Source organism: Sorghum bicolor, chromosome 7 (assembly GCF_000003195.3).
Source record: "Sorghum bicolor cultivar BTx623 chromosome 7, Sorghum_bicolor_NCBIv3, whole genome shotgun sequence".
Classification (NCBI taxonomy): domain Eukaryota; kingdom Viridiplantae; phylum Streptophyta; class Magnoliopsida; order Poales; family Poaceae; genus Sorghum; species Sorghum bicolor.
In genome coordinates, this window is record NC_012876.2 from 20,384,408 (window position 1) to 20,528,586 (window position 144,179).

A 144,179-nucleotide genomic window follows, 5' to 3' on the forward strand; every position below is an offset into this window, starting at 1 on the left:
GCCCACCGGCGGTTAGCCACCATCCTTAGCACACTGAAAACTTCACCTGCAACATGCTGGGATAAACCCTGAGTACTCGAATGTACTCAGCTAGACTTACCCTACAGGAGAGAAAAATAAAAGACTCTCAAGGATATGCAAGGCTTATTTGGTGGAGTTGGTTGTATAGCATAACTTTGCCAGAAAGAGCAGTACTGTCATGAGTCCTTACTTTCAACCTTTTAGTCAATAATTTAGCATCAAGTTCAATTAAGCTACCATAGCTAGATTTTGCACCTATTCAATAGCAACCAGTTGATTAAGAAGCATCACATTAATAACCATATCCGGTTTATCATGTAGCCATCATCATCATCATAACCGTTAAGTTTCACATAGTGTATCTACGTTGCCGCTGCTCAAGTCAAGTTCTCACTATCCGGGAGAGACGGCGATTCGAATCGATTCCTATCCAACTGGAGGGGTATTCCTAGCACTCACCCAGGCGTACTTAGCTAGAGCAGCCATAGGTCACCTTTAGCACAACTCCAGACCAATTCGCGGGTCCGTCCAGCGCCGCACCCCCAAAGACCGCCAATCTGCCAGGGTCAGGACTCTAACCTGACACCTCAGTCTTACGCTATTGACTCTCCGCACATCCTTACTACCAACCGGGGTGCGCACTCAAACAGAACGGGGTATCCGGCCTGAGTTGCACTCGTAGGCTTCGTGGTCAGAATGACTTATCTGGCCAACTAAGTGTTAGGCATGCGTTCAACATGACGAGAGGACGTACAACGTATCGGTCCTTAAACGACAAAGACGGGGACAGATTCACACCCACGACCTCCATGCCTTGTTGCTTCACTATCATCATCCCGCCCGGTCTCAAATTCCTTATTAGCACATGGTCATTTCCACGATAGCAAATATAGCCAACCGTGATCAAGTATCCACCTATCTCTCGTAGGTGACAGGAAATAACCTCACTTCTACCGAGCTAAGCATAGAACGTCTTCTTATACTAGTAAGGGTTCAGGTAGTTTCATATAGTGGATAAGGTAGGAATATATGCACCAATGGTTTCATTCAACTCCTATCACATAATGCATCATATAAAGTTATACTCTTGTGCTTTTATAAAAAGAGAGGGTAGGAGACTTAGAATGCTCCGGGGCTTGCCTGGAATCCGACACAAGTCAGTTAAGTTAGCTTGCGCCATATTGACGACATCCAAGTTCGCAACACTTGTGTAGTCCTTCCATCATTCCGATAGGTCCACAATCATGTCCTTCACGTGGTTCATCTAGCGTACCTAAATGAGATGCAAGATGCAAGTGTATGAACACGTAGAAGTGCAATAGACAATGCATGATATACAGTAAGCAGAGAAGTATCATGTTACTCTACACATACATATGTGTTTCATGTTGCTTAAGTAACCTAACACAATCAACATACTAAGATAGAAAAGAATGCAACCAAGTATATCAGTCATGGCATACATGTTTCACAAGATCTCAGGTGTATTAACTTGGCCATTATCAAAGACATGAGTCATACATAGCAATATACCAAGCAATAACAATACAAGGAATCTATCATTTCTAGGACTGTTAACAGCAGGTGAGAAAATAAATCATAACTGGAGCTACACAAAGTTTTTCCATTTTCACATTTTTATTTATAATTATAGACCATTTATCAAGCCCCATGAAAACATATCTGTTCAAAACATGGACAGAATCTATCATACCACATTAAACAGCCATAACTCGAGTTTCATATGCCCATAAATTATGGTTATATACTTTCTAGAAATCTTACTAAATTGTGAACAACTTTGTTATAAACATCTAGAGCTAAATCTACAACTAACAAGATCCTACATAACAAACAATGCATCCCTGTCTGGGTTTAGACAGAAACTGAAACAGTACTTTAAACTAGTATAACTAAACATATGCTTGACCAAAAATTATGCTATTTAGCTTGATGGAAAGCTTATGAAAAGTACTACAACTCATATATTTTCATCCAGGCATGATTCCCAACCTATCTGCGTTAAACAATATAAACATGCAGACCTACTCAGAATATGAGCAAAGCAACACAGGGCAATTATTATTTTTATTACTCTTAATCTGTTACTTCTAAATTCATGCAAAGTTTACCAGACATCAAACATTACATGTAAAGCTTGTCACAATATTTTCACATTTATGTGAGCAACAATTCAGTGGTTATGAAAAAGACAAATATAACAAGCAATTAAAACCTAACTGCATAAATCTATTCTTACGGCTAAAACTGCAAACTAAACCATGCCATATTATAGATCTACTGAATAGAGAATTTCACAATGATTCCAAAAAGTCTACCTTTGCTATTTTATGACTTTTCTATAAATTACTATGCATTTCCAAAGTTCAACCAAAAATCTGCAAAATCAAAAGAAAAGGAGAACAGATCTTGCACCGGGAACCCTGGATTTTTCATGAATGACGCAGCAGCCCAGAAACACTATTCATATGAGTGTTGGCTTCGTATCTAGAACCCTGAGTTATTTCATATTCTAACCCGAGGTCCGTCCTCTTATGTACAGAACACCGGGCATGGGGAGCACCGGCCTGCCATTGTGGCTCGGCCGGCCACAGCAGCCATGACTGAGGCACTGGAGATACTGAGGAGCTCCTAGGTCTATGCATACACATCTGTAGGGGCATGGCTCAGTAGTGGTGGCTTGGGAGCCATAGGTGGTACGAGCAGCTGCCAGGCGGCGTCGTTAGGGGAAGCAGCCAAGCTGCAGCACTTGACGACGCGAAGAAGGAGAGGATGGCGGCCGCGGTTCCGAGCAAACGCGAGGGAGGCTAGGACTGCATTGACAAGAGATGGCTGCGGAGCTTCAAGGTGACAATGGCGGTTCGCGCTCTAGTGTCGGCATGCGGCGCAGAGGCGACGAAGGAGGAGGGCAGGGAATGGGCAGACGAGTGAGGGAGGAGTGGGATACTCGTTCATCCACCTTAGGAGGGTAGGGGCACGCGTCTGTGTGGAGCAGGGACCTGGGCACGCGGTGCTCTTGCATGGTGGACACGCACTGGACGCGTGTCACTCGTTGTGACATTTCGTCGAACACGTGGCGGATGACCGTGTGGCCGACGTGGGAAGTAGATTTGGGCCATTTCCAGGCCGATTTCGATCATGGGCCAAAAACGAAGTTTGTTGTCCTCATGCTGCTCTACATGTTTCATTTAAGAGTGATGGCCATTAGAGTTCTAGATTAGTAGATAATTTGATGGCAACCCTTGAGTGTCTCAATGAATTGATAATGATTAGCAAAACTCAAAATTGATGACCACAACGAAGTCAAACTGATGTCATCTTTTTGTATGCTCTTGTCCACAATATATACTCCAACTTCTATTTTAGGACCCAAACAAGTTGTTTAGTAAAATTTGGAGAACGCGGAATGCCAACGTGATGAACTGCAAACCAAGACTTAGAAATTCGAAGTGCTGAAAACTATAGCAGATTCAATCTTGTGACCATTAATTGACATGCTCAGAAGATGATTCGGACTTAGGAACTTTAACAAAGTTTGTAGCATACAAACTATACTACAACTTTTATTAAAGGACCTTATACTATTTTGGCCTGGTTAGGAAGATACAAGGCTCCTAACTTGAATTCCCAAAACTGAAACACAGTTTTGACTTAGCCAATTTCTGGAGTTCCAAAACAGCACTGTATTGAATATTGTAAGATCAATTTGACTAGGTTAGGGACCAAACTAGCTCTTGACATTAAACAAAGTTTGTTTTACAGAAGCTAAACTACAAATTTAATTTAAGGTCAAACCTCAGAACTAGTACAGAAGTCAAACTTTCACTTTGGTCAATGCAACAACTTGATAAAGCATGAATTAAGGTTTTAGGCCAATTGAAGCATTTTCTGGGCACAAACTCAACATGAACCCTTCATGAGTCATTTGGGCAAGGTTGCATGGATTGGTTGATGACTCATTGTTCCATTCATTTAATGAGGTCATTCTAACAAGCATGCAACATATCATTTCGTGTGACCTTTTTTATTCCAAACTTCTTGAAACTTTTCGAGTGATCACTATAGGTAGTGATGGATGTAGAACACATGAAAGAGGTTCCATTAATGTTACCCAAGCATGCAATTTGAAAAGGACCTATATGTAAGCAAGGGTGCATTCTCCAAGTTTAACTTGAGGCACACATTCATGGCTTGACCTTAACATGATCATCACCACATATCATGACATGTTTGAGCTCAAAAACTAAAGTCTAACTAGTGGCAAACACCTAGGGTGTTACACATAGGTACTTGAGCAGTATGAAAGTTTTGAACAAGTGAGTTTTCGAAAGACGTCTACAAAAAATGGAAGCGCGATGATGATGAAAGGTGGCACAACTGGAGGAAGAAGAGTATTTTTTTGACCTCCCATACTGGTCTTCTTTGCTCATCAAGCATAATTTGGACGTCATGCACATTGAGAAAAATATATGTGACTCCATATTAGGCACTCTACTACAATTGTAAGGTAAGTGTAAGGATGGGGAGAAGGCCCGGCTTGACATGCAGCAACTAGGGATAAGACCAGGTCAACATCCTATGATCAAGAAAGATAAGTATACCTTGCTAGCAGCCTTGTACAAGTTAGATAATGATGAGAAGGATAATTTATGCAAATTTCTATATGGAGTGAAAATGCCTGATGGGGTCTCCTCCAATATAAGATGTGTTGACCTAAAAGCATGTCAGGTGTCTGGCTTGAAATCTCATGATTACCATCTAATTCTACACAAACTGTTACCCTTAGTGGTGTGGAGGATTTTGCCACAACAAGTTGTCGTTGTATTGATCCAGCTTAGTAATTTCTCCGATGCACTATGTTCCAAGGAGCTAGGGGAAGCAGACTTGGACAAACTTAGTACTACAATTGTTGATACTCTATGCCGACTAAAGATGATATTCCCACCTTCATTTTTCGATATCATGATGCATTTCCCTATTCATCTAGCTAAAGAGTCTAAACTTAGAGGGGTCGTTTGTTATAGATGGATGTACCTAGTGGAGCGGTACCTACATACTGCGAAAGGATACGTGAGGAACAAGGCGCACCCTGAAGGGTCAATAGCCAAGGGATACATACTCGAGGAGTGCCTTACATTTTGCTCTAGATTCATGGACATGGACACCAAACTGAATCGTGCTGATCGTCATGAAAGTGTTGCCGTGAATGAGCCACCATCTGGTCAGAGCTTATTTGCTGCAATGGATTACAACAGGAGAGGACAGACTGCCAAGCTCCTTGACAAAGATGAAATGCGGAAGATTAAGCACTACATAATTTCTAATTATGATGACGCTAAACCATTCATCGAGTAAGTTACATATTAATTAAACAACATTATTTTTAAATATTATATTTCAAACTAACATTACAAATATAACTTTTCTATGTGCAGTGCGCATATGGAAGAACTGCAGATGTGTGGTGGTACAAGAAATCTTAAAAAGCAACACGAGGAACAATTCGTAAGATGGTTCGAGGGCAAGGTGAGAGAGCAATATGCCAGAGGGGACGTAAGTGCCGAGATGTTTGCACTTGCTAAGTGGACGGACAACCGAGCTCGTATATTGCATAGATGCCATATCAATAGTTGGCTGTTTCGAGCAGTTGACATTGAGAAAAACCTCGTCACACAAAACAGTGGTGTGCTTGTCAAGGGAGACCCTGCTAGTATTGGCAACATGTGCTGGTATGGGGTGATTAAAAGAATGATATCACTAGAATTCCTTGGACAAAAAGAAGTCATTTTGTTCGGGTGTGACTGGTATGATGTGCCTGCTGCCAGTACAAGCAGAGGCAGAGGATACAATAAGGATCAGTTTGGGGTTATTGATATCGATACTACTCAGAACAGGTATGATAATGAACCCTATATTATTGCGAGACAGGCACAACTAGTGTTCTACGTGGATGTGGTAAACAAACCTGGTTGGAGAAGTGTTATTGCGATAAAACCAAGGGACTTGTTTGCCATGCCTGAATTAGAACTGGAGGACTCAATTGATGCGGACAAGAGGATTAATGATTTACTTCGTGGACAAGAGGATTTGACAACAAGTTAGACCAGATCGGACAAGGAAGGCACAACCAGGGATGTCTCTGTTGTTGCCCAGATGTAGGCCAAAGCAGCTGATGAACCAGACCATGTGGCCTTATTAGATGACGATGAAGATGAGGAAGATGACATGTACATTGACGATGGAGTTGTTGCACCAATTATTTGTGGGGTAGAATCCTGAGATGATGACTTTTTTATTTGATTACTAATACAATTTTGTTTGGGTGTGAACATGTATAGAATTCACATACTATATGTTGAAATCAAGTGTTTTATGAACCACACTGTGAAAATTAAACAGGTAAAAGATCCCTTTAGAACACATACAACCTATGTTGATCCATAAACATTACCAAACCTCATTAGATCAGGTACTTGACTACAACACTAAGTAGAACAATTGCAACACAAACAAAGACCACATTCATTTTCCACATTAGATGGTCCAATTTTGTCTCCAGGTCCTTCATCCCCTCATCATCTATTGCATGTTCACTTGCCTCTATCAATACTTCCAGCTCCTCAAGCTCCTCACATATGATGACAACCACCTTTGTATCAATCAAGTCATCTAAGTACTCCTTCTAAAACTTATAGTAGCCACATAATTTAGGATTCTACAAAAACTTGGAACTACAACAGTTAACACAAAGATTTATGCAAACAATCATGATGGTTGACAATAATATTTACAAGAAAACTTCACTGACCCCATTCCTCGGACACTTGATAAAGCTCCTGCCCTTGTTTTTATTCTCCAACATGACGCGAAGTTCGATCACACGAGCGAGCTTGCAATCTGGACACATAACTAGAGGCAACCTAGTTTCATGACCTATCGGATATGGTGCTAGCGCTCATCGTTCCTCCCTCCTCGATACCCTACTCCCACTAGATGAGTTACCTTCCCTGTGTGCCGCCATACCTAGATTGAGCGAGCAGGGGGGATGATGCGGCGGCGGTGGGCTGATTTGGGAAGGAAGATATGTGGCATGCGAATTGGGGACTACTGACCCACCTATTTATAGAGGAATAGAAATTAAAGTTCAACCAAGTAAGCCTTTGTTGCAATAGACGTATAACAGTTGCCACGACTATGGCTAGTATTACTACCACGCATTAATAGTGGTAATACGTATATATATTGCATCTCGCAGCAAGAAAGGATGCAATTGTCATCTAGATATTGCGACAAGGAACCAAAGCATGTTGTAACCTAAATCAATCGTCGTGATTGTGCCCTTCATAAGCAACCAAAGCTAATATGGTTGCCATATCACCATTCATTTGCAACACACGAAATGCTAATGCAACTCAAAATTTGTGCAGCTAGACAACACGCAAATTGCAACAGAAATCCATAAAATGGGTGCATTATCATGAACTAGTAGCAACAAAAAAACAATATCGCAACACAATAAAAGTGTAGCAATATGTACCCCTATTACTACCAATTTAGTGTTTGGGTGTCATAGGACCCCCCAATTGCAATCAAATGAGTGGTGTTGCCTAAGTGTTTTGTGACTAATGGGTCAAAACCTTGTAGTGTCACTTGATAAAAGATATAAGATAAATAATGATCAGTCATCATAAATAGATAAATATCAGAGCTCTTCTAGTCATAGTAATAGTTAGCCAATGGGTAAACTCAGGAATAAATACTAAGGTAATTCAATAACTACATCAATGAATAACTCTAATTAGTGCAATTACATCTAAAAATCATTGTTAAGTTAACCCTATATCATAATCACATGTAAAGAGGCATCAACTAATGAGGGTATTAAGATACAAGGGTCACCTCCTTCGCGACCATACCCATGCTAGTCCTTGGTTGGACTATAGAGGAACCAACACAGCTATCACCTACGTGGAGTACCACACATCTCGACACATCAGTGTGCACTCAGAGATACACAAGATATCTAGACACCACGTCTATATATTGTCTACCATCTACCTAAAGATCTATTAGGTAAACGCTATACGAGCAATTACATGAATTCAATAAGATCAAACCAACTATCCTAGACATATAATCAAAGTAGACAATGACTATTGCAATTAAGAATATATAAGAGATTAAGAACATTGTTGCCTAAATCATAATGTTGAATACAATAAGAGAAAGGTACTAGAACTATTTCGAACTCTGCGCTCCAGACAGATGCTAGGGGCTCTGGATCCCGCTGAAGAACTAGAACTCTTCTACTTCTAATCTAATTAGGCTAAAACTATGAACTAGAGAGGCTCTGATGAACTAGAGAAGGCTCTTGATGGATTGATCTCCAAATGACTTGATGCCTCCAGGGAGGGGGGTCTGCCCCTTTATTTATAGCCCGGTGGGATCGACGTGCACCGCAGGATCAAACCAACTTAACCAAGGGCCGAGATGACTCCTTGTATGCGGTGGAGGAACATTCCAGAAGGGGGGCCGAAACCCTAAAAGGGGGGCGCCGGCCGGTGCTAGGGTGGGGCTGGCCGGCCCCACGTGGCGGCCTCTGGCCCCAGCTCTTTGTGTGTCTTCCAGAGTCTTCCCACGTCCCGTTTGTCATATTGCCATGGCAGATAAGTTTTGTGGTAAATATGCACTTGAATCCCTCTTTTTAGCTTTTCTAGAAATAGACACTAGAAAATACAAAATATGCAAAACTCGTGGATATTGTCAGTTTATACCCTAGACTAATGTGTTTTCATGTTCTCCCTTGAGTCTAAAACTCTAATAAAAGTTGACGTTCTCGACTGTCACTACACCATGACCTACTTTTCCCTACACTCATGTGTTGGGAAAACAAGGATTTTAACAACATATAATGTGTTGGCAATTGTATACATTTTCCACGTCCCATAAACTGTCGATAATGACTATGTAAGCCAACACGTAATGTGTCGGCGTTGCTCCTCCCGACACACAGTAAGTGTCGGCGAAAGTTTTTAGACAAAATATGTGTCGTTGTAGCCCAACCAAACGACTGTCTAACTGTCGTTGAAGGAGTAGGCAGGGAACCACAAATAGAACAATTCGGGTGAGCGGGAAACTACGCGCCAAAACAAGTCCTGCGCGGCAGCTAAATGTTGAGCCCAATAAAAAAGGCTGCCTCAGCAACCCATTAGGGTTTGGACTTCCACTCACCAACACCAAGTCACGACTCAGAAAGAAAAAAATCGCCCACCACGCGCTGGGCGCCGCCGCACCATCCCACCGCTGAGCGCCTGCAGAAGGACTCCACCACGGTCCCCAGCCGGAGCTCTGCCGTCCCCAGCGCCGAATCCCGCCGTGCTGCTGAGCCCCCCGCCCCCAATCCCGCCCCGCTGCTGAGCCCGCCGCCCCCAATCCCGCCGTCACCATACCCGTGGAGGAGATCCGAGCCTACGTCCGAGTGGAGCACCACAGGCCAGCACACCCGAGACCAGAGAGGAAGGCGCCCGTGGCCCTGACGAATCCCCCGGCTCCCCTGCTCTGTGTGCCACCGACACGCCGCCGGGTCCGGCCCCGAGGTCAGCAGCCTTCAGATTTTTCTTTGACTTCGAGATTTGAACTGGCGACTAGCTAGGGCCATATTGTTTGTTTCTGAAGCTACATTGGGAAGAGAATGCAGCTTAATTGACAGGGAAAATCTTTTTTTGGGGGGAGAATGTACTCAATTACTCATGTTGAGAAGTGTTTGTGTGTGGTGGCTTCTAATCAGCAAGGGCTGCAAGTGTTTATGAAAAGTTCAATACTACAGTTTTAAACGTTTTTAGTTATATTTCAATCTAAAATCAATGTATGGCTTGCAGCACTAGAGAAAGTAGGTGCATGCAGAGATAGTGATGTTTCCCATCTTACACCAGCTCTGTTGCTCTTCTTTCTAGTAGAATAATGACATGAGTGACATGGTTTGTTGCTAGGAGTGGTATTCAGCATTTTAGTCTTATCAATAGCATGCAATTTCTGCTGCAACCTTTCAGTATGAGGGGAGCAGCCAGGCAGAGACCTGTCAAGTAATGAGGAGAGTGTGCGAGTTCGCATTGCTTCTGGTTTACGCAATTACACAACGCTGTTTAATGGCCCATTCCCAATAAAACAGTTTACTGATGTGTGTTGTCAGTCATTACAACTAAGGTCCAAGCACTAGTACCATTCTACAGATTGAGATTGTGCACTGCTTTGCCATTTTGTTCAATGAAAAAGGAGTCCATACCCCACACCCACAATAGGCTATAACCAAGGAACAGAACAGTCTACAAAGGCCAACATTGGAGCATAGTATTTTTTATGGCCCCCATGCGCATACTAATTTTCATTACATGGATATAGTAAAGTAATTATATGAATGCTTTTGCTGTTTACTGGAATTGGCATTGTATTTCAGAGGCTGTTGTTTAGTGAAAATGGCATGGTGTAGTTTAGTTATGTGAAATTGTGTTCTGTTCTTCAGATTTGTAAATTTCAAGATCTTGCACACCACACAATCAATCAGCTTGCATGTATATTCTTTTATGCTATGTCTGCAACTTTTTTTAGTATGATGGCAAAGTCCACACTGATGGGAGTTCATAGTCACTTTACTTTCGTCCTTTATGCGAGAAAAAACATGTTGTGTTTATTCTATATATAAAAAGCTTGAGAGAAGAAATCAATTGAACTTTTAGTTGCAAATGGAAGTATAAGTTTGTCTCCTCGCTGCACTATATCAGTTCTGAGTATTTCTTTCTTTATTGTGCATGTTGCAAAATATCCAATAAGGAAGCACTAAAGGATTCAAGGCTTCAATTGTTCTTTCTACCCACCTATAGCTTTGAAGTAAGTTTGCTTTTGCTCAGGTTTTTGACTTATTTGTATTGCCTTGTGATTAAATATTGTTGGCAATATTATCTACAGGGAGCACGAGCAAGTTGCCCTTCTAGTCTTCATCTGATCTTCTATTGTCATTGCTTTATTGGTATGCTCTCCTTTTCTTATGAACTCTATCTCTTCATTTGCTATAGAATTGCAGGTTATGTGTTCTGTGATGCCATGTTTTTGGTTTCTTAAAACTAGACTAAATTTCCCCTATAGTTCATGTTGATGTCCTGTGGTGAGATGATTTTTTTAGCACTAAGTGTGGTGAAATTGATTTGATTTGGACAATTATTTGGCAAGATTTTTATATGTTTTTGGTTGAACAATCCAATCTGAAATGAGAACTGTTGTGTATATGTTTCACTAATTGACACTTCATTTTGTAAAAGGTGCATCATGTATAAAACATGGATGGATCAACCTAGGTACATTATAAATCTATAACCATATACTAGAATCTGCGTGCATAGGGTGTTTGGTCTGATTTATTGATAATCATGTGTAGGCAAACACTTGTGTATAGAGAAGGAGTGGATATGTTTTTAGACTTTGCCTTTAGTAATTCTGCAAAAGGAAATCAGATTTTATGTCCCTGCAAGGCATGCAAGAACTCTTGTTGGAGGGTCCGTAGTATTGTACTTGAGCACTTGATATGTGAGGGATTTACGGAAGGATATATAACATGGATGAATCATGGTGAACCTAGTTCTAGTTTTTCCATGAATAGCAGACAACATGAAAGGGTAGAAGTAGGGGACCCAAATGAAGAGGATGATATTTCTGGTTTACTTGAAGACATAGCAATGGGTTTAGATGTCGAGGGGGATTTAGAAGAAAACAACACTAAGCAGCATGATGAGGATGTGGAGGCTTTTTACAAAATGGTAGAAGATGCTGGCAAGGAACTATATCCAGGTTCCAAGTTCTCGAAGCTACGTTTCATTGTAAGGTTACTCCATATCAAGTTTGTTGGGCGATGGAATAACAAAAGCTTCGACATGCTACTAGAGTTATTTAAGGATGTCTTACCTGAAGAGTCATCAATTCCTAAAAACTTTAATGCAGCTAAAAAAATGGCAAAAGGTGTAGGACTTGGGTACGTCAAAATTCATGCATGTGAGAATGACTGCATACTATTTTGGAAAGACCATGCGACCAAAAATGTTTGTCCAACATGTAAAACCTCAAGATGGAAATCAGAAAAGAGTAGTCCTAGTGGAAAACGTGTGTATAGGGTTCCTAGGAAAGTTCTACGTTACTTTCCTATAAAGAAAAGGCTGCAATGGTACTTTATGTGCTCAAAAACAGCAAGTGACACAAGGTGGCATGATGAAGGGCCCACTAATGATGGTGTACTGAGGCATCCTGCTGATGCTCCTTTTTGGAAAGATTTTGACTCTAAGCATCCAGTGTTTTCCTCAGAGAGTCGAAATCTTAGACTAGCTGTAGCTAGTGACGGCTTTAATCCTTTTAGGACCATGAAATTAACTTACAGTATTTGGCCAGTTATTCTGATCCCATACAACCTTCCACCTTGGAAGTGTATGAAGCAATCAAATTTCATTCTATCCTTGTTGATCCCTGGACCTAAGGCACCTTGTGGTGATATGGATGTTTTTCTTGAGCCACTTGTGGATGATATGGTAGAAATGTTTGTTGTTGGTGTAAAAACATATGATGCTTCAAAGCATGAAACCTTCCAACTGCGTGCTACCATAGTTTGCACCATATCTGATTTTCCAAGCCTAGGCTATTTGCTGGCATGTGTCACTTCTGGCAAAGTTGCTTGTCCTGAATGCCACTTAGATACATGTTCTTTCCAGTTGAAAAAGGGAGGCAAGTGTGTCTACATGGGCCATTGCAGATTTTTAGATGCCAAACACAAATTTCGGTTTGATGCAGATTCATTTGATGGTACCACAGAACTTAGGCCAGCACCTAGACCTCTTAGTGGAGAGGAAATATTGGAGTTGACAGCAAATATATGCCCAACCTTTGGAAAGGACCCAATAACCAAGAAGCCAGCCAAGCGTCAGTGCAATCCAACTACAGAGGGGTTATCCAAGCAAAAATGTAGGAAAGCTGATGAGCCACCAACTGTTTGGAAAAGGAAATCCATTTGGTTTAAGTTGCCATATTGGAAAGACCTACTTCTACGACATAATTTTGATGTTATGCACATAGAAAAGAATGTATGTCAGAATATTATAGACACACTTTTGGACACTGATGGAAAATCCAAGGATAACTTAAATGCTCACTTGGACATCTAGGAACTTGGTATTAGAAGTGATCTTCATCCTGTTAGTGTAGAAGATGAATTCTATTTACCTCCAGCACAGTTTAGAATGAGTCCTGAGGCTAGGGAAGCATTTTGCCAAGTATTGAAGGAAGTGAAGTTTCCAGATGGTTATGCTTCCGATATGCGCCATAATGTGCAAGTTAGGGAGAAGAAGTTAATTGGATTAAAGAGCCATGACAACCACGTATTGTTGCTTCCCATCGCTGTTCAGAATAAATTGCCAGAAAGAGTTAGTGCAGCACTAATTCGTGTGAGCAATTTTTCAAGAAGATCTACTCACCCACTATCCGTATCAGTGATATGCAAAAACTAGAGGCTGAAATAGCCGAGACACTAAGTGTCCTTGAGACTATATTTCTGCCATCGTTTTTTGATATCATGGTACATTTGTTGGTGCATCTGCCAGCTCAAGCAAGACTTGCTGGTCCTGTACACTATCGTAGCATGTGGGCAGTCGAGAGGTACCAAACTATTTCCAAATGCTATTAAACATATTTGTAGTTAGATTCTACACTAAAATGGTTACTTCATAGGTATTTGATGAGGTTGAAGGGCTTTGTCCGTACTAGAAGTCATCCAGAGGGATCAATTTGTGAGGCGTACAAGTTTGATGAGAGTCTTACTTTCTGCTCCAATTTTTTGAAAGGATATGAGACTGGACAAGCAGAAAATGGTGAAAGGATGGACTGTGAAATTTGCACTACACCATTCTTTCAAAGCACGGGGCAAGCTTTGAGTGGCAAGTGCACTGTATCATTAGAATACAAGACTTGGGTTCAAGCACATAGATATGTATTGTTCAATTATGATAAGATAGAGCCGTACTTGAAGTAAGCAACCCACACGACTTAACACACATTGCATTTCTCGTCTTATTATGTATACATTTCTCAATGAGTACCACACCTTTGCAGCAAACATTTGGAGTACCTTTCCTCAATTGGTCACCACAATCAGTGACAAATGACTCGTATCCATCATGAAACTTTTCATGATTGGTTTAGAAAGCATGTAAGTAAAGGCGTGATTAACATGCTCTGTTCAGATCTAATACACTTAAATTAACTAGACATAATATGATATATTTACAGGTGGAAGGGTTAGTTGAAAGTGGTGCAGAAGTATCGGAAGAGATACAAATTTTGGCAAATGAACCTTTCATGATTGCAACAACTTACAATAGCTATGCAATTAATGGATTTAAATTCCATACATCCTCCTATGATGAGGGTAGACCTGTTCAAGGCAGTGGAATAGCTTTGATTGCCCAGACCTCTTGCTTTGAAAATGGAAACAATGTGGAACCAGTTATGAGAAACAAGATATACTATGGCATAATCAAAGAAATTATTGAGTTAAATTATCGCAACAAAGGAAATATAGTTTTGTTTAAATGTGATTGGGTGGACAATCACATTCAAGACAAATGGGTAAAAAAAGATCAATTTGGGGTTACAAGTGTTAATTTCAAGCATTTGTTCAATACTGGAGAAAAAATCACTACAACAAATTTTATTTTGCACAACGTTTCACATAAGCCCTCTGAGGCGGGCGTTGGTTTCGCCCGCCACGGTTATTCACTGCCGGTTCAAGCCGGCCAGGCCGGAAGACAACCGCCACGGTTAATAATTAACCGTGACGGGCAGTATTAGACAACCGCCACGGTTAATTCCCATTAACCGTGGCGGGCGTTGTAACACAACCGCCATAGTTAATAAATATTAACCGTGGCGGTTCCTTTTATCGCCCGCCACGGTTAATAGCTCATTAATCATGGCGGGTTGCTTACAATGCCCTCCTCGGTTAAGTACGGGCTATAAATACAGCCGCAACCACCTTCTTCCCCGCGGCTGCTCCTTCATTTTTTAAGGTTTTGACCTCAAATCCCTAAAAATGGCCATTTTCTAGAGGGGAAGATTTTGCCCTTATATTTAGTGAAGGAGGACACAACAAGAGGTTGATTTATGTTCTCTTGCTCAATCCTCTCTCTTTTCTATGATTTGGAACCTTTTTCTTTAAATCTAGATCTAGATCTATTTTGAGTTGTTTATTTTCTAGATTAGTATGCTTACATGTGTTATTCTTGTTGTCTTTGCAAGGGAGCAAGAGTCATGGACAGAGAATGGATGTATAAGATGTCATGATTGGATCCAGCTTACATTGAACATTTGACAAAGTTTATTTCCACTGCCAAACGTCATCGTCTTAGTCTCAAGCGAGAACTCACCATCTGTCCATGTAAGAGTTGCAAGAACCTTTATGCCCATGGAGATGACACGGTGAAATCTCATTTGGTTCGATATGGTTTTGTCAATGATTACACTGTTTGGAAGTTTCATGGGGATATAGAAGATGAGGCGGCGGTGAATACCGAACCACATACCTCATCAGTAGCGGACGACGAAAATGGTAGTGCTACTACCGAGCATGACTACATCACGATTGCTGATCTGCTCCAAGACATGGCTGACGGGGATGAAGGATATGATGATAGTGATGAGCCAGTGAGGGACCCTGAGACTGTGGAGCTGTTTGAGTCAATTGCTAATCGTCATGATGATGATGACATTTTATTTGGGAGCCCAAGGTGGTTGGAGAATTTTAGAGAGATGAAGCAGGCAGCCATTGATCCCCTCTATAAGGACTGTCTGAAGCACTGGACAACACTACGTTTTAACCTCCAAATGCTAATGGTAAGGCTCGTCATGGGTGGTCGGACAGTAGCTTTAACGACCTATTACGTATCCTTGCTGACACATACTCAGAGGGAAACAAGGTGCCCCCCAACACCTATCGGGCGAAGAAGCTCATCCGGCCAGTGGCGATGAAGCTTAAAAAGTTTCATGCTTGTCCTAACCATTGTATCCTCTATCGAGGCAAGTATGAGAAATTGCAGAGTTGTCCGCACTGTGGCACGAGTCGGTACAAAAGGAATGCCGGTTGTCGCACGGAGGCGGACGACGAGAGAGCGCTGAAGAAGAAAAGTTCTACCACGAAGAAGCCGATCCCATCGCCGGAGGATGAGGAAGAAGAGGGTTACATGCAGAGGAAGATTCTAGTTTTGACGATGTGGTATCTACCCGTGATTGATCATCTACATGCTATATTTGGGAATCCTGAGGATGCTAAGCTGATGTCGTGGCATGCATCTGATGAGCGCACAAAGGGTGATGGCAAGCTGCGGCACCCCGCCGATGGCAAACAATGGAAGCGTTTTGATGCTAAGTTTCAAAAGGAATTTGGTAATGAGGCAAGGAATGTTAGGTTCGCACTTAGTACCGATGGGATGAACCCATTCGGTGACCTTAGCAGCTCACACAGCACTTGGCCGGTCATCCTCACCATATACAACCTACCTCCCTGGATATGTCAAAAGCGCAGATATCTTTTACTAACCTGTATTATTTCTGGACCAAAGCAGCTAGGCAATGATATAGATGTGTTCCTCGAGCCACTCGAGATACTATGGTCACCATGATGGATGCTTCAGAAAAGAAGAAGTTCACCCTAAAAGCTATTATTTTTGTGACCATCAACGATTACCCTGCTCTTCTTTCCCTATCAGGGCAGATCAAGGGTAAGTCAGGTTGTGTAGTTTGCATTGACGGTACCTACTACACTTATCTTAAATCATCCAAGAAGTTAGTGTACATGAGGCATAGGCGATTCCTATCCAAGAACCATAGGTACCGGGCAAGTACGATGAATAAGTACTTTGACAACAACGACGAGCCTGAACTTGACAAGGCACAAAGAACAAAGTTTGGGCAAAAGGTGTTTGAAATGGTGAAAGGTATAGAAATTGAGTTCGGGAAGAAGAAGAAAGAGGAAGCCGGTACCACGTCAAGGAAGAAGAGGAAACGAGATAAGTTAGAGGGTGAACCACCTGTCGCCCCAATCCTTTTCAAGAAGCAGTCATGTTTCTTAAAGTACCTTTCGTATTGGAAGGAGCTAGACACGCCTCATGCAATCGACTGCATGCACCTGGAGAAGAATGTCTTCGAAAGCACCATTGGCACTCTGTTGGACATCAAGACTAAGACAAAGGATGGTCTAAAATCACGGATGGATCTTGTGAACCAGAACATCAGGACTGAAATTCACCCAACACAATCACCACAAAGTGGCAAAGTGGATATTCTAGGTGCAAGCTACAACCTCACGAAAGATGAGAAGAGGGCTGTGTGCCAATGGCTTAGGAGTGTCAAGGTGCCGACTGGTTTCTCTTCAAACATCAAGAGCTTGGTCTCCATGAAATACCTTACACTAACTAGCTTCAACACACATGACTGTCATGTCATGCTCACAGTGTTCCTTCCCATTGTGATCAGGGCTATCGGTCCAGAGTATGTGAAGATGGTCATCACACGCCTTGGTTACTTCTTTAACTTCATCACACAAAAGGTGATCGATGAAGCTGAGCTGCCTGACCTAAAATGGTTCATCGTAGAGACTCTTTGCCAGCTCGAGATGTGCTTCCCACCATCTTTCTTCGATATTATGACACACCTGATGATGCACATGGTTGATCAGATACAAGAGCTAGGCCCCGTGTACCTGCACCAGATGTGGACGTATGAGCAGTTCATGTCAACCCTCAACAGATACGTCCTTAATCGTGCCTACCCAGAGGGCTCTATGGTCGAGGCATACACAACTGAGGAGGCTGTTAACTGTTGCACCAAGTATATCTGGGAAGGAAGGGCTATTGGCCTACCTGTCCCTCAGCATGAAGGCAGAACAACAGGAATTGGTTGCACAGGGAGGAAAGTACGCACCGATTTCCAGTACGAAATGGTGAAAGAAGCTCATCACAATGTCCTCAATCAACTAGTGGTTATGGAACCATTTGTTGATAAGCATCTGGAGGAGATCCGTGCCACTTGTGATGGACAACGCACGGAGGCATGGGTCCAAAAGCAACACAAGGCAAATTTCACAGTGTGGGTCAAAGAGCTATAGGACATACCCCACGGGGACTCTGATGAAGCAAGGCTTGCATCTGGCCCATCAACACAAATCACCACATGGCAAGGGTATGACATCAATGGATATAGATTCCACACAAAGGAGAAGGACAAGAAGAGCACGACACAAAATAGTGGGGTTCGACATGAGGGCATTGACGACTCAACAGGGCTGACCAGGACATACTTTGGGCAGATTAAAGACATATGGGAACTTGACTACGGTGGTGAACTACAGTTAGCTGTCTTTCGGTGCCAGTGGGTCAAACCAAAAGGGGTTCTTGTCGATGAATATGGAATAACCAATGTGGAGCTCCAAAGTGTCGGCTATAAAGATGATCAGTGGGTGCTAGCAAGCCGTTGTGCGCGAGTTGCCTACTTTCCGAAGCCCAAAGACAGCAAAAAACATGTGGTTGTGTCCGGGAAGCAGCGGATTGTGGGAGCAGATGGAGTCCAAAGCCCCGAAGAATACAACAACTATGCTGAGCTATCGCTCTTTACCGATCATCCACGGAAGATAAAGTTCATCGAGGCCCGCTGCAATAAGAGTAAGATTATGCCCTGGTTTCGCCCTGATGGTGAGAGGAAGACCGTTGTAGGACCACTTGTAACAAAATGATATATATATATATATGCTCACTTATTGATGAACAAGAACTTATGTAACTATCTATTATTGTAATGGAACCACATATATTGTAATGTACTACTGCTATTACTACTACTATCCTACTAGTTACTACTAGTCCTAACTGCTAGTCTTACTACCTACTCCCTCTGTCCCAAAAAGAATGTCATTTTAGAATTTCACACAACTTGTTTGATCATCCGTCTTATTCAAAATTTGTACATCAATATTATATATTTTGTTAAGACCTATTTTATCATTAGAGATACTTTACAAATGATTTATTTATTTTATAATTTACATAAATTGTTTACTGTGGCGGGCATCCTAAAATAACCGCCACGGTTAATACATTTACCGTGGCGGTCATTGTAAACCGCCTGCCACGGTTAATATTAACCGTGGCGGGCATTCTAAGTCGCCCGCCACGGTTAATCTGTCCCTATATAAGCCTAGCCTCGTCCCCTGCGATTGCTAGGTCTTTGGCTATCTCACTTTGACCCCGAAGGGCTGCCCAAATTCGCCGCCACCGCCGTCAAGCGCCTCCTCCGCTCCTACCACCGCCGTCAGGCGCCTCCTCTGCGCTTCTTCCTCATGTGCACTGGATTCTCGGCGGCTCGGTCTTCTTCCCCGACCGGATTCTCCTCAAAACCCTAGATCTCCTCTTTGGCTTGGCGATCTTCTTCCCTAGCTCCTCCCCTGGTGTCGACGTTTTCCCAGCTTCGTCTTCCCCGACGTCTCAACCGGCTCCCTCTTCTTCCCCCGGTATCGACGTTTCCCTCGGCTTCATCTTCCCCGACGTCTCCACCGGCTTCCTCTTCTTCCCCTGCCCCATCGTGCCTGGTACACTGGTTTTGATGTTCGATCTCCATGGCTCCCTGGTGCTTATGATGTTTGACCTGTACTGTCTTTTTTTATTAAGTGTTGCCTGTGATGCCAATTTGATGAATTGCTGCCAGTGATGTTTGTCCATTTTTAACTAATATTGCAATGCCATATGGTGAATATAGATGATTTGGAAAAGTTTATTAAATATGATCTTGTGGAACTAGGAACTATAGAAAATACCATTTGTCATGAGTTGAAAACTGCAGCTGGTGCAAATCGGATTGGGTGAATTATTACTAGTACTAAATTCCTTTTTCTTTGATACTTGTTCATACCAAAGCTGAACAGGTTTATATTACTCGTCGTGAAATTGCATGATTCTATGAGAACTTATCAATTTTACATGTAGCATGTAAAGTTTTGATCTTGCTCTGCACAACAGTGGGTCTTTTTTAATTTTTGACTTTGATAGCTGTAGAGTCTAAACTTATAGCTAGAAAGATGTAGAGATTATTTTGGCCTTATGTATTGTTAAAAAATTCCAATTTTTTGTTGTCTTCAACTCTAGTTATGATTTCTTTAATCAACTATATTGTTGACATCTTAACTATATTGTATTGTTATACATTTACTAATTTATATTGATAGCACTCCCTTCATAGTTTTGATTCAAGATTTTTTTTGCTTATTAATACAACCATGCTGTACCTAAATCTCTTATTCTTTTCGTTACCAGGTATAGACAAGTTATGAGTGGGTGGCTCATAAGCAAACGAAGACATAACTGAGTTGATGACATGTTCATGCTACTGTTGCTACTAGGAAAAACTCGACATGTTGGTGCTATGTAGATGCTAGGACGTCATGAACTGTTGCAAGTTTTACACATATGTGATTTGATGAGTGATATGTACACTGTTCATGATTATAGATACCATTTCAATGCTGTTATCAACTATTGAATGATTGGTTATAATTAATATATGTGAGTGCTATTGCTTTCGATATGATATTATTGTTTTTGGAAATGTGGATTTATGGAACCAAAATTCAAATTATATTTGAGCGTTGCAATACAAACTATGACAACGAGATTATTTGCGTGGCAGTATAATTATATGGCAACGATTTTATTTGTGTGGCAATATAATTATATGGCAACTAATTTATTTGTGTGGCAATATAATTATATGGCAACAGATTATTTGTGTGGCAATATAATTATATAGCAACGAATTTATTTATGTGGCAATATGATCAACTGGCAACAAGCTTACTTACGTTGCGAATAACACTATTGCAATGACATTACCATCGTTGCAATACAGTATAATCTCTCACAACGACTACAGTTGCGTGGCAAATAGTTTACTTGCTACGGCATAACGGTCGTGGCAAGTAAACTACTTGCCATGATAAGACAGTCGTGGCAATAATACTTTAAGCAACAAAAATATATCGTGGCAATATATACTATTGCAACGACGTTGTTCGTGGCAAATGCCTTTATTGCTACGCTACCAATCGTTGCATGTAACATCTCTTGCTACCAAGCCGGACGTGGCAAGTGCCTATGTTGCCACGACATTGCAGGTTGTAACAACGTTCTATTGCCATGGTTGGCAACGAACGAACTAAGGTTGCGACAAATACAATGGTTGCAACGCCAAAATTGAAACGGTTGCAACAACTTATTGCAACGCACTTTTTTGCAACCATTGGCAACGACCAACTTTCGGTGGTAATAACTAACTTTCGCAACCAAATGGGGCATATTGCAATGTTATTCTGTCGTTGCGCAATGGTGAGAAGTTAGTAGTGCCACTACATATGATGCCAATTACATAGTTAACTGAGCACTGTGCCAACATTTGGATAAATTGGGGTCAATTTGAAATGAGTTGGGATGAATTTTTTATGAATCTGGATGAAGTTTGGCCAATTTGAGATGAGTTGGGATGCCACTGCCCATGAACTATTGCTGACTACTACTGCCTACTACCTACTCTACTACTTTGTACCCTATTACTTACTACTACTACTACTACTACTTATTGCTGCTACTACTACTACTGTACTCCTAACTACTATTACTATCACCTTCTCTACTACTCTATATTCTACTCTCTACTACTGTTATTCTCTACTACCCTGCCCACCATGGTTAAGTTTCATGTAATATGCTTTGATTCAATTTGAGCTTAATTTGTGGCATGTGCAATGATGAATTGTTGAAAAGTTTAAAAATATGCTGAGGCAGTGGCATTTGTTATGATGTGAATCTTTTTCTACTGAGGAAGCGGCTATAATGATCACATGCCTCCTTATTAATGGTAATAAGCTCCTAATCTAGGATGGCTTGTTTTCAAGCAACCAGTTTAGAAGCATGATGACAATGGGGCGAATCTGAGCCAACTATGTACACGATTTTGCTCCAATTTTTAATTTTTGTACTTTTTTCTAGGACAACTATGTAATTTTCTTGTTCACTTTTGTACTTTTCTTCACTTTTTGTATGCAAACAATGAATGTATATGAAAAAAAGATGTATACTTGTTGTCAAATGAATATATACTTTTAATGATTCTTTTATATATTCTGAGATGAATTTGGCATTGTTCGTGTTTATATTACTATGAATGTTCCATATAACTATATCTTCTTCATAGCTACCAATGTCGACGGAGGAGGCACTTCAAAATTGGCGTGAGCCTACTCCTAATGAGAGCGATGATAATGGCTCATCATCAGACACCTCGTCTTACGAGAGCGAGCAACTAACACCGAGGCCACAAAAGAGACCTCGTGGAGAGGACGATGATGATCCAGACTTTGATTCGACGGCCGAGAAACGAGCTCCTCGCACGGAGACACATGTTGCATCGGTAGATGATTCTATATCACAAAGGCTCGATGTAAGTTTATAATGCACCCATTGTTAATTGACACGTACGGGGGCCTCTCATTTAAGTATGTAACTAATGCAAGGTCTTCTCCTTGAAAGGCATCAATCGTGCCTCATTCCTTGGATTACCCCAATGAAGGAGATGAACAAGTTGCGGATACACCAAATAGGGACAAAGCACCCACTACCTCCACGGGCACTTGTAACACCCAAAAATTGGATTTTCAAATAATAGGAATTAATTGATTTATTTAAGTATTTTTTTGTGAGCATTTAAACCTAGCAAATAAAATTATTTTGTGGGGAATAAAATTCATCATAAGGCTAGCAACATGCTTTTGCATTCATGCTGAGACATATTTTATTTTGTGCTGATTTCTGTTGGTTAGAAATAATTTGTGCTTTCAAAATTCTATTTGGAAAGGCTTTGGAAAAAGAAACAGAAAAGAAATAAAAAAAGGAGAAAGCTCCTAGAATCCAAGCCGAGGCCCAACTCCCCTCGCCCCCCGGCCTGCTCCTTTTCTTTCCCCCCTGCGCGCGGCCCAGAACCTCTCCCGAGGCCCATCTTTCCCCGCGGCCCGCGTCTCTCCACTCTCCCTTCCTCTCTGTGACCGACGACCGGGACCCAGCGCCCTCTGGCTGACAGCTTGGGCCCGCTTGTCAGCGCCTTCTCCTCCCTCATCTCGCATCCGATCAGGACTCCTTCTAGGGGGCCGAATCAATCTCGAAAACTCGGGATTTCCTTGCTAAAGGGGTCAAATCGAGCCCTATAAAGCTCTTCCCTACCGCCGCAGCTCCCTTTTCCGCGTCCAAGCCGTCCAAACCGAGTCCTAGCCGTGTACCGCGAGTTTCGGATCTCGCCGGAGATAACCTCCACCACGCCGAGCACCAAGCCACCCCCGCACCCTCCCAGCCCAAGGAAAGCCTCTCTACGGATTCGTGGTGAGCTCCTCCACATCCCGGTGGTTTTACTTCTGATTTTGGTGCACGGAATTGAGAAACCATCGACGCCGGCGAGCTTGGCCGCGGCAACAATGGCCGCCACCGCGCCGGAGAATATGAGCCGGTCGGCCCGCCGCCTGGAGACCCCCTGGTTTGACCAGGGCCGTCGGATGGAGATCGGATGGCCAGCAAATGAAGATACCCCTTCGCCTGGAGATCTTCATTAAGAGTCCCTACATTTTTCTTTATTTACTCCGCAGTCCTTGGCGTATTCTGCTAAATACGTTTCTCAGCTTTAAACACGTATTTTCGTCGGTTCAAGTGAAAAGGCGCAATCAGATATTTACAGTTTTGCCATTGGAATTGAATTGGTCATAAAATATTCATTTTAACTCCGTTTTTGTCCATTCAAATTCCGTTAGATTCGGAATTACATGCTCTACATGTTAGAATTATTAGTTTACTGTTTTAAAACTTTTTAATTCTGCAGTAACATTTAATTAATTATTTCTCCATAGGAAATTTTAGAAAATTCTTATCTTTCACGTTTTAATTCCGATTTTCGTGAACTTTACGTTTGTATGATCGCAGCGCTGCGTATATTATTTTCATAAAATTTTATATTTGTTTTACCACTGTTTGGTGTAATGTTCGAATTATATCTTGTTTGCTTCGTGTATGATTGTCTCCATTGGATTGCGTGTTGTTGATTGATGTTTGGGAATAGACGGTGAGCCGTACGTTGGTGATCAAGACCAAGCTTTTGAAGACCAGCAGGCTCAGGAGAGCTTTGAGCAAGGCAAGTATAACTTGGGACTATCCTTGTTACCTACACACAATTAATATAACATTTATCATATGCATGCTATCACCTTGATGACCTTAGCAAAATCATAGATGATTGTTACCCTGAATTCCTTGTTACCTATTTGGATATGCATTTGGGTAGTTCTTGCTAGTGCTTGATTATTAATCCATGATCTTGTGACATGAATATTTGAATATACAATAAACAATAAAATAAGCTTTCTAGTAACTTGAATATAAAGGGTGGAAAGAACTCTGGCTTTTGCTGGATTGATCTTGACCCTTGTTGGGTATTTTAAACGCAAACAGAAAAATCCGCAAGCGTACGGATACCGATGTAGCTTTCACCCGGGAGTATTCCAGAGTATCGATTTTCCACAGAGAACGTGAGTGTACTAATTAAGAATCAAGATCGCCCAAGGATAACTATATAAGTATTTTTGGTGGGAAGAGAGGAAGTTTCCTGAGAGTTCTCTAGTTGATATAAGAATCAAGAATTACTTCAAGATTATTTATATCGGGACATCAGAGCACTAACCACAGAAAGAGATGAGCAGGGGGCTAGGAAGGTCTGACTACGGTCCTACAAACACCGATCCGAACGAGGTGGAATACGTCGACCGTTAGGGCTGCACTACCCTAAGGCTACCACAACAATCCGCAGGATTGGGTGCAATTCCAGGTAATTGCAAGACTAAACACCACGTCTAATCTATTAATTACTACTCTAGCGTTATAAAGACTAGAGCACTTGATGCAAGCGGGAATCCAATAAATAACTTGAATGTAAATAAAAGTAATTAGAGAACTCAGGAGTTATGAATTGAAGAACCTGGAGAACGATGAAGAACGAACCAGATGCTGCAAAAGTATAATGTTGAGGAAGATCCGACAGATCTGGCTCCTCCTCCGCTCTCCTCTTCTCTCTCCCTATTTTCTAGATTACAACTAGAACTAACTAGAACTAGAACTAGAGGAACTAGAACTAGAACTAGATGAACTAGAACTAGATCTAGATGAACTAGAGGTAGAACTAGAAGAACTAGAGGGATCCTCTCTACTTGGATGAAGAATTGAAACCCTAGCTTTGATTCTGTAGAAGAGGTATGATCTCCAGGGGCCAGGGGGGTCTGGTTTTATAGTCCCTTCAAGTGAATCTGGGCCGTCGGATCAAACCGACATTGATCGTGTGGTTTTCCTTGAAGTATTAGGTCGGTGGAGCATGATCCCCGAACTTCACCCTGATTGGTCCAGGGGGAAGGGCGGGCGCCCTTAGGACTAGGGCGGTCGCCCTGTCCCTGAGGCCTCTCGGCTTCCGCTTCGGTCCCGTGGCTTCTGGAGTCTTCTAGATGATAGAAAATTGCGCGACACGTTAATATCTCTATGTAAACCCGACATGTGGGCCTTTCCTCCGTATTTCCTGATAACCCCCTGCAGAAATAGACAAACACCAAAACTTGTGGAATTCTGTCAGATAAAACCCTAAGTCTAGGTGTTAGTTGCATTTGGATCCTTTTCTATGATTAGTTGATGGTTAAATGTGAGCATTAAGGACCGTCAACAAGCTCCCCCAAGCTTAACCTTTGCTCGTCCCTGAGCAAAGATGAACTCAAGAGTTTCTGCAGTGGTTTCATAACTTAAAGATACACATGCGTTTAAACAAGATTTCATCTCTGGTTAGAGTAAACTGTTAAGACTTAAAACTTACTCATTTACCTTTCACCATGGGACTTGTAACCGTCACTTCTGTCTTGAGTAGTTAAAAGATAGAACAGTCTAGTCAAGCACCATGTCTCTTGTTCTTCGATTAATTATAGCTCTGGAGTTTTTGCAGATTTTCAAATAAAACTCAGAGATTCCTTGTATGACTCTCTCTAGTCTCTCTTTTGTGGTATTTCTGGATCCTTACCAAGGCAGTGATGGTATACGCCTTCTCTCAAAATCTGTAGTATTTGTGGTATAAGGCATAGTGGCATTGCCTTCTCTCTCACCCTACTCTAATAAGGCTTTAATATCTGGAGCTCATAGGTGGGAGATAAAGTATACATACTTACAAGACATGTATTGTATAGTCAAACCATGGATCCAGAAAAACAAGTCAATAAGTCAAATCAAGTTGTGCATGTGTGGCGAATGAATGGTGCATGGTAATGATGGTGATAACAATGGTGAAAGTCTAATTCTACTTGTGCTCTTTTGAGGGGATACATACCTTTCTTGCTCTTTTGAAACTTTTTGAGGAGAATGAGATGCTCTATGTTTTCTTTTTCTTTTCTCTCAGGTGAGTATCTTGTACCCCTAATTCTACTATCGGACACTTGTCTATTTTTACCTCTTGTCTCACTTTTTCTTTTCTTCAAGGTTCCGGGCACTTGCCCCTTTTTATTTCCTCGTATCTCTTTTTTCTCTCTCTTTTTTTTCTTTTTTTTAGAGCACTCATCTCCTGAAATAATATAGCAAGTGGTAGTAACCAAGATAACTTGAGCATTTATTTCACAGGGAAAAACAGAAATAGGAGAATGTTTTTGGCTATTCTCTCCCGGATTAGGAGTAGAATATTTTTGAGTGGTTCTGGAGATGGAAATGGATGGATATATGTGGATGGTACTTCTGGAGTAGAAGTAGCATGTATGAGTGAACGTGCAAGTGAATCTTGACTTAACCACATGACAAGCTCCTAAGGGTCTACACAGCTTGACCACACTCAATGCTCATAAGCAGTAAAAACTAAATGTGTAGCTCAAAGTCTAGCAAGCATGTATATATGGCTATGGTAGGAATTTATACTCTCATCATATAGGAACTCATCATGCAACATTTTAAAGATTTTCAAAGATAAAATTCTCCAGAATTCTAGCATCTCTAGGAACAGATAAACAGCAGCTCAACCTTCCCATATCGTATCCGTTAACGACTTAGACTTTAGATCAAGTACTCTTCCCACAAGTTCAGGTTTAGAGCAAATCTTAATTAATAACAATCATGCCTAAACTTGAGAGAGATTTCAATTTTAAGAACTAGTCATGGCAGAGCAACTATTCATCATTTCCATGTGAGAGCTTATCATGAGAGTTCATAGCAAACTTTATTTATTTATTTATTTAGCAAACTAAGCAAAGATATATAAGCACAAAATCTTTATTTGGGTTTCTATGATTATGCATCTTTTTATTATTAGAGTAAAGTATAAACGTGAGTAGAATACTTAGCTAGATAAATGGGGGTGCTCTCCCCCAAGCTGGATTTTGACGTAGTTTCTTATAATGTAGCTAGCAAGTGGTGAAGGTGTATTTGAATGTCAGCAGCACCCTGACAGCGATTAGGATGTCCTCCGTCTGCTAGTCTTCTTTGATCCTTGAATTCTGTGGAGCTCAAATAGACAACAAAGCTTTGTGGAACTAGTTAAGTGTTAGCATAAATATCTAGCCTTTATGATGTTGAGCCTCCTCAATAAATGTTACTCTCTTTAGTAGGATCACAATCTTATTTATATATTCTCATTTTTATAGGATAGGAATATATTTATTTCATTCTTACGCCACCACAGTGAATGTACTTATGGGTTTTATGCCATGAGCATACTCACATGGGGCTTACTATTTTTAACATTTTTATTTTCTTTTCAAGATGATATGAACCTGATTAACTAAGCAAACTATTGAAAATAATTGAAAAGAAAAAAAAATAACTACCAAGTTTACCTCTTGGCAAGGCGTTTTGTGTTTTTAAGTCCTCCGAACAGGACTCTCCGTTTTCTCAGTCGTCTTGGGATTCGCTGGATGGCGTAGTCGGTGGTTCCGGCGGCGCCTGCTCTTCATGTATAACTATCTTCTCTCTACACACCTGACTCGGTGCTACGGTCTCCTCAGGATAGTTCTGTTCAAGTTGTATGTCTTCGGACCTTACTACTTCTCCTTCGTAGTCTGCCCATCCGTCCTTGATGATTTTCCTCCTCTGGTTGCGGTTGCATTGTCTTCTTCTTGTCCTGACCTACTTAGAGTCTTCAACTATATAGTTAAGGTTAGTAAAATAGTGGCGTACCTTCTCAAAGGGGAAGTGCATGTAGACTTCTCCGGTTCCAATGTAGATGATTGCTTTAACGGTGCTGAGGAACGGTCTCCTTCAACCTTTCGGAATGTCTGATCTGCCATCTGGAGCTTAATGTATGTCGGTTTTAGGGGCATGGTTCCGAACAGGAGCTGATAGGTGACTGCGGCCATTATGTTGATGCGTAATCCGGTGTCGCAAAGCGTCTTCTAGAAGTTGTATCCATTAATGGAGCACTGGATGCTTGGGATATCTGAGTCGTCCTTTTTGGTCAGGAACGGTGATTTAAGTCGACGATCTTGACCTCCTTGAACTGTAGTCACCATCTTAGCTGACTCGGTCCACATTTGCTTGTTTTTGTTCCTCCTGTTGGTCCTCTTCCTTGGTTCATGTCTGGATTGCTCTGAGATTTGTGTAATCTTGTTCTTGAAGGAAAACGTCTCCTTCCTCCCATTGATGAAGAAACTGATCTTGACAGCGCTAGCGTAGATGACAGCTCCTGAGGTGTTCAAGAATGGCCTCCCTAGGATGGGTGCCCTCTCATCAGTACCAGTCTCTATCACCATGAAGTCTGCTGGGGCGTACAAGGTACCAACTCGGACGCAGAGGTTCTTCAATATTCTCTTTGGGAAACTTAGTGTCTGATCTGCAGGCTGCAAGCACACGGTTGTTTCTAGTAAAGGATGTGTTCTTCAATATTCCCCTGGGCATAATGTTGACGCTGGAGCCAAAGTTGCAGAGTGCTTCTAGGAAGTCCACCATGCCGATGGAGATCGGGATGACAGGACGTCCTGGATTGTATTTCTTGACCAGCAGAAGGTCAGTAATTACTTCCACAACAGGGTTACTCCAGTAGTTATGTCCTCAAGCATCTCAGGGCAGTGATTGCCTGAGTGTCCAGTATCTCCAGTGTGTTTGTGCTCGTAGATCTAGGTTCTTCACATGGTGGAGTCTGGGAGTTATAAAAGTCCTTCATATTTTGCTCGAAGTGTACCTGCTCATAGAGACAAGGCAGAGATCAAGTGCATGGGCCCTGTTGGTGGAAAACACCAACAGAACCAAAAGTGTATTTGTGCTCTCTAACCCTAAGCATAGTGAGCAAGACAAAGTTGATGGATAATAAGATCATGAGTGTAACATTTAAAACATTTGTCAGATCAGATCACTCAACCTTATGGAAAGATAATGTATCTATATTTATGTTGTTTTTTTTTAAAATATATCTTCCAAAGATTGAGTGTGCAACATTTTAGCTTATATGATTAGGAGTGTGGGATCACAAAGGTGGAAGGACTAAACATATTGAATCGATTGGGTTGGTTAACCTAGAGTTGTAAATCTTACATGTTTGTCTCTTTTACTCATGTGAATGCCAAAAATAAGGAGAAGCTTATAAAAGTGATAGTCAAGTATCTTAAGATGTTACCTTACTTGAAGAGTGATGGTACAGTATCACCTTGTGGAAGCTTTCCTTTCTTAGCGGTTGTGCAACGTGTTTGTGGCACCCTCCATGGATCATCTCTTGTGAGCTATGCCTTCCTTGTGTAAATTGTTAAACTTCATGTGCCTCTCTCTTTGTCTCCAATGTGAGTTTATCTCAGGACTTCCCAGGTCGATATTGAAAGTTTTCCTAGAGGGGTTAGTCCAACAAAATATCCAATATCTACTATAGCATACTATCGGCTCAAAAATCAACCTAGACACCATGTCTAATTTGATTTAGGAGGGTATTTTAACCTAAGCACCATGCTTAATCTAAAATCCCTTGGAACTAAGATCATCATTCCTAGCTAAGCACCATGCTTAATTAAGAGATAAATGAAACTACTCCAAACCTAGACATATACTAAAGCAAATAAAGGTGGCATGAGAGCATTTATAGAGATATACTCAAGTGGAGATGAAGTAGTGTGTTTAGTATTTAACAAATTGAGCATGTCTCAAAGGTAGGGACAACCAACATAGCAACATGGCAAATGATGTTTTTATGTAAAGTACTCCCCCAAGCTTGAATTTTTGCAGAATTCAAGTTTGGATGAATTTAATTCAATGTTGTATGATGATTGGTTGGACATACCTTGTGCTTGTCATTCATCTGATCTTCTTGCTCCAAGCCTGGAAAGGTTAGTGACAAGAATACCCGAAGGAATATTTGTACAATTATCCTTATATGCTCAATACACAAGTTAATGTTGCAAATAATTAAAAGCTCATGTTACAATCTGATCAGTGCTTGTTTTAGGACACTAAGCTTGTCCTTGGGAAACCATCAATTTATGTCGGCGAAGTGGTTTCCCCTCCAACGCTGACCTATATCAATATCAACTCAACGAGATCTGCAATATTTCTTATAGACATATGCATCGACAACCACCCTTTTAAAGTTTTTATAAATAGAAAGGATGAGGGGGTTGGAGATCTCGAATGTGGTGATGTTGGAGAGACCAATGGATTGTGAAGATGTTGCATATGAGCATGGAGTAAATGAAGTGGCTATGAAATAAATTCCATGCTCATTAATGCTTAGAGTGAAATCCATGTGGTGTGGTGAAAATGGTAAGGTGAGTGTGGTAAAAAAGGAAAAGAAAAAGGATACACGGATGATTTGGTTCGAAACTAGCACAGCTACCGTTCCCCGGCAACGGCGCCAGAAAGCTTGTTGGGTATTTTAAACACAAACAGAAAAATCCGCAAGCGCACGGATACCGATGTAGCTTTCACCCGGGAGTATTCCAGAGTATCGATTTTCCACAGAGAACGTGAGTGTACTAATTAAGAATCAAGATCGCCCAAGGATAACTATATAAGTATTTTTGGTGGGAAGAGAGGAAGTTTCCTGAGAGTTCTCTAGTTGATATAAGAATCAAGAATTACTTCAAGATTATTTATATCGGGACATCAGAGCACTAACCACAGAAAGAGATGAGCAGGGGGCTAGGAAGGTCTGACTACGGTCCTACAAACACCGATCCGAACGAGGTGGAATACGTCGACCGTTAGGGCTGTCACTACCCTAAGGCTACCACAACAATCCGCAGGATTGGGTGCAATTCCAGGTAATTGCAAGACTAAACACCACGTCTAATCTATTAATTACTACTCTAGCGTTATAAAGACTAGAGCACTTGATGCAAGCGGGAATCCAATAAATAACTTGAATGTAAATAAAAGTAATTAGAGAACTCAGGAGTTATGAATTGAAGAACCTGGAGAACGATGAAGAACGAACCAGATGCTGCAAAAGTATAATGTTGAGGAAGATCCGACAGATCCGGCTCCTCCTCCGCTCTCCTCTTCTCTCTCCCTATTTTCTAGATTACAACTAGAACTAACTAGAACTAGAACTAGAGGAACTAGAACTAGAACTAGATGAACTAGAACTAGATCTAGATGAACTAGAGGTAGAACTAGAAGAACTAGAGGGATCCTCTCTACTTGGATGAAGAATTGAAACCCTAGCTTTGATTATGTAGAAGAGGTATGATCTCCAGGGGCCAGGGGGGTCTGGTTTTATAGTCCCTTCAAGTGAATCTGGGCCGTCGGATCAAACCGACATTGATCGTGTGGTTTTCCTTGAAGTATTAGGTCGGTGGAGCATGATCCCCGAACTTCACCCTGATTGGTCCAGGGGGAAGGGCGGGCGCCCTTAGGACTAGGGCGGGCGCCCTGTCCCTGAGGCCTCTCGGCTTCCGCTTCGGTCCCGTGGCTTCTGGAGTCTTCTAGATGATAGAAAATTGCGCGACACGTTAATATCTCTATGTAAACCCGACGTGTGGGCCTTTCCTCCGTATTTCCTGATAACCCCCTGCAGAAATAGACAAACACCAAAACTTGTGGAATTCTGTCAGATAAAACCCTAAGTCTAGGTGTTAGTTGCATTTGGATCCTTTTCTATGATTAGTTGATGGTTAAATGTGAGCATTAAGGACCGTCAACAACCCTCCATAAGGACTTATCCCTTGGCAAAAGCTGGGACAACTCGTACAACCATGAGGGCTATATGGCTCTGGCTTTAGCTCAGTATGAAGAACTTTTCTAGCTTGTTAGCGGTTACCCGAAAGGGCGCTAGAGGGGCTGAACCGACACAGGTATAGTGCGAGCCCCTATCCATATGTGTATAGGCTGCGCGTCATTGTGCCATTCGGAAGGGGGGTATCTATATCTGCTCGTGAAGGAAACCTTGCGGCCCTAACTTGTTAGACGAACTTTTGAAAGGCTTCATAGTGATCCCTGCCGACCTCCCTTGGAAGGGGGTTAAGAGATTAGCTACCTCGGGCGAAAGGGTAAATCATGACTCATGGGTAAAGATGTACAACCTCTGCAGAGTGTTAAATCTGGTATACTAGCCGTGCCCACGGATACGGGCGGCCCGGAAAACTGACGGAATAGATGGACACTGATGAACATGAATAATGATAATAAATGATGGTTTATTATGTTGTTTATATGTGTTATTCTTAATTCTTGTATACATTGATCATGTGGTTATGGGATTATTTATGCTACCTTGATATTTGCTATCCAATGATTAAACATGCTATCAACTATTAAAAGCTAAATGCAGTTAAACCCGTGTCAGCTATTTGAGCCTCATGAACCCCTGGTTATACTTGTTGAGTACGATATGTGCTCACTTTTGCAATTTCTCAACACCTCAGGATATGATAATGAAGATGACTGGAATGAGGATTATCGCTATGAGTACTAGGTTTGGAGTCAACCAGTCAACAGTGTCCCTGTGTGGAGCTTCCGTCGAGAGCGTTGTTTACTTTATGCTATCACTTTTTGTATGAGACTATGTGATATCTTATATTCCACTATGTAATAAACACTGCAATGGTACATTTGAGATTTGTCTACTTATGTGTGCGACTATTCCTGGGGCACATAGGAGTCTTTTATACATCCTATTTTGTTCTTAAAATATGGGTGTGACAAATTGGTATCAGAGCTTTGTTGACTGTCGGACGCAAGCCTAGTTAGAAATTGGTTGTCTTAAGGTTTTGAAATTGCTACAAAGTCCTTGTTCTATAAACCTTGATATTTTCTTCTACACTATATCCTATTCATCTTCACCTTGTTGCTTATTTTAAAAGACTTGTTCTCATCACCACTCCTTGCTTTGAATATGCTTTTAGAACTTTCTTACCACCTTCTAACGTCATTGGAATAGGAGTTATAGGATCTTCACCCTTAATAGGAAGAGAACGTTAGTACCGCAAGTTGAGTCAATGCTTGAAGTATGAACTTTTGATGCTTGGTTTGGTTTGTTATTATGTTTATGCGTGATTTGGATTTTTGTAATGAGTGCTGGGACTTTGTGGGCATGTCCATAAGTTCCCTAGTTAAGAACCTTAAGTAAGAACATAAATAAATAGCGGTTTGGGGTCAGATCCTGTTTCTGTCTTTTGCTGTTTTTCAGGAGCAGTCTGCAATGATTCTGGTATAAATCAAATTCTGTTCATGCAATGTTCATCAAATTTTTCTGGGAACAAGTAGACTTTCATATCTTTCCAATGCCGCAAGAGTGACCGTATTATCTATTATGAGCTGTGAGTTATGACTGTTTAAATTTGAGGTTTCTGCGCAGTCCGGAATTCTGGAACAGTTTCGGTTGTACACAGTTTTTGATTAACCTAACTTTGGAATCTGGTAATATGATCTAAATGAAAGTTGTAGACAATTTCTTTATCTTTCCAACGGTGTACAGCATGTATCCTTTTGGGTTATGGAACTCGAGATATGACTGATATTCTGACCTGCTGATGTTGGATGTCACCCAGAAAATTTCAGATTCCGTTAACTCTTGTAATTGTCATGTTGGACATTACTAAGATGTGTTTATATACCTTGGAATGCAGATGGCAGCAAGGGGAAGAGGCAGAGGCAGAGGCCGTGGCAATGGCAATGGCAATGTTGGCAATGCCCCAATCACTGTGGAGGAACTCATGCAAACCCAAAATCAGATGATGCACGTTTTTATGCAGCACCTGCAGCAACAACCTCCACCAACACCACCACCTGTTCATGTGAGAGACAAGCGTGGAGAGTTTATAAAGGGAAGACCCCCAGTCTTTACAAACTCAGCTGATCCCATGGAGGCAGATGATTGGCTACGTGCTGTGGAGAGGCAACTGAACATAGCACAGTGCAATGATTTGGAGAAGGTGTTGTATGCATCTGGACAGCTTCAGGGGGCAGCTCAGACATGGTGGGAGTCATATCAAGCTGCTCGTCCTAACAATGCAACTCCTATCACATGGCTGGAATTCTGTAGGGACTTCAGAGCTCGACACATAAATGAGGGAATGATGGAGCTCAAACAAGAAGAATTCAGATCACTCCGGATGGGCTCCATGACTATGGCAGAATATCATGACACATTTGAACAGTTGGCTCGCTATGCTCCGAATGATGTCAGGGAAGATGCTGATAAGCAGCGTCTATTCATGAAGGGCTTGTACTATGAACTCAGGTTGCAGTTGGCAGGAAACAATTATCCTACCTTTCAAGCTCTTGTGAATCGTGCTATTGTGCTTGATAATATGCGGAAGAGTCAGGATAAGAAGAGAAGGATGCTGGCACAAGGTTCTGGGAGCAACAACCGTCAGTGTTTCAGTTCTCATCAAGGTCACCAACAGAGGTTCCAGGGGCCAGTTAGTCAGTGGAACCGCAACCAGCAACCCCAGCATTTCCAGAATCAGTCACAGAGTGGGAACCAACGTCCTCCATTCCAACAACGTAACCATAATCAACAGCAGCATGGCCAGCAGACACCTCGCTCAGGGAATTCAAATGCCAACTCCACGAAAAGAAGTGCTTCTAACACTCCTACCAGGTGTTTCCGTTGTGGGAAGGAAGGACATATGTCCTATGATTGCCCAAAGAAGTTTAATCCGCAGTACAACGACCGGAGATCCACTCCTAATTTAGCAAAGGTGAACAACTGTTGACGGTCCTTAATGCTCACATTTAACCATCAACTAATCATGGAAAAAGACTTATATGCAGCCAACACCTAGACTTAGGGTTTTATCTGACAGAATTCCACGAGTTTTGGTGTTTGCCTATTTCTGCAGGGGGTTATCAGGAAATATGAAAGAAAGGCCCACACGTCGGGTTTACATAGAGATATTAACGTGCCGCGCAATTTTCTATCATCTAGAAGACTCCAGAAGCCACGGGACCGAAGCGGAGGCCGAGAGGGCTCGGGCACTGGGCGCCCGCCCTCCCCCCTGGACCAATCACGGTGAAGTTCGGGGATCATGCTCCACCGACCTAATACTTCAAGGAAAACCACGCGATCAATGTCGGTTTGATCCGACGGCCCAGATTCACTTGAAGGGACTATAAAACCAGACCCCCCTGACCCCTGGAGATCATACCTCTTCTACAGAATCAAAGCTAGGGTTTCAATTCTTCATCCAAGTAGAGAGGATCCCTCTAGTTCTTCTAGTTCTACCTCTAGTTCATCTAGATCTAGTTCTAGTTCATCTAGTTCTAGTTCTAGTTCTTCTAGTTCTAGTTCTAGTTAGTTCTAGTTGTAATCTAGAAAATAGGGAGAGAGAAGAGGAGAGCGGAGGAGGAGCCGGATCTGTCGGATCTTCCTCAACATTATACTTTTGCAACATCTGGTTCATTCTTCATCGTTCTCCAGGTTCTTCAATTCATAATTCCTGAGTTCTTTAATTACTTTTATTTACATTCAAGTTATTTATTGGATTCCCGCTTGCATCAAGTGCTCTAGTCTTTATAACGCTAGAGTAGTAATTAATAGATTAGACGTGGTGTTTAGTCTTGCGATTACATGGAATTGCACCCAATCCTACGGATTGTTGTGGTAGCCCTAGGGTAGTGACAGCCCTAACGGTCGACGTATTCCACCACGTTCGGATTGGTGTTTGTAGGACCGTAGTCAGACCTTCCTAGCCCCCTTCTCATCTCTTTCTGTGGTTAGTGCTCTGATGTCCCGATATAGATAATCTTGAAGTAATTCTTGATTCTTAGATCAACTAGAGAACTCTCAGGAAACTTCCTCTCTTCCCACCAAAAATATTCATATAGTTATCCTTGGGTGATCTTGGATCTTAATTAGTACACTCACGTTCTCTGTGGAAAATCGATACTCTGGAATACTCCCGGGTGAAAGCTACATCGGTATCCGTGCGCTTGCGGATTTTTCTGTTTGCGTTTAAAATACCCAACAAGCTTTCTGGCGCCGTTGCTGGGGAACGGTAGTTGTGCTAGTTTCGAACCAAGTCGTCCGTGTATCCTTTTTCTTTTCTTTTTTTTACCACACTCACCTTATCATTTTCACCATACCACATGGATTTCACTCTAAGCATTAATGAGCATGGAATTTATTTCATAGCCACTTCATGTACTCCATGCTCATATGCAACATCTTCACAATCCATTGGTTTTTCCAACATCACCACATTCGAGATCTCCAACCCCCTCATCCTTTCTATTTATAAAAACTTTAAAAGGACGGTTGTCGATGCATATGTTTATAATAAATTTTGCAGATCTCGTTGAGTTGATCTTGATATAAGTCAGCGTTGGAGGGGAAACCACTTCACTGACATAAATCGATGGTTTCCCATGGACAAGCTTAGTGTCCTAAAACAAGCACTGATCAGATTGTAACATGAGGATTTAATTATTTGCAACATTACCTTGTGTGTTGAGCATATAAGGATAATTGTAAAAAATATTCCTTCGGGTATTCTTGTCACTAACCTTTCCAGGATTGGAGCAAGAAGATCGGATGAATGACAAGCACAAGGAATGTCCAACCAATCATCATACAACATTAAATTAAATTCATCCAAACTTGAATTTTGCAAAATTCAAGCTTGGGGGAGTACTTTATATAAAAACATCATTTGCCATGTTGCTATGTTGGTTGTCCCTACCTTTGAGACATGCTCAATTTGTTAAATACTAATCACACTACTTCATCTCCACTTGAGTAGATCTCTATAAATGCTCTCATGCTACCTTTATTTGCTTTAGTATATGTCTAGGTTTGGAGTAGTTTCATTTATCTCTTAATTAAGCATGGTGCTTAGTTTAGGAATGATGATCTTACTTCCAAGGGAGTTTAAATTAAGCATGATGCTTAGGTTAAAATTCCCTCCTAAATCAAATTAGACATGGTGTCTAGGTTGATCTTTGAGCCGATAGTATGCTATAATAGATATTGGATATTTTGTTGGACTAACCCCTGCAGGAAAACTTTCAATATCGACCTGGGAAGTCCTGAGATAAACTCACATTGGAGACAAAGAGAGACACACATGAAGTTTAACAATTTACACAAGGAAGGCATAGCTCACAAAAGATGATCCATGGAGGGTGCCACAAACACAATGCACAACCGCTAAGAGAGGAAAGCTTCCACAAGGTGATACTGTACCATCACTCTTCAAGTAAGGTAACATCTTAAAGTACTTGACTATCACTTCTATAAGCTTCTCCTTGGTTCTGGTGTTCACATGAATAAAAGAGACAAACATGTATGATCTACAACTCTAGATTAACCAACCCAATCGATTCAACATGTTTAGTCCTTCCACCTTTGTGATTCCACACTCCTAATCTTATGAACTAAAATGTTGCACACTCAATCTTTGGAAGATATATTTTATAAAAAAACAACATAAATATAGATAGATTATCTTTCCATTAGGTTGAGCGATTTGATCTGACAAATGTTTTAAATGTTATACTCATGATCTTATTATCCATCAACTTTGTCTTGCTCACTATGCTTAAGGTTAGAGAAGAACAAATACACTTTTGGTTCTGTTGGTGTTTTCCACCAACAGGGCCCATGCACTTGATCTCTGCCTTGTCTCTATGAGTAGGTACACTTTGAGCAAAATATGAAGGAGTTTTACAACTCCCAGACTCCACCAAGAGAAGAACCTAGATATATGAGCACAAACACGCTGGAGATACTGGACACTCATGCAAACACTGCCCTGAGATGCTTGAGGATGTAACTACTGGAGTAACCCCATTGTGGAAGTAATTACTGACCTTCTGCCGGTCAAGAGAGGCGATCCAGGACGCACCGTCATCCCGACCTCCATCGGCATGGTGAACTTCCTAGAAGCACTCTGCGACTTTGGCTCCAGTATCAACATTATGCCCAAGTTTCCCAAAGGGAATATTGAAGAACCTCTACGTCCGAGTTGGTACCTTGTACGCCCCAGCTGACTTCGTGGTGATAAAGACTGGTACTAATGAGAGGGCACCCATCCTAGGGAGGCCATTCCTGAACACCTGGGGAGCTGTCATCTACGCTAGTGCTGCCAAGATCAGTTTCTATATCAAGGGGAAGAAGGAGACTTTTTCCTTCAAGAAACAAGACTACACAAATCCTAGAGCAATCCCAACAAGAACCAAGGAAGAGGACCAACAGGAGGAACAAGAACAAGTAAATGTGTACCGAGTCAGCTAAGATGGTCACTGTAGCTCAAGAAGGTCAAGATCGTCAACTCAAGTCATCTTTCTTGATCAAGAAGGACGACCCTGGTGTCCCAAGCATCGAGTGCACAATCAACGGATATTCTTTTCAGAAGACACTCTACGACACCGGATCTAACGTCAACATAATGGCTGCAGTCACTTATCAGCTCCTGCATGGAACCATGTCCCTACAACCAACATACATTCAGCTCCAGATGATTTTAAGGTTATTAACATGGGAGAAGACAAGTACGATCCACCCATCGTCCTTGGAAGACTGTTCCTCAGCACTGTTAAAGCAATCATCTACATTGGAACCGGAGAAGTCCACATGCACTTCCCCTCTGAGAAGGTACGCTGCTATTTTACTGACCTTAACTATATAGTTAAAGACTCTAAGCAGGTCAGGACAAGAAGAAGACGACGCAACCGCAACCAGAGAAGGAAAATCATCAAGGACGGATGGGCGGACTACGAAGGAGAAGTGGTAATGTTCTGAAGACATACAGCTTGAACAGAACTGTCCTGAGGAGACCGTAGCACCGAGTCAGGTGTGGAGAGAGAAGATAGTTATACATGAAGAGGAGGCGCCGCCGGAACCACCGACTACGCCATCCAACGAATCCCAGGACGACTGAGAAAACGGAGAGTCCCGTTCGGAGGACGTAAAAACACCGAACGCCTTGCCAAGAGGTAAACTTGGTAGTTATCTTTTTCCTTTCAATTATTTTAGTTAATCAGGTTCATATCATCTTGAAAAGAAAATAAAAATGTTTAAAATAGTAAGCCCCATGTGAGTATGCTCATGGCATAAAACCCATAAGTACATTCATTGTGGTGGCATAAAAAAATGAAATAAATATATTCCTATCCTATAAAAATAAAATTATAAAAATAAAATTATGATCCTACTAATGAGTAACATTTATTGAGGAGGCTCAATATGATAAAGGCTAGATATTTATGCTAACACTTAACCAGTTCCACAAAGCTTTGTTGTTTATTTGAGCTCCACAGAATTCAAGGATCAAAGAAGACTAGCAGACGGAGGACATCCTAATCGCAGTCAGAGTGCTGCCGACATTTAAATACACCTCCGCCACCTGCTAGCTACATCAAAAGGAAATATGTCAAAATCCAGCTTGGGGGAGAGCACCCCCATTTATCCAGCTAAGTATTCTACTCACGTTTATACTTTACTCTAATAGTAAAAAGATGCATAATCATATAAACCCAAATAAAGATTTTGTGCTTATATATATATTTGCTTAGTTTGCTAAATAAATAAATAAATAAAGTTTGCTATGAATCCTCATGATAAGCTCTCACATGGAAATGATGAATAGTTGCTCTGCCATGACTAGTTCTCAAAATTAAAATCTCTCTCAAGTTTAGGCATGACTGTTATTAATTAAGATTTGCTCTAAACCTGAACTTGTGGGAAGAGTACTTGATCTAAAGTCTAAGTCGTTAACGGATATGATATGGGAAGGTTGAGTTGCTGTTTATCTGTTCCTAGAGATGCTAGAATTCTGGAGAATTTTATCTTTGAAAATATTTAAAATGTTGCATGATGAGTTCCTGTATGATGAGAGTTTAAATTCCTACCACAGCCATATATACATGCTTGCTAGACTATGAACCACACATTTACTTTTTACTGCTTATGAGCATTGAGTGTGGTCAAGCTGTGTAGACCCTTAGGAGCTTGTCATGCGGTTAAATCAAGATTCACTTGCACGTTCACTCATACATACTACTTCTACTTCGGAAGTATGCATCCACATATATCCATCCATTTCCAACTCCACAACCACCCAAAAATATTCTACTCCTAATCCGGGAGAGAATATCCAAAAACATTCTCCTATTTCTATTTTTCCCCTGTGAAATAAATGCTCAAGTTATGTTGGTTACTACCACTTGCTATATTATTTCAGGAGATGAGTGCTCTAAAAAGAAAAAAAAGAAAGAGAAAAAAAAGAGATACGAGGAAATAAAAAGGGGCAAGTGCCCGGAACCTCGAAAGAAAAAAGAAAAAGAAAAAGTGAGACGAGAGGTAAAAATGGACAAGTGTCCGACAGTACAATTAGGGGTACAAGATACCCACCTGAGAGAAAAGAAAAATAAAATATAGAGCATCTCATTCTCCTCAAAAAGTTTTAAAAGAGCAAGAAAGGTATGTATCCCCTCAAAAGAGCACAAGTAGAATTAGACTTTCACCATTATCACCATCATCACCATACACCATTCATTCGCCACACATGCACATCTTGATTTGACTTATTGACTTGTTCTTCTCGATCCATGGTTTGACTATGCAATAAATGTCTTGTAAGTATGTATTAGCTGTCTCCCACCTATGAGCTCCAGATATCAAAAGCCTTATTAGAGTAGGGTGAGAGAGAAGGCAATGCCACTATGCCTTATACCACAAATACCGCATACTTTGAGAGAAGGCATACACCATTACTGCCTTGGTAAGGATCTAGAAATACCACAAATGAGAGACTACAAAGAGTCATACAAGGAATCTCTGAGTTTTATTTGAAAATCTGCAAAAACTCCAGAGCTATAGCTGATCAAGAACATGAGACATGGCGCTTGATTAGACCGTTCTATCTTTTAACTACTCAAGACACAAGTGATGGTTGCAAGCTCCATGGTGGAAGGAAAAATGAGTAAATTTAAATCTTAACAGTTTACCCTAACCCAGAGATGAGATCTTGTTTGAATGCATGTATTGAAACCACTGCAGAAATTCTTGAGTTCATCTTTGCTCAGGGACGAGCAAAGGTTAAGCTTGGGGGAGCTTGTTGACGGTCCTTAATGCTCACATTTAACCATCAACTAATCATGGAAAAAGACTTATATGCAGCCAACACCTAGACTTAGGGTTTTATCTGACAGAATTCCACGAGTTTTGGTGTTTGCCTATTTCTGTAGGGGGTTATCAGGAAACATGAAAGAAAGGCCCACACGTCGGGTTTACATAGAGATATTAACGTGCCGCGCAATTTTCTATCATCTAGAAGACTCCAGAAGCCACGGGACCGAAGCGGAGGCCGAGAGGGCTCGGGCACTGGGCGCCCGCCCTCCCTAACTGGGCGCCCGCCCTCCCCCCTGGACCAATCAGGGTGAAGTTCGGGGATCATGCTCCACCGACCTAATACTTCAAGGAAAACCACGCGATCAATGTCGGTTTGATCCGACGGCCCAGATTCACTTGAAGGGACTATAAAACCAGACCCCCTGGCCCCTGGAGATCATACCTCTTCTACAGAATCAAAGCTAGGGTTTCAATTCTTCATCCAAGTAGAGAGGATCCCTCTAGTTCTTCTAGTTCTACCTCTAGTTCATCTAGTTCTAGTTCTAGTTCATCTAGTTCTAGTTCTAGTTCTTCTAGTTCTAGTTCTAGTTAGTTCTAGTTGTAATCTAGAAAATAGGGAGAGAGAAGAGGAGAGCGGAGGAGGAGCCGGATCTGTCGGATCTTCCTCAACATTATACTTTTGCAACATCTGGTTCGTTCTTCATCGTTCTCTAGGTTCTTCAATTCATAATTCCTGAGTTCTTTAATTACTTTTATTTACATTCAAGTTATTTATTGGATTCCCGCTTGCATCAAGTGCTCTAGTCTTTATAACGCTAGAGTAGTAATTAATAGATTAGACGTGGTGTTTATTCTTGCGATTACCTGGAATTGCACCCAATCCTACGGATTGTTGTGGTAGCCCTAGGGTAGTGACAGCCCTAACGGTCGACGTATTCCACCACGTTCGGATTGGTGTTTGTAGGACCGTAGTCAGACCTTCCTAGCCCCCTTCTCATCTCTTTCTGTGGTTAGTGCTCTGATGTCCCGATATAGATAATCTTGAAGTAATTCTTGATTCTTAGATCAACTAGAGAACTCTCAGGAAACTTCCTCTCTTCCCACCAAAAATATTCATATAGTTATCCTTGGGCGATCTTGGATCTTAATTAGTACACTCACGTTCTCTGTGGAAAATCGATACTCTGGAATACTCCCGGGTGAAAGCTACATCGGTATCCGTGCGCTTGCGGATTTTTCTGTTTGCGTTTAAAATACCCAACAACAACGTGGCAGCAGAAACTGTTCAGGAGGGACCAGAAATCATGATGGGAACGTTCAGTATCAACTCTATCCCTGCTACAGTTTTAATTGATTCTGGAGCTTCGCATACATTCATATCACAAGCATTTGTTAGAGTTCATAGCCTTCCACTAGTTGCAATGAAAACCCCTATGCTAGTTAATTCACCGGGTGGGACTATACCAGTTTCTTTATGTTGCCCCTCAGCGAGTCTTTCTTTAAGGGGGGTAGATTTTCCTATCAGTCCCATGGTCATGAGAACTTCAGGCATAGATGTGATCTTGGGTTTGGATTGGATGAAGCAATATGGCACAGATATTAAGTGCAAGGAGAGAGTAGTGGCTCTGACAACACCAAAGGCAGAAAGAATCAGTGTTGATGTAACAATGCAAGCACCACTCACCGCTAAAGTGAACTGACTGAATGATGTTGTTGATCCTCAGAACCTAGTAGTGGATGAGTTTCCGGATGTCTTTCCAGATGAATTGCCAGGTATGCCACCTGACCGAGACATTGAATTTATTATTGAATTACTACCTGGTACTGCACCCATAGCTAAAAGACCATATAGAATGGGGGTTAATGAACTAGAAGAACTTAAGAAACAAATTAAGGAAGTGCAAGATAAAGGGTTCATTCGTCCTAGTTCATCACCATGGGGTGCACCAGTTATCTTTGTTGATAAGAAGGATGGTAGTCAGAGGATGTGTGTTGATTATCGGTCACTTAATGAGGTCACTATCAAGAATAAATATCCCTTGCCTAGGATTGATGACTTATTTGATCAGTTAAGAGGTGCTTGTGTGTTCTCTAATATTGATTTGCGTTCTGGTTATCATCAGTTGAAGATACGGAATTCAGATATACCAAAGACAGCTTTCACAACAAGGTATGGGTTGTATGAGTATACAGTTATGTCTTTTGGTTTGACCAATGCACCAGCTTACTTTATGTACATGATGAATAAAGTATTTATGGAGTATCTTGATAAGTTTGTGGTGGTCTTTATTGATGATATATTGGTATTCTCTAAAACCAAGGAAGAACATGCTGAACATCTGAGATTGGTCTTACAGAAACTTAGAGAACATAAGCTGTATGCTAAGCGTAGTAAATGTGAGTTTTGGTTGGAAGAAGTTTCTTTTCTTGGTCATGTTGTCTCTAATGGTGGTATTGCAGTGGATCCTAGTAAGGTGAAAGATGTGCTGAATTGGAAACCACCCACAGATGTAAGTGAAATTCGCAGTTTTCTTGGCTTAGCTGGTTATTATCGTAGATTCATTGAAGGGTTCTCAAAACTTGCAAAGCCTATGACTGCTCTGTTAGAGAAGAATGCTAAGTTTGTATGGTCAGATAAGTGTCAAGCTAGTTTTGAGGAATTTAAGAAGAGATTGACTACTGCACCTGTGTTGGTATTGCCAGATCTGAGTAAGAGTTTCTCTATCTATTGTGATGCTTCTCGTCTGGGTTTGGGTTGTGTTCTTATGCAAGAAGGTAGAGTTGTTGCTTATGCATCCAGACAGTTGAGGAAACATGAACTGAATTATCATACACATGATCTAGAGTTAGCAGCGGTGGTCCATGCATTGAAGATTTGGAGACACTATTTGATTGGGCATAAGAGTGACATATACACTGACCATAAGAGTTTGAAGTATATCTTCACCCAGACAGATCTGAATTTGAGGCAACAAAGATGGTTGGAACTAATAAGGATTATAACTTGGAAGTGCATTATCATCCTGGAAAGGCGAACGTCGTGGCTGATTCACTTAGCAGAAAGAAATATGCTAATGAGCTTCAGGCGACACCTGAATCTGAGGAGTTGTGTGCTGAATTTGCATATTTGAACTTGGGAATTGTAGTAAATGCTATGGAAATTGAGGTCACTCCTACTCTAGAGGAAGAGATATTGAAAGGACAGCTAGAGGATGAGAAACTAAAGGAGATAGCACAGAATGTGGTACTAGGCAAAGCACCAGGATTCAGAATAGATGACAATGGTGTACTGTGGTTTGGAAAAAGGATATGTGTTCCTGAAGTGAAGGCTATTCGTGACATGATTCTGAAAGAGGCTCATGAGTCAGCATATTCCATTCATCCTGGTGGCACTAAGATGTATCTAGATCTGAAACAGAAGTACTGGTGGTATGGTTTAAAGAGAGATGTAGCTGAGTATGTTGCTTTGTGTGATACTTGTCAGCAAGTGAAGGCTGAACACCAGAGACTAGCTGGACTGTTGCAACCACTGAAGATTCCTGAATGGAAGTGGGAAGAAGTAGGCATGGATTTCATAGTGGGTTTACCTCGTACACAGAGAGGATATGATTCAATATGGGTAATAGTGGACCGATTGACTAAAGTTGCTCACTTCTTGCCAGTCAAAACCACTGATTCAGGAGCTCGACTCGCAGAGTTGTATATGGAGCAGATAGTATGTTTACATGGAGTGCCCAAGAAGATTGTATCTGATAGAGGCACTCAGTTCACCTGTACTTTTTGGAAAGCAGTGCATGATTCCTTGGGGACGAAGATGAATTTTAGTACAGCGTATCATCCACAGACAGATGGATAGACTGAGCGGATCAGTCAGATACTAGAAGATATGTTGAGAGCTTGAGCATTGCAGTATGGAACCAGTTGGGATAAGAGTTTGCCATATGCAGGGTTTTCGTACAACAACAGTTATCAGCAAAGTCTTAAGATGGCACCGTTCGAGGCACTATATGGTCGGAAGTGCAGGACACCTTTGTTTTGGAATCAGACAGGAGAAACTCAGGTGTTTGGTACAGATGTGCTTAGACATGCCGAACAACAAGTGCGGACTATCCGGGATAATCTGAGAGTTGCTCAGTCTCGTCAGAAAAGTTATGCAGATAGACTAGCTTTCAAAGAAGGTGATTATGTCTATCTGAAAGTGTCACCTATGCGTAGTGTGAAGAGGTTTAATATGAAAGGAAAGCTAGCTCCAAGGTATGTCGGTCCGTTTAAAGTTTTGCAAAGGTGTGGAGAAGTAGCGTATCAGTTAGAGTTGCCTGAAAGTTTATCTGGCGTGCACGTTGTGTTCCATGTGCCACAACTTAAGAAGTGTTTGCGTGTACCTGAGGAGCAATTACCATTGGAAGAACTTTCTGTTAAAGGTGATTTCACTTATGAGGAGTATCCGGTCAAAATATTGGAGACAGCTGAGAGAGTCACCAGAAGTCGGGTCATCAGAATGTGCAAAGTACAGTGGAATCGGCATTCGGAAGCAGAGCCAACTTGGGAAAGAGAGGATGATCTGAGGAAGTCATACTCATATCTATTCGAGTAAGCACCGTTCAATCTCGAGGACGAGATTCTTTTAAGGGGGGTAGAGTTTGTAACACCCAAAAATTGGATTTTCAAATAATAGGAATTAATTGATTTATTTAAGTATTTTTTTGTGAGCATTTAAACCTAGCAAATAAAATTATTTTGTGGGGAATAAAATTCATCATAAGGCTAGCAACATGCTTTTGCATTCATGCTGAGACATATTTTATTTTGTGCTGATTTCTGTTGGTTAGAAATAATTTGTGCTTTCAAAATTCTATTTGGAAAGGCTTTGGAAAAAGAAACAGAAAAGAAATAAAAAAAAGGAGAAAGCTCCTGGAATCCAAGCCGAGGCCCAACTCCCCTCGCCCCCCAGCCTGCTCCTTTTCTTTTCCCCCTGCGCGCGGCCCAGAACCTCTCCCGAGGCCCATCTTTCCCCGCGGCCCGCGTCTCTCCACTCTCCCTTCCTCTCTGTGACCGACGACCGGGACCCAGCGCCCTCTGGCTGACAGCTTGGGCCTGCGTGTCAGCGCCTTCTCCTCCCTCATCTCGCATCCGATCAGGACTCCTTCCAGGGGGCCGAATCAATCCCGAAAACTCGGGATTTCCTTGCTAAAGGGGTCAAATCGAGCCCTATAAAGCTCTTCCCTACCGCCGCAGCTCCCTTTTCCGTGTCCAAGCCGTCCAAACCGAGTCCTAGCCGTGTACCGCGAGTTTCGGATCTCGCCGGAGATAACCTCCGCCATGCCGAGCACCAAGCCACCCCCGCACCCTTCCAGCCCAAGGAAAGCCTCTCTACAGATTCGTGGTGAGCTCCTCCACATCCCGGTGGTTTTACTTCTGATTTTGGTGCACAGAATTGAGAAACCATCGATGCCGGCGAGCTTGGCGGCGGCAACAATGGCCGCCACCGAGCCGGAGAACATGAGCCGGTCGGCCCGCCGCCTGGAGACCCCCTGGTTTGACCAGGGCCGTCGGATGGAGATCGGATGGCCAGCAAATGAAGATACCCCTTCGCCTGGAGATCTTCATTAAGAGTCCATGCATTTTTTCTTTATTTACTCCGCAGTCCTTGGCGTATTCTGCTAAATACGTTTCTCAGCTTTAAACACGTATTTTCGTCAGTTCAAGTGAAAAGGCGCAATCAGATATTTACAGTTTTGCCATTGGAATTGAATTGGTCATAAAATATTCATTTTAACTCCATTTTTGTCCATTCAAATTCCGTTAGATTCGTAATTACATGCTCTACATGTTAGAATTATTAGTTTACTGTTTTGAAACTTTTTAATTCTGCAGTAGCATTTAATTAATTATTTCTCTATAGGAAATTTTAGAAAATTCTTATCTTTCACGTTTTAATTCCGATTTTCGTGAACTTTACGTTTGTGTGATCGTAGCGCTGCGTAGATTATTTTCATAAACTTTTATATTTGTTTTACCACTGTTTGGTGTAATGTTCTAAATATATCTTGTTTGCTTCGTGTATGATTGTCTCTATTGGATTGCGTGTTGTTGATTGATGTTTGGGAATAGACAGTGAGCCGTACGTTGGTGATCAAGACCAAGCTTTTGAAGACCAGCAGGCTCAGGAGAGCTTTGAGCAAGGCAAGTATAACTTGGGACTATCCTTGTTACCTACACACAATTAATATAACATTTATCATATGCATGCTATCACCTTGATGACCTTAGCAAAATCATAGATGATTGTTACCCTGAATTCCTTGTTACCTATTTGGATATGCATTTGGGTAGTTCTTGCTAGTGCTTGATTATTAATCCATGATCTTGTGACATGAATATTTGAATATACAATAAACAATAAAATAAGCTTTCTAGTAACTTGAATATAAAGGGTGGAAAGAACTCTGGCTTTTGCTGGATTGATCTTGACCCTCCATAAGGACTTATCCCTTGGCGAAAGCTAGGACAACTCGTACAACCATGAGGGCTATATGGCTCTGGCTTTAGCTCAGTATGAAGAACTTTTCTAGCTTGTTAGCGGTTACCCGAAAGGGCGCTAGAGGGGCTGAACCGACACGGGTATAGTGTGAGCCCCTTTCCCTATGTGTATAGGCTGCGCGTCATTGTGCCATTCGGAAGGGGGGTATCTATATCTGCTCGCGAAGGAAACCTTACGGCCCTAACTTGTTAGACGAACTTTTGAAAGGCTTCATAGTGATCCCTGCCGACCTCCCTTGGAAGGGGGTTAAGAGATTAGCTACCTCGGGCGAAAGGGTAAATCATGACTCATGGGTAAAGATGTACAACCTCTGCAGAGTGTTAAATCTGGTATACTAGCCGTGCCCACAGATACGGGTGGCCCGGAAAACTGACCGAATAGATGGACACTGATGAACATGAATAATGATAATAAATAATGGTTTATTATGTTGTTTATATGTGTTATTCTTAATTCTTGTATACATTGATCATGTGGTTATGGGATTATTTATGCTACCTTGATATTTGCTATCCAATGATTAAACATGCTATCAACTATTAAAAGCTAAATGCAGTTAAACCCGTGTCAGCTATTTGAGCCTCATGAACCCCTGGTTATACTTGTTGAGTACGATATGTGCTCACTCTTGCAATTTCTCAACACCTCAGGATATGATAATGAAGATGACTGGAATGAGGATTATCGCTATGAGTACTAGGTTTGGAGTCAACCAGTCAACAGTGTCCCTGTGTGGAGCTTCCATCGAGAGCGTTGTTTACTTTATGCTATCACTTTTTGTATGAGACTATGTGATATCTTATATTCCGCTATGTAATAAACACTGCAATGGTACATTTGAGATTTGTCTACTTATGTGTGCGACTATTCCTGGGGCACATATGAGTCTTTTATGCATCCTATTTTGTTCTTAAAATATGGGTGTGACAGCACTTCATCAACTAGTACCAAGGACAGGTCCAACTTGAAGAGGGGAAAACACGGGAGGCACCAGGTTAGCAAGAAAACAGAGTTTGCGATACACCATATAGGGCCAAAAGGAGAGCCCTTAGCGCCAAAAACCATCATCGCCACCTTCAGCAACTAGTGTTCATGTATAGTTAGGGAGAAGGTGCCTATCACATATAGTGATTGGAGGAAAGTCCCCATAGACATCAAGAATACAGTGTGGGGAGAGGTGAAGAGGCGTTTCACGTATCCAGTGCAAGGTTATGATGAAGACAAGTGCAAGAGCCATGCACTATTTATCACAGGCAAAGCACTTCGTAACTTTAGATCTATGCTCAATCGAGACTACGTCCAGAAAGGAAGGACACCATTCGAAGACTACAACTTCATCTTAGCTAATGTCTGGGAAGAGTTCGTCACAAAGATGTTAAGCGAAGATGCAAAGGCCAAGAGCGAGAAGTTCAAAGAGCTCGCTAAGAGGAACGAGCTTGCCCACCACCTTGGCATGATAGGCTATGCTGGCAAGGCAGAGCAATGGCGGTAGGAAGAAAGGGAGGCAGCTGAGGCTGGGCAGTCGAATCCATTAATGGATATCGATGAGAGGTCACATCACTTCCTAAAAGCACGACAGCCAAAAAAACTAAAGGAGGGTAGGACTAAGTACAATGACCCAAAAATCGAGGAGGTGGAGAAGAGGATCTTTGAGGTCACTACAGCTGAGAAGAGCGGATTGTTCGAACCTCGGCGAGATAGGGACGTCCTAACTGAGGCACTAGGAAACCCCGAGCACCGCGGCCGCGTGCGTGGGATTTCCTCAAGGAAAAGTTGGAAGGATGTGGAGTCTTGGCAAGCTGAGGGTAGCTCTTACCGCTCGAGGCAGAGGTATAAGGAAGAGCTCATCCAGAAAGGCAAGGATGATGCAGTCAAGGAAATGATCATGGGGAAGATACAAGACGCTTTCACAAGGAGCTGAGGATGCAAATGTTTGAACAGGCTGGTGTGCTGCCACTACCAGGTCAACCCACCATACAAGGGCAGATTGTCTCAGGGCCTGGACAACATCGAAGGTACCCAGCCGATGACATCACCGAACAAACAATCTGCATGCTCCAAATGCCCTTTGGTAGGAGTGGGAGGAAGAAGGAGGTGGCCCAAGGTGTGGTACTACCGCCCGACAATGACACCACGTATGTCGGCAAGCCCATCCCACCTGACTATGCTAAGGTGGTTGTGGCGTGGACGAACACAGAGTTTGAGGTGGATGAACTTGACATTCCCACAGAAGATGGAATCAGGTTCATCGGCGGAACAATCGGCTCGTGCGTGCTATGGAACAAGAGTGATATCTTGTTGGAAATGCCGACGCCGATATCCCAGCCCTCACAACCATCATCATCCCCTACGGCTAGCCCAAATGATTACAATGAAGGTGGTGGTGATGACAATGGTGGTGATGACCAAAAATGTGCTAGTGGCCCAAGCAACACTCCTTAAAGAAGCGTGACTCCTGACAACTGCAATACACAGGAAGGAATAGGGGCAACACCGAGCGAAGTGACACCACCACCTACAAGTGAATCGAACCAAGGCTCAAACCAATGTCCTCCTCCTCCTCCGAGGAAGCCTGAAGATGAGGCCATACCACCGAACCATACCAAGTCGAGTTGGGTGGCCTATCAAATAGCCAACAAGCACCCATTCTCAACTACATTTGAAAGGTATGGTACTAGCATGGATCATCAATATATAATTCATTTTAAGATGTTCTCTACCTTTTCCACTCCCTAACATGTCAAGCCTTGGTGTTGTAGGCCGAAAACACCTCCGTCCTTTTGGCCCCGGTCGGATGATTGCCTCAAGAACTATGTGCATGGGAAGTTTATGTTGACCTTGGGTGACCTCCTTGAAGAGAGGTGTGAGGTAAGGAGGTTCCATTTGTAGTACATGGAAGCCGCAAAATTGGGCCTACACAACTTTGTCATCACATCCCGGCTGAGTACTTCCAAATGCCTACGGATGGTGTAGTAGTTGTTGATTTCCATGACATGCATACACTACTACGGTGAAAGGACCTCGACGTGTCCCAAGTCAACATATTTTCCTTGTAAGTTACTTACATCTTTGATAGAACCTGATCATTGCTATGGAACTTTAACACTCAAACTAATAATGCCATGATTACTTCTTGCAGGATGCAAGCCTACGTAAGGAAAGAGTTAAACAAGGGTATTATATATCTATCTCCAATCCTTCTTACAGAGAGAACAATTGCGGGTTACGATATACCCGATACTCATGAAGACTTGGTGAACTTAAATGCGAAAGAGAGAGTGAAATATAGGAAAGATCTACTAATCGAATATAGGTATCGGGCGGGAATGTATATCTATGAGGCCATGAAGAAGGTCCGAGGAGATGGATGCATCATGGCTGCCCACCAGTTCGGGTAAGAACAAAAGATACTTTGATCATATATATTGTAACTAAGACCATGACTTCTCATATTTGACCATTTGAAATCTGTATCATCTGATGAATGGTGTAGTCATGGCATCATGGGTCACTGGATAGCATTTATAATCTATCCTCAAGATGGAAGGGCTTGCATATTAGACTCCTTACAGGGAACAAACAAAGCAGGGTACAAGCACTTTGAAAGCGTTTCGAGATAGTAAGTGATAGAGCTTATTCTTATTCATTTACAGTTAACATTTAAATGTCTTCAATTTGTCGTTGACACTAGTATTTTTTGGTACAGTGCTTATAAGAAGTATGTGGAAGATCCTGAGTGCTATGATCGGAGATCTGAAAAGTAGAAGATCAAGAATGGTAAAAAACTAAAAATCAAGCGTGATTTCCTGGTAAGTAGCAATACTAATAATGTACTACTACTACACTACTACTACAACCACTACTACTACACTACTACTACTTTTACAATACTATACTATACTCACTACTAGTTGTATCGTGCAGTGCGCCAAACAACCCTATGGCTTAGTTTCATGTGGATTCTATGTTTGTGAGTATCTGAGGACGTGCAGTAGATATAGCAGTAGTTGGCGACAACTTAAGAAAGCACAAGGTTGGTGGGAAAAGGAGAAGGTCGACCCTCAGTTCAGACAAACTGTAGCAGATATATGTAAGTTTGTCACCGAGGCCGCACATGAAGGTCGAACATTCTTCAATAAGGAAGGTGACTTAGCTCTAGATCCAAAGTTTGAGAGAATCAGAAACTGGAGCGACAAGGAAAAAGGGTTACAAATGAAAGATTATTTGTTGCCCTCCTTAGATGATATGTAGAACCATGTATGCACGAATGATGTGAATGATATGTGTTTATAAAGAATGATGTGATCACTAATATTGGTTGTTTTAAATTAACATGCATGTATATATATATGTCATCTATTTGCTGCTATTAACATTATCAAAATTTTGCTTAGAAAATAACATTAGCAACATTGAAATCTGAATTTGAAATAGGTTTTGAATCCGAATTGATAATAATTTTCTTAAATGTGAAACAAACATTAACAGAGTCGGGCAAATAGAAACAACCGCCTCCATTAAAACTTTAATAGAGACGGGCAACATAAGACAACCGCCACAGTTAAAGACTTAACCGTGGCGGGCTGCGTAAGGCAACCGCCACGGTTATTGCTTATTTACCGTGGCGGTTGCCTTATGTAGCCCGCCACGGTTAAGTCTTTAACCATGGCGGTTTGGAAAACCGCCTCGGTTAAGCCATGATTAACTGTGACCTTATGTCCGAGACGGTTGCCAAAACCGCCACGGTAAATGAAAAATGCCCGCCACGGTTAAGTTTTTTTGTAGTAGTGAATGTTAGATGAGCCTTTTATTTTAGCATCACAAGCTGTACAGGTTTACTATGTTAAGGAAGGCCCAGAATCAGATTGGCATGTTGTTGCCCAGTCAAAACCACGTGGTCTTTATGATATGGGGGATGATAATGAAATACGTAACCCAATGCCTGATTTGGATACAAATGTGGATCTTAGTGGTCTTTTTGGAGATGTTGTACATGTAAGAACTGATATAGATGGGGTCATTGTTGCTGAAAGAAAGAGAAAGTAAGTCTCAAACGCCATCAATTGTTGCTGGTCCTATGCAGATTTTCCTTTGACATTGTTGTTGTTTGTCTAAACTAATTGTTTTTTTGACAACCAGTCTGTTGTTGATTCCTTAGATATTTGCACTATTACATGAGAATCCTGTACTAATTCATTTTTTTAGGAGAAACAATGCCAAAAGCAGGGGGAAAAAGAAAAGCCGTGGACCGAACTGATTGTGAGAATGACATGGAGCCAACTGTTTATGAATTGGAAAGGGATGAAAACATCAGGTTAAGGATACAGAAAATGCAAGAACTGAATATCATGCCTACTACACAAGAACTTAATGCCATGCACCAAACAAAGAGAACAAAAAAGGTATGTATTCCCATGAATCTAAAATGTTCTCAAACAACTATATGATCTGAAATAATTGTGTCCCAAAATGTAGCCCCGAGGTCCACCTGAGGAAACAGCAACTGGACGTAACTTACGATCTAGCTCTAGAGTAAGTGCGCCGCAGGTTGATATCCAGGCTACGAATGAGCATCCTGAGAATCAACTTAATGAGGGTATTTGTCTCTTGTGACAACTCATAATGCAATGCATCATGCTTACCTAAGTTGGGTGTACTATGCTATATTGTTTTTCCAGTCGTTCCAGAAGAGCCCAAAAAAAAATGTTCGAGGACCTACTATGAAGGCTGATATCTATGCAAGGCAAAATAAAGCTAAACTCCAATTGGATGTCAATATGAATGGTCAGCCCTGTGGACCATCAGGCACTAAATTTGCTAACTTCATTGGAACACTTGTGAGAACAAAGGGTTTCCCAATTGCACATGATGATTGGAGGAAGGTCTGTCCACGCCAAAAGTATAAGCTTTGGACAGATGCAAAGGTACTAAAATTGGTTGCAAATTATGTTCTGTATTCATGTGATTGGGTCCTAATTTACTATTTGTGTGTTTGTACAGCTATATTGGCAACTAGACAGAGGTGTCTTCCATTGGTTCATGAGGACAGCAGCTACAAAGTGGAAGGAGTTTAAAGCAGAATTGAAAAAGGTGTATGATGATGACATGGAAGATGATGAATTTTATGCTCTCTGCGATCCCAGAGTTCATATGGATGACTGGAAGTGGCTAGTTAATCATTGGAGGACTCCAGAGGCAGCTGTAAGTTACAAATTGCTTGCTCATTTTCATAATGTATATGGCGGAGAAACAAATTGCTTGATAAACATGACATAATTTGGTACGCCCATTCTTTGAGGGGGAAAGCAAATCGTTCAAAGCTGACCCAAAACCATACAATTGGAAGTAAGAGCCATGCACGTATTGGTACTGAAATGGTATGTAATGTCTACTTGTAGTTTGTTTTCCCTTTATTCGTATCCTGTGACTACAATAACATACATATGGTTTAGGGTGAGGAGCTAGGGTGCCCCCCTCGTAGAGATGAATTGTTTATCAAAACTCACACACACAAGAATGGAGTACCTCATAAAGGAGCTGCAACAACAATTGTAAGTGTGATAAACACAATAATTTCTCATGCCATCATATTTTGCTAATTTTTTTATTTGCTGCAGAATGCCCTTCAAGATGCAATTAGAGATAAACCTGAATTGAGAGACAAGAGTATCCAGCAAGGTGATGCTTATTCCTATGATTGTGGGCAGAGAGGAATGGATATGTTCGTGTTGTGGGTTTGGGGCCAAGTCCAGCAGATTTGGACATGCCTGGAGCTAGGAAATGCCCATCAACAAGGCTTCAAATGGAGATAGAAGCTCGTCAGGAATCTGATAGGAAAGTGGAAGATCTATCAAGTCGTCTAGAAATTATTCAGCAAACTCTGGATAGATTGATGCAGCAGCAAAATGCCAATGGCACTACCCATGGATCTAATAGTGCACCACAGGTGGCAATTGTTAACCTATATTTCTTACTATTTTGTTTGTCAGTGCAATAGCTGTTCAATGGTATTTACTTTGATTTAGAACTTGAGGGCTGCACCAACCTATCATGATGAAGTACACGAAGAAGATGAAGAACAAGATGCTAGATCATATGCAGGGAATGATATGGCTGATATGAACATAGAAGAGGATGGCTTTGTAAGTAGACGAGTGGTCCGTCAAGAGGAGCAACATAGTGAGGTAATTTTCTTGTTCTGAAATCCAGCAGGATAGATCATATATTAGCACTAGCCATATCTCTAGATAATTATATATTAAGGCCATGAAGAGAGCACTTGGTTTTCTTTTTTGGTTGAGCTCAGCTTGTTTTGAAATCAGCAGGATGGAAATAGAGTTTTTTATCAACTGTGTTATCATCTTGTTAGCTTTGTTCTGAAATCAGCTTTTTATCAACTATGTTATCAGCTTGTTCTGAAATCAGGAACAAATCAGCAGCAATAGAGATTTTTACAATCAGTTTTTATGGTGTTCTGAATTTTTTTGATGCTTTAGGGTGGCAGAGATGTGATACTATATAATATAGTAAGGCCCTATGAAGTCCCTGTGGCAAAGGCTACCATTCAAACAAAAAACCCAAGGGCTATTGTTGGGGGTACTGCTCTTGGCTTGGAGTACTGTGAACTGGTTGTGAACCATGTGTTTAACCAGAATGCAGTACTACCTCGTCCATATGAAGGGGTCACCACCATTCTTGAGGCTCGTGGGAGATGTATTGCATGGCCACATGACAGAGTAATGGCCTAACCTCTCTATATTCTTTAAAAAATGATTATTATATTTTGATTAGTAATATATTTGTTTTCTACTAGATGAGGGATGACAAGTCACCTCGGCACTCAAAAGGTGGTGGCACTGGAAGGACATCACAACTTGAAGGTATTTTACTTGAACATTTTGACTTATATATTTGGTGCTTGTTGTTGCAAATGGTGCTTGTTGTTGCAATATGAAAGCTTTTGAGCTGTTCCTTGTAATCTTCTATATACACTGAGGTGCTGATTCAGTAAGTTTAGCAGACACTCAAGCTATAACTACTTTATATATAAATAGTATCAGGTTGCTGCAGCTGCTCTTGCTCCATTGAATTCTTTATTTGCTGCCAATTTTTAAGCTGTTGGTACCTAAGCTTGTTGCTTTTAGTTGGCACGTCATTGCTAACTAGATCGATTGAAATTATATAATGGGTCTATATAACTAAATAGTTTAGAGCATAGCTGTCCACTGTACAGTAATACTATTTCACTATTTGGACCTAATAACAAAGAAAAAGTTAATGATATAGAGCATATTTCACTGATATTTCTCCTTCTTTTTCATGTTAGGTACTTAAGCTATGTGGTGTTGAAAATATTTTGGACTGGGCAACCTTTTGAGCTTTGATCAGAGAGCTGTTACATGTTCTCTAGAATGGCAGCAACCATATGTGCACCAAGTTGGTGTTCAAGTATTTTGGAGTGGCAACAAGTGTCCGAGAAATGGAAATGTTACAGGAAGAGATGAATTGCAGTTCTGTTCTTTTGTTTACACCTACTAGGCTACTATCGTGTAGGCCAAAAACTTATGGAAGTGTTGAATGCCACTTTTGCGCCCAAGTCATGATCTATTGATCTCTTAGCTTTAGCCATAACCAGTTAGTATATAAGACTTAGTATATGCTTATATATAAGCCTGCTAGAGACTAATCTACATCCTGGACCTCTATATGTATTATTGCATGTACTATGATCATCACTTGACTTGTTATGTATGGTCATCACTGGACCTATATATGTATGCCTCTATGTACCATGATCTGCACTTGACCTGGTATGTATGATCACCATTGGACCTATATATATATATATATATATATATATATATATATATATATATATATATATATATGGTTCTTTGTGCTATGACCATCCAGTTGGTGTATGTATGGAGATCTGGTATTTTAATTCTGATTATGTGAATTTGCTCGATTAATGTGATGTGTATTTATTAAAATTTTCAAATTGTATCTACACCCAACTATCTGCAATATAGCTTTGCCGACACTTCTACTGTTGGACAAGGCATGGTTTATGAAACATCCTAGAAACGGTTTCGTTAACATACAAACTATCGGAAAAGATCCAAACTGTCGGCGTAGGTCTAAATTGTCGGCAAAGGGTTGACTGTCAGTAAAAGTTAAACTGTCGGTGTAGGTACGAGATTTGGCTACACAATAAGTGTCGGCGATGCCATTAACTGTCGGCAAAACTTTTGCCGACTGCTTCTACCGCGACTGTTTGTAAATTGTCGGCAAAACCTTTTGTGAGACGTTAAGTGTCAGCAAAGGTACCCTTTGACGACAGTTCGAAGTGTCGGCAAAGCCATGTTGTGTTATAGTGTGTCGACAATTCCCCTAAGCTTACCTTTTGCCACTCCCTTGGCAAACCAAGCCTAAGCAGTATATGTATTTGGATCAAGAGTTGCTACAATGTTTTCATTCTTTCCAAGTACACATGCTCCCAAACACAGATTCTCCTCCAGATTAGTTACTAACTACTCTAATCTTCATACTTACTTGTTTTACCTTTAACCATGGGGCTTTACAACTTTTGCATGAGTCTTGAGCAATCAGACAGAACAATCAGGTCAAGCACTATATCTCACATTCTTTGCAAAACCATTATTCCAGAGTTTTTATAAGTTTTCAGAATAAAACTTGGAGCTTAATTGTATGATACCCTCAAATCTCTCAATGTATGTGGTATTTATGGTTCTCTCTTGAGGCATTAATGATGTTATGCCTCCTATAGCTAAAGGTATATATGGTAGAGCTTATAGGAGTGCCAATAACAAGGATAGGCATACTTGCAATGCATGTATTGTAAAGTTAACTAATGGATCCATAGAGAATCGAGGCATACAATCAAACCAAGATGTGCATGTGTATGGAATATGGTGGATAGGTGCATTTGTGGTATTTGTGGCTAACTTCTATTTCTTTGGGAACATGTCTCTATTGAAACTTTTCACGAAAGACATGGGCTATCTTTATTATTTATTTTTTTTTTTATTCAAGGAGGTGGGCATCTAGTACCCATTGTTTTAATTGCTGGGACACTTGTCCATCTTTTACTCCCTTTTCTTCTTTTATATTTATTTGCATAGCCACATGTCTCCTTTGAATATAATAAATGATCAGAGAGGTAATAATAAGAACTTAGGGCATTTATGATGGGCTTTATCCTATGGGTATGGTTTAGGAGAAAAACATGATTGCTAAACATGGAATGGAAATGATTGCGATTACTCCTAGTGTAGGAATAATGCATATGCCAATTGAAGTGTGTACGTGATCTTGGTTTTAAAAGCATGATAAGACTCTTGTAAGGTATACTACAAAGGTTAAATAAACTCAATGCAAAGCAAGCAGCATAAATGTGCAAAAGTTTTCCTAACTCTAGATGTATATTATATATGGCTTTGGTAGGAATTCAAACTTGTCATACAAGAGCTCATCATGTAGGATTTTGGGTTTTCAAAATAAATCTCTAGAACTTAATAATGCTAGGAATAAGATAAATAGCAGCTCAGACTTTCAATGATCATATCAACCAACTACCTAGACTTAGCTCAAACTTATGCCTCCACAAGTTGTAGGTTCAAAGTAAACCTTCAAATTAAAACAATAATGTCCAAAACTCGAGAGAATCTAACATCGAAATCTAGGTACTTGTAAAGAACTACAACAGATCAACTATTTGTCATCTCCAGGACAATTTTAATGTTCATCAATCTTTAATTAGCTCTAGCCTAGACACACTCTAATATAATTAACACTAATACTTCTTTTTATTGTTTTTTAGATTTTATTTAACCATAGACTCATAAAAGACTCAATAGGCATGGGGCAACAGGCATGGACCTTCATGAGCCCACATATTTTTGGTATTTATGAATATATATATAATAAGTAAATCTATTAATCGCCTAGGTGTAGTCACCTAATAACTAGGGGATACTCCTCCCCCAAGCTGGATGGTTGCAATACATGGTGTAGATGTCCTTTAGAGTGAGCTAACTAGTAGCAGCCTAGTGGGTGCCACTAATAGACTCTCTCCTTGCTATGATGTTATTCCTGCATAAATACTCTCCACAAGGAGAAACCAAAACTCGAGAATCGAATTTGTTAATGGGTTAGGAGTCAGCCAAAAAGTAATTGATCACCTTTATGAGCTAGCTTTAATGTTGTCTAATTTAAACATGATTTCAATTTTCTCTTATTTTTGAATTTTATATTTATGATGTAGGAATTTAAATATGAATGATATATTTTTGTCATTTTTATTTTATGCCACCACAGTGGATGTTCCTTCAGAAAATACCATAGGGTATCCACATGGGGCTTGTGATGCCATGAGTAATGCAGTAAATATTTTTTGTTATTTTTTATCTTTTAGTGTGTAAAAAAATTATGCTTCTAAATAAATTACAAATGCATTTAATGAGATAACTACAATTTTAACCTTTTGGCTAGGGTTCGGAATTTAAAGTCTACCGATAGGACTTAGATAGAGGAGAACACTTACTTAGTGGGTTCATCGTCTGAGGTAACCTCAGTCAACTCCCCATTCTGTGGTGATGCCGCAAGTGCCTTCTTCCATCTCGTTTTTGTTTCTTTTGCTTCTCTCTTTTCTGGTTCCATCTCTTCAGTTTTATTCTCTTTCTCCCATGCTTCTAATCGTGCTGATAACTAGCGGATGCTCTCCCCCAAGCTAGATGTTTGCTTATGGTTGATTGTTGAAGCTGAGTGGTCCTCATGGAGGAGCTCATGCTTATAAGAGCGAGTGTTGCCTGAAATACATCAATCTCATCACCTAAGAAGTTACTTCATTAATACAGGGGTCAGCTGTATGTCAGAAAGGTGTACTTCAAGTGATGAAGATGAAGATTCCTAGGTAAGCTGGCCCTTGGAGTCATCCTGTAGAAAGCTCTGACAAAACACCAAAACTCATGCAATGATATTAGGATAAAACGTTAATGATTACTGTTTTTTGAGGATTGGGTGTTGTGGTGGTTTCAAAGTATTTTTAAGACAGCAGTATTGCAGCAAGATGCTCAGTTAATATTTTTGGATTTTATGGGTTTATATGCATAAAGTGCAAATGCATGATATATATTTTTATTCTATAGGCCACCACAGTGAGAACTAATGGATTATGAGGATGCTACTGTTGATGTAAAAGCTGATCTGCAAACACAAAGGGCTAATACCCGATTCAAACGTTAAGGCGTGCCAGCCGATTTGACCATACTATCGGCAAAGGAGATAACTCGAATACTTTGGTCCCGACAACAGCGATGCGCCTGGATGCCACGGCCAAGAGGTATACACGCGGAACATGAGAATACGCCGAGCTTAAGTCGACGAACTCCTAAGAACTCATAATGAAAAAGGAAAATATGATGAAGTCGTCGAAAAGTAGATGCTGGAATATGAGTAGAAATTTGTATTTGATTGATTGATAGATGTATGTCTTACAAGGCCCTTGGGTCTACATTTATACTTTGCTCAAAGAGCTACAACTAGACACGACTAGAACTCGAATTCCAAATTAAACAGAATCCGTATACAAAACGATTTAAATAACTAAGGAAAAACATAAAACTATTCCCCTATGACAACCTGGAACGCCACCATAGACCAATCGGCAACCTTCAAGTCTTCCTTCCGCGTCATCGGCAGACTCTCCATCGTAGCCATCGGCAAAGGTTAATGCTGGCCATCGGCACAAACACATCACCACCCACGGACTTAGCCACATCCAGCTGTCTCCTCATCGGCAACCACCCTCATCGGCAACTCTTCTGCAGACCAGTTACCGTTGCCCTGTCTTGCCGATCTACACTCTATCGATCCTGGGTATGTGTCCAAAAACGGTGTCAACACATGCCCCCCAATTTTAGAGTATGAAATCATTAATGCTTCGAAATTCTCTACAGTAATGATGCCTTTCCGCAATTAATTCTCCCAATTTGGCAACCGATAGCCTAAATCTCAACAACCTCGGCCCGATTTCTTCGCAAATTCCTCGAATTCCTCAACTTCCCAAACAGACATTTCCACTTTAATCGCCCATCGGCAATATTACCGTTACAAGGAACTACCGATGGACCGATCAGGAAATCCCACACAGCGAAATATCTCAACCTCCCAAACGGACATCTCCACTTCATTCGCCCATCGGCAAAATTACCGTTACAAGTCGCTGCCGATGGACCGACCAGGAGATCCCGCACAGTGAAATATCTCTGGATTATGACCGCTTCCTGTCAAATCACCTGCACAATCCCTTGATTACCGTGCGAACAGTTACCATATCTACCTGAGTACCCTCGGATTTCACGGATACGGCGAAGAGATAAGTCAGATTTGCCCTTGCCCATTTTGTCCTATAAATAGTTCCCTCTCGGATACTCCTCCTCCATCGCATCATTTTACAACTCCAACTCCACCTCCCTGGCGGCGGCGCTGTTCGAGAGCTCCAAGAACTCCAACGAAGCCCTTTTTTCACCAACTTCGAAGCCTTCGATCATCCTTTTCGTGAGGAGATGGCCATCAACTTCACTGTTCCCGAGGTTAGTTCCTCACCCTACCTCTCGTACTTTTACCATATCCTCGTTCATCCGCAATTTATTTTGCTGAACATTCCCTTCCTTTCTTTTTTTTGTTCTTCTTTTTACCTTCAAAACCACTAGGATCTGTCAAATAAAATTGTTATCCCTACCGATCAGCCACAACTCCAATGTCTTGGCCCACTAGGGAATCCAGATCCCATCGATCTGATCAACGCGGAAACAAACAGAATCCCCTTTAGAACCGAGATTTTTTCTCTAGATGTGTGGAAGGATACCTTCCGTTCCTGGCCCAATCCTACAGTGGGATGGAAGGACTGGTTCTTGAGAGTCAGCCACTCAAATGAGGTTCAGTGGGGTGAGCGAAAACTGGACCAATGCATTAGGTTGTCCATTGCCGATATGCATAGGAATGAATCACTGCTGATAGCAGCGTCATATTTCTGGTCAGACACACTCAATGCCTTTGTCTTTGGCCACGGCCCTGCTTCTCCCACTCTTGCCGATGTGCTCATGCTCACCAGCCTAGACGTATTCACTGACGATAGTAGTCACCTGTTTGACACTACGCCTAGTGCCAAAGTGGACACCCGCGCTATCGGCGGCTGGTCTGGGTACATCCAGAAGTACCGCAGAACGGGGCTTGTCAACATAAAGGAACAAACCACCTTCTTGAAGATGTGGCTGGACAAATTTGTGTTCTGTAGTCGATCGGCAGGACCAACCTCTGTCTACCTATCGGCAGCAGAGACATTAGCTAATGGTGGCCGATTTCCCCTTGGCCGATACCTGCTTGGCTCGGTTTACCATCTCCTCCACCAAGTAGCCAGAAAACTCCTACTTGGTCAACCCATCGGCAACTTAGGGGGCCCCTGGTGGTTTATCAATATGTGGCTCAACCTTCATATGCACAAGCGTCTTGAGTTCAACCTCTTCGCACAACGCTTCCCCAGGGATATAGCCGAAGATTATGAATTGGATGAAGAAGAATCGGCAACTCGTCCTCCTCTGAACTTTGGCAAGGCTGTCATAGTTCTACCTAGTATCGGTGGCAACGCAGACCAGGTCAGCTGATTCTTCCAGACCCTGTACGAAGGCCTGACCAGAGAGCAGCGAGCGTGGATGCCTTATGAAGATCCACATACCATGTTTCCTTTGGTTTTCCATCCATTCAATGATGCTCTCAACAAGGATCACGATGTGATGATGGCACTGATCACTCCCAGAGCTATACCAGTAAACTTCTTTGGTAGTGGGAAAGCCTCCAACCAAACCTATGAGTTTTACAATCCATCGGCATTAGCCCGCCAACTAGGTTTCGGTCAGCTACCGATCGCACTCTGTTATGCCGATGTGATAAAACCCAGGGAATCCATCACTAGCCTTCTCGAGTGGACTCGAGTAGCTCAACTGCCACCGAGTGCCGATACAGCTGCAGATTTATTAGAGTGGATCCCGGCCCTCTTCATCACTCAGGCGTACAAACAATGGTGGGAAGAATGGAAGGAGCATTTGTTCTGCAAATTGGCTCTTACGTACCGCGGCATGATCGACCCCCAGTACAAAGTTCCCGATAACACTGTAAGTATTTCCAAACCGACGTCTCAATTCTTTCACTTTTATTTCCATCGGTAACTCACTTTTTGTATTGTATTGCAGGTTGATAACGATCCCCCATCGGTCAGCAGGAGTGGCAAGCCGATTAATCTTTTCCGATCAGGTCCAATCTCTTCAATCGGCAACAACGCTCCCACTTTGGCTGCTATAATGCATCGAGGTGTGCGCCTAAAGAAAGTCACCACCAAGCGTACAAAGACGTCTCCATCGGTAGCTGTCTCCACCTTAGCACAGGCCTTCAAGGTAACTATTCGAACCCTTTCATTCATACTGATTCCACTCCTACATCTGTTACACTTGTACTCACGAATCCTCATTCTCAATACAGCACACCGGCACATCGGCAAGGACCAGAAGTAAAAGTGCCGATGCCCCCCAGTCCAGCCAACCGAAGAGAAAAGGTGCCAAGAGTACCAGAGCACAAGCAAAGCGCCAAAGAGTAGCAACGCCTTCTCCTCCCCTGGTATCTCCAATCCCGGTAGAATCTTCTCCCTCTTCTCCAGAAACACAGATGCAGCAGGTAACATCTCCTTCTCAACCACAAGAAGCACCCCAAGTGGAAGAACCTCAACCAGAAGAGCCCCAGCCAGAAGTACCTTAGCCAGAAGACACATCGGCTGACGTGCATGAGCAAACTACCGATCCAGCAGGTTCCATTATAGCATCGGTAGTTTCTTCCATCCAGACAAGTATTGCTCCTCCTCAAGGTAACACACTTCCTACGAAATTACTGTCGATGACCCTATTTCCTCTGTCTTGTGATTATCTCTGTTATTCTTTCAGCCGACATAGTCCCATCGGCAACTCCAGCCGATCAGCCTGTGATTCCATCGGCATCATCTAGTCAGAGGCGAGAGATTGCCCTAAAACAAGTAAGTTATCCAATCTCTGTCTGTATCATTTGTCAAGACTTAACCATAGGATAACTTATTTCATTTCCTTTTCAGGAACAGGACTCCCCCGATAGTTTATTCACCTTTGCCATCGACATCTCTGAAGATGAAGGTGAGGATGTAAGCTCTTCTCAAGCAGTCGGAATCACATCGGGAGAAATCAGGGCAAAGTTGGAAGAATTGTCAGCCCTCCTCCATCAAGACACAGCCCAACTGGTTGATGATTCTGATCTGGCCAAAGCTTTGTTCAAGACCCTCAGAGGCCAAATTCCTGCCGATGCTGAAGAAGTTCTTTTTCAAGCTGCACATCTAGAGAGCCGTCAACTGCAGTACCAGAGGGCTGCGTAACGTCTTGCCGATAGAGCTGCTCATGCCCTGCTCTCTGAAGAAATGATGAAGGTGAAGCTCCTTGCCGATGAAAAGCACAAGAACATCGGCATCTTAAAGTCCTCAGGAGATGCTCTGAAGCACAAGATCTCTGATCTGTCGACAAAAAGAGAAGCCCTGTTGGCAGAACTCAAGCAAGTAGAGGAAGCCTTGTCCCAAGCTCAGCAAGAGGAGAACCAGCTGCCTGAGGCGATCAAACTCCTTGAACAAGAGCGAAACGTCCATGGCCGCAAGGCACTGTAGATGAAGAAGAAGCTGAAGCCAGTGGAGGGCACTGCCGATGACGACGTGAAGGAGATGGAAGAAGCCAACCAGATCCGTCTGCGCGCCATATCGACAATCTAGGCGCTGCTAAACATATGAACTCTTCATCGGTGATACATCCTACTCTCTCCTTTTGAGCACTCTTAGTATCTTGGTCTAGCCGAAAGGACTGTTATCGGCACCTTTTAAAACACTAAGTCCAGCTCCAGATACATTTTGATCCAACCGATAGGAATGTTATCGGCACTTAAACTTTCATGCATCGACCCATATGCTGGGGTAGTACTTCTTTAGATATTTGCCATTTAATGCTCTGGGAAATTCAACTCCTTCGAGAGTTTCTAAAAATATAGGCATTACCAGGAGCCGATCGATTTATCTGATAGGGACCCTCCCAATTAGGAGACCACTTCCCAAATTTTGAACTTTTAGTCCCGATCGGTAAGATTAATTTCTACACTAAGTCTCCATCGGCAAACTCCTTAGCTTTTACCTTCTTATCATACCATCTCGCAACTCTCTTCTTATTCTCTTCTATACTCATCAAAGCACTTAGCCGGTGTCCTGCTAGATCATCCAACTCGTCTATCATCAAAGTAGCATAATCATCGGCAGCCAATTGATCTTGAAAAGATAGTCGCCTAGACCCAGTCTTCATTTCCCAAGGTAGCACTGCATCATGCCCATACACCAACTGATAAGGTGAACCTTGGTCGATCCATGACAAGCCATCCGGTATGACCATAAAGCTTCGTTTAACAATGTGTGCCACCTCCTAGGATTTTCTTCAACCTTTCGTTTAATAAGCTTGATAATTCCTTTGTTAGATGCCTCGACCTGCCCATTAGCTTGAGCATAGTAAGGAGAAGAGTTTAATACTTTAATTCCCATACCGATTGCAAATTCATCAAACTCCCCCAATGTGAACATAGTACCCTGATCGGTAGTAATTGTTTGAGGAATTCCAAATCGGTAGATAATATGCTCTTTCAAAAAATCAATCATATTGGCCGATGTAACTTTCTTTAAAGGAATAGCTTCAACCTATTTGGTGAAATAATCGGTGGCAACCAGAATAAATTTATGTCCTTTGCTGGATGGCGGATAAATCTGGCCGATCAAATCAATAACCCATCCCCGGAATAGCCAAGGCTTGATGATAGGATTCATGGCCGATGTAGGTGCCCTTTGAACATTGCCAAATTTCTGACATCCTTGACACCCCTTAAAATACTTAAAACAATCTTCAAGTACAGTCGGCCAATAATACCCATTTCTTCTAATCATCCACTTCATCTTAAAGGCCGACTGATGTGCTCCACATACTCCTTCATGGATTCCTCCCATCAAATTCTTAGCCTCATCACCACCTAAACATCTGAGAAGAATCCCATCAATAGTTCGGTAATATAACTTCTCGTCAAGGAGCACATACTTGGTGGCTTGAAACCGAACACGTCTCTCAACTTTCTTGGATGGATCCTTTAAATAATCAATGATTTCTTTTCTCCAATCATCGGCACCGACTGTCGATATTGCATTAATCATGGGCTGATATCCCAAGGCATGCTGAGCCAACCTATTGGCCTCTTCATTATGCAATCGAGGAACATGCTCTAATCAAAAGTCCTTGAATTCCTTTAACAATTGCATGCTCCTTTCATGATATGTTATCAAGACTTCGCTTCGGCACTCATAACTTCCAGCCAATTGGTTTATAACCAGCATAGAATCCCCAAAGATTTCAACAGCATCAGCATGAACTTCTCTTAGCAATTCCAACCCCTTTATCAAAGCTTGATACTCAGCCTGATTATTTGTTGACGTGGCAACAATCGGCAAGGAGAACTCATATTTCCTTCCCCGAGGGGAAATTAACACTATGCCAATTCCTGCCCCCCGGTCACATCAAAGAAGAGCGTCCAAGGTACAATCTCCAAAGCCTCCATTGTACCACAATGTTGAGTCACGAAATCAGCCAAAATCTGCCCTTTAGCCACTTTAACCGATTCGTAACGCAGATCGAATTCTGACAGTGCCAAAATCCACTTACCGATCATGCCACTCATGATCGGCATAGATAGCATGTACCCGACCACATCATCTTTGCAAATAACAGTGCATTCGGCCAATAGCAAATAATGCCTTAACTTAATACAGGAGAAATACAAGCATAAGCATAGTTTCTCAATAGCCGAATACCTGGTCTCAGCATCAATCAACCTCCTACTTAAATAATAAATCACACGTTCCTTCCCTTCAAATTCTTGAATTAAAGCCGAACCGATGACCATCCCATCGGTAGACAAATACAATCTGAAGGGCTTCCCTTGCTGAGGTGGAATCAGGACTGGAGGATTTACCAAGTAATTTTTGATCTCATCCAAGGCCAACTGTTGTTCTTTCCCCCAAACGAATTCTTGATCGGCTTTCAACTTAAGTAAAGGACTGAAAGCACGAATTTTACCTAACAAATTAGATATAAACCTCCTCATAAAATTTACCTTGCCGATCAGTGACTGGAGCTCAATCTTGTTGGTAGGAGCAACTATTTTGTTGATAGCATCAATGGATCTTCGACTAATCTCAATCCCCCTCTGATGCACCATGAAACTAAGGAACTGTCCTGCCGATACACCAAATGCAGATTTATTGGGATTCATCTTCAAACCATGCTTCCTTGTGCATTCCAACACCTTTCGCAAATCGGCAAGATGCTTTGTGAAGTCTCCAGAGGCATAGCTTTATTGAGATTCCTGAAATCAATGCAAACCCGAAGCTTCCCATTTTTCTTGTAGACTGGAACCACATTGGAAATCCACTCGGCATACCGACACTGCCGAATAAATTTAGCTTCAATAAGTTTGGTTATTTCGGTCTTAATATCAGGAAGAATATTAGGATTACATCGGCGAGCTGGCTGTTGATGTGGCCGAAATCCAGACTTGATAGGTAACCGATGTTCAACAATTGATCGGTCCAAACCAGGCATCTCAGTATAATCCCAAGCAAAGCAATCTTTATATTCCTTTAACAAATCAGTTAACTGCTGCTTACACTTAGAATTTAACTTAGCACTAATAAAAGTAGGCCTTGGTTTATCACCACTACCTATATCTACTTCTACTAGATCATCGGCCGATGTGAATCCCTAATATTCCATCATCGGCGAACCTATCCATTAAAAACCTTCATCAGAACCGACTGCTTGGATCGGTGGAATTTCATAATCGGCAACTTTGAGAACATCCTTTTCCCAAACCTCTCCTGAAATACACCTAGTTCTTTCATAGGTGTCTGCTTCTGCCGATGCAATGACATATGAAGAGTCTCCCGAGACAATCTCAATCTTGTCACCTACCCACTGAACCAAGCATTGGTGCATTGTAGATGGGATGCAACAATTGGCATGAATCCAATCTCTTCCCAACAGCAAGTTATAAGCACCTTTTCCACTGATCACAAAGAAGGTTGTCGGCAAGGTTTTGCTGCCGATAGTCAATTCAACGCATATTGCTCCCTTAACTGGAGACACGTTGCCCTCAAAGTCTTTGAGCATCATATCGGTCTTGGTCAAATCCTGATCCCCTTTTCCAAGCTTCCGATACACTGTATATGGCATGATATTGATGTATCATCCTGCCTAGAAAACTTAGTAAAATCCGACACTTTGTACCGATTTGGAAGTGGGATTAAATCATATGCAGGAGGATACGGTGTTCGATAAGAGTAAGTATTGACTTTGGGTTTTATCCCAAATTGGTCTCTCATTACTTCAGCAATCTTATCGGCCCAATAAACATCGGCATCTTGCCGATGAGGCGGTTGCGGATCTGGCATCTGCTAGTAAGCTTCCACGTGTCTGTGTGGTGCACGATCTGCATGGAACATTGGGTTAATCATTTGGCCACCAATCTGCTGACCACCGATCTCCTGACCACCGACCTGCTGCCCAAGATTCATCGGCTGGTTGGGCAACCCTTGATTCTGGAATCCGGGGTAGATCTGGCCTTGCTAAAACCCTGCAGCTTGATGATTCTGTTGGGGCATTTGCGGAAAGACTTGCTGCCCAAGCCATCCGCTACTAGCATTCATCGGCATAGGTCCTGCCGATGACTGGTAATTGGGCATCATCATTGAATTGACATACCCTAGCTGAGTCATAAACCTCTGTTGCGTCAGCATTGAATCTGCCGATGCATTGGGCATCTGGAACGTTGGAGCTTGAGAATTCCCAGTGTAAGGTCTTGCAGTAGTAGTTGTATTATACTGGGGACTCTGATTCATCGGCATATTTGGAGGTGCCGATGCCATAGGAGCCTTGCCTCTCATATCAGCTGCCTGGGATGTGCCAAGTGTCTTCAACAAGTATTCCGGGGGCATACCAAAACCCCACCAATTGGGAGGAGCGGATCCTGACATTGCCGATGCCAATAGATCTGTAGTAAGCTTGATCGACTCATCTGATGTCAATGGATTGGACGGCATCGGCGTGGATTGCGCATTAGAGACTCCTAGCGTGCTTGGAGGAGTAGTGGTTTCTGTGCCTGCAGCGGCCGTAGCAGCCGATGGAGCCGTAACCACTGGTGTAACACTCCTAGTGTTAGCTTGCATGTTAACCATGAGCATTGCATCATCATAAGTATCATCATGATCACTCATGAGCATCATACCATGATCACATGCCATTTGCTATATGCACCATATGATTAATTTGCTTGTGTGACTTGAATTGGGTGACTTTAAGGGGTAGCCAATGCAAACATTTGTACATTGTCTTCCAAATTACTTCAATCATGTTTAGAATATCTTTTGGAACAAAGTTCATGCTGAAGGTTTTGGCCAAAAATGCCCCTAAGTCATGGTTAACCCTAGAATGACCTTTTTGACCCCCCTAGACCTCTTTTCAAAGATGTTTTATGAAAGTAATGTTAGAGACCTTGCATGTCTGTGGCACCTAAAGCAAAGTTGTAAAGAATTTCATAAGCTACAAAAGTTATGTTGATGACTTTTTATGAAAAAGCTTAGAACACATCCAAAAATTGCTCACAAGCCAAAAATCAGGGCTGATTTCACACTTAGCCAAATTTGGCTAAGTGTTGAGTCACGCAGTTTCGAGGAAGGGTTGTTTGGAGCTTTGTAGTTTGAAATCCAGACCGAGTTAGTCTTTGATCTTGTAATCGAAGTTGTACAGCTCCTATAGCCCTATCCAGAGGATCAAATCCCAGCCAAAACTATCGATTGAGCTGAGAGTAAAACATTGACGAAGTTTGAGTTTCAGTCACTGTTCGCGATGACTGAATCACGCGATTCAGTTTCGTCAGAAACCGTCCGCCGCTGCGTGTCCGGCCAGGTGTCGGCCGTACACCGTCGACGACCCCGCCTGTCAGCCCCGACGTCGTCCACAAGATGCCACGCACCGAGTGGACGCCTCAGACGCGCTCTCCACTCGCTCAGCGCAGCACATTCCGCTCCGCCGTCGCCTCAGGGAGCTCCGCCGCGCTTCGGCGAGCTCTTCCGACCGTTTCACCGCATCTCCGGCCAAGCCAGCCCGCCCAGAGCTCCGCCTCGACGTCCCCTCCATTCCCTTAGCCGAGCACCGGTGAGGTCACATTGTCATCTCCGTCGCGAGCTTCACCTCGCCGGAGTTCACAGAGATCACCGGCAACGTGGCCAGACCTCTCTGGTTCACCTCTGGCCGTGATTCTTCTTCCTATAGCTTCGCCTTGAGCTGCTCTCGCTCGTGCGCAACCTCTACCGCGTCGCCATTGCCCGGATCCGCCGGCGTACCGCCGCGCAGCGCCGCCGCTCCGCCATTCCCGACGGCGAGCACCTTAGGGTCCAGTAGAGCGCGGGTAAAGTAGGTCAACAGAGTCGCCTTGATGAGAGGAACACGTAGGTGCCCTTAGATCCGGCCGAGACCTCGTCGTCGATGTGCTTCGCCAGCGACGAGCATCTCCCCTGCCTCTGTCTCACTGACGCGCGGGCCCCGGATGTCAGCCTCTCGGTTTCACCCCCCTGGGTCACTGTTGTTGCAGAGCCTGTGCTGTTTTTGAAAAATTCATATCTGGAGTTTTAGAGATCCAAATGTGGTGATTCCAATTTTGCTAGGTTCCAGCATAAGTCTAGTTTTTAGTAAAAATATAAAACATGCCATGTTTTTACAGAAATAAATAGATATAAATTAATCTTGAATTTTCAGTGGGTAATTATATCTTGAGATCTATTGATCTGTTGGCCATGCAAATTTAGGAAGTTGTTACTCATGATATGAGTAGTCTCTGATAAATTTATCATGATTTTTGGAAGCCTAGTTGAGGAGTGAAAAATAATTCTTGCTTAAATAGGAGTTTCTTGTGATATTTTTAGTAATTAAGTTATAACTCCTTTTGTGATGAAACTTACCGAGTGTTGTACTTATGTGTAGATAAAGCTAGAAAAAATCTGAAATCTGTTGTTTCACACTTTTTGATGAGGTTTCACATTTATGCCTTGCGTGCCTATACTAACTTGTCATTTTTATACCTCACAATGTGTATGTGCAAATGTTCTGAAAAGTTTACAGTGATCTTATGTTAGCATAAGTAGCTTGCTGTAATTTTGTTAGGATTTTTGGAACACTTGGAGTATATGTTCATTAAATCACCTTAATAATTAAATAAATGGAAAAGGTGATGATAGAAATAGTTTTAGGCCTAGCCATGATGTTTTCTGGTGTTTCTTAGATATGTTCTACCTACTAGTGCAATGGGATTGTTCCTTTGATATATTCTTAACATGTGCAAAATATTATTTTTGGCTATTTATGCCTTTCCTAGAGCATTTCTGTGTAGCTGATAGCAAATGCTTGAGAACTAATTAAAGATGCTATTTTCTGGGAAACTTGTCTACAACAAACTTGTAGCTAACTTACTTATTTACTTCGTGTCCAAATTTCCTGGCATTTGGTTGAGTAGTTTGAAAGTTATGCATATTTCAAGTAGCTGCTGCAAAGTGCTTGCTCTCTGGAATTTCCAGAGCAGCCAGCCAACTTTGTATGTTTTAGCATATTTCGGTTGGGAATCATGCTGGGATGTCTAAAAGTAAATTGTAGACAATTTGCTAAGCTTTCCAGAAAGTGCTTATTTTCTTAGTTTGGTTAGCTGATGCTTAAGTTATGGCTAAAACTTGGAACAGGTTGGTTGTCTACTAAACCAGTGGCTGAGTAGGAGTAGCTAGAATTTGTTTAACTTGTCTCTTTAGTCTCTCTACCAGAGAAGAAGTACGCACTTACTTGTTATTCCATGATTCACTTGATCTTAGAAGTTTATGCTCATGTTATACCTTGTTTTATGTCTATTTGGGCTCCTCATCATGACATCATGCATTATATGTGCATTCTTTATATTCATCTCCTTGTCATGCATCCATAGGTGTACCCAAGGGTGTGACGGTGCTGGAGTTCGAGTTGCCGGAGCCGGAATGTGGCGAACCTGGCCGGAATCAGAGGGTTGCCGGCGAGCACGCACGGCGGTGAGCACGGCGGCGCGCCGTCTCCAGCAGGGAGCACGAGAAGAGGAAGAAGGGAATAATTTGTTTGTTATTTCTCACTGTCCTCCCAACCACCCACACAGCGAGTTTAGAGTTCACAGATACATGGGCCAAGGCCCAGACGCGCCCAGAGGTCATAAGCCAGCATAGGGCCCAACTAGAAGGTTACATATTAGTTCCAACGCTTAACAATAACCATAGTACTACAGGGACGTGACACTCCCTCCCACTTAGCATGCAGCGCGTCCTCGCGGTGCTGACGAAGAGCTAGTTGCTCGCACCTGACGCCGACGTGCACAGATTGCAGACTTGGAGGCCGACTTGGTGCAATGACGTGAAGGCTGAGGATCCCAGGTAGCCCAATGAGGTGGACATTCCTTGCGTTGGGTCAGCTCGCGCAACACCACATGATTGCCCACCAGCTGCAAACGACGAGCCAACACCAGTTCTGAAGGCAAATCCTGAAAAGAGCTTAACAGATGCAATTCACTATCAGTAGACAAGGTTGTGTTAGGGGGTAAAGCCTTTTTCAGTTGTGAAACGTGTATCACAGGATGAATTTGACTGGATGCCGGTAACTGCAACTTGTAGGCCACTTGACCTACTTTCTGAAGTACCAGATAGGGACCAAAGTACTTGTAACTGAGCTTGTGATTAGAGCGGCGCTGAACGGAGTGTTGAATATGGGGCTGTAACTTGACATACACCCAGTCACCAACCTCAAACGATCTCTCCAATCTACTTTTATCAGCCTGAGATTTCATACGGTGTTGAGCTCTAGAGAGGTTCTGTTGGATATGTTCAAGCATTGTCTGACGCTCCGACAACCACTGGTTAAGATCTGTTACACTGCAAGCATCATTGAGAGTAATACCGAAGTGGCGAGGCTGATGGCCATAAAGAGCTTGGAATGGTGTTAAACCATGAGCAGAGTGAAAAGTGGAATTGTACCAAAATTCGGCTAACGAAATCCATTGCGCCCACTTTCCCGGGCAGGAGTGAACCATGCAGCGGAGGTAGGTTTCTAGGCATTGGTTGAGACGTTCAGTTTGACCGTCCATTTGGGGATGATAGGAAGAACTCATGTTCAAGGTTTTTTCAGTTATTTTGAATAGTTCCTCGCAAGCCGCAACATAATCAGAGATATCTTTCTTCATCATAGGCCAAGCGAATAGAGCCTTAATCTTGTGATATGTGGCAGTAACGCCACTATGTCCCCCCAGTCCACTCGAGTGAAGTGCCAGGAGTATTGCCTTGTGAGCTTCCTTATGCTGACCAAGCCAAATTCTGTTCTTGTAACGTATGATGCCATCCACCAAAGAAAAACCATTGTCATTAGAGCCTGTGAGAGCAAGTTCTGCCAAGAGTTGTTTGGAAGAGTCATCAGATTGGTATCCTTCAATTACGATTTCCAACCATCGCGGAGTGCTAACCGACGCCGCTAAAAGCGCAGGCTGCTCCGGCTGTCTAGATAAGGCGTCAGCTGCCTTATTTTCCAGTCCCTTTTTGTAGGTGATTTTGTATTGCAAGCCTAATAGCTTAATAAAAGCCTTCTGTTGCATGCCTTCCAACAATTTTTGATCCCCAAGATGTATAAGACTGCGGTGATCAGTCCGTATAGTGAACTCCTTATGTTGCAGGTATGGCTTCCACTTTGTCACTGCCATTATGAGGGCCATGCATTCTTTTTCATATGTCGACATAGCTTGCGCCTTGGGTCCGATAGCCTTGCTGATATAGGCAATAGGATGCCCATTCTGGGAAAGAACAGCACCGATGCCAAGAGATGACGCATCAGTTTCTATAGTGAAGCTCTGCTTGAAATCCGGTAACGCCAAAACCGGTGCTGAGGCCAATGCTTGCTTCAATGTGTCGAAGCTCAGTTGTAAGTCTGGTGTCCAATAGAACAGAACATTCTTCTTGAGGAGATCTGTGAGTGGACGGCTGATGGTACCATAGTTCTTGATAAACTTCCGATAATATCCGGATAAGCCCAAAAAACTGCGCAGTTGCTTAGAGTCAGTTGGCGTGGGCCAAGTGGAAATGGCTTGTGTCTTGGTGGGATCGGTTGCCACTCCCTGAGCACTGATCACATGGCCTAAATATTCTAGGGATTGTTGGGCAAACGAGCATTTGGATTGCTTCAAAAATAGTTGATGTTGTTCAAGGATGGTGAAGACTTGACTAAGGAGTTGCAAGTGTTCTTCAAGGGTTTTGCTATAAATCAAAATGTCATCAACAAATACCAAGACCCCTTTCCTGTGTAGAGGTTGAAAAATGGTATTCATGATTGCTTGGAAGGTCGCCGGAGCATTTGTTAGTCCGAAGGGCATAACTCGGAATTCCCAATGCCCATGATGGGTCTTAAAGGCTGTTTTAGGTTCATCGGCAACCTTAAGCCGTATTTGGTGATATCCGGATCTCATATCCAATTTTGTGAACCAAGCAGCACCATGGAGTTCATCCAGTAACTCATCCACAATTGGCAAAGGGTATTTATTCTTGACTGTGATGTTGTTGAGTTGTCGATAATCCACGCAGAATCTCCATGTCCCATCCTTTTTCTTAACAAGTATCACCGGCGAGGCGAATGGACTTTGACTAGGCCGTATGATGCCGTTGCTGAGCATCTCTTTGATCTGCCTTTCAATTTCATCCTTTTGGGTTGGGGAATGGCGATATGGTTTGACATTGACCGGTTTGACCCCCGGAATGAGTGGAATATGATGGTCAAACTCTCGAGCTGGCGGTAGAGAGTCAGGCTCTATAAATAGTGCTGCCTTACTGTCAATGAACTGCTGCACTTCATCAGGAATTGATGTGGGTGTATGGTCCTCCAGAAGAGGGCAAAGATGGACCACTTGAGCAATGCCACCCTTGCGGAGAAGGCCACGTAATTTCCGGCGCTTAAGCTTGGGACAAGAGGACAAGGAATCCTTGATACCTTTGAGTGCAATGCGTTGTCCAGCATGTGTAAAGCGTAAAAGTTTGCGCTTCCAGTGGATCCACATGGGACTGTAACTCTCTAACCAGTCCATACCGAGCACCAAATCATAACATTGAAGGGGTAGAACTTTGGCAGTGTGGGTGAAGGTATGACCCTGGGTCCACCATTGAAACTTTTCAACTTGTTGGGTGCTGATAAGCTTCTGCCCATTGGCCACTGTGACAGACACCTTCGGGGTTGCAGTGACCGAACATTGCAGAGACTTGACCGTTTTATCACTGATGAATGTACAAGAGCTGCCGGAATCAATGAGGATAAGAATTTCCTGATTGCCCACCAAACCTGTTAATTTCAGAGTTTTCTTTGCTTGCACCCCTTCAGCTGCCCAGTTAGATAACTGAAATACTTCATCTCCGCCATCATCAGATGAGGAGTCTTGACTGCCATCACTGTCAATCTCCTGATGCATAGCATCCAACACTTCTTCCAGAACATGGAGAGACACCTTATCAGGACATTTGTGTTGCCGGTTCACTTCTCACCGCACTTCATACACAGACCTTGTGCCCTGCGCTGAGTTCTGAGAGCAGCCAGTTTGTCATCCCCTTTGGGTTTAGCATCCTCGGTGCTATGAGGACCTAGAATACCAGGCTGAGCATTGACAGGTGGTTTGCCCTGATATTTGTTGTAATTCCGTGAACCCTTGTGGAAGAATGGTTTGCTCTGAGTGTCCAAGATGTTAGCCTGCATGAGAGCCAATGACAAAGCCGCATCAACTGTTCTTGGTTTATGTAACACTATTGCTGCACTAATATCAGATTTGAGACCTTGCAAAAATTTACTAACAAAGAAGACCTCATCTAAGGACTTGTTGTGGACCAAGACCTTATGCATGACACCCTGAAACCTATCATAATACTCTTGGACATCAGCTGTTTGTTTAATCTGGAGAAGATCATTCATAGCATTGTGATATAGATCTCTACCAAATTTTGACTCAACAGCAATACAAAGCTCAGCCCAACTAATGTCTTCATCAGAATGTTGTGCCTCATATGTTTGGAGCCATAATTCAGCACTACCATGAAAATGGATAGTGGCAAACTGAGGCCACAAATGCATAGGAATATGATACATATTGAAGTACTTCTCACACTTTTCTCTCCAGACTCTAGGATGGGAACCATCAAATTTAGGAAAAACTGCCTTAGGTAATCTAACTTCTTTCTGATAATGATGCGGCATGTGTGTAAGACAGTACTGTGAGAAATCACCGAGGTACATAGAATGAGGATGGGTTGCAGTAAACTGACCACTGGCCAGGGGCGGAGGGAAGATTAAGGCTCCCCTATCGCACCCCTGTGTAGTCGGTTCAGCGCCGAGGCCCTTGGCCCGCCCCTCTTCCTCGCGCGACGGGGCCTGAGACGGAGCAGATTTGGTTTGCGCTTCCAACGTCTCAACACGCGACGTGAGTTGCTTGACGTCGTTGCTGAGCTCGGTGGAGACACGATCAACCTCGGGACGCCATCGATTGAAGGTCTCCATGAGTAGCAACATGGACTTCATCTGTGCTGCGAGTCCATCAAGCTTGTCTTCGGCGGACGCCATTCTGGAAGTTAGGGTTGGTTGTTTGTGCTTAGGCGCCAGTGGGTGTGGTAGGATTCACGGGGAGGGTGGATATGGTGGGATGCAGAGGAGGCGGCGGCAGGGAGGTGGGTGGAGATTAGTCGTCGGACGAACCGCGGAAGATCGCCACGGAACAACAAGGTGTCGAACCGAATCAAGCAATTTCCAACGGGATTTTACAGATCCAAACAGAGGATAAAGGATAGGGTATGGCTCTGGTACCAGATGTGGCGAACCTGGCCGGAATCAGAGGGTTGCCGGCGAGCACGCGCGGCGGTGAGCACGGCGGCGCGCCGTCTCCAGCAGGGAGCACGAGAAGAGGAAGAAGGGAATAATTTGTTTGTTATTTCTCACTGTCCTCCCAACCACCCACACAGCGAGTTTAGAGTTCACAGATACATGGGCCAAGGCCCAGACGCGCCCAGAGGTTATAAGCCAGCATAGGGCCCAACTAGAAGGTTACATATTAGTTCCAACGCTTAACAATAACCATAGTACTACAGGGGCGTGACACGGAAGGACAGCAAGGGGAGCTACCTCAAGGAGCTGAGGAGGAGGAGGACTTGCCGCAGTGCCCTGACCATCGTCCCTCTACTTACGTCGAAGGCAAGCCCCAGAGCATTATAAGCATCCTACTATTTTATTATCATGTTTAGCTATCAAATGACTATGGTTATATATTGTTGCATTAAGTGGTAGGCGTTGATATGACACCCTTGCTGCATAATGACTACCTTGTCCACTTCATACCTTACCTAAAGTAGATCCAGGATCGAAGTAATGCTTAGCCATGCTTAGCTCGGTAGAAGCCGGGTGATTTCCTGTCACCTGCGAGAGTTAGGTGGATGATGATCACGGTTGGCTATATTTGTTGTCGTGGAGATAACCAGGTGCTAAAAATGAACTTGAGACCGGGCGGGATGACGATAGTGCAGCAACAAGGCATGGAGGTCTTGGGTGCGAATCTATCCCCGTCTGTGTCGTTTAAGGACCGAATCGCTGTACGTCCCCGTGTCATGTTAAATGCATGCCTATCACTTAGTTGGCCGGATAAGTCGTTCCGACCGCGGAGCCTACGAGTGCATCTCCAGCCGGATACCCCGTTCGGTTCAAGTGCGCACCCCGGTTGGTAGCAAGGATGTGCGGGGAGTCAATGGTGTAAGACCGAGGTGTCAGGTTAGAGTCCTGGCCCTGGCAGATTGACGGTCCCTGGGGGTGCGGCGCCGTACGGACCCGCGAATTGGTCCGGAGTTGTGCTAAAGGTGATCCGAGCTGTCGTCATGAAGTATGCTTGGGTGAGTGTTAGGAATACCCCTCCAGCTGGATAGGAATCGATTCGAATCGCCGTCTCTCCCGGATAGTGAGAACTTGACTTGGGCAGCGGCAACGTAGAATTCACTAAATAAACTTAATGGTTATGATGAGAATGATGATGGCTATGTGATAATCCGGATATGGTTATTAATGTAATGCTTAAACACTCAAGTGTATGCTTAGAACATGTGCTAATCTAGTGGATAGTTGCTAAGTAATGAACTTGCTGCCGAAATATGATACATGAATTACTTACAACAAAGGCTTTTATGCACAAGGTGAGTCAAACCAGTCCACAAAGATCAGCCTTGCATACTCCTTGGTGTCACTTTATTTCTGGTTTATGACGGGTAAGTCTAGCTGAGTACATTCTCGTACTCAGGGTTTTATTTTACCCCTGTTACAGATGATGTCGTCTATCACGGCTATTGCGCTAACTGTCATCACCCAGCTGCGGATGATGAGTAGATCATGGGCGTGATCACTTCTTTATCTTCAGTTATGCTTTTGTTGGGACTTGACCATAGAACTGGCATGTAATATAACTGTTGGTGTTGTTTCAAAACTACTTTGTTTCCGCTACTGCGTTGGTTTGTAATAACCTCCTTTAAACTCTGATCTGATGTAAACTATGTTCTGTGATGAGTGTTGTAATCTGTGATGGTGATGCTTGACCATGTACGATCTTGGTTGTGTGTTGGTTGAATCGAGGTCTTTTGAGATTTCGTCGGACTATCGGGTTTATATGGGTTCAAGTCTATTGGTTTGACTGCTTTTGGTGGTTGCTAATTCACTTGAATTCTTATAAATTGGACGGTTCTGTTACAGCTGGCATCAGAGCAAGGTTAAGCATATAACCATCATAGATGTATTTGAAAACAAATGAATTTGGTTTTCTCAATCTAATTTGGCAAATTAGGCTATATATAGGGTGGTTTTAAAAAGGGTTTTGATAACTTATACCATGCCAGTGGTCATGCCCTTTATGCCCATATAAGGACTTCTAGGTTGCTTAATATTACTAACATGGGGGTTTTTCCTTTCGTCGTCCATATGGCGTACAATTATATGGATACCGCTTACTTAAGTGGTAATGAATGGACTACATACCTCTACGCCATGGTAAGCATTGCTTGTTTTCTTTCGTCGTCCATACGGCGTGAAATTGTATGGATGCCACTTGCTTGAGTGGTAATGTATGGTTCTATATGCCTCTACGCTACGGTAAGTGTGAGCTGTGAGAGCATGACCGTCCAACCGTCAGTCTAGGGGAGTGCTAGCTGTGGTTACTGGAATATTTACATGTTTTACACGTGTATATATGAAGGTACTTAATTGTGGGTAGTAGGTGCAGCCATGTATACATAATTGATGTATGTGTGGGTGTATCCCGATTGGGTAGGGTGCTGCGATATATGTTCGGAAATATATATCGGAGTACCTAGCTTGATTGTTGATGATTGGTTTTACATTTCTGCAATTATATAATTGTGGGGCTGGGCTGAAATGAAATCTTCTGCAGGTACGCTAACAACGAAACGTTTAGACCGTGTAGATGCGTATAAAGAGTGCACGTATGTATGCCACCGACTATACCGTTAGAACTTTCTTCTAGGAATGGGAAGGACCTATGGAACGTGCATGCATCATGAATCATTCATACATTCCTTATGCAATACTTGGGTATTAAATTCTGAAAATATGATTCTATATCTCTCCTTGTAATTAATCTCCCTTACTCAAATGTGGTCTTTCTACAGATGGCAGCCCCGCACGCGAGTGAGACTTTCCTGGATATGTTTGGCACTCCTACTTTGTTGTGGAGGGTGCTAAGTTCAGTTGGATATGAGGAACCACCTAAGTACACTTGGACCGAGGCTGAGCATGCAGGGGCCTTACCTTGGGTAGATGTCCAAATTACAGTTTCCCCTTGTCCAAACAACCCACAGTGGCTAGGTTGGTTAGTTGACTGTGATGGCCAAACTCCTTGGGAGGGTGCCCAAGTAGCAGCCCTGGAGGTTTTGCTAGAGATTTGCCAAGAGCATGGTGATGAGCTAGTGAATGGTCCAGCGGGATCCGTTCCTAGAGTGAGTGTGACTGACACATTTGTGTCCCAGGTTGGGAATGAGTCTTTAGAGATGAGAGAAACCTTGCTAGGATATAGCTCTAGCCCTGCCATGAGTGCCATGCTAGCGGTACTTAAACTGTACTATGTACGCCAGGACACCTACATAGATGCCATGCTAGCGCTTCAACAAGCACAAGTTGGGCAGCGCAAGCTGCGCAAGCGTGTGCGCAAGCACCGCAAGGCTTTTATGGATGCACAAGTTGAAATTCAAAACTATCATACTGCTCTGCAAGCCCGCCGCAACTAAGTTGAGAATGCAGTTAGAGAGCGCAATGAGGCACAAGCCCGTATGATGCAAATGACTAGAGCGAGAGATGAGGCTATGCGCTTGGCTGAAAATAGAGAAGCTGCTAGAGTTAGAGCCTTGTTCCATGTGGAAATGAGAGAGGAAGAGCTGATTACTAGGATTGCTGAGCTGCAGTTAGATATCCATCACTTAAATAATATCATAAATCCTATCCCACAACCAGCCCCTTTTAATCATGAAGAAGCTCCTAGTGAGGAAGATCAGGATGATGGCATCGTTTCTAATGGAGAATCCGAGGAAGATATGTAGCCTAGCAATAATTCTATGATCAAATATCAGTTTCCATCTCTTTATGTAATGGACATGTAATCTGAATTTTAGTTGAGACTCTATGTATTTGGCCATGGTGCCCCTCCTGTAAAACTTAAGTTGTGGCAGTGACTCTGTGTAACCCTATGCACTCAATTGTGATGCTCATGTTTATGTTGAGCTTAAATAAATTTCTGTTGTGACTTTAATCTTGTGGAGTGTGGCTGTGAATGATCGCGAGAATAACCAAGTGTTGTGGATAATATTATCTTGTTGTGCCTGGATTATTGCGCCTTAATTTATGTGAATTTACCTCATTAAATTCTATATGGCAGCAATTGAAGTTCATGACAATCATATCTGTTATCCTAAACGATCACTTGGTATGCCTTGTGCAGATGGCTCGTAACACTCGCTCCGGTCACAATGAGGTGCCGCCACCACCACCTCCTCCCCCGCCTACGCCGACCGAGCTATTGGCAGCTCTTGTTGAGGGCCAGCGTATGCTCAACGAGGCCATGCAAACTATGGCGCAACAGAACCGAGGTGGTCGCCATGCCCGCCAAGGCGGAGAGGCAAATCAGTATAGCAGTTTCAAGGATTTCCAGGACACCAAGTCGCCGCTTTTCAAGGAGGCTGTTGAACCTCTAGAAGCTGATGTGTGGCTCAACACTCTTGAACAGAAATTCCGTTTGCTAAGGTTAACCGAAGAGCTAAAGGCGGAATATGCAGCCCACCAGTTGGAGGGCAAAGCAGGTGTTTAGTGGAGTCATTACAGGACTAGCTTGCTCGCCAATGCTGTTGTAACCTGGGACCAGTTCCAAACTGCTTTTAGGAACACTTATATTCCACAAGGCTTAATGACCATCAACCACACCGAGTTCATGAACCTGACGCAAGGCACTAAAAGCTTGACTGAATATCTTCATGCTTTTAATAATTTGTCTCGCTATGCTCCTGAGATGGTTGACACCGAGGTCAAGAAGCTCGCTAGTTTCAAGAGGGGATTAGGTCCCAAGTTGTCCAAGAACATGGCTGGTAACAAGAGTACCACCTTTAATGAGTTTGTGAGTGATGCATTGACTCAAGAGAACTCCAATGCCGTGTATGCCGCGTCCAAGAGCCGCAAGAGGGCCTATGAGGCAGGTGCTTCACAGTCCAAGGCTCCAGTGGCAAGCAAGCCGGCCTATCGCCCACCCAATGCTGTGACAAGGTATAGGCCGCCGCAGAAAAAGTAAAATGCGAAGACGGGAGTTCGCAAGTCCTTCACAGTTGCTCTCCCAAGAGGTGCCACGGGTCAAGGAGGTCCCAAGACTCCTCCTGATAACCGTCCCTGCTTCAATTGCAAGCAAGTTGGTCACTGGGTGAGAGATTGCCCATATCCTAAGAGAAATACGGCAGCTGGAGGCAATAACCGTATGGGTCGGGTGCACTACACCACGGTTGAAGAAATCCCGGAAGGTGAAGCAGTCACTGCTGGTATGTTCCTTGTAAATCAACACCCTGCAGTTGTCTTGTTTGATTCTGGAGCTTCGCATTCGTTTATGAGTCAAGCATTTGCATCTAAGCATGGGCAGCATGTAGTTGATCTTGACAGTGGCAAGTTTTGCATTAGTGCTGCTGGGAATCAAATTTCCACAAATCAATTAGTGAAGGATGTGAATATTTCTATTGAGGGTCGTAACTTTTCAGCAAATCTGGTAATTTTGCCGGGCTTAGGCATAGATGTTATTTTAGGGATGAATTGGATGAGAAATAATGGGGTACTAATAGACACCTCCACAAGGGTTGTTATGTTACGAGAGCCTGATAGTAAAGAAGCCTTCTTGGTCCAACTTCCCAAGAGCGATGACATTCGTCACACTACTAATGCTATCAGACCCCTCACCGTGGCAGAGATTCCGGTAGTGTGTGAGTTTCTGGACGTCTTTCCAGAAGACCTACCCGAATTGCCGCCGGACAGAGACATTGAATTTAAAATTGATCTAATTCCGGGTACCACACCTATCTCTAGAAGGCCATATCGAGTGCCACCCAATGAGTTGGCAGAGTTGAAAAAGCAATTGCAAGAACTGCTTGAGATAGGTCTTATTCGGCCTAGTTCTTCTCCATGGGGTTGTCCGGCTCTCTTTGTCAAGAAGAAGGACAAGTCTCTACGTATGTGTGTAGACTATCGTCCGTTGAATGCCGTGACTATCAAAAACAAGTATCCACTGCCTCGCATTGATATCCTGTTTGATCAATTAGCCAAGGCCAAAGTATTCTCCAAAATTGATCTAAGATCTGGGTATCTTCAAATCAAGATCCGACCTGAAGACATTCCTAAAACGGCTTTCTCTACCAGGTATGGGTTGTATGAGTATTTAGTCATGTCCTTTGGTCTGACTAATGCCCCTGCTCATTTCATGTACCTGATGAATTCGGTGTTCATGCCTGAACTGGATAAGTTTGTGGTGGTGTTCATCGATGATATATTGGTGTACTCTGAAAATGCACAAGAACATGAGGAGCACCTTCGGATTGTACTCACTAGATTGTGAGAACATCAGCTTTATGCCAAGTCCAGCAAGTGTGAGTTTTGGCTGAAGAAAGTGCCTTTCTTAGGCCATATTTTATCCGAAGAGGGTATTTCTGTTGACCCGTCAAAGGTGCAGGAGGTTTTAGACTGGAAGGCCCCGAATTCAGTGCACGAAGTCCGGAGTTTTCTCAGTCTAGCTGGATATTATCGGCGCTTCATTCTAGACTTTTCCAAAATAGCTAAACCTATGACCAAGCTACTGCAGAAAGATGTAAGGTTTGTGTGGTCCGAGGAGTGTGAAGTTGCTTTCACCACTCTACGCCATTTGCTGACCACCGCTCCTGTTTTGGCACAGCCTGACATTGAAAAGCTATTTGATGTCTTTTGTGATGCATCTGGCACTGGCCTAGGTTGTGTGCTTATGCAAGAAGGCCGAGTTATTGCCTATGCTTCCCGGCAACTGAGGAAACATGAAGCCAACTACCCTACTCATGATCTAGAGTTAGCAGCAGTTGTACATGCATTGATACTCTGGAGACACTATCTGTTGGGTAATCTTTGTCACATTTACACTGACCATAAGAGCCTCAAATATATATTCACTCAGCCCGAATTGAACATGAGACAAAGAAGATGGTTAGAGTTGATAAAAGACTACAATCTAGAAGTGCACTATCATCCCGGCAAGGCCAATGTTGTAGCTGATGCTCTCAGTCGGAAACAACATGTTAGACCTCTCCTAGAGGAAGGCTTCAATTTATTGCATCCTGTGGTCCTGCACAACATCATAGTCAGTTGCTCATTAGAAAGTCAAATCATAGAGCTCCAAAGATCTGATCCTGGTATTTTTCATATCAAGAGAAAAATGCAAGAGCAAGACGCCAAGCATTTCAGGGTATATGAGAAAGGTGTACTGTGGTTTGACAATCGACTAGTTGTACCTAAAGATCGTAACCTACGCAACAAAATCCTAGAAGAAGCTCATTCTTCCAAATTGTCCATTCATCCGGGTAGTAGCAAAATGTACCAAGACTTAAGACCTCGTTTCTGGTGGACCAAAATGAAGAAAGAAATCGCAGCCTATGTCGCAAGGTGTGATACTTGCTGCAGGGTAAAAGCAGTTCACCTAAAACTTGCAGGTTTATTGCAACCTTTGTCGATTCCAGGTTGGAAGTGGGAAGAAATCAGCATGGATTTCATTGTTGGACTTCCCCTTACTCAAAAAGGACACAATTCCATATGGGTAGTTGTTGACCGTTTGACCAAGTCAGCTCATTTTATCCCTGTACACTCTACATACCGACCATCCGACTATGCTGAGTTGTACTTCTCTCAGATAGTTAAATTGCATGGAGTGCCTCGCACTATTATTTCTGATAGAGGTCCTCAGTTCACTGCTCGCTTTTGGGAGCATTTGCATTCACTCCTCGGTACAAAGTTGGTTCGCAGTTCAGCCTATCATCCCCAAACCTCCAGTCAAACTGAGCGTGTGAATCAAATTTTAGAGGATATGTTGAGGGCATGTGTTATATCTTCCAAGGGTGCATGGGAGAAATGGCTACCCTTAGCTGAATTCTCTTACAATAATAGTTATCAAGAGAGCATCCAAATGGCTCCTTTTGAAGCTCTGTATGGCCGCAAGTGTAGAACTCCTTTAAACTGGGTCGAACCTGGTGAAAGGAGGTACTATGGAATTGACTTCGTCAAAGAAGCCGAGAAACAAGTCCTCATTATCCAACAACACATGAGAGCTGCCCAAGCTAGGCAGAAAAGCTATGCTGACCGAAGAAGAAAGCCAATTGAGTTCGAAATAGGTGACTTTGTGTACATAAAGGTGTCACCCATGAAAGGAGTGAATCGCTTCGGCGTTAAAAGAAAGCTTGCCCCTAGGTATGTGGGTCCCTACCAAATCATTGAGAAGAGCGGCAAGGTAGCTTACAAAGTGCAACTACATCCCGAAATGAGAGCTATTTTCCCTGTATTCCACGTGTCTCAACTCAAGAAGTGTCTTCGTGTGCCCGAAGAGAGAGTGGAAACAAGAGATATCAAGTTGCAGTCCGACCTATCCTATGAAGAAAAGCCTATACAAGTTCTTGACGTCAAAGAACGAGTTACTCGTGGGAGGGTGATCAAACTTTTTAGAGTTTTGTGGAACCGTCAAAATGAGAGAGATGCCACTTGGGAAAGGGAAGACTATTTACATGTAACTTATCCCTCATTCTATGAAAAATGGTACGTCTTTCAAATCTCGGGACGAGATTTTTTGTAAGGGGGCAGGGCTGTAACACTCCTAGTGTTAGCTTGCATGTTAACCATGAGCATTGCATCATCATAAGTATCATCATGATCACTCATGAGCATCATACCATGATCACATGCCATTTGCTATATGCACCATATGATTAATTTGCTTGTGTGACTTGAATTGGGTGACTTTAAGGGGTAGCCAATGCAAACATTTGCACATTGTCTTCCAAATTACTTCAATCATGTTTATAATATCTTTTGGAACAAAGTTCATGCTGAAGGTTTTAGCCAAAAATGCCCCTAAGTCATGGTTAACCCTAGAATGACCTTTTTGACACCCCTAGACCTCTTTTCAAAGATGTTTTATGAAAGTAATGTTAGAGACCTTGCATGTCTGTGACACCTACAGCAAAGTTGTAAATAATTTCATAAGCTACAAAAGTTATGTTGATGACTTTTTATGAAAAAGCTTAGAACACATCCAAAAATTGCTCACAAGCCAAAAATCAGGGCTGACTTCACACTTAGCCAAATTTGGCTAAGTGTTGAGTCACGCAGTTTCGAGGAAGGGTTGTTTGGAGCTTTGTAGTTTGAAATCCAGACCGAGTTAGGCTTTGATCTTGTAATCGAAGTTGTAGAGCTCCTATAGCCCTATCCAGAGGATCAAATCCCAGCCAAAACCATCGATTGAGCTGAGAGTAAAACATTGACGAAGTTTGAGTTTCAGTCACTGTTGGCGATGACTGAATCACGCGATTCAGTTTCGTCAGAAACCGTCCGCCGCCACGTGTCCGGCCAGGTGTCGGCCGTACGCCGTCGACGACCCCGCCTGTCAGCCCCGACGTCGTCCACAAGATGCCACGCACCGAGTGGACGCCTCAGACGCGCTCTCCACTCGCTCAGCGCAGCACATTCCGCTCCGCCGTCGCCTCAGGGAGCTCCGCCGCGCTTCGGCGAGCTCTTCCGGCCGTTTCACCGCGTCTCCGGCCAAGCCAGCCCGCCCAGAGCTCCGCTTCGACGTCCTCTACCTCGACGTCCTCTACCTCGAGCACCGGTGAGGTCACATTGTCATCTCCGTCGCGAGCTTCACCTCGCCGGAGTTCACAGAGATCACCGGCAACGTGGCCAGACCTCTCTCATTCACCTCTGGCCGTGATTCTTCTTCCTATAGCTTCGCCTTGAGCTGCTCTCGCTCGTCCGCAACCTCTACCGCGTTGCCATTGCCCGGATCCGCCGGCGTACCGCCGCGCAGCGCCGCCGCTCCGCCATTCCCGACGGCGAGCACCTTAGGGTCCAGTAGAGCGCGGGTAAAGTAGGTCAACAGAGTCGCCTTGATGAGAGCAACACGTAGGTGCCCTTAGATCCGGCCGAGACCTCGTCGTCGATGAGCTTCGCCGGCGACGAGCATCTCCCCTGCCTCTGTCTCACTGACGCGCGGGCCCCGGATGTCAGCCTCTCGGTTTCACCCCCCCTGGGTCACTGTTGTTGCTAAGGATGAAAACGGAAATGAAAATTCCCGACCGAATCGCATCGTTTTCTATATTTGGTCCGATCGTTTTCACTTTTCTCGGAATAATTCGAAAACGGTACGAAATTCGGTAGACAAATTCGAAAACGGTGCGGAATTCGAAATAGGCTTATTTCGACCGTTTTCTACTTTTCTTCATTATATTCGAAATTATCCGTATTCAAAATTCGAAAATAACCGAATTTGGCCCATAATCTGTAGTCCCCCTCCCCCAATACCACTGCCAGACTTTTCCTTTCCGGCCCAGCCCAGTAACACAAGTACACAACCCTAAATCCCTAATCCACTCGACCACCCGCACCCTCCGGCCTCCACCCAACCACGACGCAAAGAGTGGCTGTTTATCTAATTTAGCAATGTTTCACTTGGCCTCAACCCTAAATACCATTGTAGGAAGAATTTGTGGATTTTGGATAGTCCTGTTTATCTAATTTAGCAATGTTTCACTTGGCTGTTTGTAGGATCAGGGAGTAAAATGCCATCTCAAAGTGTTGCACTTACTAGTTTGGTGACTGTGTACATGTGTGTCGGTTAACTATTATGTGCACTTGAACTAAATCATGCACTTGTTAGTTTGGTCATGCACTTATTTAAAACTATGCACCATGAGTTGGTATTTCGTATTCAATTTTCGTACGTCGACCGTTTTCGACATAATTCCGATCGAATTTGTTCGTTTTCGAATACCGTAATTTCGCTTTCGTTTTCGTTTCCGACTCCGTTTTCGTGTTCGTATTTAAATATAAATATAGAAAACAATAGAGGAGTTTTTCGACCGTTTCCGACCGTTTTCATCCTTAGTTGTTGCAGAGCCTGTGCTGTTTTTGAAAAATTCATATCTGGAGTTTTAGAGATCCAAATGTGGTGATTCCAATTTTGCTAGGTTCCAGCATAAGTCTAGATTTTAATAAAAATATAAAACATGCCATGTTTTTGCAGAAATAAATAGATATAAATTAATCTTGAATTTTCAGTGGGTAATTATATCTTGAGATCTGTTGATCTGTTGGCCATGCAAATTTAGGAAGTTGTTACTCATGATATGTGTAGTCTCTGATAAATTTATCATGATTTTTGGAAGCATAGTTGAGGAGTGAAAAATAATTCTTGCTTAAATAGGAGTTTCTTGTGATATTTTTAGTAATTAAGTTTTAACTCCTTTTGTGATGAAACTTACTGAGTGTTGTACTTATGTGTAGATAAAGCTAGGAAAAATCTGAAATCTGTTGTTTGACACTTTTTGATGAGGTTTCACATTTATGCCTTGCGTGCCTATACTAACTTGTCATTTTTATACCTCACAATGTGTATGTGCAAATGTTCTGAAAAGTTTACAGTGATCTTATGTTAGCATAAGTAGCTTGCTGTAATTTTGTTAGGATTTTTGGAACACTTGGAGTATATGTTCATTAAATCACCTTAATAATTAAATAAATGGAAAAGGTGATGATAGAAATAGTTTTAGGCCTTGCCATGATGTTTTCTGGTGTTTCTTAGATATGTTCTACCTACTAGTGCAATGGGATTGTTCCTTTGATACATTCTTAACATGTGCAAAATATTATTTTTGGCTATTTATGCCTTTCCTAGAGCATTTCTGTGTAGCTGATAGCAAATGCTTGAGAACTAATTAAAGATGCTATTTTCTGGGAAACTTGTCTACAACAAACTTGTAGCTAACTTACTTATTTACTTCGTGTCCAAATTTCCTGGCATTTGGTTGAGTAGTTTGAAAGTTATGCATATTTCAAGTAGCTGCTGTAAAGTGCTTGCTCTCTGGAATTTCCAGAGCAGCCAGCCAACTTTGTATGTTTTAGCATATTTCGGTTGGGAATCATGCTGGGATGTCTAAAAGTAAATTGTAGACAATTTGCTAAGCTTTCCAGAAAGTGCTTACTTGCTTAGTTTGGTTAGCTGATGCTTAAGTTATGGCTAAAACTTGGCACAGGTTGGTTGTCTACTAAACCAGTGGCTGAGTAGGAGTAGCTAGAATTTGTTTAACTTGTCTCTTTAGTCTCTCTACGAGAGAAGTACGCACTTACTTGTTATTCCATGATTCACTTGATCTTAGAAGTTTATTCTCATGTTATACCTTGTTTTATGTCTATTTGGGCTCCTCATCATGACATCATGCATTATATGTGCATTCTCTATATTCATCTCCTTGTCATGCATCCATAGGTGTACCCAAGGGTGTGACGGTGCTGGAGTTCGAGTTGCCGGAGCCGGAAGGACAGCAAGGGGAGCTACCTCAAGGAGCTGAGGAGGAGGAGGACTTGCCGGAGTGCCCTGACCATCGTCCCTCTACTTACGTCGAAGGCAAGCCCCGGAGCATTATAAGCCTCCTACTATTTTATTATCATATTTAGCTATCAAATGACTATGGTTATATATTGTTGCATTAAGTGGTAGGCGTTGATATGACACCCTTGCTGCATAATGACTACCTTGTCCACTTCATACCTTACCTAAAGTAGGTCCAGGATCGAAGTAATGCTTAGCCATGCTTAGCTCGGTAGAAGCCGGGTGATTTCCAGTCACCTGCGAGAGTTAGGTGGATGATGATCACGGTTGGCTATATTTGCTGTCGTGGAGATAACCAGGTGCTAAAAATGAACTTGAGACCGGGCGGGATGACGATAGTGCAGCAACAAGGCATGGAGGTCTTGGGTGCGAATCTATCCCCGTCTGTGTCGTTTAAGGACCGAATCGCTGTACGTCCCCGTGTCATGTTGAACGCATGCCTATCACTTAGTTGGCCGGATAAGTCGTTCCGACCGCGAAGCCTACGAGTGCATCTCCAACCGGATACCCCGTTCGGTTCAAGTGCGCACCCCGGTTGGTAGCAAGGATGTGCGGGGAGTCAATGGCGTAAGACCGAGGTGTCAGGTTAGAGTCCTAGCCCTGGCAGATTGACGGTCCCTGGGGGTGCTGCGCCGTACGGACCCGCGAATTGGTCCGGAGTTGTGCTAAAGGTGATCCGAGCTGCCGTCATGAAGTATGCTTGGGTGAGTGTTAGGAATACCCCTCCAGCTGGATAGGAATCGATTCGAATCGCCGTCTCTCCCGGATAGTGAGAACTTGACTTGGGCAGCGGCAACGTAGAATTCACTAAATAAACTTAATGGTTATGATGAGAATGATGATGGCTATGTGATAATCCGGATATGGTTATTAATATAATGCTTAAACACTCAAGTGTATGCTTAGAACAGGTGCTAATCTAGTGGATAGTTGCTAAGTAATGAACTGCTGCCGAAATATGATACATGAATTACTTACAACAAAGGCTTTTATGCACAAGGTGAGTCAAACCAGTCCACAAAGATCAGCCTTGCATACTCCTTGGTGTCACTTTATTTCTGGTTTATGACGGGTAAGTCTAGCTGAGTACATTCTCATACTCAGGGTTTTATTTTACCCCTGTTGCAGATGATGTCGTCTATCACGGCTATTGCGCAAACTGTCATCACCCAGCTGCGGATGATGAGTAGATCATGGGCATGATCACTTCTTTATCTTCAGTTTTGCTTTTGTTGGGACTTGACCATAGAACTGGCATGTAATATAATTGTTGGTGTTGTTTCAAAACTACTTTGTTTCCGCTACTGTGTTGGTTTGTAATAACCTCCTTTAAACTCTGATGTGATGTAAACTATGTTCTGTGATGAGTGTTGTAATCTGTGATGGTGATGCTTGACCATGTACGATCTTGGTTGTGTGTTGGTTGAATCGAGGTCTTTTGAGATTTCGTCGGACTACCGGGTTTATATGGGTTCAAGTCTATTGGTTTGACTGCTTTTGGTGGTTGCTAATTCACTTGAATTCTTATAAATTGGACGGTTCTGTTACAGCTGGCGCTCCTGGCTGATGATAGATAGGGCCCACATAATTTGGTGGCAATTGACCTTCTTTGAAAGTTCTAGCCACGGCATTGAAAACAGTATTGGACAGCACACCAGCTTGGTTGATCAAGGCACGGTTGATAGCATTATCGACCATGTCTTGGAGTTTACCAGGATTGGCATCAAAGGTAACCTGCCGAGGTGCCGGCAGTGCTTCTTTCTAGATCACTTCGCCACTCCTGTTTATGCTGAAGGCCTTGAGACATTGTTGCTTGTAATCCTGCATAGCCTTCGCAATAGCCTGCTTCTGCTCATCTTTGAGGCTAGCTTCTGTCACGGGGATGACGTTTTCCAAGTCGAATTCGGTACTCAACATGTTGATCTTGATCTTGAGTTGGTCCCACCAGGCATGCCACAAGATGTGTTGATGCAAAAGCTGATCTGCAAACACAAAGGGCTAATACCCGATTCAAACGTTAAGGCGTGCCAGTCGATTTGACCTTACTATCGGCAAAGGTGATAACTCGAATACTTTGGTCCCGACAACAGCGATGTGCCCGGATGCCACTGCCAAGAGGTATTCACGTGGAACCTGAGAATACACCGAGCTTAAGTCGACGAACTCCTAAGAACTCGTAATGAAAAAGGAAAATATGACGAAGTCGTCGAAAAGTAGATGCTAGAATATGAGTAAAAACTTTTATTTGATTGATTGATAGATGTATGTCTTACAAGGCCCTTGGGTCTAAATTTATACCCTGCTCAAAGAGCTACAACCAGACACGACTAGAACTCGAATTCCAAATTAAACAGAATCCGTATACAAAACAATTTAAATAACTAAGGAAAAACATAAAACTATTCCCCCGTGACAACCTCGAACACCACCATAGACCAATCGACAACCTTCAAGTCTTCCTTCCGCGTCATCGGCAGACTCTCCATTGTAGCCATCGGCAAAGGTTAATGCCGGCCATCGGCACAAACACATCACCACCCACGGACTTAGCCACATCCAGCTGTCTCCTCATCGGCAACCACCCTCATCGGCAACTCTTCTGCAGACCAGTTACTGTTGCCCTGTCTTGCCGATCTACACTCTATCGATCCTGGGTACGTGTCCAAAAACGGTGTCAACAGCTACGCTAGCTAGGAAACAAAATTTTGACCTCATAAACAAGGATCAACTGCAAGTTATAGATTACGGGATTACCACTAGACGCGCAGATGCAGCAGAAGCGACTCGATGTAGTTGTGCACGTAGTAGCAGTGCCATGCAGTTGCGTGGTCGTCCACCACGCCAATCCCTCTCCTGTGGTTCATCTTTGTGCTCCAGATGCAGCACCTCCGAGGTATCCCACACGTGCGAGGAAGAAGCGTTGCACCTCCAAACTGCTAGGTCCGCGAAGAGCAAAAGGCACAAGCGTGGGTGAACGGCGGCGGCTGCCTAATGGCGTGGGATTAACCCTGGCCACGCCCCCTCCCTCTCTTATATAGGCATCCTCCAATCAGCCACGAATCGGGGGCCCAATTAGAAACCCTAAGCCTTATCTAATTCGGGTCCAACCCAAATTAGGTTTCTAGCCCCTTAAGCGTGCGACCCTATGAGTTCACGTACATATAGACATGGGCCGAGTACTCCTACTCGCCCAATAGTTGACAGCGGCCTCTAGCAAGGCGTGACAACTCCTATACGCATGCAAAGATCATATCAGACGAACCACTACATACATATACATGTTATTCTCTTGCCACACGATATTTGGTCTAACTCGTGGGTTAACACTTAACCCAAGCACGGCCATGCATTTGTTGATCCAATCACTTGAGTGATCTAGTGATATCTCTCTCACTTAGAGAGGGGCAAGTTCCATCTTGATCATCTATGTCTCACAGCATGTTCCCCGACAAACCCGAAGACCACCTTTATAACTACCCTATAACAGAGTAGCGTTTAATAGTACCTAAGTAGGTCGTTTCACATCTTGAGAACATACAACAATCTCAGGTCTAAGGACATAACGTACATGATGTATAAAGAGATAATAAGAACATCTCATGTTGGGTCAGTCCAGCCCTATATCATACATGTGCCCACATTATTAGTTTGACATCTCTATGTCTATGACTTGTGAAACAAAGTCATCAACTAATACATGTGCTAATCTAATGTTCATGTGTATCCTCACATGAACTCTGATCAGGGACAACTTTAGAATAACCATACAAGTAAAAGAGTTTCACAAACAATTCACATAATTGTTAATCAATACAAGTTTGTCTATTATGGATATTCACTGAACTCATAATATATGTCATGGATACAATCGTAATATCATCATCTCTATGATTACCTCTAGGGCATATTCCCAAGAAGAACTCCTATAGCTTTTACACTACAAGGTTTTCACATGGAGCTTAATATTTTTTTAAGATGCATTAATGTAGCCTAATGCAAGATTATTTACTTTTGTTATTTCTATGCATTGCCAAAATAGAAAAGTAAACATACTAAAGAGAAATTAACTCATACAATGTAAGGAAGTAGATATAGATAACTACTGATGTTACCTTACGGTGAGGGTTCGATGTTTTTAGTCCTTTGAGCTGGACTTCTCCTTGCAGTGGTTCATTGAGTACTTTGAGTTGCTCTTGGCGATAAGGATTGAGGTGGTGCCTCTACTAGTGGCTCCCAATAGCGGTGTCACCTTATTTCTTTCTGTTGTAGGTGTCTCAAAGCCAATGTTGTGTGCATCATTATTACTAGTTGAGAACTTTCACTTATAGCATTTAGGGGATTGTCTCCCCACACTTTAATTGAAGTGTGTTCTATCCATAAAGACAAGGTAGAGATCAAGTGCATGGGCTCTGTTGGTGGGAAAACACCAACAGAACTAAAATTTATTTATCCTCTAACCTTGGGCACAATAAGATTGATATTACTCATATTGTTCATTCCTATCATGGATGAGAGGACCAGAAGTATAAATATGATATTTAAACTTGAGAGATAAAGGGTAAAGTTACTTAACCATTAGAAAGGCTATTCATCTTTATAATATATCAAGAATAATATATGAAGTATTTCTAGCTTACTCGGTTAAGACTGAGATTACAAGAATAGCGCTATGAACAAACTTACAGAACAAATCATGTTGTGTTTAATCAGGTTGATCAAATTAAGTTGTAACTCTAACATGGTTGTATTTTCATTTATTGCATACCAAGATCAAGAGAAAATTAATGACCACTTATCTTAAGATGTTACCTCTATTAGAGCATGATGAAGGGTAAATGAATTATAATGATCTTTTTTTTCTTGTATCATGGGTTATTCATTAGCATCTTGTCTCATGTTGTACTCCTTTCTCACTCTTCAGACCTTCTACTTCTCTCATTATGTCTTTTCTGCAAGGGTTTAGTGGAGAACACATACCCGAAGGAATATACTATTTATCATGGCATGGATAGTGTGTGCCTAAAAGTTAATGATTGATTCGTAGCTCATGTTTTCAATGATTCAATACTATTTCAATTTTTTTCATCAAGGTTAAATCAAGGATATTATTTAGAAGCATACCCTTAACCCTGAATTGATTCTATGAACAGTCTCCTAATATGATTTAAACATTTTTTAAGTAGGAGGGGTTAGTCTATATGTACAACTATATTCTTATATAAGTATGCTTGATTTTCATAATGTTTAAGTAATATTCTAAAGCATACTTATAATAGAATAAGGAAGTTTGCAAGTCTAAAGGTATTTATTCACATAGAACCAAGAATATGTATGGTGAACCATAGGAGCATTTTATTATATATATATATTAGCAAGTTATGTTTGAGCATAGCCTAGGGTAGAAATGACCAAGACAAATTAGCAACATGGTATGAGATGTTAATTGTAGTTACATGTTGCATGAGGCTTGGACAAACGTACCTCATATCTTCATCTTTCTAAGTAAGTGATGATGAACTTACTTGGAAGAGGAGGGTTTGGGTTCATCTATTTGTGAGAGCTTATGGTCTTGCTGAGCAAGACCTTCCTTTTATATTTTTCGCCTTTTCACCATTCAATGAAACTATAGAAGATTACATGCTCTTCATTCATCAACTTTTTTCTGATTTCTTTGATTAATTTGTGGTTGATGAGAGCTGGGGTCTATTGGAAATGCGATAATGCTCATCCGAAAATTTCTTCACCAATAGATTAAGGTTGTTCTTTCCTACAAAATGTTAATGGACACATACCCGAGGGAATAGCAAAATTGAAATACGGGTTTTGTTGTCCATACTTTTTTATTTTATTCTACGCTAATCAAGATGATATATGGTTTAAGATTATTTAGCACAAATTGTGTCTATTTTGTTTTATGTTGTTGTTGCAATCTAGCATGGTTCAAGGCAAAGATAACTTGTAACAAAAGATAAATGAATAAATATTACTACTCACAAGTTAGACCTTTTGTGCAAAGTTATCATCTGTCTTGATTCATCCTTGGTATGAACTTATCTCTTGACTTTCCCAGATTTAATTCAAAATTTTCTTGAAGGGGTTAGTACGACAAAATATCCAGTATCCACTACAACATACTATCGTCTCAAAAAATCAACCTAGACACCATGTCTAATTTGACTTAGGAAGGCATTTTAATCTGAGCTCAGTTTAAAAGCCTTTAAAAGTAAAACCACCACTCCGAAACTAAGCACCATGCTTCATTTAAGAGATTTATGAAAGTACTTCAAAGCCTAAACATATATCATAGCAAATAAAGGTAACATGAAAATATAGTAGAGAATTATTCAGATAGAGATAAAAGAGCATGATCATGGTGATTTTTTTATAATGCATGTGAGATGAATATATGAAATGGGACAAGTTATGGCTGAGGAAATTTAAACTAAATAGTGTGAATATATGGATTAATTTAAATATGCAGTGGAATGTAAAAGATAACTACTCATAATTGTTGAAGTCCATGAGCAAGACTTTCTCACCTTTATTTGATCATACTTACCATGACTCACATTGTGGAATTTGTGAGTGATGCAACATCTTTGTTCCCGTCACTTCAGATATGAATTAAAGTCCTATGACGTCGACCTCTTTCTCCAACATTGGATTTGTTATGTTTCTTCTTATTTTGTGGGGGAATGCCGGAAGGTCGTAAATCGTTCGTTTATTACCCTGCATAAGATATAAAAGTAGACAAACAAGGGTAATCCTGCTTGAGCTGGGGTTAATGGTTATCTCGATCACATAATTGAGTATAAGTCTATCAATGTTCCTTAATTGCCTAGCTACCTTCCCCGGCAACGGCGCCAAAAATGCTTGTTGGTATAAATTAGCTGCACTCCTTTAAATAAGATTTAAGTAAGATTATCCATAAGCGCACAGATATCTTACCAATGTCATATTTTACCCAGAGGTTTTAAATATCATATCCACAGGGAAGGTCTATTTGTAGGACTTATAACTATAACTTATACTATTGATGTGAACGGTAAACCATAACTAGAATCCTACTCATAACAGGGATAAGTCACTTGATAAAAATATATCAGATAAATAATGATCAGTCATCATAAATAGATAAATATCAGAGCTCTTCTAGTCATAGTAATAGCTAGCCAATGGATTAACTCAGGAATAAATACTAAGGTAATTCAATAACATCAATGAATAACTCTAATTAGTGCAATTACATCTAGAAATTATTGTTAAGTCAACCCTATATCATAATCACATGTAAAGAGGCATCAACTAATGAGGGTATTAAGACACAAGGGTCACCTCCTTCACGACCGCGCCCATGCTAGTCCTACGTATGGAGTCTAGACTATTGAGGAACCAACGTAGTTGTCACCTGCACAGACAACCACACGTCTCGGCACGTCAGGGTGCACTTGTAGATAAACAAGATATCTAGACACCATGTCTACATATTATCTACCATCTACCCAAGATCTAATAGGTAAACGCTATATGAGCAATTACATGAATTCAATAAGATCAAACCAACTATCCTAGACATATAATCAAAGTAGACAATGACTATTGCAATTAAGAATATATAAGAGATTAAGAACAATGTTGCCTGAATCATAACATTTAATACAATAAGATAAAGGCACTAGAACTCTACCAAACTCCGCGCTCCAGATAGACGTCAGGGCTCTGGATCCCGCAGAAGAACTAGAACTCTTCTACTTCTAATCTAACAAGGCTAAAACTATGAACTAGAGAGACTCTAATGAACTAGAGAAGGCTCTTGATGGATTGATCTCCAAATGACTTGATGCCTCTAGGGAGGGGGGTCTGCCCCTTTATTTATAGCCCAGTGGGATTAACGTGCACCACAAGATCAAACTGACTTAACCAAGTGTCGAGATGACTCCTCGTAGGTGGTGGAGGAACATTCCTAAAGGGGGGCCAAAACCCTAAAAGGGAGCATCGGCCGGCGCTAGCGTGGGGCCGACAGGCCCCACTTGGCGGCCTCTACCCCCCGGCTCTTTGGGTGTCTTTCAGAGTCTTCCCACATCCCGTTTGTGATATTGCCGTGGCGGATAAGTTTTGTGGTAAATATGCACTTGAATCCCTCTTTTCAACTTTTCTAGAAATAGACCCTACAAAATATAGAATATGCAAAACTCGTGGAAATTGTCATTTTAAACCATAGACTAGTGTGTTTTGATGTTCTCCCTTGGGTCTAAAGCTCGAATAAAAGTTGACATTATCGACCGTTAATAGAGGGGTCCCTCGAATGGATCTGTCTCTATAGGATTCTTAGCCACCATCTCAATTAGATCTCTATAGTTCTTTAGCATAGATACATAGGAATAGATCTAAAAGGAGTCAAGTTAATCTTAGAGTCCAGATCAATCTTTAGTTCTTGGTAAACTCTTATCTATTTGTTATATTTATATTAGTTCTTGCTACTATGAATATGACTTTGATCTATTTGAATATATTGGAATTGACTTTATTCTATTTGCTTATGTTCTTAATTATATTGTTCTTAGTCTACTTTGATTATATGCTTAGCGTAGTTTGATTAGAATTATGTTTATATATAGGATCGTATAGCGCTTACTCATTAGGCCGATGGGTAAGTGATAGGTATTGTGTAGGTGAGGTGCCTAGACCGTATTTATCTGTGATTACCCCTTATAGTCTGGAGCTTGAGGTAGATCGTGGGAGTGACAATCCTGTTGAGTCCTTTGTATTTCTTCTCCCGATTAGAAGGATTGTAGAGCACCATTATTACAGGGAAGTTCTTGCTATGTTCATGATCTTTCTTGCTAATATCACTATGCATAGATATAACCTTTTCTAGTGATGATGCTAGGTGTACTTGTACTAATCATAGTACGCTTTGACAGTATAGTTAGGATACATAGGATTTATTCTTGTAGATTTTCCTAATACCATGCTAGTGCTATAGACTTAGAGTAATCTAATTGAGATGATTATCATGTTTATCTTATGGCTATGAACTCTTATTTATCCTCTTTCACTTATTATTCATATTCATATATTTACCTTATGTGACACTTATCCTGCATGAGAAAGAGATAAAGACATGGTTAAGGTCTCCATGATTACAAGTAGTGCTCATTGCTCATTATCCATTGCAAGTCCCTTCCTAGTGGTAAAAATATAAATAACGATACCTAGAATACTCATGGTTAAAATGCTACATCGGTATTATCTATGCGCTTGCGGATCCTTTATTTATTCCTAGAAAAACATACAGTTTTAATACTAGTACTTCTACATCATGTTAGGGATGACAACCTAGCTTAAGTGATGTTAAGTAATTTTGACGCCGTTGCTAGGGATACGTTTAAGAGTCTATTTTTCGTAGTTGCGTTAAGAATTGTCTGTTGATGGTCATTAACTCAGAAATCAGACCATCACTTACTATCAAAAAATAGGGAAATTTGGCAAACCACATGATTACGCTATCAAATAACCAAGATGTCAAGTGAAGTTTTTCCAGAGCAATTCCCACTAACACAGCCCTCATGAGAAGAGGCCCAAGGTCCAACACGTGAAGCTAGAGGCCGAGGGGCGCCACCTAGGGACCGGCCGGTCCCTTGGGCCGGCCGGCCCCTAGCTGAGCCCTCTTGGCACCGCCTTTGTTGTGCGGCTGCATGGCGCTCCCTGGGGTCAGTGGATTGAGTGCTTATGTGCATATTGTGGGAGAGCACCGCCTCACTCAGTTATATAAATAGGGGGCCATACCCCCCCTCAATATACACCAACACTTGAGCCATTCTCCATCTCCACTCTCTAGTTGTAGTTCTTTTATTTATTGGTTAGTAGAAGAGTAAGGCAAAACTACCTTGGAGAGCTTGACTCCTTGGAAAAAGGCCACTTGGGGTATGAATAGAATCATGAGTTCTTCCAAGTTCATTCTCTCATTATTTAATTATAGTCATGATTATGAACTAGAGTATAGTTGTGATGTTATACTATTGATATATGAACTAGAGTATAGTCTATGTGTCAATAGAGTGTCATCATTAACATTGTGCCAAATAAATATATTTCACTTAATTAAAGCTAGAGTTAGGTTGGATGTGCTGGTTCATCGCACCGCAAGGTGTGCCCAATTCATATAACTTGTCGATCCGTAGGGTCGGAGTCCCGAGGTGAGTTGGGTAGACTCTACATACGTAGGCGAGGTGCCTAGGTATGGAGAGGCAGGTGTCTGCATGGCCCTTGCTTCAGTGATGTGGATGGTGGCAGGTGGTCATAGCCATGTCCGTCTTTTTCATTCCCTCCTATTAGTTTGGGATGTAGGAGTCTAAATTGGCATGACTGTTGCTGGCTGACCAGTACAGCATGTTCTCCTGATCTATATCACACTTAGCACTAATCCTAATTATGTGAATTGTATGAATATTAACTAACCATAACATGACTATACTTGATTAATGCCTGCTCATCTAGAAATCTTATTTTATTAGTTTCTCTTTTATTTATCATTTGAGATGAGCTCATTTGTTTGTCCACTATCTCTACTATCAATCCTTACCCCTGTATGAACAGCTGGTTAATTTGCATAGTACTACTATTCATGATCATATCAGAATTTTAATCAAATGCCTTCCTTTGGGAAAATACATATAACGATACCCGAATACTCACCGTGTGAAATGCTACAAACAATAGCTCCGTGCGCTTGCAGATTAATATCTAAAAGAGATCAAGGAACTATCAAGGTCAATACTAGTGACACTACTATACTTTAGTGATGTCTCTAAGTAAAATCGACACTGTTGATATTAGTTACGCACACAAAAGAATCTAAAGAAATAATCCACAAGCGCACGGATATTGGTGAGTATTTCACCTGGGAGATAAGTCCAGAGTATCTTATTTATATTTTTACCACTGGGAGAAAGCATACAAAAGACTAACCTTGGTCTTAACTACTACCCATAGGCTGCAAGACAAGATAGCGAGATATGAGTGATATAGAGAGAACTCCTTCGTCAGTCTTCTTCTAACCTATGGTAAGCTGTGTAGATATTGTTCTAAGGGGAGTACCTAGAGAAAAGAGACACCTTAGAGAATGCTTCACTCCACCACCATATAACCTACTTTACCTTCTGACAGGACATGGATTATTAAGATCTGAGAGGATTGTCACTTCCTCTCCAAAAAGGCTACCACAAATCCAGCCAGATAGGGAGTATCTACGAGTGTTCCTAGCCCAAGCACCATGCTTACACTATGAACTATTACTCTATTCCCAAGTGAAAGTGAATAAAGTGAACTCGTAAACCAAAGAACAATAGGAACAATAACTTACTAGTATTAGAAGTCGAATTGTCGAATGATTCTAGAACCAAGCCTCGGGTTTGGAGACTTGATCCCGAAGATACAAAGAAGAAGTCACTGATAGGCTCGGCTTCCTCAACTCCTATCTTCAACCTATACTCTCTCAATCTCTCTTGTTGCTATCACCGTAAAGAGACAGATCCATTCGAGGGACCCTTCTGTGACTAACTCTCTCTGGAAAATATGAATTATTGTTTTAGAGTTACATCTCAGGGGGTAGCCCCTTTATTTATTGCCTCCTAGGAATCACCATAGCCATTGGATCAAACTGACTTAAATGTGCACTTAAGATTAATCCTCCAAGTCAATGGAGGCAGAATCCGCGAGGTGGAACCTGATTGGTTCCCCTCCCTGGGCGGCCGCCCCTAGCTGGCTGCCAGGAGGGCCCTACTTTGCAGGGTTGCCTTCTCGTGTCTTCTAGAGTATTCTTGAGTTGATGTTTCATGTATTCTCTCTATATAATTCTCACATGTGGACCTCATTTTGTTCTTATTCTGATAACTCCTTGCAGAAATAGACAATCACCAAAACTTGTGAAATTCTATCAGTGATAACCCTATATCTACTAGATGTTTTGCATATAGATCCATTTTCATGTCTAGTTGACGGTTAAAATTAAGAGTTATTTACCATCAACAACTCCCCCAAGCTTACCCTTTGCTCATCCCTGAGCAAAGATAAATTCAGTTATGGATCAGGAATTGTTATAATGCTTTCACGCCTCAAAATTACACATTTATTCAAACAAGAACTTTCCTCCAAAGTAAGAGTGAACTATTCTGACTCGAAACTTACTCATATTACCTTCCACCATGGGGCTTGTAATCACCACTTAGGTCTTGAATAGTTGAAAGACAGAACAGTCAAGTCAAGCACTATATTTCTCGTTCTTTGATCAACTATTATTCTGGAGTTTTTGCAAGATTTTCAAATAAAACTCAGAGTTTCCTTGTATGACCCTTTTAAGTCTCTCATTTGTAGTATTTCTAGATCCTTACCAAGGCATGAATGATGTACGCCTTCTCTCTACTCTCAGAATATGTGGTATTTGTGGAATTTAAGGCATAGTGGCATTATGCCCTCTCTCTCACCCTACATCTAATAGGCTTTTGTGGAGCTCATAGGTGGGGAGACAGCTCAAATATACTTGCAGACATATGTTGTATAGTTAAACCGTGGATCCAAAGAAACTAGTCATACAATCAAATCATTTGTGCATGTGAATAAGAGGAGTGAAGCAAGTGATATAAATGGTGATGATGATAGTGGTGGAGATTGTTGACACTTGCTAACACCACTTGAATAATAGGTTGTCATCCTCAGCATGGCACTAGAGTGTACTATGGTATTTATACGCACACAGATAAATCCGCAAGCGCACGGATACCGTTGTAGATTTTACCCGGTTAAAGGTTTTATCGTATCTATAGGGAAACGGGAGAACCAAATACGCTCTAACTTAACCAAGACAGACAGGTGGGTGTAAATAGCACTACTACAGAATGAGGCATTGGTCGATGCCCAAAATGGCCAAAAACCTCAGCCTTTTTGCGGCTCGGGGTTAAACACCCCTTTAGCACCGGCCAGCGCCACGGGCCAAGGCAAAGCCTTTAGCACCGGTTTTGTCCCTGAACCGGTTCTAAAGGTCCGGTTTATAGGCCGGATCACTCCTCCTCTCTGCCCATTTGAAACCGAGAGCACCATTCACCATTGTTGTTCTTGGAGCTTCTTCTTCCTCATTTGTTCTTCATCTCCGACGCCCATTGTTGATCTTCTTCGACTCCGTCATCGTTTCTTCGTGTTTGGAGGTGACTAACTTTTGTCTTTCTTATCTTTTCATGTTGTTTTTGGCTTGTGATGTTCCCATTATTTTTAGCTCAAATCCATGTTGTTATTTTGAATCATTCACATGAATTAGTATCCATATATATATATATATATCATATTTCATGGTTGACCTAGTATTAATGTAGTTTGCAAGAATGAATTATAGTATCTGTGGGGGTATAAACCCCTATACCCTTACGGCTAGACTTGGGCCAGGAAGCTTGGCCCATTACGAGACAACCTCAAGGCTTGATCCGACAGCTTGGAGTTTCGCGCAAGGAAACAAGACATGGAGATCAAGCAGGATTCTAGTCGGATAGAATAGGAATTGATATCGAACTATCTATGGCAATTGTAACCGACTAGGATTAGTTTCCGGATCTGTAACCCTGCCCTCCGGACTATATAAGGAGGGGCAAGGGACCCCCCTAGGACACATTATTCTCTCAACACAAATCAATACAATCAGACGCAGGACGTAGGTATTACGCCAACTCGGCGGCCGAACCTGGATAAAAAGCTTGTCCGTGTCTTGCGTCACCATCGAGTTCGTAGTTTGCGCACCGTCTACCGATAAACTACTACCGTGGGTATACCCCAAGGTAGACTGCCGACTAGCTTTCGTCGACAGTGGCGCGCCAGGTAGGGGGTGTGCGTGCAACTTCTCCGGCGAACAAGATGGTCACAATCCCAGCTTCCGCGGCCGTGCCTGAAGGCCTCACGTTCACCGTCGGCTAGATCACGTGGACGACGCGCAGCGGTGGTCTCACGACCACGGTTCCGGAAGAAACTCAGATCCAATCTGGGATCACGTCGGCTCCGACCACTCGGGTAACGGCACCGAGCGCCCGACCCTCGCTCCCGCTCTACAAGGGAAAGAAGATCGACTGCTCGGACCTCCTCCAAGCACTTGATCGCGCCGATTCCAAGCTACTTGAAGCTTCCTGACTAGTAGATGGAATCTTGCGCCAGCCTGATCAAACCGCCCCAACGGATTTTTTCAAATCCCACTGGCCAACTCGTGTCGCTACACACGAACAGCTGGGAGCGTCTCTGATGATAACCTCAACTCCCTCAGGGCGATCCGTCAAGCACAAGGCTAACCCGGAGGAAGATTATCCCTGCGGCCTGTACAACTCGGCCTCTCTCTACTCACGGCACGTCCAATCCCTTTTTAACAAGGAAGGTTGGTTGCCAAAAAGGAACGGTCGACCTGCTCGCCACTACGTCAACATGGTGACAATCCGAGAACTACGGGATGGCCAGGCCTCCAGCACAAATTCGAGCACCGGTTCCGTCCCCACTGAAGTTATAAACTCCAAAGACGAGGACTACGACCTGGATTTACCTTCACATCCTCCGGGTTTCTCCCGTTTCCCGGTGTTCCCCCCCCGGCGAGGAGACATTGTTTTCAACGTCAGCGCCGATGAGCCGGTCGTTGATGGAGAAACGGACGAGCAGAGGCAACTCCGCGAGCAGCGTAACGCCGATCGCGCCCGACGACGCGCAGATGAGGAACGACAAATTCCACCGCATAATCTCAGCGACGCTTTTGACATGGTCGGGGACCAGCCAATCTACAAAACGCCAAGCGCCAACGTGGCTGTCGCCATGGCAAATCTAGATCGGCTCCCTGATACCCCCGAGTGCCAGGGGGTCCGAACCAGTGTCCGGGCGCACCTGATCGCCGTGATGGGACAGACAGCCACTCTTCTCAAGAGAGTCCAGGCCGTCTCTTATACGGAAGCCACCTCTGACCAGACTCATCGTAGCCGGACCTCACCGCAGCCCAGCAGGCATCACCGCAGCCATTCCCCCGACAACCATCGAAAAGATTCACGGCGTGACGATGGCGGTCGGGATGCTGACGGTCACCGCGAGCAGAATCGTAGGCGCGGTCAAGAAGTAAACCAGCACAGGGATCTTCGATATAACATCCCTCCCAAAGATGCTCGGGACCGCATCAACAGGCGCGCCACGGAGAGAGCAGTCCACGAAAACCTGCGCCGTATTGAGAACGATGCAACGCACGGCCCCCCCGGGCCTGAGACGGTTCTCCTCACACCTACGCCAGGTCGTGTGGCCCCGCAATTTCAAGCTCGAGAAACTTAAAAAATACGACGGCAAGGAAAATCCAGAGAACTGGATCACTCTCTATGAAATCGCCGTCCGATCAGCAGCGGGAGATGAGCACGTCATGGCCAACTACTTCCAAGTAGTCCTCGACCAGGCCAGTCATCAGTGGCTTCTTGGCTTGCCCGAGGACTCCTTCGACTCTTGGGAAGAGCTACGACAGGCTTTTATCGACAACTTCATCGCCACATGCGAGCAGCCTGGAAACAAGCATGATCTCGAAAGGATAAGGGACAGGAAAAATGAACCTCTACGCGATTACATCCGACGATTCTCGGATATGCGCCTTAAGATCCCGAAGATTTCCCACGACGAGGCCATCTCTGCCTTCATCAAGGGCCTGCGTTTCCATGAAGCACTGAGGAACAAGCTGTTGCGCAAAAGGACAACAACGATGGCGGAGCTCCTCGCCACGGCTAAAAATTACGCCGATGCCGACGACGCAGAGAAACTAATCCGGGACGATGCGAGAGGTCCCGACCAGCCTCCCCGGCGAGATGACGGTCGCGGTCGTTTCGACAACAGGAACCACCGCCGCCCCAACAACTGTGATCACAGAGAAGGTTGGGATCGGCGGCGCGACAATCGCGACGATTTCAGAGAAAAGCGCCCCCGCGACCACGACCATGAAGTGAATACGGTAAAGCGTCCCAACGGGCGGCGGGACTACCAAGAAGACTACAACAAAATGTTGAAGGGACCGTGCCAGCTGCATCCAAAGTCTAATCATACCATGGAAGAGTGTCGCGTCCTCAAAAACATCTATACGCGGCAGGCTGCCCAAGACGACTCCGCCAAGAAAAATGGTAAGCGAGACGGGCACGACCACGAAGACGAGGACGAGGACCAAGATAGGGACCCTCGACACCAATACGTCAGCCCCACTGATGTGGCTCACTCCATCTTCGGGGGCAAGGTCTCCATCGAATCTAAGCGAGAAAGAAAGCTATTAAAGAGAGCCTGCCTCAACATAGACAGCACGGACGGACTGATCGCAGACTCGAAATTTCCCCCGTGGTCGCACAGGGAGATCTCCTTCAGCAGGAAGGATCCCAGAGCCAGGTCGTTTCCCTCTAATCCTGGACCCTTGCATCAACAGCATCAGATTCGAGCGCGTGCTCGTGGATAGAGAAAGCTCCATTGACATCCTCTTCCGCAACAGCCTGCCCGCTCTCAAGATATCTCCTGCACAACTAAAACCCTACGATGCTCAATTCTGGGGAGTTTTGCCAGGTCAGAGTTCAGTGCACCTCAGACAGATAACATTGCCTGTCCAATTTAGCACACCCGACCACTTTCGGACAGAGTTCGTCAACTTTGTGGTCGCTGACTTCGATGGGACCTACCACGCTATACTGGGCCGACCATCGCTGACAAAGTTCATGGCGGTCCCGCACTACTCATACCTGGTCCTTAAAATGCCTACGGAGAAGGGTGTACTAACCGTCAGAGGCAATGTCTACACCGCATATACTTGCGAAGAGGAAAGCTTCAAGATCACCGAGGCAATCGACCTCTCAATTCGCATGGCAGAAACAACAACCCAAGCCGCGCAGCTGCCTCCCGACCAGCTCCGATTACCCGAGCAGGAGACCGCCAGGAAGAATTCAAAGTCCAAGGAGTATAAAGAAGTACAACTGGTTGACGGCAGCCCCGAGAAGACGGCCCTCATCGGGGCCAATCTGGACCCCAAATAGGAAGACGCGCTCGTCAGGTTTCTAAGGGACAACATAAGCGTTTTCGCATGGAAACCCGCAGACATGCCCGGCGTCCCACGAAACCTGATCGAGCACTCCTTAAATGTCTCGAAGACCGCAAGACCCATCAAGCAAAAGCTGCAACGGTTCGCTCGTGACAAAAAGGAGGCTATTAGGACAGAAATAACACCGCTTCTAGCAGCCGGATTCATAAAAGAAGTGTATCATCCCGATTGGCTCGCCAATCCGGTTCTTATACGCAAAAAGAATAATGAATGGAGAATGTGCATTGATTACACTGATCTCAATAAACACTGTCCTAAAGATCCTTTTGGTCTCCCTCGCATCGACGAGGTGGTCGACTCGACCGCCGGATGCAAACTCCTCTCTTTTCTAGACTGCTACTCTGGTTATCACCAGATCTCGCTAAAGGAAGACGATCAGATCAAAACATCTTTCATTACTCCTTTCGGCGCATATTGCTACACGACCATGTCATTCGGACTCAAAAATGCCGGAGCCACTTATCAACGGGCCATACAGCAATGCCTCCACGACGAGATTCGTCGAGGCCTATGTAGATGACGTCGTCGTCAAAACAAGGGATGCAAGCACCCTAATCGACAACTTAGACCGAACCTTTAAGGCGCTTAATAGATACAAGTGGAAGCTTAATCCCAAAAAGTGCATCTTCGGTGTTCCTTCTGGTCTACTGCTCGGCAACGTTGTCAGTCGTGACGGCATACGGCCAAATCCTTCAAAAGTAAAAGCAGTACTCGACATACGACCACCTAAAAACGTCAAGGATATTCAGAAGCTCACCGGATGTATGGCCGCTCTCAGCCGCTCCATTTCAAGACTAGGAGAAAAAGGCCTCCCTTTCTTCAAACTCTTGAAGGCGTCGGAAAAATTTTCTTGGACAGAGGAAGCTGACGCCGCGTTCACCCAGCTTAAGACTTTCCTCACTTCACCGCTTGTTCTTACAGCGCCTCAGCCCAACGAAGACCTACTCCTTTACATTGCTGCAACCGACAGGGTTGTTTCCACGGCAATAGTGGTCGAGCGAGATGAGCCAGGTCATGTCTACAAGGTCCAGAGACCCGTTTACTTCATAAGCGAAGTCCTAAACGAGTCCAAGGCCAGGTATCCACAAATACAGAAGCTCATATACGCCATTCCAATAACGTCAAGAAAGCTGAAGCACTACTTCGACGGCCATCGAGTCTTGGTAACCACCAGTTTCCCTCTTGGGGACATTCTGCGCAATAAAGACGCTAACGGCAGAATCGTAAAATGGGCGATGGAATTATGCCCATTTTCCTTGGAATTCCAGAGCCGCACCACAGTCAAGTCCCAGGCCCTGGCCGATTTCATTGCTGAATAGACGGATCTCAACGAGCCTCCCGTTCCCGACGTCTCCGACCACTGGTCAATGTTCTTTGACAGATCCTTGAACATCAACGGCGCCGGCGCCGGGATACTGTTCGTATCGCCTAACAAGGACAAACTGCGTTACGTCCTTAGGATCCTTTTTCCGGTATCAAACAATGTCGCCGAATACGAAGCATGCCTGCACGACATAAGGCTAGCCGTTGAGCTGGGAGTCAAACGCCTCTATGTCTATGGCGACTCTGCTTTAGTTATCAACTAGCTCAACAAGGAGTGGGACGCAACCCATGAGAAGATGGACCCCTACTGCAAAGAAATTCGCAAATGGGAAACCAACTTCTACGGCATAGAGTACATCCATGTGGTCCGGGATAAGAACCAGGCAGCAGATGCGTTGTCAAAGTTAGGGTCATCTCGGGCCCAGATCCCGCGGGGCATTTTCGTCCAGGACATCCATGAGCCAAGTGTGGGCACAGGCCTGGTCGAAAAGCAACTTACTGAGGCAATGCTCATAGACGATGCCACTCCGACAACCAGTGGCCGTGATTGGCGCACCCAGTTCATAAGATATATATCGGACGGGTCAGGCTTTCAGGACAAAACAGAGAACGAGCGCCTCATTCGACGATCAAAGAATTACATACTGGTGGACGACAAACTTATGCGAAAAAATGCAAGTTCTGAAGTACTGCTCAAATGCATATCCCAAGATGATGGCATCAAGCTCCTAGAGGACATACACGCCGGATCCTGCGGCAATCATGCTGCATCCAGAACGCTGGTCAGGAAAGCCTTCCGAGCAGGTTTTTATTGGCCAACCGCGGTCAACGACGCAGAAAAACTGGTCCGACACTGCGAGGGATGTCTGTTCTTTGCTAAAAGGACCCACGTACCTGCTCATGAGATTCAAACCATCCCGTCATCTTGGCCTTTTGCCTGCTGGGGGCTCGACATGATCGGGCCATTTAAACCGGCCCCTGGCAACTTCAAGTTCGTTTTCGTGATAATCGACAAGTTCTCAAAGTGGATTGAATACATGCCACCGGTCAAAGCAACCTCCAAAAAGGCTGTGGAGTTCCTTAATCAAATCATATACAAATTCAGGATCCCAAACAGTATAATCACCGACTTGGGTACTCAGTTCACTGGCACCACATTTTGGGACTTCTGCGATGACAGGGGCATAGTCATAAAATAAGTGTCAGTAGCGCACCCACGGGCAAATGGTCAGGTCGAGCGTGCGAACGGAATGATCATTGACGCCCTCAAGAAAAGGCTGCACACCGAGAACGACAGAGCACCCGGTCGATGGATGAAAGAGTTACCGGCTGTGGTCTGGTGCCTCCGAACTCAGACTAGTCGGAACACGGGAGTGTCACCCTACTTCATGGTTTACGGTACCGAGGCAGTCCTGCCGTCTGACATAACCTTCGGTTCTCCTAGGATTGAAAACTTCGACCAGTCAACAGCCGACAACGCCAGAGAGCTCGAAATCAACTGTATGGAGGAAAAGCGTCTAAATTCTTGTCTCCGGACAGCAAAGTATCTTGCGGCAGTCAGGCGGTACCATAACAGGAACGTCAAGGACCGTTCTTTCGTGGTCGGCGATCTGGTACTCAGGTGGAAAACAAGCCAGGAAGGAATGCACAAGCTATCCACTCCCTAGGAGGGACCCTTTGTGGTCGCCGAAGTCACACGACCCACATCCTACAGATTGGCGTATCCAGACGAAACACGCGTGCCTAACTCTTGGCACATAGACAAACTGCGCCGATTTTATCCATAAGTTCCAGTAACTTTTTCTTGTAAGTCTCTTATAGTTGGCAATAATAAAAGTTTTTTCTTTTTTGGCTATACTTTGTTTACACGCAGAGCTTTCGGTGAAGAACAACATTGTCTTCTGGAAAGGAAAATCTTAACGACCATGAATCAAACACAGTGACACGTCACTCAGATAACTTCACGGCGCTCAAAATAGTAGTCATGACAAAAGCAAACTTTATTACAAACTTTACATACAAAGTTTACAATAAACACCCTGACAGGCGGACACTAGTCTACTCCTACAGACTATTCTACTGGCCTACTGCTCGGGCTGATCACCCGACTGGCCTTGCTGCCCGGACGAAGGGGTCGGGGCCACCGGCGCCTGGCTGGTCGAGACCGCAGGCATCGACCGCCCATCTCCCGCAATAGACGCGCCCGACAGCTCCTTGGCCGACCTGTCTGAACCCGGCTGGTCGGGGGGAGTGGTCGTCCCGCATAGATTGATGTCGCCGATCACCACCGACGACAAGTCCAGCAGACCACCCCGAAGCTCGTCCGCCTCCTGCAGGCCGACCTCCTTGGGATACCCCTTCTCCAGCCTGGTCAAGTCGACCAGGGGGTAGTGGGCGCGCACCATGCTAAGGATATGCGCGCCAGCAAACTCTTCGGCGTCCTTCACGAACTGCTGAAGCCAGTCCCACGCCCGTTGCGCCTTTTCAACTGGCGTCAATCTCGGCGCGCGGGGCTGGCTCTCTGGAAGCTCGGGGTTGATCAAGTCCAGGACCGGGGATACTCCTTTCCAGATCTTGCAACAATTGACCTTCCAGGAGTCCCGATCCTTGACCAGCTCGTCCAGGTGCTTCTTGGCGTTCACCTTGAGCACTGCAAATCAAGCAAGATGTTATTTTCAACATATCAAAAAGAGTGATCAGGGGCAGATAACGGGGCGGCGCGTATTACCAGACAACTCCCGGTCCCTTCGACTCAACTCCTCTCCTGCTCGGCGCCCAGCCTCCAGCACACCGGCAAGCTCTTGGCTGAGCTGCTCTTTCTCCAGTCGAAGGCATGCGACCTCCTCCTCCAAACCTGCATGAATAGTCCTCTGGTTAGCGAAGTCAACCAACGCGGCTACAAACAGCTGCCTCGGAGTGCGAGACTAACCTTCTCGCTGCCGAAACTGGTCGGCCAAGCGTCGGGTAAGCTCGAGACGGTGCTCTTCCTGAGCGTTCATCTCGGATACCTTCTCTCCAACTTCTGACCGAAGCCGGTCCACCTTCGCAGCTAGGGCCTTGTTCTCGGCCACGATGCCTTCTATTTGGTCGAAGCACCGTTTTCGGTACTTCGCCGTTTTCATTGCGCCCTACAAAACAAATATATGTCGATCAAGCAAGACAACGCACAAAATGTCCAGCAGTGCAAGCACTTACCTTGACTTCATCCACGAGATGTTTGGCCGCGCGCTCTACTCTGGCGGCCTCTTCTGTCTCAGCGAGCTCCTCGTGCCCGATAAAGTGGTCCCCGCGTTGGCGCCACACATATACGTGTTGGCGGCCATCACGGGGACGACCTTCAATCTCCTCCACCTCGTCGTCAGAGGCCGCCTAGGTTTCCTCGCCCACTGCATCACCCCCGGTGGTGGCTGCAGGCATTACCGGCCCCTGGACCAGGCCCGGGGAGCCTGCAGTCGAAGTGGCTCCTGCTCGGGGCGGTTTTGGGACCTCCCTCCCTTCGACGGGGGGAGGGGTCGGGGCGCTGCCCTCGCTTTCTGTGGCATTACTCGGGGGAGGCATCCCCGTAGCCTCCTCGACCCTTGTCGGGCTGCTCGCCATAGTCTGTGCCGCGGTCGGGAGCTCCTCGGTGCTCTCGGGCACGGCTGCAGTCACAGGCTGCTCCGCGGTCTGCGGCGCCGTGTCCTCAGCAGCGCAAGTAGGCTCGACCACCCCCTGGCCGGCGGGGTGGTCGGGGTTGACATCCGACGCCGCGCTAAAAGAACAAAGTACTATCTTAAAAAAAACTCTCCAAAATAGATAAGTCAAACACTTACACGTCTGATCGACGGTGGGTCGCGGTGAACCTCCTCCTTGCCCGGCCGGTCGGCACCTGCTCCTCCGTCTCGACAACGCGCAGAGCCGGAGGGTCGCTGGCCACCTGATCAGTAGTGGCCGGTGCACTGTCCGGACGGCTACGAGGCCGTCAGACTAGCGACGGTGCGGCCTCCCCCTCATCGTCGTCGTCTCCGGTGATCCGGACGAGCCGACGGCGCTTCGGCGCTTGGCTACTCTCCGCTGGCAGCGTCAGCGCAGGCGAAGGATCCGCCGCCATTGGCCTTTTCCCCGCCACTCTTTCCTCGGTGGTCGGGACAGGGCGGGCTTGGTCCTCCTCACTGCTGGTGTAACGAGTACACCGAGCAGCGTCTTCCTCCGGCGGATCTTCTCCCGCAGGATTCTCCATTCCAGGTGCCAGTGACATGTACACCGTGCACCGGTCAACATCTCCGATCTGCAAAAGTAACAAAGATAAGTCAGCAGCAAACAATAATGGATGCTAAATTGAAATAATCAGTGACATACCTTAGGTGCTGGTCGCCCTAACTTGAAGGCTTGCACCCAATCGCTACCACGGACGAAGCCTCCGTCTGCGAAGTTGAACAGCTCGTTCAACAGCTGCTGTACCTCCGCCTTCCAAGACCTCAGGACGCATCCTGGTCGGGTCCATGCTTCCGGCATACTCGTACGCCGAGTGCACCCTCTTCTGGCAGGGCATCACCCGACGGCACACAAAGTTGCCGACCACGCCTAGCCCGTCCAAGCGCGACCAGTCGATCAGCTTCATCAGGTCTGCCACTTGACCGTCGAACTCCGGGCGATCGGTCCAGCTTACCCTCTTCTCGGGGACGTACCCCACGTCGCAGAACGTGGAGCTACCCGATTCTTCCCTGATGTAGAACCACTTCCTGTACCGTTCAGTCAGGGAAGTGTTCCATGGACAGTGCAGATAACGGTTTTTCATCCCATCACAAAGGTTGAGGTATACTACACCTGCAACCTTGGAGCCTCCAACCACTCCCTTCTTTCTCAAACAAGAAAGATAGCAAAAGAGATCGAAGTGCGGTTCTATGCCAACATAGGCCTCGCACAAATGGATAAAAGTAGAAATAAGAAGGATTGAGTTCGGGTGCAGATTGCAAATCCCGATCTCGTAATACAAAAGAAGACCCTGAAGAAAAGGATGAACCGACACCCCAAAACCCCTCTTGAGGAAATCCTCGAACACAATGATCTCACCGGTGCGGGGGTCGGGGTAGCTCTCCCCTTCCGGCGCCCTCCAGCCGCCGAGCTCCGGGCTGTGTAGTAGCCCCATGTCGACGAGGTCACCGAGGGACTTCGCGGTGCTGTGGGATTTTTTCCATTCCTTGGCCATCAGCTCGGCCCTCTTCTTGGACGCGCTCTTCGCCATTAGAGATGCGGAAGTGGTTTCGAGCTAGAAGGGCGCAGGTGGTTGAAGAAGGTGTGAGCGGCAAGCTTGAAGGCAATGGCAGGGTAGGTAATGAGGGGTCAATGCCAGGATTTTATAAAACACAACTCCACCCCTTCCACTTCCCGCATTCTCGGGAAGTGGGCGGGCCATTCGGCGGGCACGGCGTTTCGGTTCTCAACGATTATCGACAATTAATGCGGCAGAGTTTTCCTACAAATTGATAGTTTCCTTTTCTCAAACCGCGCAAAGGGCGGCTGTACAGTTGCCAGGCGCAACTTTTCATGCATCCATCTGACATCCCGTCAGGAGGTCTCGTCACGTCAACTTTTTTGTGGAAAATTTTTTTCAAAACAAGCAGACAAAAATGGTAGATAGTCAACAATCCGAGGACTGCACCGACCACCGAGAACTTGATGCTCGGGGACTGGTCGCCCAGTCTATCAACTCAGAAGTTCAAAGACTGCACCGACCACCGAGCACTTGATGCTCGGGGACTAGTCGCCCAGTCTATCAACTCGGAACTTCAAATACTGCACCGACCACCGAGCACCTGGTGCTCGGGGACTGGTCGCCCAGTCTATCACCTCGGAATCTCGAGGAGCACACCGACCAACGAGCATTTGGTGCTCGGGGACTGGTCATCAAATTTGCTGGGACTGGACCGGCCACCGAGCGCTTGATGCTCGGGGACTGGTCGCTTAGTTTATTAAGTTTGGAAATCAGCAGGTTGAACTGACCACCGACCATTGTACACCTGGGGACTGGTTGACCAGCTCGTCAAATTGAAAACTCTATGGTAAATGAGCATGAGATGCTCGGGGACTGGATAATTTCGATTTTTTAGACCTTGCTACAAGGTTCATACTTCGCCTTCCAGCAAGCTCGGGGACTACATCGGTACGATGCATCTAGCAATGCATCTCACATTTAAAATAGCTTTGAAGATTCCTCTTTGGACCCTGGCACCACGTGACTACGTCACCTGCTACCAGGCTCGGGGACTAAGTGGGCACACTTCACCTTGCGGTGAACTTGCTTGCCTTTTTTATGGATCGTACCTTCCAGGAAAGTAAAGTGGGCACACTTCACCAAAAAAGAAATATTTTTTCTCAAGAGCACCATGCATTCTTCGAATAATTGGCTTCTTCTATGATGATGTTGATCAAATATGTTTAGATTTGGTCAAAATACCGTCGTAATTGTCTGGGCAATTTTCATGCTGATTGAAGATGTCAAAGTTTCATTGGTCGAAGAAGCTCAAGATGGCGTGTTACTTCACAATACATGGTGCTCGGGGACTAGCTGTGGGGGTATAAACCCCTATACCCTTACGGCTAGACTTGGGCCAGGAAGCTTGGCCCATTACGAGACAACCTCAAGGCTTGATCCGACAACTTGGAGTTTCGCGCAAGGAAACAAGACATGGAGATCAAGCAGGATTCTAGTCGGATAGAATAGGAATTGATATCGAACTATCTATGGCAATTGTAACCGACTAGGATTAGTTTCCGGATCTGTAACCCTGCCCTCCGGACTATATAAGGAGGGGCAAGGGACCCCCCTAGGACACATTATTCTCTCAACACAAATCAATACAATCAGACGCAGGACGTAGGTATTACGCCAACTCGGCGGCCGAACCTGGATAAAAAGCTTGTCCGTGTCTTGCGTCACCATCGAGTTCGTAGTTTGCGCACCGTCTACCGATAAACTACTACCGTGGGTATACCCCAAGGTAGACTGCCGACTAGCTTTCGTCGACAGTATCTTTTTATGATCTTAGAAAGTAGGATAGTTCAAATTAATTGGTTTGTTAATATCACTTGATTTATTTTTATTACTACATAATGTCTATTGTATAATTTAGAAGATTTGTTGAAGTAACTAGACATATTAGGTTATTCTTTAATCATACATGTTTACTAGTAAATGTGGAATTTATAATTGTTTAAAAATTGAGTATGGATAGTAGATGGCAACTGTGAACGGGTCTTCGGTCTCTCAACGGGTTCAAAAGCGATACCGTCCGGAACTCCCACTCATTACTTGTGGCAAGTGTGGGCAGAAGATTTTGATGGAGTACAATGTGTCGAAAGAGGGAGTAAACAAGGGTCGTATATTGTACAAGTGTCCGGATCGTAATGTGAGTTATTTCCAGACATTTGCTTATATATGTGCATATTTTTTAAATGATATTAATTAAACTTTTGATTCTCTCTTTTAATTTCAGTGGGACGGTACCGATGGATGTACAGGTTAGTACTGGGAGGAAGAATACATTGAACACATTAAGAAATCTTTTGCACAGGTGGTTGAGGCTGAAGGTGGTGAGGCAGTGAGCCGACGAAAGAAGTTCAATGATGTTGATCAAGCGAATGATCTATCTATTATAGTTGGGATTGGACGCAAACTAATTATGTTGCTTAAGTGCATTTTAGTTTTGGATTTTTTAGTGCTAGTTGCGATTGTATTTGTTGTAGCCAAGCTTTCTTAAATTAAACAACTATTTATCTTAGACATGTTGTGCAATAAGATGAGAAACTATATGTGTGCATGGTTTTCATAATATATATGTTATATTTAATGCAGATGGTAACACGTAATTGGATGTATAATGCTGATCGGCGCTCCGAAGAGTTCATTAATGGCGTGCACTATTTCTTAAGTGTGGCCGAGACAAATAAGAGGGACGGTTTCATGTGTTGTCCATGTGCCGTGTGCAAAAATTTGACGGAATATTCTAACTCAAGAACTCTTAATTCACACTTATTAAAGTCTGGTTTCGTACCAAACTATATTTGTTGGACCAAACATGGAGAAAGCGGGATTATAATGGATGAAGGTGAAGAAGAAGAAGAAGAAGAAGAATTGGACCATGCCAATATTATTGCTCAGTACGGTGGCTTCAATGATGTTGCAATGGGGGGAGATAATGAAGAAGAGGTAGCGGCAGAAGATGATCGGGGCGATGATGCTTTTGGTGATGCCATCCATGATGCACAAAGAGAATGTGAAAGTGATAAATAGAAAGCCAAGTTCGAGCGCATGCTAGAGGACCATAGGAAATCGCTATATCCCACCGTTGAAGAGGGGCAAAAAAAGCTGGGTACCACACTAGAATTGCTGCAATGGAAGGCAAAGAATGGTACATCTGACAAGGCATTTGGGTAGTTATTGAAGATCATAAAAAAGATGCTTCCGAAAGGCAACGAATTGCCCACCACTACGTATGAAGCAAAATAGGTTGTCTACCCTTTGGGATTAGAAATCCAGAAGATACATGCATGTCCTAATGACTGCATCCTCTACCGTGGGAAGGAATACGAGAACTTAGATGCATGTCCAGTATGTAAGGCATCACGGTATAAGATTAGACGAGATGATCCTGGCGATGTTGAGGGTGAAGAACGTCATAGGAAGAAAATTCCTGCCAAGGTTATGTGGTATGCTCCTATAATACCACGATTAAAACGTCTATTCCGAAATAAGGACAATGCAAAGTTGTTGCGGTGGCATAAAGAAGACCGTAAGATAGACAATATGCTGAGACACCCTGCCGATTGATCCCAGTGGAGAGCGATAGACAGAGAATTCCTAGATTTTGCAGATGATGCTAGAAACTTGCGGTTCGCCTTAAGTACAGATGGTATGAATCCTTTCGGTGAGCAAAGCAGTAGTCACAGCACTTGGCCAGTTACTCTATGTATCTACAACCTTCCTCCATGGCTATGCATGAAGCAGAAGTTTATTATGATGCCAGTGCTTATCCAAGGACCGAAGCAACCTAGCAATGGCATAGATGTCTACCTAAGGCCATTAGTTGAGGAACTTCAACTTTTATGGAGCAAACCAGGAGTTCGTGTGTGGGATGAGTACAAACAAGAGCACTTTGATCTGCGAGCATTACTGTTTGTAACAATCAATGATTGGCCAGCTCTGAGTAATCTTTCAGGCCAGTCAAACAAGGGATATAATGCATGCACACATTGTTATGAAGACCTTGACTGTGTATTTTTGAAAAAATGTCGAAAGGTCGTGTACCTTGGCCACCATCGGTTTCTTCCAGTGAACCACCCAGTACGAAAGAAAGGCAAGCATTTTAAAGGCAAGGCAGACCACCGGACCAAACCTCTCAATCGAACCGGGGATGATGTACTCAAAATGGTCAAGGATATAAAAGTGGTATTTGGAAAGGGACGAGGCAGCGAACCTATTCCCAAGGATGCTAAGGGACACGTACCCATGTGGAAGAAGAAATCCATATTTTGGGAGCTACCTTACTGGAATGTCCTAGAGGTCCGCAACGCGATCGACGTGATGCATCTGACAAAGAATCTTTGTGTGAACTTGCTTGGATTCATGGGTGTCTACGGGAAGTCTAAGGATTCACTTGAAGCACGACAAGACTTGCAGCGCATGAAAGAATGAGACAACCTACATCCAGAAAAGACAGATGATGGACGTCATTACTTAAGCCCTGCTAGCTACACTCTGAGCAAAGAAGAGAAGGAAAGCATGTTTGAATGTCTTAGCAGCATCAAGGTCCCATCTGGATTCTCCTCCAATATCAAGGGAATAATTAATGTGACACAGAAGAAATTCCTGAACTTGAAGTCCCATGACTGTCACGTTCTAATGACGCAATTGCTACCGGTCGTTTTAAGAGGAATTTTACCTCCACACGTACGTCTATCCACCGTAAAGCTATGTGCATTCCTCAATGCAATTTCTTAGAAGGCAATCAATCTAGAGCAACTAGCTAATCTGCAGAATGATGTCGTTCAATGTCTCGTCATCTTTGAGTTGGTGTTCCCTCCATCCTTCTTCGATATCATGACACACCTCCTAGTTCATATGGTCAAAGAGATTCGTATTCTCGGTCCTGTGTTCCTACACAACATGTTCCCCTTCGAGAGATTCATGGGTGTCCTAAAGAAATATGTCCATAGTCGTTCTCGACCAAAAGGAAGCATTGCCAAGGGCTACGGAACAGAGGAGGTCATAGAGTTCTGTGTTGACTTTATTCCAGACCTTGACCCAATTGGCATTCCTGAATCTCGACATGAGGGCAGACTCAGCGGAAAGGGAACACTTGGGAAGAAAACATATATTGGTACGGGAGACGATTACTTCAATAAAGCACACTACACAGTTCTCCAGAACTCGTCGTTGGTGGAACCATATGTTGAGGTACACAAAGATTTCCTACGGTCCTAGTTGAAAGGTCCTAATATGGCTAGAGGGGGGGTGAATAGCCTAATAAAAATTTCTACAAACTCACTAAAGCAAGAGGTTAGTAAATAATAAAGCGAAGCTTTTGCTCTAGCTCTAAAGGGGTGAAAGCAAGCCACCTAACCAACAATTCTACTTGCTATAATCACTAGGCAATCAAAAGCTAAGTCTCTACTTACACTAGAGAGCTACCTAAAGATTCTATACAAGTAAGCTACTCTAGATAAGCGAGAAAGTAAAAGAGAGTAATGCAAATTGAGTTAGAGATGTTATACCACCATAGAGAGGAGATCGATCCAATCACAAGAGAATAACCAAGATAGCCAAGAATCCAATCAATCACCAAATCACCAAGGGAGACAAAGAGACACAAGATTTTTTTCCCGAGGTTCACGTGCTTGCCGGCACGCTACGTCCCCGTTATGTCGACCAACACTTCGTGGTCCGGCGGTTAATCGGGATTCCACACCAAAGCTCACCACGAGCACCGCAAGGACCTACCACAAGTGAGGTAGCTCAAAGACACACGCAATCCACTAATGGTGGCCTTTGGCTCTCCGCCGGGGTAGGCACAAAACCCCTCACAATCACCGGTAGATGGCCACGAACAATCACCAACTCGTGCCAAAGCTCCTCCGCTGCTCCAAGCCGTCTAGGTGGCGCAACCACCAAGAGTAACAAGAAAACCGCAGCTAAATCGATCCCCAAGTGCCACTCGATGCAATCACTCAAGCAAATGCACTAGGAATCACTCCCAATCTCACAAAGATGTTTAATCTATGAAGGAGATGAGTGGGAGGTGTTTGCTTAGGCTCACAAGGATGTCAAGTATGCTAGAATGCCAAGAGAGTGAGCCCCAAGCCGGCCAACACGTATTTATAAGCCCCTCAAACAAATAGAGCCATTGGCAACCGGAACCACCGGACGCGCTGCTGGTAAGCCACCGGACGCTGGAACAGAGCGTCCGGTGCTCCATAAACAGCCACGTGACCCCTACTTGGATCTCGCACATTGATCTCTAGTGGTCAAATTTGAACCACCGGACGCGGTTAAGTAGATACCGGACGCGTCCGGTGCACACCGGTCACGTACGCAGAGAGTTTGTCAAAAACGTAGGATCACCGGACGCAACCACCGGATGTGCCAAGTCGGCACCGGACGCTTACTCAGAGAACACCGTAAAAGCTCAGGGACACCGGACGCACGAACAGCATTCGATCAGCGTCCGGTGCTGATCCTCCGGTGCAAAGCTCTTACCTAAGCCAGCAACCGAGAGCGCACCGGACGCTCCGAGGCAGCGTCCGGTGCCTCAGGACAGAGCGTCCGGTGTGAGTTTTCAGTCAGAAGCGCACGAGAAACTTTCCACTGGTAAACAAGAAACTTTCCACCAGTATACAAGAAACTTTCTACTAGCGCACAAGAAATTTTCCACCGGTAGACAAGAAACTTTCCACCAGCACACAGGAAACTTTCTACTGGTGCACAAGGAACTTTCTACCTCCTTCTTAAGGTGTGCCAACACCACAAAGTGTGTACCAACAAGTGCACGTGTGTTAGCATTTTCACAATCATTTTCTTCGAAGGAGTTAAGTTTGCTCACTAGGTTCTAAATGCATGAACATGAACAATTACACCTAGTGGCACTTGATAACCGCTTAGCCAAAGAATTCCCCTCTTTATAGTACGGCTATCTATCCTAAATGTGATCACACCCTCTATGGTGTCTTGATCACCAAAACCAAAACCCTAAGCAATACCTTTGCCTTGATCTCCATAGGGTTTTGTTTTTCTCTTTCTTCTTTTCCAAGTTGAGCACTTGATCATTTTGTGGTCAACACCATTATCACCATGATCAACACTTGCTTCATCACTTGGCATGTACCAACCTCATTAAGTCTACACACACTTAGTATAAAGGTTAGTACTAGGGTTTCATCAATTATCCAAAACCAAACTAGGGCTTTCAATCTCCCCCTTTTTGGTAATTGATGACAACCCTTTTTACAAAGATTTTCAATAAAATTCTCTTGAATTCATGTTGCTTGTCCAAGCATTTTACCATGTGCAAAGGTTATGGACAAGTTTCATAAACTCAAATTGGTAGCAATTGCTCCCCCTACATATGTGCTAAGAGTTTGGATTTGAAAGCTTGCACATATGCTTGAATAGGAAATATAGGAGTCAATTTCTACCAAATGATGCTAAGGTGTAAAGAATGGACCTTTGAAGCGTGATACCAATCGGAGTTGCCAATGTATACCGTCCTTAGCACCATTAGTAACTAGACATTCACAAGACTAGAACACCTCGTAAGATCAACATTATAAACAAGGTTCTAGTACCATTTGTGAAGCAAATAGAGATCTAGTTACACTACCTATGCATGCTAGTTCTTCATTTCATCAATCAAACTTACAACTAGCATACACCACACAAGCAAGATATCGGAGAGAAAACTTCTAAAGCTAATGCAAATGCAAGCAACAATATGTGATGCACATACAAATGCAACATGCAAGTTTATGAGCTTGCTCCCCCTACTTGTGTGCTTTCAAAAATTTTAATTGATCCCCTTCTTTTATTATGTTACTCCCCTATCTTAAATCTTTGGGAAATTTTTCTCCCCCTTTGTCATCAATGACCACAAAAGGTGAGCTCAAATTTTAGATAGGTTAGTGAAACCATGTGAAGTGAGATCATTTTCCCAAATTGGTCCAATCTAGATTACTTGCCTAAGATATTTAACCCGGTTTGATCCAAGGACAAGCTTCTTCACTCCTCTAAATAAGGGTTATCTTGTACCATGTTGAGTTAAACACTTATAGCTCATATTCTAGATTAAACACTAGGATTGCAAGCCTACAAACATGTCATATGCTACCACGAGATCAAGTCAAGCATAGAAGCAATAGTGGTACCATACAAGCATCAAATTCATTTGATTTTCATGAATGAGCCTAAGACATGTAAGGAATGACTAGATGCACTACACAAGTCCTTAGCAAAGAATGAATGACATGTCAAACAATTTTACCTTGCTTTGCTCGAAGGAGAGGCATGTCATAAAGTGGGGGTGCATCAACACATATTTGAGAAGTCAAGTATGTTCAATTCATTCCTTAGCTTGCAAAACTTCTTCTCATCAAGTGGCTTGGTGAATATATCGGCAAGTTGATCATCGGTGCCTATACTCTCAATGCAAATGTCCCCTTTTTGTTGGTGATCTCTTATGAAGTGATGGCGGACATTTATGTGCTTTGTTCTTGAATGTTGAACCGGATTGTTGGTGAGCTTCACGGCACTTTCATTGTCACACAGCAATGGCACTTGTTTGAAATTGATTCCAAAGTCCTTCAAAGTTGCCTTCATCCATAGGATTTGTGCACAACAACTACCGGCCGCAATGTACTCCGCTTCGGCGGTTGATAGTGCAACACTATTTTGCTTCTTAGATGACCATGAGACAAGTGATCTTCCCAATAGTTGACATGTGCCTGATGTGCTTCTTCTTTCAACTTTGCATCCCGCATAGTCCGAGTCAGAATATCCAACAAGTACCTCAATATTCTCTTTGTTGCTTTCCAACAAGTACCTTTGGGATACCATAAACCAACATTTTGTGTATGCTTCAAGTACCTCAATATTCTCTTTGTTGCTTTCAAATGACTTTCTCTTGGTGAGGCTTGGAATCTTGCACACATGCATACACTAAACATGACATCCGGTCTTGATGCGGTCACATAGAGTAGGCTTCCAATCATAGACCGATACAACTTTTGATCCACCATATTTCCACTTGTATCATTATCTAAGCTTCCATTTGTTCCCATTGGAGTGCTAATTGATTTTGCATCATCCATACCAAACTTCTTGAGCATGTCTTTTATGTACTTGCCTTGACTCACAAATGTGCCATTCTTTAATTGCTTGATTTGAAGACCAAGGAAGTAACTAAGCTGTCCAATCATTGACATCTCAAATTCATTAGCCATCATGTTTCCAAACTCCTCACAAAATTCTTGATTGGTTGATCCAAATATGATATCATCAACATAGATTTGCAACACAAACAAGTCTTTGCCAATCTTATTGGTGAAGAGAGTGGTGTCAACCTTGCCCATCTTGAAACCTTTAGAGAGTAAGAAATCTCTCAATCTCTCATACCATGCTCTTGGTGCTTGCTTCAAACCATATAATGCCTTTCTTAGCTTGTAAACATGGTTGGGTTTCTTGTCATCTTCAAAACCGGTAGGTTGCTCAACATAAACTTCTTCATTGATATAGCCATTGAGAAATGCACTTTTCACATCCATTTGATATAACTTGATATTATGTGCACAACCATAGGCTAACAAGATCCTAATTGCTTCCAATCTTGCAACCGGGGCATATGTTTCACCAAAGTCAAGACCTTCAACTTGAGTATAGCCTTGTGCTACCAATCTTGCTTTGTTCCTTACAACTATCCCATCTTGATCTTGCTTGTTGCGAAAGACCCATCTAGTACCAATGACATTGTGATCTATAGGCCTTTCAACTAATTCCCATACTTGATTTCTCTTGAAGTTGTTAAGCTCTTCATGCATAACATTGACCCAATCAACATCCCTTAATGCTTCATCAATCTTCTTTGGCTCAATGTGAGACACAAAGGAGAAATGCTCACAAAATGATGCTAATCTTGATCTAGTTTGCACTCCTCTTTGAATATCACCTATGATATGATCCAATGGATGATCTCTTGCAATGTTGGTTGGTTGGAGTATTTGCACTTGATTGCTTGCACTTGGTTGATCACTTGATTGAGATGGTGTACTAGCTTTATGTTGTTGATCTTGCACTTGAGATGATGTACTAGCTTGATTTAGGTTATGAGAACTACTATCTTGCACATTAGAGGTAGGAAGCACTTGATCTTTTTCATCTTCAACATCAATTACCTCTCTTGGCCTAATATCACCAATTTCCATTCTCTTCATTGCATCGGCCAATTGTGTGCCTCTCACATCATCCAAGTTCTCTTCTTCATCTTGAGAGCCTTGAGTTTCATCAAATTCAACATCATGTACTTCCTCAAGTTGACCACTTCCCAAATTCCATACTCTATATGATTTGCTTGAAGTGGAGTAACCAAGCAAGAAACCTTCATCAACTTTCTTGTCAAACTTGTTCAATCTAGTGCCATTCCTTAATATGTAGCATTTGCATCCAAAAACTCTAAAGTATGATATGTTGGGCTTTCTTCCATTTAATATCTCATAAGGTGTCTTCTCTAGAAATGGATGACAATAGAGTCTATTGCTATAGAAGCATGCCGTGTTGATTGCTTCGGCCCAAAATGAGTGACTCACATTGTACTCACTTAGCATTGATCTTGCCATATCAATCAAGGTTCTATTTTTCCTTTCAACTAGCCCATTGGATTGTGGTGTATATTTTGCTGAGAATTGATGCTTGATTCCTAACTCATCACATAGCTCATCAACTCTTGTGTTTTTGAATTCACTTCCATTGTCACTTCTCACTTTCTTGATGGTGGTTTCATACTCATTTTGCATTCTTTTGATGAATAACTTGAAGATGTCATATACATCACTCTTGTCACTAAGAAATGCCACCCAAGTGTATCTAGTGAAATCATCCACAATCACAAATCCATATTTGTTGCCTCCAATGCTAGTATATGTTGTTGGCCCAAATAAATCCATATGCACCAACTCAAATGGCTTACAAGTACTCATGATGCTCTTCTTTGGATGAGTGTTGCCAACTTGCTTTCCGGCTTGACATGCACTACAAAGCTTATCCTTTTCAAATGTGACATCCTTCAAGCCTCTAACTAGATCATGTTTCACTAACTTGGTGAGTTGCTTCATTCCAACATGACCGAGCCTTCTATGCCATAGCCAACCCATGCTTGATTTGGAGAGCAAGCATATTGACAATTGAGCTTCACTTGTGTTGAAATCAACAAGATAGAGGTTGCCATATCTAAACCCCTTGAAAGCAACATTTGATCCATCAACACTAACCACCTCAACATCATCAATACCAAATATACACTTGTAGCCAAGATCACATAATTGAGCAATTGATAGCAAGTTGAAGTTCAAGCTCTCTACTAGCATCACATTGGAAATGGACATATCATTTGAAATTGCAATCTTGCCAAGACCAATCACATCACCTTTACTATTGTTACGAAATGTGATACTCCTCACATCACCATCATTTGGCTTGATTTCTTGGAACATTTTTGATTCACCGGTCATGTGTTGAGTGCACCCACTATCAAGAATCCAATGCCTTCCTCCGGGTTTGTAATTTACCTACAAAACAAATCAATGCCTTTTAGGTACCCATACTTGCTTGGGTCCTTGGAGGTTAGACATTAAGCTCTTTGGTACCCAAATGACTTTCTTCTTTGAGCCCACAATTGGTGTACCAATAAACTTAGCTTGTACACCCTTCTCACCCTTGGTAAGCAAATAACAAGAATTAAAAAGAATGGATGGTACATTAGCAATTTTCTTGTTCTTGTTCATTTTATTACAATTATGCTCTAAATGCCCAACTTGCTTGCATTTCTTGCAAAAACGACCATCGCTTCTCACAAAGTTAGACTTTGGAGTTGCAAAGGCCGCCTTGCCCTTCTTGGGGGTATAGCCCAATCCCTCTTTGTTGAGAGAAAAGCGTTGGCTACCCAAGCACTTAAGCAAGCGGGCCTCACCGCCATAGGCCTTGCCTAGAGCGTGAGTGAGCTCATCCACCTCCCTCTTGAGGGTCTCATTCTCAACCATAAGTGATGCATCACAAGTGAAACCATCACTCATACTTGAGCTTGAGTGGGTTGTGATGGATGAAGAGCTACAAGAAGAGTTAGCTTGTGATGTAATAATGGGTTTATAAAAAGATTCATCCACAATATCACAAGTTAGTCCAATGCTTCTTGTCTCCTTCATGTCCTCCACCTTTGCTTGATCAAGAAAAATAGAGTGAGCTTTTGCAAGCTTGGTGTGAGCGTTCTCAAGTTCCTCATGGTCTTCCTTTAGACACTCATAAGTTGCTTGGAGCTCCCTAAGGGACTTCTCAAGATCTTGGACTTTCTTGAGTAGGCCCTTACACTCCTTTCTCTTCTTTTGGAAGCCTTCATTTAGTTGCTCACACATGTCCATGAGCTCCTCCTTAGAAGGGTCCTCATCATCATCGCTACTAGACTCATCATCATCACATGCATCATCATTATATATTACCTTGGTGGACTTAGCCATGAGACATGTTGATGTAGCATCATCAAAGAGAGATGGCTTGTTGGAAATGGCAATGCCACCGAAAGCCTTCTTCATGGCCTCCAACTCCTTCTCATCATCACTATCTTCATCATCATCGGCATCACTATCCCATGTGACGATATAGCCACCACCCTTCTTGTTTTTCTTGAAGCTCATCTTCTTGGACTTCTTTTCCTTTCTTTCATTCTTGTCCTTCTTCTTCTTGTTGTCGAAATGATCATCATCAAGATGTGGACAATTGGCCACCACATGATCGGGGCTCTTGCATTTGAAGCAAAGCCTTCCATTACCATTGCCTTTGGTGAAGTCTCTTCTCTTTCTTACACCATAGCCCTTCTTCTTCATGAACTTGCCCATCTTGCGGACTAGAAGTGCCATAGCCTCATCATCACTATCCATTTCTTCCTCACTTGACTCTTCTTTCTTGCTCTTGCCCTTGGATGAGGATGAAGCCTTGAATGCCATACTCTTCTATTTATTGTCTTTCTTTTCCCTCTTGTCCTCTTCTCCTTCACTAAGATCATCATTGTATTGAGCATCGGTCATTATGTCACCAAGCACTTCATTTGGAGTCACCTTGCTCAATCCTTCTCTAAAGATCATTGTTCTCAAAGTAGAGAATCTCTTTGGCAAGCACATGAGGAACTTATGTGAGAAGTCCTCGTCCTTCACTTTCTCTCCAAGGTTCTTGAGATCATTGACAATCACTTGGAGTCTATAAAACATTTCCAGAATGGACTCATCCTTCTCCATCTTGAAGTTGAATAGCTTGTCCTTGAGCATGTACAACTTGGCACTCTTGACATTTTGGTTGCCCTCATATATATCAATCAATCTTTGCCACACTTCACTTGCTTTCTCAAGATCTTTGATTTGCTCAAACACTTTTGAATCAATCGCTTGATATATGGCATTGAGAGCGGCATTATTGCATTGTTGGTTGATTTCATCCTTATCGGTGAGATTGTCGGGATCAAGGACAACAAAGTCATTCTCGGTCACATTCCACACTTTGGTATGAATGGTACCAAGGTGCATTTTCATCTTTCTCTTCCATTGATCAAATGATGTGGTGCCATCAAACATTGGTGGTCTACCCCCAACATGGTCGAACACAATATGAGCCATAATTTCCACACCGAGGTTGTTAATCCTTCACTAAAAGGTGACCACGGCTCCGATACCACTTGAAAGGTCCTAATATGGCTAGAGGGGGGTGAATAGCCTAATAAAAATTTCTACAAACTCACTAAAGCAAGAGGTTAGTAAATAACAAAGCGAAGCTTTTGCTCTAGCTCTAAAGGGGTGAAAGCAAGCCACCTAACCAACAATTCTACATGCTATAATCACTAGGCAATCAAAAGCTAAGTCTCTACTTACACTAGAGAGCTACCTAAAGATTCTATACAAGTAAGCTACTCTAGATAAGCGAGAAAGTAAAAGAGAGTAATGCAAAGTTGAGTTAGAGATGTTATACCACCGTAGAGAGGAGATTGATCCAATCACAAGAGAATATCCAAGGTAGCCAAGAATCCAATCAATCACCAAATAACCAAGGGAGACAAAGAGACACAAGATTTTTCTCCCGAGGTTCACGTGCTTGCCGGCACGCTACGTCCCCGTTGTGTCGACCAACACTTCGTGGTCCGGCGGTTAATCGGGATTCCACACCCAAGCTCACCACGAGCACCGCAAGGACCTACCACAAGTGGGGTAGCTCAAAGACACACGCAATCCACTAATGGTGGCCTTTGGCTCTCCACCGGGGTAGGCACAAAACCCCTCACAATCACCGGGAGATGGCCACGAACAACCACCAACTCGTGCCAAAGCTCCTCCGCTGCTCCAAGCCGTCTAGGTGGCGGCAACAACCAAGAGTAACAAGAAAAACGCAGCTAAATCGATCCCCAAGTGCCACTAGATGCAATCAATCAAGCAAATGCACTAGGAATCACTCCCAATCTCACAGAGATGTTTAATCTATGAAGGAGATGAGTGGGAGGTGTTTGCTTAGGCTCACAAGGATGTCAAGTATGCTAGAATGCCAAGAGAGTGAGCCCCAAGCCGGCCAACACGTATTTATAAGCCCCTCAAACAAATAGTGTCGTTGGCTCTTTTACTGGGCAGAAACCGGAACCACCGAACGTGCTGCTGGTAAGCCACCGGACGCTGTAACAGAGCGTCCGGTGCTCCATAAACAGTCACGTGACCCCTACTTGAATCTCGCACGTTGATCTCTAACGGTCAAATTTGAACCACCGGATGCGTCCGGTGCACACCAGTCACGTACGCAGAGAGTTTGTCAAAAACGCAGGATCACCGGACGCAACCACCGAACGCGCCAAGTCGGCATCGGACGCTTACTCAGAGAACACCGTAAAAGCTCAGGGACACCGGACGCACGAACAGCATTCGATCAGCGTCCGGTGCTGATCGTCCGGTGCAAAGCTCTTACCTAAGCCAGCAACCGAGAGCGCACCGGACGCTCCGAGGCAGTGTCCGGTGCCTCAGGACAGAGCGTCCGGTGTGAGTTTTTAGTCAGAAACTTTCTACTGGCGCACGAGAAAATTTCCACTGGTAAACAAGAAACTTTCCATCGGTATACAAGAAACTTTCTACTAGCGCAGAAGAAATTTTGCACCGGTAGACAAGAAACTTTCCACCAGCACACAGGAAACTTTCTACTGGTGCACAAGGAACTTTCTACCTCCTTCTTATGGTGTGCCAACACCACAAAGTGTGTACCAACAAGTGCACGTGTGTTAGCATTTTCACAATCATTTTCTTTGAAGGAGTTAAGTTAGCTCACTAGGTTCTAAATCCATGAACATGAACAATTACACCTTGTGGCACTTGATAACCGCTTAGCCAAAGAATTCCCCTCTTTATAGTACGGCTATCTATCCTAAATGTGATCACACCCTCTATGGTGTCTTGATCACCAAAACCAAAACCCTAAGCAATACCTTTGCCTTGATCTCCATAGGGTTTTGTTTTTCTCTTTCTTCTTTTCCATGTTGAGCACTTGATCATTTTGTGGTCAACACCATTATCACCATGATCAACACTTGCTTCATCACTTGGCATGTACCAACCTCATTAAGTCTACACACACTTAGTATAAAGGTTAGTACTATGGTTTCATCAATTATCCAAAACCAAACTAGGGCTTTCACCAGTGGCCCGGGAAGAATGAAGCTTGGATAATGCGTCAGCACATGGAAACTTTTGGCGATTGGTTGCGCAAAAAATGTCAAGGTGATGAAAACATTGATGAGCAGCTTTATTTGTTGGCCAGACAACCATCATGGCATGTCCTCATGTACAAAGGTTACAAGATAAATGGTAACACATTTTACATAGTTGGCCAAGATAAAAGGAGCACCAACCAAAATAGTGGTGTACGCGTGGATGCCACGGATCCAAATGGGAACAGACAAACATATTATGGATGCATAGAAGACATATGGGAACTAGTCTATGCAGCTAATTTTAAAGTTCCTTTGTTCTGGTGCCAATGGGTGAAGATGACCGGAGGTGGGATAACAGTCGACAAGGAGTATGGGATGACAACCGTAGACCTTAACAATAGTGGGTTCAAAGACGAACCATTCATCCTTGCTGCAGACGTGAGTCAGGTGTTCTATGTCAAAGATATGTCTACGAAACTAAAAAGAGGAAAAAATGATGACCACTCAATCATCAATGAGCCAAAGCGCCACATTGTCCTTTCTGGGAAAAGAAACATTGTCGCAATTGAGGACAAGTCAGACATGTCAGGCGATTACGAAAGGGATGATCGAATTCTACCCTTCATAGTCAACAAATACCCAAGCATTCTGTTAAATAATGAGGATACTCCATGGTTACGGCAGGATCATAACCAAGGGTCATACGTCAAGAAGAAGTTCACTGTTGTGTCAGCTTAACATAAAGTCATGTTTAATAGTATGTGTTGTAAAATGTACGAATTCTGAGAATTGTATGAAACTATATTTGAGAATTGTGAATTTTGTATTCATGACTTTTCCATTTTGATGAGTGGAACAATATTGGTATTCATGACTTTTCCATTCGAGACCATCTAGGGTTCCGAAACCGCTGCGTGGCTATGAATTCTATGAAAATTCAAAATTCAGTGGTTCAAACTTTTCCAAATGAAAAGTTGACCATTAGACAAAATGTAGAACTTGATGAGTGTAGCAAACTTTGTATTCATGACTTTTCCATTTCGAACAATCTATTCGGTCAAAGGGTGTTTTTGTAATAACCAATGCTTTGACTTTGGTCAAACTTGATCAAATGGCCCATTTGATGACTTCACATGAAAAACTTTTGAATACAAAGTTGTTAGAGATCATCAAGATCTACATTTGATATATTGACCATTTTTCCATTTGGATAAATTTGAGCCAATCCTAAGCACATTTGTTCAAAATCCAAGATGGGTTTTGGTCAAACTTGGTCAAATGACAAACTAAATTACTTCAAATGAAAAAATTTAGAATACCAAGTTGTTAGATATCATCAAGATCTAAACTTTTTATATACACAATTTTTCCATTTGAGAAAGTTTAAGTTAACAATACCCACCAATTCATAAATCTCACACAAACTATATGAAACTATATGTGTTAATTGTGGATTTTCAACTACACCTTCCCAAAACTTTGTCAAATGCAAAAATGGTCTATATATTAAATGTAGATTTTGATGAGTGGAACAATATTGGTATTCATGACTTTTCCATTCGAGACCATCTAGGGTTCCGAAACCGCTGCGTGGCTATGAGTTCTATGAAAATTCAAAATTCAGTGGTTCAAACTTTTCCAAATGAAAAGTTGACCATTAGACAAAATGTAGAACTTGATGAGTGTAGCTAACTTTGTATTCATGACTTTTCCATTTGGGACAATCTAGGGTTCGGTCAAAGGGTGTTTTTGTAAAAACCAATGCTTTGACTTTGGTCAAACTTGATCAAATGGCCCATTTGATGACTTCACATGATAAACTTTTGAATACAAAGTTGTTAGAGATCATCAAGATCTACATTTGATATATTAACCATTTTTCCATTTGGATAAATTTGAGCCAATCCTAAGCACATTTGTTCAAAATCCAAGACGGGTTTTGGTCAAACTTGGTCAAATGACAAACTAAAGTACTTCAAATGAAAAAATTTTGAATACCAAGTTGTTAGATATCATCAAGATCTAAACTTTTTATATACACAATTTTTCCATTTGAGAAAGTTTAAGTTAACAATACTGATCAATTCTTAAATCTCACACAAACTATATGAAACTATATGTGTCAATTGTGGATTTTCAACTACACCTTCCCAAAACTTTGTCAAATGCAAAAATGTCTATATATTAAATGTAGATTTTGATGAGTGGAACAATATTGGTATTCATGACTTTTCCATTCGAGACCATCTAGGGTTCCGAAACCGCTGCGTGGCTATGAGTTTTATGAAAATTCAAAATTCAGTGGTTCAAACTTTTCCAAATGAAAAAAGTTGACCATTAGACAAAATGTAGAACTTGATGAGTGTAGCGAACTTTGTATTCATGACTTTTCCATTTGGGACAATCTAGGGTTCGGTCAAAAGGTGTGTTCATCAAGATATATATTTTTATATGATTTTTTATTTGATGAAAACTATAACCAACTAGCATTCCTAGTAATAAATAACAAAAATAAAAAGTTTTATGTCAATATGATGTGAAAATAAATTTCCAGTTGATTGGATATAGTTTTTGTAAATTTATTGGAATAATATTTTTTTGCATTAACAAAATACTAAACATTTTTTACAAAATCATTGCAAATTATAAAAGTACAATAAGATATTTAAGGTTAAAAATTTTCATGTGTACATTAAAAAATTACAATATATGTCACTGTTTAAAAAATATTATGCAAAATATTGAATTTACTATACAATTTATAATATAAACTGTATATATAAACAATTGAAAAACCCTAAACTAAAGAACAGGCCCACAGTGGGAACCGGTGCTAAAGGGTCCTAAAAAATTTTAGGAGCCCGCCCTAGCGCGCGCAGGACCCTTTAGCACCGGTCCGTAGCTGGCACCGGTGCTAAAGGGTCCCTTTAGCACCGGCTGGTAACACGAGCCGGTGCTAAAGGGTCACTCTTTAACACCGGTTCTTGTTACCAGACGGTATTAAAGACCCTTTAGCACCGGTTCCAGCCACGGACCGGTGCTAAAGGGTCCGCCCCTATATATGTGCGCAGGAGCCCTGGATCCGGCAGTTCATCTTCGTCTTCGTCTTCGTCTCCAGCGCCGCCGGGTTCTTCTTTGCCGCCGCCGTTTCGACTCCCTCGCCGCCGTGACCGTCTCCACCAGCGCCGCTGCGACCCTCCACCAGCGCCGCCGCCGCGGCCATCCACCAGCGCCGCCGCAGCGGGCCACCAGCTAGAGCGCGCGCGCGGGCCACAACTACTCCACGTCGATCTCAAGAACTCCGGCCGTCGATCTCCTCGCTCCTATGTAGATCAATCGAACTTTGGCTAAATAATCTGCAAAATGAATGAATTGTTATGATATATATAATAAATGTATATATATATATATATGTATATATAATAAATGTATATCATAAATATGTATTTATATATATATATGTACATTTGTATATATTGTGTTTTGAATTGTTATGATATTGTTTGTACTATTATTCTAGTATTTTAGGGTTTTGTATATTTTAGGTTTTTGTAATTCTTGTGTTTTGTATATTTTAGGGTTTGTACTATTATTCTATTATTTTTAGTATATTATTCTAGTATATTAGTAATTCTAGTGTTTTGTATATTTTAGGGTTTTGTAATTCTAGTGTTTTGTATATTTTAGGGTTTGTACTATTATTCTATTATTTTTAGTATATTATTCTAGTATATATTATTAATTCTAGTGTTTTGTATATATATTATTGTTTGTACTATTATTCTAGTATTATTTTAAGTATATTTTTCTAGTATATTATTAATTCTAGTGTTTTGTATATAGTATTGTTTGTACTATTATTCTAGTATTATTTTTAGTATATTTTTCTAGTATATTAGTAATTCTAGTGTTTTGTATATGTTATTGATTGTACTATTATTCTAGTATATTATGAATTCTAGTGTTATTGTTAGTATTATTTTTTTAGTATATTATTCTAGTATATTAGTAATTCTAGTGTTTTGTATATTTTAGGGTTTGTACTATTATTCTATTATTTTTAGTATATTATTCTAGTATATTAGTAATTCTAGTGTTTTGTATATTTTAGGGTTTGTACTATTATTCTATTATTTTTAGTATATTATTCCAGTATATTATTAATTATAGTGTTTTGTATATATATTATTGTTTGTACTATTATTCTAGTATTATTTGTTTAGTATATTATTCTAGTATATTGTTAATTCTAGTGTTTTAGTATATTATGAATTCTAGTGTTATTGTTAGTATTATTTTTTTAGTATATTATTCTAGTGTATTTCTTATCTTATATAGAATATATATATGCTCATGATGATCCTGATTATATGGAAGATGCTATTTAAAATATAATCGACGACGGTAGTCAGTACTTTATTGATTACCACGAGATCATGCAAGGCAATCCTACTGAGCAACAAGAGGGCAATGCGCCTGAGCAACAACTTGTCGCGCAACAAGAAGAAAATACTGGCGAGGTATGTAAATGTAAACATATATAATTAATGCATCTCTTACATTAGGTTTTAGACTTACTTGGTTATTAATTTAGTATTTTTGTTTCTATATCTACGTGTAGCCTTCTGGATCGACCTCTACGGGGAGAAGCGTACCTCCAGGAGAGCCAAAGAAGCCGTTGGAGGGCCGCTAGCTACAGGCAGACCACTTGGTGAACATGCAAATAAATATGTTATTCACTGTAGATATCTTGTGAGATATCAAATACCGATCAGTGCTCGTGAATGGAGAGAGAAGCGAGGTGCTCCTGAGATCAGTTTTGTCTCTGATCGTGACAAGGAGTTAGTTTGGAAAGCCGTCATAGACGTTTTCACCTTCGACACCAACGATGAAGAGTTGAAGGTGCGAATTTATGACTGGACTATGAAGAAGATGGCAGTACTCTTCCAGAATTGGAAGAAGACTTTGTACAATAAATATGTCAAGAAAAACGAGACTCCAAATTTCAACCTCAAGCAATATGTAAAGCTGAGGGCCTTCTGGGATGACTTTGTGCAGTACAAAACATCAGAAGAGGGCGAGGAACAAGCCATTAGAAACAAAGAGAATGCAAGTAAAAAGACATACCACCATCATATGGGATCAAGTGGTTATAAGAGTGCTGTTCCCAAGTGGGACCGAATGCAACAGAAGATGATTGCTAGGGGGTCACACCCGAGACAATAGCAAAGAATTGGAGCGAGCGCTCTAAGCATTGGTTCTACGGTCATGGGGAAGCGTGGACCCAGACACCGGGGCACTAGTTTGGGGCCAAGAAATCTCTAGAGCAGCAGAGAGACTAGTACGTACATGAGAGGTGGTTCAGTCTGGTGAGTTCAGGCCTAACAGGGAGAAGGATGAACTTACCTATGCGCTTGAAAATCCTGAGCACGGTGGGCGTAGGAGAGGCTATGGGGCAGTTCCGTGGCTGCAATCATTCCAAGCCGATCAAGATACCTACAGAAGCCGCCAGAGAAAGAAGGATGAGGAGGCAGAGCGGATCCGCCACTTGGAAGCTTTTGTTCTGCAGTTAGAAGAGCGTGAGAAAGCTCGTGAAGAATGGATGCAGGCGGAGATTCAAAGGCAAGTGCAAGCAACACTTAGTCAAATGACGAAAGGGCAAGGTACATCACAGCCTGAGGTCAATGTTAGCCCCCCAGGCCAGTTGAAAAGCAGCTGCGCATCCACGGAAGTACCAACCATTCAGGATGACACGAAGCTACACTTCCCCGTGGATGATGTCACAGAGGCTTTTACTACCTGTGAGCTGCATGTACCAGATGGGAATGCAACAAAAAAGGTGGCTATCGCTGTTGTCAACCCTATCGACCGAACGAGAACTCCAAGAATCCATAATCGACCAGTACCTGGTGGATATGCTAGCGTCTCGGTTGATAGGGTTGAGAAAGGTTGTGGCAATGTGCCTCTAGACATAGAAGGGGGAGACGGAGAGAAGACCTTAGGTGAAGCTGAGAAGACATTTATTTGTTGGCGCAAGCGCTTCATAATTATTCCTCAACATAGGTTTGTGTGAATTTTACTTCTTATATTATTTATTATGTATTGAAATTAAAAAAAAGTTTGCTCACAAAACTTGTAATTGTTTTCTTTGCAGGGACTCCTCCAACCTAAGTCTAGTTCTCTCCCCAGCGCATCATAGTGCTGCGGGCGGTGACAATGCTGGATCTCCTCCAACACCTGCAGCGGCCACACCGACCCCGCCACCGCCTCCACCACGGTCTCCACCTCCTCCACCGAGGTCTCCAACTCTTCCACCGTGTTCTCCAACGCCGAAAAGATCGGCCCCACCACCTCCACCGCCTGCACCGCCCTCTCCAAAGAGTGCACGGTCGGTCCCCTCGCCTCCGAAGTGAGGTAGTCAGAAGCGGTCCGCCCAAGAACGACCGAAGTCATCGGTCCCACCTCCAAAGAAGGCTGCCTCAGCAAAGAGAGCTAGGACGCCAGAAAAATTATCTTATGAAAAGAGTGCAGAGGAGTTAATTGCTGCATCCAAAGTTGAGGTCAAACAATTTTTTGATAAATTGAAGGAGGATAGTAAAAAGTGGCAAAACCGAGAAAAGCCGTACTTTTATGTAAAGCCATCGGAACTGAGGCAGAAGGTGGTGGACCAGCAAAAGAAGCAACGTGAAGCTCAGAAAAAGCCAGCACTTTCAGACTATGAGCGGTCTCTGGTCAAGTCTTCACAGGCTACGAAGAGAGTAGGAAAGGGGGTCCCACAGCTCGGAGAAGTATCAAAGCCGGTGCCCCCTTTGATTGTGCCAAATCAATACGGCTCAAATGAAGACTTGATGCCAAAGAAATCCTTAGCGTTGTCTGAGCTAGACTCGCTTGAGCGTTACTTTGGACAGAGCGGATTAAATATGGAAGAAATTGCCGCTATTTTTGGTTGCCAAACATTTGAAAAAGCTGAGGTAGTTGATCAATGGAGGGCAAGATATGAACCGGGCAGGAGTCTATTCGACCCTCAGCGTTTACATGAGCTCGGCACACAAATGTTTGCAATAAACAAATGGTGCATTGAGGCGTCTACAAGGGGAGACAATTGGATTTCTGTTCATATTAGACAACACCACTACTTCCGTAGAGATGACCTCATATACGTGCAGTACGAAGAATTACACCAATTATGTCACCTCGACGCTCTCGACAAATCTCTTGTCAGCTGCTTTTGTCTGTAAGTATTTTTTTCTTTTTATTATACTTCTAACTTCTTTAATTACATGTATATAATCCTTACACACTTAGGATTTGTATGTATATATGCAGGCACCAAATGAGAGAGCTCAGAATGAGAAATGACAATAGTATTGGGTTTGTTGACCCTTATATTGTTTTCAAGGCTCCACAGGCAGTGTGGACAGCAGCTCATGAGACAGAAGTCTGCACCAATCTTATGAGGTTCTTTGTGAACCAAAAAGAAAAACAAAAAATACTCTTCCCCTTCAACTTCGAGTGAGTTATATAGTTATTAAGTGCATGCATATTTTATTTTACTTATTATTACTCGAGACAAGTTTTATATAGTTATATATAGGCTTGACTATATATATCTGTGTGTAAATAGCTTTCACTGGATACTCATGGTCATTGAAATTCCCAAGAACCGGTTGATAATCTTTGACTCAATGAGAAAACCACAAGAAAATTATCAACAAATGGTAAACATTATTCAAAGGTACGTAACGTTGATCTCAGCTAGCTGTAATTATTAGTTCACGATCCACAATGGCTGTGTGTAGGGTTTGGGAAAGATTCATTGACCGTGAACGTCTCAGTGGATGTAAAGCGCTGCTTAACATAATACATCCACAAGTAAGTTCTACTAGCTAGCAAACTTTCGCTAACTTTTAGCCTTCTTATTGCTGTGGTCGTGAAGATTTTATATATATATCGTACAGTGGTGTTTAAGACAAGAAGGGGGAACAATCTATGTGCATATTACGTGTGCAAATTCATGATGGCACAAGTCAATCAAACACCCACAGAGACGCTCAGAGTACGTTACATGTCTCTTTTCATTATCTTCTGAATTATATTGAATAACTTCGATAACTAATATATTTTTTATTTATTTCAAATTAAAGACGGAATGGTTGAGGGAAAAGGTCCTACAAAAAGACCGAATCAAAGCTATCCAAGAGACGATAGCAGGATTTCTCCGCGAGCAAGTGATCAATCCAAACGGCGAGTTTCACTTCAACGGCAACGAAATTCTTATTCCAAACAATGATGATCATTTGTATCGTTTGTAGACATTGGGCGAAAAAACTCTATGTATATATGTGTTACGAATTTTGTACATATAAAACTATATATATAAAGCTTTTTACATATCTATTTAATTTTTGATGTGGCCTATTCATTTTATTATAGGTAAAGCTTAATTATTAAGCTAAGCCTATAATTTTCATTTATATATGCTTAATATACGTGTAATATAAATATATTATAGTATCAGCAAAAACATGTATTGAAAAACCTATTATTATATATTATATACAAACAATAAACAGAACCGAAGAAGTGAACCAAAAAAAAAGAAACCCTTTAACACCGGTTGGTAATACCAACCGGTGCTAAAGGGGGGCTTTAGCCCCGGTTACCCGAACCGGGACTAAAGGGTGGGCCTTTAGTCCCGGAAGGGCAGCACCGGCTCGTAAACCGGGGCAACAGGACCTTCCCGACCGGTGCTCATGCCAGAACGTGTGGCAGTGTAGGAAATCTGATAGAATTGAATAAGAACAATATTAAAGGTAAAATGATAATGGGGGAATATAGAGTAGAGCAATCTAATATATGTGTGATAATAGGAGAATAGAGAGGATAACTAGGGTTTCTCTACTTCAAAGAGGTATGTCTGTTTGTGGGGTACCATAAGTATAAAACAACACAGAGGATACTTATACCTAAAGTCGAGGACTCCTACCAGTCCTGCTAATGGGAGGTGGACTACAAAGGACCATTGTAGCTGTCACCTACATGGCCTACCACACGTTCTGGCTAACAGGGGATATCCACAGGTAATCTAGGCCTAAGCACCACGCTTACACCCATACTACAACTCTCACCTATAGCGTCCTATAGATTAAAGTACTCAAAAGAGTTATGAACCAGAACATACATGGATAGTAATTGCATAATGAAATAGAAGTAGATTACCAGAGTCATCCCATGAGCAAGCTTGATTAGAGCTTGATCATGGCAAAGTACAACCGGAGGAAGAACTGACAGGCCGGCCTCTCCTCCAATCCTCCCTCGCTCTCCATCTCGCTACTATCTAGATCTACTCTAGTTTAGAGAAGAGAGGAGAGCTCTCATCTCCAAACCCTAGCTTTTGCTCTGTCTATGAATAATGAATAGGGATTCAGAGGTGTCTTCTCCAGGGGCCAGAGGGCCTGCTTATATAGCCCTTCCAAATGAACGTGGGCCGTCGGATCAAACCGACCTTAATCGCACGGTTTTCCTCAATCCTTTAGGTCGGTGGAGCATAATCCGCGAGGCGGAGCCTGATTGGCTGCCAGAGCAGGGCGGGCGCCCTAGGGGGGAGGGCGGGTGCCCTGTCCCCGGGCCCGCTCAGCCTCCCGTTCGTTCCCGTGGCTTCTGGACTCTTCTAGATGATAGAAAATTGGGGCACACGTTACTATCTCTATGTAAACCTGACGTGTGGGCCTTTCCTCCATATTTCCTGATAACCCCCTGTAGAAATAGACAAACACCAAAACTCGTGGAATTCTGTCAGATAAAAGACTAAGTCTAGGTGTTGGTTGCATTTGGATCCTTTTCTTTATTTATTTGATGATTATATTTGGTACTTAAGGACTGTCAACAAACTCCCGCAAGCTTACCTCTTGCTTGTCCCTGAGCAAGGATAGACTCAGTGATGATCCGAAGCTGCTATAATGCCTTTAAAAGTTGACGGTACACATGCTTTCAAATGAGGTCTCATCTCTGAGTTAGAGTAAACTGTTAAGACTTAAAACTTACTCATTTTACCTTTCACCATGGGGCTTGTAACCATCACTTATGTCTCTTATTCTTGATCAGCTATAGCTCTGGAGTTTTTGCAGATTTTGAAATAAAACTCAGAGATTCCTTTGTATGACTCTCTCAAATCTCTCTTTTGTGGCATTTCTGGATCCTTACCAAGGAAGTGATGGTATATGCCTTCTCTCAAAGTATATAGTATTTGTGGTATAAGGCATAGTGACATTGCATTCTCTCTCACCCTACTCTAATAAGGCTTGATATCTGGAGCTCATAGGTGGGAGATAAAGTATACATACTTACAAGACATTTATTGCATAGTCAAACCATGGATCCAGAGAAACAAGTCAATAAGTCAAATCAAGATGTGCATGTGTGGCGAGTGAATGGTGTATGGTGATGATGGTGATAACAATGGTGAAAGTTTAATTCTACTTTTGCTCTTTTTAGGGGATCCATACCTTGCTTGCACTTAAAAGCTTCTTGAGGAGAATGAGATGCTCTATTTTTTTTTCTTTTCTCTTAGGTGGGTATCCTGTACCCCTAATTCTACTGTCGGACACTTGTCCATTTTTACCTCTCGTCTCACTTTTCCTTTTCCTCGAGGCTCCGGGCACTTGCCCCTTTTTATTTCCTCATATTTTTCCTTTTTCTTCTCTTTTTAGAGGACTCACCCTCGTGGAATAATGTAGCAAGTGGTAGTAACCATAATATCTTGAACATTTATTTCACAGGGAAAAACAGGAATGGGATAATGTTTTTGGCTATTCTCTCCCAGATAGGAGTAGAATAATTTTAGGTGAATCTGGAGATGGAATTGAGTGGATGTATGTGGATGCATACTTCCGGAGTAGAAGTAGCATGTATGAGTGAACGTGCAAGTGAATCTTGATTTTAACCGCATGACAAGCTCCTAAGGGTTTACACAGCTTGACCACACACAAAGCTCATAAGCAGTAAAAAGTAAATGTATGGTTCATAGTCTAATAAGCATGTATATATGCCTATGGTAGGATTTTAAACTCTCATCATACAGGAAATCATCATGCAACATATTAAAGATTTTCAAAGATAAAACTCTCCAGAATTCTAGCATCTCTAGGAACAGATAAACAGCAGCTCAACCTTCCCATATCGTATCCGTTAATGACTTAGACTTTAGATCAAGTACTCTTCCCACAAGTTCAGGTTTAGAGCAAATCTTAATTTATAACAATCATGCCTAAACTTGAGAGAGATTTCAATTTTGAGAAGTAGTCATGGCAGAGCAACTATTCATCATTTCCACGTGAGAGCTTATCATGAGGGTTCATAGCAAACTTTATTTATTTATTTATTTAGCAAACTAAGCAAAGATATATATATAAGCACAAAATCTTTATTTGGGTTTTTATGATTATGCATATTTTTATTATTTGAGTAAAGTATAAACGCGAGTAGAAACACTTAGCTGGATAAATGGGGGTGCTCTCCCCCAAGCTAGATTTTGACGTAATTTCTTCTAATGTAGCTAGCAGGTGGCAGAGGTGTATTTGAATGTTGGCAGCACCCTAACCATGATTAGAATGTCCTCCATCTGCTAGTCTTCTTTGATCCTTGAATTCTGTGGAGCTCAAATAGACAACAAAGCTTTGTGGAACTAGTTAAGTGTTAGCATAAATATCTAGCCATTATCATGTTGAGGCTCCTCAATAAATGTTACTCTCTTTGGTAGGATCATAAATTTATTTTTATATTTTCATTTTTATAGGATAGGAATATTTTTATTTTTACGCCACCACAGTGAATGTACTTATGGGTTTTATGCCATGAGCATACTCACATGGGGCTTACTGTTTTAAGATTTTTAATTTCTTTTCAAGATAGCATGATTAACTAACAAGCTATTTATGGAAAGTAAATAATTTAAGGAAAAAGGGAATGCAGAAAGGATAAATATGGATAGCTACTGATTTTACCTTTCGGCGAGGGTTCAATGTTTTAAGTCTTCTGAACAAGACTTCTCACCGTGTTCATTCTTTAGGTGCGTCATTTGATTCAAGTGTGGACCTTGACGTCTGCACCTCTTGATACGGTGTCACCCATGTTCTTCGTTTGCCCAGCAGTTCGAAGTGCGGCGTTGGCAGCATCCTGCTCTGTGTGTTTGTGCTCGTAGATCCAAGTCCTTCACTTGGTGGTGTCTAGGAGTTATAAAACTCCTCCATGTTATGCTCAAAGTGTACCTGCTCATAGAGACAAGGTAGAGATCAAGTGCATGGGCCCTGTTGGTGGAAAACACCAACAGAACCAAAAGTGTATTTGTTCTTCTCTAACCTTAAGCATAGTGAGCAAGACAAAGTTGATGGATAATAACATCATGAGTGTAGCATTTAAAACATTTGTCAGATCAGATCACTCAACCTAATTGAAAGATAATCTATCTATATTTATGTTGTTTATATATCTTCCAAAGATTGAGTGTGCAACATTTTAGCTCATATGATTAGGAGTGTGGGATCACAAAGGTGGAAGTACTAAACATGTTGAATCGATTGGGTTGGTTAATCTAGAGTTGTAAATCATACATGTTTGTCTCTTTTATTCATGTGAATGCCAGAACCAAGGAGAAGCTTATAAAAAGTGATAGTCAAGTACCTTAAGATGTTACCTTACTTGAAGAGTGATGGTACAGTATCACCTTGTGGAAGCTTTCCTTTCTTAGCGGTTGTGCACCGTGTTTGTGGCACCCTCCTTGGATCATCTCTTATGAGCTATGTCTTCCTTGTGTAAATTGTTAAACTTCATGTGTCTCTCTCTTTGTCTCCAATGTGAGTTTATCTCAGGACTTCCCATGTTGATATTGAAAGTTTTCCTGTAGGGGTTAGTCCAACAAAATATCCAATATCTACTATAGCATACTATCGGCTCAAAAATCAACCTAGACACCATGCCTAATTTGATTTAGGAGGGCATTTTAACCTAAGCACCATGCTTAATTTAAAATCCCTTGGAAGTAAGATCTTCATTCCTAAACTAAGCACCATGCTTATTTAGGAGATAAATGAAACTACTCCAAACCTAGACATATACTAAAGCAAATAAAGGTAGCATGAGAGCATTTATAGAGATCTACTCAAGTGGAGATGAAGTAGTGTGATTAGTATTTAACAAATTGAGCATGTCTCAAAGGTAGGGACAACCCACATAGCAACATGGCAAAGGATGTTTTTATGTAAAGTACTCCCCCAAGCTTGAATTTTGCAAAATTCAAGTTTGGATGAATTTAATTCAATGTTGTATGATGATTGGTTGGACATACCTTGTGCTTGTCATTTATCCGATCTTCTTGCTCCAATCCTGGAAAGGTTAGTGACAAGAATACCCGAAGGAATATTTTTACAATTATCCTTATATGCTCAATACACAAGGTAATGTTGCGAATAATTAAAAGCTCATGTTACGATCTGATCAGGGCTTATTTTAGGACACTAAGCTTGTCCTTGGGAAACCATCAATTTATGTCGGCGAAGTGGTTTCCCCTCCAACGCTGACCTATATCAAGATCAACTCAACGAGATCTGCAATATTTATTATAGACATATGCATCGACAACCGCCCTTTTAAAGTTTTTATAAATAGAAAGGAAGAGGGGGTTGGAGATCTCAAATGTGGTGATGTTGGAGAGACCAATAGATTGGGAAGATGTTGCATATTACCATGGAGTAAACGAAGTGGCTATGAAATAAATTCCATGCTCATTAATGTTATCTTCGTCTCCAATTTGAATGTTTATAGTTTCTCCTGGATTGGTCTCGCCTATGTCCTCTTCTATAGTTGGATGAATCTCATCTTCAAAGGGAGTCAAGAACTCACCATTTGAAATTGAGCCAAAGTCAGAATCCATTAAGGCTTCTTCCTTGTCCATCCATTCTACACAGTCTAGCCATTTAGAACTTGTGATCAGGAAAGGGGAGATGTTAGAATTTTATATATGGCTTAGCTCTCCTTCTATGATATTACTTGACATGTCATCCTCATGGTATTTATGACTCCTATGCTTTGATCATCTTGATGGATTGCTAGGATCATCATGAGACTGAAAAGGAGAGGGATAAGAGGGGTCTCTAAGGTCAAGGATGGATTTAGAATTTGTGAACATGGAAGGGGAGCAGATAGAATCTTCTATATGGTTTAGCTCTCCTTCACTTGATATGTCATCCTCGACTTCTTCTTAACAGGAACCAGGACATTCTCTAAGAGAACCATTATTGCAAGGATTTGAATTATCCCTGCTTGAAGGTCTCTTATGGAACTAGAAGTCTAAACCATTAGCATCTGAAAGATTTAAGGTCAGAATTCCATCCTCCCTTGGAGAATTTTAGGGTGTTGATGGTTTAGGATCGATAGCTAAAGTTTGGGATTGAAGTGGTTGTAATTTGGCTATCCAAACTTCCTCTTCTTGTCTAGGAGCTGATTCTTTTTCTTTCTCAGGGATATAAATGCTAGGAGACTTTCTGCTCATTAAATCAATCAAATTCCAAGCTTCACTAGTGGACGGGCGGTGGAAAGATCCTCCAGAGGCTGCATTAAGGGTTTGCTTATTTTCCCTACTAAGGCCCTTAAAAAGTGAATTAGAATAACTTCTTCTGGAATAGAAAGATTTGGGCCAGTGAGAGTAGGGTCAATAAAGCGGTCCCATGATTCTCCAAGAGATTCTTCTTCTAGTTGTCTACAAGAAAGAATCTCGATCCAAAGATCCGCCACTTTGGAGATCGGAAAAAAATTTAAAAGAAAACTATTGTATAGCTCCTTCCAATCTCCATGAGCACTTCCTATGTTGAGTTTATACCAATGTCTAGCTTTTCCCGTTAAAGAGAACGGAAAGAGCTTCCATTTAAGGGTCTCATTGGACATGCCTTCTATGCGAAGGAGGTCACAGATTTGTCCAAACTCTTCGAGGTGTGTGTATGGGTTTTCCTCACCTTCTCCTGAGAAAGGTTGTTTTTGAAGAAATTCTATGTATTCCAGGCTTATCTCAAAACTA